The sequence below is a fragment of the Narcine bancroftii genome, chromosome 10, assembly GCF_036971445.1.
Source record: "Narcine bancroftii isolate sNarBan1 chromosome 10, sNarBan1.hap1, whole genome shotgun sequence".
Taxonomy (NCBI): domain Eukaryota; kingdom Metazoa; phylum Chordata; class Chondrichthyes; order Torpediniformes; family Narcinidae; genus Narcine; species Narcine bancroftii.
The window spans coordinates 73068537-73212715 of NC_091478.1; the positions used below are offsets into that span (position 1 = coordinate 73068537).

Here is a 144179-nt window from a genome sequence, read left to right on the forward strand (position 1 = left end):
TCTTTTAAATATTCCTATTATACAAGCATTCACCACCATCCCTGATGACTCCCCTAAACTTTCCTTCCTCACTTATTACAGGTGTCTTCTGGTGTTTGCTGCTCTCATCTTGGGAAACAGGTGCTGGCTGTCCACCCTATCAATGCCTCTCATAATCTTGTAGACCTCTATTAAGTCACCTCTCATCCTTCTTCAGTCCAAAGAAAAAACCCTAGCTTGGCTAACCTTGCTCCAATCCAGACAACATCCTGGTAAATCTCCTTGGCACCCTTTCCATAGCTTCCTGTAATGAGGCGATCAGAATTGAACACAATATTCCAAGTGTGGTCTAATCAGAATTTTATAGAGCTGAAACTTACCTCGCAACTCTTGAACACAATTCTCCAACTAATGAAGGCCACCATACCAGAAGCCTTCTTAACCACCCAATCAGCTGCAAACCAACATAACTGCAGCTCAGACTGCATAATACCAGGGAAACTTAATTAAAGATGATTGGAACAGTCAATGCTTGATATGCACCGCATCAAGCCATTAAAATGAAAGGAGCAAATGCCGTGGAATGAAATGACCTAGATGAACATGCTGCAGATACCTTAAAGGTCAGGCAGCATCTGTGAAGAAAGGAATCAGACTTGGTCAAAATACAAAAAAATGCTGGAGGAACTAAGCTGATCTCACATACGCTGCAAGACCGGCTGAGTTTCTTACAACACTCACACTATCTGCAGACTTTCGTGTTTCATTATCCGCAAAGTTATTCGTTAAGGACGATGAAATCTGATCAGAACTGGGAGAGCGAGAAGACGAGTGTTTTCGGTTGCAGAGAGAAGGAGGAATGGAGAACAAAAAGAATGTTTGTTTTTAGGGTGGGAACAGATGGTTGGGCTTGTAAGGTGTTATCATCAGTACAAATACAATGAAGCCAGAAGAAGTAAATCGTGAAAATCTGTCGGCACCGTGGTTGAAGTAAAAACACAAAATGCTGGAGAAGCTGAGCGCTTCAAACAGTGCCCTTTATGTAGCAAAGGTAAAAATACATCACGAAGGTTTCGGACCTGAGCCCTTCCACAAAGTGTGGGCTCAGGCCCGAAACATCAGTAATATATCGTTACTTCCGATGGACGTTGCGAGACTGACTGAGTCCTTCAAGCAGTTCGGTGTTTTGGCAGAATACTATTCATCAATCACACAGCCTGCGGGAAGAAGCTATTTCCCAGCCTGTCAGTCCTGATTTTGATGCTCCTGTGCCCCCTTCCTAACTGTAGTAGGTCAAAGATACTGTGGGCTGGATGGAAAGGGTCCTCTCTAATATTTTGAGCACTATTTAAGCTACATTCCTGGTGAATGTTGTTAGACCTCAGTGATCTTCTTGGCTGTTTTCATGATCCACTGTATTGACTTCCAGTTCGATGCATTGCAGCTCCCATAACCCGCCATGCTGCAGCCAGACAGGACACTCTCAATTGCGTTCCTATGAAATGTTGTCAAGATGGGGCCCAGTAGCCTTGCCCTCCTCAATCTCCTGAGGAAATATAGGTGCTGCTGCACCTTCCTGATTAACGAGGAGCAGTTGAGGGTCCAGGATAGATCATCCCTTATTTGCATGCCAAGGAATTTTGTGCTCTCCATGATGTGTAAGGAAATGAAAGGCATTCCAATCTTGTTGGGGGGGGGGGGGTGGGGTGCTCAATGATACGATATCCCAGGGGTGGTCGAGACCCTTTAATTTCTTCCTTGAACATAGGCACAGCCATTTCCATCCTGATGCCTCTCTCAGATGCCTGGCATCATATGTTCTTAAACTGAACAACTTCTGCTTTCTATGGCACGGAAACTGGCCCATAGGCCCAGGTTATCCAACGTGACTAAGGTGCCAATCTATACTAGCCCTATTAAACTGTTTTGGGCCCATGTCCTTCTAGACCTTTCCTGTCTATGTAGCTGTATAATATCTTTTAAACCATATTCACTTTCTCCTCTGACAGCCCATTCCATATACCCAGCTCGAAAATCTTGCCTCTCAGATCTCTTTTAAATCTTCCTTCTCTCATGTTAAACCTACTCCCTCTCGTTAGAGACTACCCTGCCCCAGGTCAAAAGAGCCTGTCCATCTTCAGTAGACAATAGTCAGTAGGTGCTGGAGTAGGCCAATTGGCCCATCGACCCAACACTGCCATTTTTCAGGTCATGGCTGATCATTCACTATCAGCACCCATTCCCAGCCTTATCCCAATAATCCTCAACTCCCCTGCCCACAGAGCTTTATCTAACTCTCTTTTGAACATATCCAGTGAATTTGCCTCCACCAACCTCCACACCAAAGCATTCCACAGATCCACACTTCTCTGGGTAAAACAATTTATCCTCATCTCTGTCCTAAATGGCCTTCCCTGTGTTCTTAAACTATGCCCTGTCTCTTCCAACATTGGAAACATGTAATCCAATTTCACCCTGTCTAACCCCTTGATAATCTTATATATCTCAATCATATCTCCCCTCATCCTTCTAAACTCCATCGCATATAAGCCCAGCCTCTCTAACCTTTCAGCATATGCCAATCCTGCCATCCAGGGAACTAACCTTGTAAATTTGTGCTGCACTCCCTCTATAGTGAGTATGTCCTTCTTCAAATTTGGGGACCAGAACTGGATGCAATATTCCAGGTGAGGTCTCACCAGGGTCCTGTACAACTGCAGGAGGGCTTCTATACTCCTTTACTCCAATCCCCTCTTTATGAAAGCCAACATATCATTTTCCTTCTTCACATCTTGCTGAACCTGCAGGCTAGCTTTTAGTGACTGGTGTACAAGTCCACCCAGATCCCTTTGCACTACCCCACGCCCTTGCTTGACTCCATTTAAATAATACTCTGCTCTCTTATTACTGCCTCCAAAAAGGATAACTTCACATTTGCTCACATTGAACTTCATCATAATGCTCCCTTATAATTTTATAAACCCCAAGAAGTTCTACAAGGACTTTCTCAACTCAAAAGGTATCTTTGGAAAATGACAAAAAATGTGATGAATCAGAGTCCAAGTGAATATTTAGGGCCTTTAACATTGAAGCAGAATGGACAGTGTAAATATAAACTCTCTTGCAGTAAGTTGCTGATATCAGCTTCCAATTTCATCTTATAAAATTCTTGACTCTTGCTTTTGATGTCTGCTTCAAAGCAGCATGAAGCTAAATTATTCAGTTAATTGCCACAAACCCAGTATGGTCAGGCAGCTGTCGCATGCACACTGCTTCTTATCAAAAGCTGTAATTTATCAAAAAGTACATTTGGTTTTAATGGAGATTCCACTGTCCTGCAGTGGGTATGAGAAGCAGAGAATGAACTTTGGATACAATTTATCCTCAATAAGAGGTTAAAGGGAAATCCATTTCAAGCATAGAATCAACTTGGATGAGAGATTCTTGAAAGAACAACATCTCATTTCATCAGTTTTCAATTTCATGATCTTATTATGCAGGATTTTGAGGGTGGACAGTTGGTGCTTAATCATTAGATTTGTGTTTGTCCATATAGATTTGGTTTAACTGTAAGGATCTTCAAAATACTTCTAACGTCTGATTTTAATGCAGACACTGCTGTGCTCTCTCACTCACACATATGCATGCAAACATGCACACGATGACTGAAAAATTGTGTAAAATTTTGATGGTAATGGAAATTTGGCAGCCAGGTTACATCCTAATTTTTCTTTCTTCTGCGCCAACTGATATCAAAACCAGGCTTATACCATAAGATGCCTCTTTCACATGATCCCTGTGCACATTGGCAACTAAATAACAGTTAACAATTTTTAAATTATATTTGAATAAATTATCATTATTGCATGGAAAGAGACATATGGCAAGTTGAATGTCCCCTTCAACTAAACGTTCTGCCAAGTGGTTAGCAACAAACTTTCTCAACTCTCTTGCATTGTGGACCATTTCAATGAATGATTCCTATTAGATTTAAAGTTAAACCCATGCACTCTTCGCAGATAGAAATGTTATGAAGTTTGTCGTACTTCTTCTGGTGAAGGTAGAAAGGTCTTTAAGCTGAAAGATTGTCTTCTGTTCCACATAGCAATTGACTGCTTATTTTCAAATATGTAAATTAATTTCACTTGAATTTTTCTCTCTCCAGGTAAGATCAGAATTCAAAGTTTTAACTTTTCAACAAAAAAGAAAGATAACTAATTTCATACAGAAATATATTGTTCTTCAGGGGTGAAACATGAAAGTCTACAGATGCTGTAATTGTAGTAAAAAACCCAGAAATGCCAGAGGAACACAGCCGGTCTCGAGGTGTCCATAGAGGTAAAGATAAATCACTGATGTTTCAGGCCTGAGCCATTCGTCAAGGTATGAAGTTTTCTTTGGGGTTGGGAAAGATCAAAACTTAAAATATCTTGTCGATTCTCTGATGAAAATTTCTTGCATTCCATGTTTCTGTTTCAACCTAGCGTTGAGTTTTACTTTGGATTTTCCCATTTAACAAACTTAGTTTATTCGGCCAAAATAGATCACAGCTCCAAAAACAAGTCATCCTATATATTAGATGAAGTAGGCCATTGTAATAAAGATAGAAACATGGACATGACATGGTCCTCTACTTGGCCACATGTAACAATGACTTCATAATCCAAGATTCCTGGCTGTCTTAGCAAACTGTATACTAAAATAGTCAATGTTGACAAACCTCCATCTTCCAGCTTCCAACTTGGTGACAGTGTCAGGAAAGCATTTAGTTACCCAATCTCAACTGAACTCAGAACAAAGGAAGAACCAAAATCCATCTGCCTTTAATCTGACGATGAGTTGTTAACTGGGCAAATTCCAAGATATCTGGAGGAAACATATTCTCCAAGAAGATTCCATTGCTTTGCTTTTCTAATTAGTGATAATCCCATTCCCCATCACAACAGTTCATTCTGAATTGAAAGCTTATAAAATCATCGAACCATAGAACATTACAGCAAAGAAGACAGGCCCATCTGGTCTGTGCGGAACATTTATTTTGCCTAGTCCCACTGACCTGCGTCCAGTCCATAGCACTCCATACCCCTCTCATCCATGTACCTGTCTAAATTTTTCTTTAAAAATGTGAAAATTAAGCTCAAATTCACCACTTCAACTGGCAGGTTGTTTCACACTCACATGACTCTCTGTGTGAAGACACTTCTCCTCATCATCTCCCTAAACGTTTCCACTTTCACTCTTAACCCATGACTTCTTGTTTGTGTCTCACCTAACCTCAGTGGAAAAAGTCTGCTTGCATTTATATTTGCTATACCGCGCATAATTTTGTATGCCTCTATCAAATCTCCCCTCATTCTGCTATGCTGCAGGGAATGAAGTCCTAACCTCTTTAACCTTTCCATGTAACTCACTTCCTGAAGTCCCAGCAACATCATAGTAAATCTTCTCTGCACTCTTTCAAACTTATTGATATCTTTTCTGCACACAATACTCCAAATTTGGCCTCACCATTGCCTTACACAACTTTAACATAACATCCCAATTCCTTTATTCAATGCGTTGATTCATAATCGCCAATATGCTAAAGTCTCTCTTTACTGATCTACCTGTGATGTTACTTTCAGGGAATTATGTATCTGTGCTTCCAGATCTCTCTGTTCTACCACACTCCTCAGTGCCCTACCATTTACCATGTATGTCCTTTCTTGGTCTGTCCTTCCAAAATGTAACACCTCACATTCATCTGCATTAAATTCCATCTGCCATTTTCAGCCCACTTTTCCAGCTGGTCCAGATCCCTCTGCAAGCTTTGAAAACCTTCCTCTCGTCCACAACCCCTCTCATCTTTGGGTCATCTGCAAATTTGCTGATCCAATTTACAACATTATCATCTTGATCAATGATATGGATGACAAACAATAATGGTCCCAGCACTGATCCCTGAGGCACACCACTAGTCACAGGATTCCAGTCGAAGAAGCAATCATCCACCACTACTCTCTGACTTCTCCTGCATAGCCAATGTCAAATCCAGTTCACTACTTCACCATGTATACCAAGCGTCTAAACCTTCCTGACTAACTTCCCATGCGGAACCTTGTCAAAGGGCTTGGATGCTGTCTACATGAACTTTGACCTTACCACAGCCTTTCCTTCATAAATGTTCTTCTTCAAAAAACTCTGCAAGATTGGTTGAACATGATCTACCACCCACAAAGCCATCTTCTTCAAAAAACTCTGCAAGATTGGTTGAACATGATCTACCACCCACAAAGCCATGTAGACTATCCTGGCCATCCAAATAATTGTATATCCGATCTCTTAGGACATCTTGAAGGGTGAAAGGACATCAGAGCATCCAGACGAATACTACACAGACAGGGGGAGAGCGTACAAACTCCTTACAGAGAGCGCTGGATTCTAACCCAGGTTGGTGGTGCTGTAACAGTGTTGTGCTAACCATGTCACCCAAATACACCAATTAATCTACAAGCCTAGTAGGCTTTGGAGGGTGGGAGGAAACTATGAAATGATTTGACCCTTTGGTAAAATGGATAGGAAGAATCTGGTTCCCTCAGGGATCAGAAGGCATATATAGATTTAAGGTAAATGGTAGAATGATTAAAGGGGATGAGAATATCTTTTATGAATGTGTGTTTCGTGGGAATAGTATGGTTGGTGGGAAAGTGCTTCTGGAAGTCTCTGTCTAAAAGGACAAAGTAAAAATACTTAGATATGTACATTCAGTTCCATGAAGTGCTGGGCTACACTGGCATTCTCTGGTCCTCAGTGCAAAATATGCAGACATAATACTCAAACAAACAATACATATGCAGGACAAGTATTCATATATACAAATAACTAAATCAATATTGTTCTGTGAATATTTTGGATGGTTAGTGGGAAGAAGCTGTTCCTCAGCCTGATTGTACTGGCTCTGATACTCCTGTATCTCTTTCCCGATGGGAGCAGCTGAAAGATGGTGTGTGTGGAGTGGAAGGGGTTTCTCAATGATTTTGCGGGCCTTCTTCAGACAACAATCCCAGTAGATCACATTGATTTTTTTTTGAAAACTTTATTTAAGACTTTAATCAAAATAGTTAAACATAACAAAGAAAAGTGAAGAACAAATTTTTATATATAGAAAAAAACCCACCCACCCTCCCACCCCTTCAGCCAGCTCCCTTAAGGGGAGACAAATATAAAAACAATACAGTTAATATAAAGAATATTTCAAAGTATTTCCAAATTCGTATACTTCAAATAAGGAGACCACATTTTAACATAAAATGAATAATTATCATGTAAATTACATGTAATTTGTTCCATAATAATACAATTTCTCAACTCATTATGTTAATCTCCACATTATCTTACTAGCTACATATTTTCATGCTACAGACAGCATTAGACGTACAAATGCAATTTGAAATTTATCCAACCCTAGTCCTTTCAAAGAAACCATATATCCAAACAAAAAAAATCGATGGGTCTAATGGAAATTTAAAGTTAAATAATTTTTCCAAAACCAATCTAATTCCTTCCCAAAACGGTTGTACTTTAACATAAGACCAGAATGCTTATAAAAAAGTTCCAATACATAATCCACATCTAGAACAAGAATCCGAATTACTAAACCCATATTTTTTAAATTTCTCTGGAGTCAAATATAACTGGTGCAAAAAATTATAATTAACCATTCCATATCATACATTGTCACTTTAGTTACACTATCATGGCACATAGCCTCCCAATTTTCTTCGGGAAAAATATAAGTTAAATCACTTTCCCATTTAAGTCTAGATTTCTCCCAATCCGTTTTATCAATCGCATTTTGTAACAATTGGTACATACCCGAAATATATCCTTTCTTAGGTACAGAAGAAATCAAAGACTCAAATTTCATCAACATGGGTAGATTCGTCTCTTTACCATAATTATCTTTTATCAAAGCTCTAAGTTGATAATACACAAATAAAGAGTTTACAGATATATCAAATTTCTCCCTCAGTCGGTTAAAGGATAAAATTGCTACGTACTGAATTGACATTCTCAGCCAGAATCAAAGTAATCTGCTCCTTAATGAAAGTAATAAACTCTGGTTTCTTCAATAACATTGTATTGAACCTCCATCTATAAGACAATTGCACAACTTCTGGACTTAAACAGGAGAAAAATAACATGGAATGGTCAGATATAACCCAATTTTTGTATTCAGTAGTGTTCTACCCTGTAAATGCGCTGAAACCAAGAAAAAGTCTATTCTATAAAATGAATCATGTCTCGATGAATGAAAAGAAAAGTCTTTGTGGGGTTTACTCTCCTCCAAACATCAACCAAATTCAGATCTTTCATCAAACCTCCTATTTGTATGCCACCTTTGATTTCCTCATACTTTTTGGAGATCTATCCAATAAAGGATCCAAAACACAGTTAAAATCTCCCCAAACCAGAATATTATTATTGGCCTGATATAACAGTAAAAAAGCCTCCAATATGAAGCATTCATCGTCTACATTAGGTGCATAAACATTTAACAAAGTCCACGATCAGCAAAAATTTTATAGTTAACTATCAAACCCCTCCCAGCATGTCTCTCAAATGATTCCAATTCAAACGGTAATTTCTTATTAATTAAAATTGCAACACCCCTTGCCTCAGAATTAAAAGAAGAAGAGAACACACAACCAACCCACTCTCTCTTCAATTTCAAATGCTCTTTTTTGGTCAAATGTGTTTCTTGCAAGAAAGCAGTATCAACTTTCATTTTTCTTAAATAAGCCAAAACTCGTTTGCGCTTAATTGGGTTATTCAAACCCTGAACATTAAAAGTTGCAAAATTCAAATTAGACATTTCTTAATCTAATAATATATTCCACTACTATAAAATAATGCCCCCCTTCTAATTCCCTTAATATTCTCATCCCCCCTATATAAAAACTCCAAAAAAAATAAAATAAAAAAAAATCCCAAAACAAACTACTAAAAAGTAGTCATCCCCTAAAAATCTGGGTGTGGTAAAACCCACTAGTGGCAGGTGACTAAAGGTCTCAGTGCCATCCACCACCCCCCCCCCCCCCAGTCAGACTTTCACAAAGTACTTAATTAAATATATTCAACCCAATGATTCCAGTCCCAATGATTGTTCCAGATCTTCAATATCAAGAAGACTTTGCATCAATTCAACTTTTTTCCCATTCTTCCAATGTTTTCCATTCTTCCCATTTCCATTTCCATTTATCCTCCTTTTAGGCGACAATAGTGGCGACATTCCATTTCCTTGTAAATTTGGCAATGAATTAGCAAAGATTAATGCATGATGATCATTTTCAAAAAATTGAGATTGAAAATTCCCATAAAAAACTTTCAATACTGCCAGATAACGAAAGGCAAATTTATATCCCTTTTGCCACAGTACTTCTTTACCTGAATTAAATTCTCGACGCCTTCTAATAATTTTTGGACTCAAATCTGCATAAAAAAACACCTTGTTGTTTTGAACCATTATTGGAGTCTGATTTTGCCTTCTGCACCGCCATTCACAATATCATTTCTCTATCCTGATATCTCAAACAGTGAATCAGAACTGCTCATGGTGATTGGCCTGGAAATGGTTTCTTCCTTAATGTTCTTTGTGCCCGATCTAACTCCAGACCATCCTGAAAAAATTCCTCGCCCAACACCTCAGGAATCCATTTCTTAAAAAACTTTACCAGATCAGAACCTTCTAGACCTTCTGGAATACCTAATATTTTTACATTATTTCTTCGACTTTGATTTTCTAATGAATCAATTTTCTTCAATAATTCCTTCTTCTGAATCCCCCAATCCACGAAAGAATCCTCCACTTTTTCCATTTTTTCTCTATTCTTGATTCTTACATACAAAAAAAGCTTCTTCAATCTTTTTTTATCTTGTACGGTATCCACTGATTTTATCAATCTACTAACATCACTTTTAACTACAGTAATATCTTGCTTCATAAAAGTAATTTCTTCATACATAGTGTTCATTTTGGTTTTCACTTCCATAAATCCTTGAGTCATCTGAGTAAACATCTGCATTGACATTTTTTCCATTTGATGAGCAATCCCTTCCAAGATTGTAAGCACAGAATCCAGTCCAGGTTCCATCACCTCCCTTTGAGGCCTACCTTCTCTGATGTCAGTCCCCATTTCTTCCTGTGTAAATTCCAATAAAGTTGAGCTCTCTTCCTCCTCAAGCGCAATAGGTCCTCTTCCGGTGCGGCTGCTAGTTTGGACACCTGACGACAACGCGCCAAACTCGTCAGCCCGCTGTCGCTCGGGCTCCCCCACAGCCCACACCTTATCCAATCGTTCACGGACCCATGATGCACCACACATGCCCGGCAGAACCACCAACCGCGCAGATGCGTCTTACGACGCTAAACTGCGCGCCCCCAGACCACCAGGCAATGTTTCAGGCTCGCGGGTCTGTCCTCACTCGGCTGACCCACCCGTGCACCTGGACTCACGGGTGTGTGAGTCAGAACCGGCTGAGATCATCGCTGATCCGACGCCATCTTGCGGATGCACGATCGGCGCCGACGTAATACTTAACCGAGCAGTAGTCCTCTGAGGCTTGGGGGCTCCAATCAATGACTCCGTGGCTTCAACTTGATAGGTAGGCCTCAATTCTTCAACACTTTTGTAAGGTAGTTTCTTTTGCAATTGAGCTTTTGATTTTTTTCACGTTTGCAGCCATTTCAATCCTTCACTATTCCAAAATCTGTAGATTCAATATTTAACCACTTTTACAAGTTTTAAAATCAGTTATTTAGAAGTCTAACTGGGGGAAGGTAGAACCACACATCTTTCCTCTACGCCATCTTGCCACGCCGCCCCATAGATCACATTGATGAGGGGAAGGTAGACTCCAGTAATCCTCTCTCTGCCACTCATATGGTCCTGTGGATTGACCTCCCATCCATTTCTTGGTACAAGAGCAATTTCAATTCAAATTAATATGTAAATTTGAAGTGAAAAAAAATCTGAAATGAGTTATGAACGTACAAACTTATATGGCTCACCAATGTTCTCAGGGAAGGAAGTCTTCAATAACGTACCTGATCGAAAATGTGCCCTCCTCTCACCTTCTTTGCAGAATGATTCAGCAACCCACTCAGTTCAATGGACACAACTGCTTATCCCATGATAGCCGAAATCGATTCCTTTCCAAATGTTTCCATTTCCAGTAACTGTGGGGGGTGCCATTTCAGTCTGACCTGTGGAGGATTCATTATATTTCGGTTTATTTTAGATTTCCAATATTCACAGGTTTTCATGTTTCCCAGTTACTTTTCATCCATATTTGTTTTGTCGGGACATTCCTGCATTCATCAATGGTTCCTGCCTTTGGTTAGGTTCAGTCAAAACCATTAACACAATCAAAATCAAAATTTGATTAAATGGCACATTGCTCGATAAACTAACACTGAGATTGATGGAACCTTAAAGAATTCAACAACCAAAAACCTCTTACATTAAATGACCAGACAAAGCTGAGTGAAGAAAGATTTCCAATTTATCGACATCAACTGCATCCATTTTCTTAAATTATTCAGTGATTTAATTGTATGGGGACTTCTGTTTGTTGGGTATTAGAAAGAACCTGTTACCTTCCTGCCTTATCTCACCAAATGCTGAGAGTTAAGTCAGAGGATGGAACTAAATTATTTGCAGTTGTGTCCACGTCCCAATTTAGCTAGCCTGGATTTTAACCCCGCTCCCCACGGGGAGTGAGCCCTTGTGGCTGCTGTCGTTATTGGTCCATGGAAGGATGAGATAAATCTCCTTATTTAAAGACATAATGGTGTTTATATTATGTGAGTTTCACTGGCAAATGTCACATTTGTTGCTCCTTCTAGGTTACATCTGAACTGGGGCTTCTTCGTCCATTGCAGAGATAATTTTACAAAGCAACCACATTACTGAGTTTACAACTGTAAGTTGTAGTGCTTACAAGAAAAAAATTGTTTATTTCCTTCTCTACTTTCTGCTGTGTTGGGATAATAAGCTCACCTACCCAAATAACTGTTTTGCTGCCAGTCTTCATACAACATTTCTTTTATTCAGGGATTCATTTTTTTTTCTTCTCTCAGAGGGTGTGAGTCTTTTGCTCAAAGGATAATGGATGTAGATTGAATATTTTAAAACAGATGTGGATAGATTCTTGATTAACAGGAGGATGAAAGGTAGAACATAGAATGTGATAGCACCATGTACACCCTTTGACCCATGATGATGTGCTGACCTATATAAACCTATTCAAAAAATTAAACCTTCCTTACCTCATTGGTGTTTCTTTGTTCTTTCATCCATGTGCCTATTTAAGAGTTTTTATTTAGATGTCCCTATATTTACAGTCTCTACCACCACCTTTGGCAATGCATTCCAGGCACCCACCACTCTCTCTGTAAAATACTTACCCCTGACATTTCCGCTAAACTTTCCTCCCATCACTTTGTACAGATATCCTCTGGTGTTTTCTACTCTCGTCCCAGGCCTATCCATGCCTCTCATAATCATATAGACCTCTCATTCTTCTTCACTCCAAAGAAAAGAGCCCTAGCTCTGCTAACCTTGCCTCATAAGATACGTTCTCCAATCTGGGTAAATCTCCTTTGCACCCTCTCCATCACTTCCATATCCTTCCCTTTTTTTTGAAAACTTTATTTATGAATTGTTAAAATAGATACAAAAAGAAGCTTGCTAAAAACTATCCCCTTACTAACCCCCCCTCCCGCTACATCCCTCCCCCATATAGAAGCCAAATGCATATTCCAGGTAATTATTGGTTGCTGTGGAGTGTGCCGACCCTTTACATTTTTAAAAAACATTTACAATATATCCAAACCCATACATTTCAAATATGGAGTCCACATTTTAACGAAAAACTTTAATTATTGCTTCCATATCCTTCCTGTAATGAGGCAACCAGAACTAAACACAATTTTCAAGTGTCGTCTAACCAGAGTTTAATAGGCAAGTCAAGTTTACTGTACAAACACAACCCAACAAACAGTGTTCTTTGGTCCTCGGTGCAAAACATGTAGACATGCAACCAGACGTAACTCACATATAGACAAACAATACCTATGCAGGACAAGTATTTAATCTATACAAATCAATCAATAAATATTGTCACATGAATATGAGAGTCTTGGATGGTTAGTACGAGCAGTTGCTTTGGTCGTTCAGCTTTCTTACTGTTCTCCAACCTGGTGGTGCTGGCTCTGATATTCCCGTATCTCTTGCCTGATGGGAGCAAGAATGACGTAAGAGCTGAAAGGTGCTGTATGCAGGAAGTTAGGGGTCCTCAATGATTTTGTATGCTCTCTTCAGACAATGATTCCAGTAGATCATGTTGATTGGGGGGGGGGGGGTGGAAGGGAGACTCCAATGATCTTCTCATACACACTTATGGATCTGTAGATTGACCTCCAATCCATTTCTTACCATACCACACTGTAATGCAGCAGGCCAGGACACTTTGAAAAGAGCTTCAATCAAAGGTTGGCATAATGGTGGCCAGTAGTCTTGCCACTTCAGTCTTCTCAGGAAGTGCAGTCACTGTTGCATCTTCCTGACAAGTGAGGAGATGATAAGTGTCCACGATTAGGTCACTAGATAAGTGAACTCCATGGAACTTGATACTCTCCACTATCTTTGCTACAGAGTTGTTGATGTGTAGTGGAGGGTGGTCAATCCTGATCTGCCTTAATCTCTACAATCATCTCCTTTGTCTTGTCCGTCTATGGACTCAAATTGTTACTCTTGCACCATTTCATGAAATTTTCCACCTCTTTTCTGTAGTGCGACTCATCATTGTTGCTGATGAGTCAACTACTGTTGTGTCATCTGCAAACGATTGCGCTGTTGAGACTGTATCTGGCAAGGCAGTCATGGGATGGTAGCGTGAACAGGACCAGGCTGAGCACACAGCCCTGAGTGCACCAGTTCTCAGCATAATGGTGCCTGACATTCTACTACCAACCCTGACAGAATGTGGTTTTTCCATTAGGAAATCCAAGATCCAGTTGCAGAGAAGGGTGTTGAGTTCCAGCAAGGACAACTTCTCCACCAGCCTCTGGAAAATGATTGTGTCAAATGGCGAGCTGAAGTCAATGGACAGCTGTCAGCGTATGAGATGTTGTTTTCCAGGTGGGTCAAGATGAAGTAACAAGGCTATAGCATCATATGTGGAATGGTTTCTTCGATAGGTGAATTGAAATGGGTCCAACATCTTTGGGAGGTGTGCTTTGATGAATTCCATCACCAGACATTCGAAGCATTTCATAAATGTGGAGGTCAGTGCCACAGAGCACAGTCATTGAGGCCTATTATTGCCGCCTTCTTGGGTACCGGAATGATGGTTGCTGTCTTGAACCCTTGAAGAGAGCTCCAACATTAACTCTTGACTCTTGAACTCTATTCCCATGAAAGGCACCATTCTGTAAACTTTATTAACTCCCCTGTCAACCTGTCGAGCAACCTTGAGAAATCTATGAATTTGGACCACATGATCCCCTCTGTTCTTCCACACTCTTAAGAATCCTGCCATTATCATCCAAAATCTATCACTTCGCACATCCATTTTGAACATTATCTACCACTTTTCCAGTCAACTCTTCATCCTGGCTTACAGGAATGCAGACTTGAATTACAATTCAATGAGCAATGATCCCATTGAATTGTGAGGTGGGCTCAATGGGCCTACTCTGTTTTTAATTTATATGTTTGTTTATAATATAGCTACCATGCTGTTATGGACATAAGTAAGAGCCTGAATTTTTCAGAGAGGACATAATATGGTTCATAGTGTAAAAAAAATAATAAAAAAATAACATTGTGCTCTAAGAATAATTTTGCTTTCTTCTTTCAGTTTATTTTTCTGTCAGAAAACATTTTATTATTCATGGTACTTTTGTGATGGCAAATATTTTATGACAGCATCATGGAAACAATATTTTTTGAATACACTTAATATCAGTTTAGGTATGTAATATTTGACCTGATTGAATAACAAGTGGAAAATGTAGTTATTACATTTATATGCAATTATGAAGTGATCATTTATTCTTAATTGACGATAACTGCATGAAATATTTCATTAATTCTCTTTGTTAAAGCCACAACATAAATTGCCTGAATTATTAAAGATCTTTAGTGTATAAAAATATTCCTATGCATTTTAGACTATCAGAGCTGGATACTGAGCCAAATAAGATGATAAGGAGATAGCTAGCCAACAAACTGGTCAGAAGTTGGCATCTAGGAAGCACGTGAAAGGAGGAAGGGAGGACAGGGAATACCAAGGTGGGAACACCAGAGCCTCAAGCTTGGTTGGCTAGAATGGGATGAAAGAAAGCAGGAATGCACAAGACCGGTGTAACGGAATTCTCAGAAGATTACAAGATGGAGAAGGTTGCAGACCTTACAGAGAATTTTAAAACTGGGGAAATAATGGATAATTGAGGCATTGATCATGTGGATGTCCAGAGGCTTCTCCCCAGGGCTGAAATGGCTCACACGAGGGGGAATAATTTTAATGTGCTTGGGAGTAAGTATGTATGGGGGAAGATAAAGGAGGTTTTTCATGTAGAGAGTGTGCTACTGGAAACAGTGGTGGAGACTGAGATAGTACATGGGACTAAGAAAAATGGAGGGTTATGCAGTAGAGACATACTGTGTAGTTTTTTGAGTATGTAATTGGGCTGGCACACACAGTAGGCCACCAGGCTTGCATTGTGCTTTAGATTTCTATGTTCTATGCTATAAAAACTGAATAAATAATTAAATAAATCTCTAAGTACCTGGTGATAAGTTTGGATATAGGTAGCAGAGTTTTGGACATAAAATGAGAAGGCAGTCAGGCATTGAAATATCTGGAGTTAACAAAGGCACAGATGAAGTTCAACTGGCCAAGAGGAATTTCCCAATGTTATGGAGATGCCAGCAAGCAAAGTTGGTGACTGTTAAGGATTTTGGATCAGATGACCAGAGTAAAAGTAAAGGTAAATGTAAAGGTTCCATTATTGTTACATAATTGCTACATGTAGAATGTAACATATATGACATTCTTTAATTTTTGTCTACCGTAAGGCCGACACAGAATCACCGATTTGTCCAGCATCTTCCTCTTAATGAAGGGGTCAAGCAATACACCTGAAATTGTCTGATCTCAGAAGCTAATCAGGCTCAGGCCTGGTCAGGACTTGGAGGGGAGACTGCCTAGGAACACCAGGTGCTGTATGTTTCTGTGAGGGGCACTGGACAAAGTGGCGACCTTTTTAGGTCCCAGGTGCAGTCGGATCCTATGGCTAAGGAATCCAATGTGATTTTGAAAAATGAGCGATCCTATTTTGTTCAAATTAACTCGCAATTTTATAACACGCAGGAGAATAAGAGCATTGTAGTGAAGGTGGTAAATAAAAATTAAACTGCAATGAAAGAAGAGTAAAGGTATGCATAATATATTGAAACAAAAGTAAAATCGTGAGACCTAAATCTGGTAGACAGCAGAGGAGTGGAGCTGTGGGAGAATGCATCAGCTCATGGTAGAGTGTACTTGATGGGCTCAATGGCCTACTTCTGCTCCTATATCTTATCATCTTGTTCAAGTATCTTTATCTGAGTGCATGCAGCATTTGTGGCAAGATGAATGAGTTAATGGCACAAAAGGAAATAGATGAGTTGAAGTTAATTGGGCAATTGGGATTTGGGCAGCAGTGTTGGAGGTTGTGCATGTAAACAGGGAAATGTGGGGCAGCATTGCTAATCAAGGATAGTATAGGTACTCCCCAACTTGCGACCTACGTGACTTATGTCCATTCGCATATATAACCAAATTTTTTTTTTAATATATAAAACTTACAGGATTATGGTGAAAATCAATCCTATCTATAAAAAATAACACCTTTTGCGAGAGGTTGGCAACAGTGGCCAACCTCTCGCGAGAACTGGCCTTGCTGGCTGCCACGCTGAGATATTTCACCACATTTTGACTCCTTGTGTCCTGTTTTTTTCTGATTGTGTTGCTCAATATTCTGACGGTCAGACAGATTTTAGAGGCCAGTAGAGTTGACAGGGTGGTCAGGGTCCACAGCAACAAAGGGAATGAGAAGGATTCGGAGACAGAGAACAGAAGAAAATGTATCGTTTTACTCTTCAGTAACACACATTGGGCAATTCTGACATACGTCCATTCCGAGGTACAGCCAGTTATCCATAACGGAACACGAACATATGTTGGGGTGTACCTGCATTTGTGAAGGGCCAATAACAGAAATAGATCAAGCTTGTTTATTTATCATCTGATTGTACAAGTACAACCCGATGAAACAGCGTTCTCTGGTACTCAGTCCAAAAACATATATACATAACCCAAATACAGACAAACGATACATACGCAATATGTACACACAAATGTCAAAATAAATTAATAAATAAACTGTTTGAGCAGTTGCAGATGCAGTGGATCAGGATGTCAAATCAGTCTGGCTGGAAATTTGGAAAAGCAAGGGGAAGGCTCTTCCTTATCACTCCCTCCCCAGCAGATGGTACTTTCATGATAGAACAAAGCATGAAAGATGTCAAGAGGTGAGCAAAAGCCAAAGTGTAATTGTAATATGGAGGAGGAAGTAACCTATCCAGAAACAGGGCTTTTCTGATTTGGCCTTGTGTAAAGGGAACGGATTAAGAGATCGTCTGGTTAACGATCCTCTGTGGAACAGAAATCAAATGCAATTGAATTCCAGATGGAATTTGAGGAAGAACATCTCAGGTCTAAAACCAGTGCCTTCAATTTAAATTGGAGCAACCACAGAGACAGGAAGGCCAACTTGTCTAAAGTGGGTGAGGAAACTTGACTGGGAGTTTTTCAAGAAACAGCATCGATGAGAGAAAAAAAAAGATGATGACCGTCAATTGGCAAATCATATCAGAATGAAACGCCAAGAGTTTCCCTGAATATCCAAAAAACGGAGCAATGTGAGCATGGATCCCCGGCTCATTCAAGATGTGGGTCACCCTCCGAGTGAAAGAAATTCCTCTCGGGTTCCTCCTAAATCTTACCCCTTTTGGGCTTTTCTCTTTGGAGTGAAGAAGGATAAGAAGTGACAATAGTGGCCTACAAGATTATGAGAGACATGGATAAGGTACTTTTTCCCAGTAGCAAAAACCCAAGTCCCGCATCGGACTTGTCAGTCACCAACGAGCCTGCAGCAGACGTGGACATACCCCTCCATAAATCTTCTTCCGCGAAGCCAAGCCAAAGAAAGAAAGAAAAAGAAAGAAAAAACACCCAAGGATATCTGTACAAGCTGAAGGAAGGAAAGTTTAAGAGTCATCAGGGGTGAGTTTTTTACCCCTATTGTCAGTATCTGAAATGCATTGCCATGAGTGGTGGTGGCAATAAGAGCATTTCGACTCTTCGACAGGGTGGAAGAAAAGTAGAGCATAATAAGGTAGGGAAGGTTTAGATATTTTTTTGGTAAAGGGCCTATAATGTGGTCTCTGTTCAACTTACACTGATGCTTGCTGGTTCTAGAATCATACACCCTGAGAAAAAGGCCATGACTAGACGTTTTATCTATGCCCCTCATGATTTTGTAAATCTCGATATCACCCCTCAACCTCTTTCGCTCCAGAGAATAACCTCTCCCTATAATCAACATCCTGGTGAATCTCTTCTGCTCCCCTTCCAATTGACTGATGTTCTTCAGATAACAAGGTGTCCAGAACTGCACGCAGTACTCCAAGTATGATTTCACCAATGATTGCTCTGTTTTAACATTTTACAATGTGATAAGCTGTTTTTCAGAAATGCAGAGATGAGCATTACTTGGTTATTTCATCAAAAGAGGTTTTTATTCAGGGTGGAGCTTCGCTGCTAATTCTGATCCACAATAGTAATTCTCAAATTTCCAAGCACGTGGAACTCCGACACTCACCATGTGAGAGATGGTCGTGCAATTGTCATTTAGTTCTGTCTCAGGAGCTCCTTGACAGAGCCCAGGGTTGCAGACATTACCACAGCAATGGGCCACTGTCGTAAATAAGAAAAGGAAAAAAGTTAAACTTAGGACAAAGATAGGGAGAAATTTCTTCTGAAAATGGAGTTGAACAGAAAAGTCTGCAGATGGCGTAAACTAAAATGATCAGATCCGATCCACCTCACTTCTTCTGCTGACAGAAGAAAGTAATTTTGCAGTATTATTCCTTAAAGGAGGATGTGTAGTGAATTGTCTGGAATGATTTTGATACATTAATGATTCATGCAGAGACAGAAATAAATAGACTGCAGTGTTTTTTGCATTACTGCATAGGGCTAAGTTGGTCATTGTTTATGCATATGAAAGAAGAAAGTCTGCAGATGCTGTGATTGTTGCTAATACAAAAAAGTGCTGGAGAAACTCACCAGGTCATGCAACGTCCATCGGAGGTAAAAGGTAAATCAATGTTTTGGGGCTTGCAAATTGTGTAACTATCAGAGCAAATGAATTTTGAAATAATGTATATTTTTCAGCATCTGCAGAATATATTTTCAGTATAAATATATTTCGAATCAAAATAGAATTGAAAGGTTAATTGTGTGAAAGAAATTAATATTTCATCTTAATGAGAGGCCTTCTCTCATTAAAATGCCTAAGGAACATTTCCAGTGTGCTCCTCTGTTCTTTTAATTGGAGACATCATAAGACTAACCTTGTACAACAGCAGGGTGTGGAAATGTTATCCGTGGGGTGAGATGTTAATGGCTTCAGCACACACAACCAGATAGTGTCTGAGATTGTGTCTCCATCTTCGTTAGTATTGCTTCCCACCCAAATCACTGGATCGATGTCCCGCTGCTGTTTTGTTATTCTGTGCTTTCTCAACAACGTTTTTTTACCGTTCCCTCTTTAGATTTAGCCTGTAAATTAATCTGGATTGTAAAACTGACATAGATCAAAGCGAGAGCATTGTTTGGCCCTGCCATTAGAGCAATTTGCTCACGGGATGTCAGAATATGAATAAAACAGCAAATGATTGCAACAGAACAAAACCGAACACCCATTCTCAACCATTTTTTTGTCTATGGCCCCCTTAGGACTCTGCTCAATCTTTATGCGCCCCCCTTCCCTGTGAAGCAGTCAATTTTAGTTGGTTTCTTCTGTACTTCTCTCCTACAACTACATAAAAACATTACAAATATTTTATGCTTTCAGTCCGTGGCTGCCCTCGAATGTGCTGTGGCTCATGGGGGGTAGTGTTTAGAATGAGTGTTCTAGAATATTAAAGCATTTTGCTCTGTTTTAACATTTTACAATGTGATGCGATGCAATTTGATGCGACGCGAATGTGATGCAAGTCAAGCTCAAGATAATATTTTGTTGGTGATGTAAACAGTAAAGAGGCTAACGGTTTCATTTTCTTCAAGACTTTTTAATCAGTGTTTCAATTAATTGAATTTGTTCAGAGAATGTGATCCATTGACTTCAGCTGGGTTATTTGCTTGTATCACATGTAGCTCTAAATGAACTAGTTTGAGGAAGAATGATTTCCATTTGTCTGCATGAACATAATTCCCACAACATGCAAGAAACTATTGTTTCTTGATAGGACTCCCAAATCTGTTGGTTCTATCACCAAGTAAATCAGGGCATGAGGAGCATGGGAGCAATACCACCGACAATTTCCATTTCAAGATGCACTCCCCCTTGAATTAATAACATATTATAATTTCCTCTTCGTCACTGGATTGAAACCTTGTGATTCCATATTTAATAATTCCGAGGGAGTCCATTCACTGTTTAAGATGTCAGATTCTCCTTGTGTTTTGAAAGTAATTAGGGATAAATAACATTGACCCTACTGGAAACACCAAACTCCTGTAAATAAGAAAAGATATTCTTTTACCAAGTTAGAAGTGACCCAACTTCTTAAGTTCCTTTCTGATGATCCATAATGCAATATTTTCTTTTTGTTTACATCTTGTTGGAAGGGAAATGTCTGGATGGGAGTAAAATACATTCGGTAGTAAATTAGAATATATTTATAGGGCATTTGGACCAGAACATAATGTGAAAGGTTTAGAGGGTTACAGATCAAATGCATGAAAATGGGACCAGCTCAGAAAGGCACTTGCTCTGCATGGACAAGATGGGCTAAAAGCACTCATCCATGCTGTATATCACAAAGCAATGAAATGTATCTGACGGTAGTTTTTTGCTTCATGCCTGATTCCAGCCTTCATAGAAATCTGTAAAAGCAGCAAAAGTATTTCCATTTCCTCAGAGGAGACAGATCACAGTAAGTCCAAGGGGCTGATTTTCCTTCCATCTGAGTGTTGGGAGACCCACCAACGTGGTTTGACAAGCAATTATTTAATAGCATTGATGGAAAGTCTTTTCGCAGCATGTGTAATCAAAGATCCAGTGGGCTGTGGGTGTAACATCAACAATGCCAAATCCTGAAACTTTGGAGAAATAGGAAAGGGTAAGGTCAATGCACACCTAGAAAAAGCAGTGGCAGCGTATGAAACATCTTCATCAGAGTGTGACAGTTAGATCACTCCGGTGCTTCATAACTCATTATAAAGATTGACAGTAACTATATATTTTGTAGTGGTACATGAGCAAGATAGAATCACACTTGAAAGGTAATGCTCATTTAAAACAATTGGTTCTTGCAACCCCCCAAAACAAAACTCTAACCTTGTTCTAACCTGGGATAAAGGTAAATGTTTCTAAAACTGCTTCACTATCTGCAACTCCCAATTCCATATTCCCATTTCCCACACAATTATCAAGCCTCTATCTATTTCTACCTGAATATTATTTATGATATTAATGTCACCTTTCTTTTATTCTTCTGTGGAGAAACATTTAAATACTACCAAAGAATAAGGGGGAAACTGCTGCATTTCAAACTGAGAATGATGTACTTTAACCACAAAATATTAGTGTATTCCAATTGCTTAGTTACATTGATATTAGCTTTCAAATTTTCAGGGAGAATGGTCAAAATGTTATTAAAGAAACCAATAAAAACCCTCCATGTAATGTAACAGATCTTAAATTCTTCAAGCCAGATAGGTATATATGCAAAAACATAACCTATTTGATAAAAAAAATTATTCACAACAAGCAAGTAGCTGAACAATCAAGAATGTTCGACAAAGAAACAGGGATTCAGAACTGGGTGGCACCGATAGCATAGCAGTTAGTGCAACGCTATTACACCACCAGTGACCCAGGTTCTATCCCAGAGTTCTCTGTAAGGAGTTTGTATGTTCTTCCTGTGTCTGCATGGGTTTCTTCCAGGTGCTCTAGTTTACTCCCACCCTTTGTGGTGGTACTCCTGTACCTGCAGGAGTGTAAGGGGACAGGACAACACCTGGCTGGCTGTCAATCAGTCGGCCTGAATGGATCAAGCCCAACCCGGTCGGGTGTCAATCACCCTCTGGGATATAAGCCTGTGCCAGCCTCCCGAAGCTCACTCAGAGTTACTGCAGCTACAGCCAGCCTGGCTCTGTGGAAGTCTTTGTGGATTAAAGCCTGTTGTACATTCTTTACCTTGTGTGTGTCTGATTCTGTCTTACAGCGCACCACACCCTTCAAAAGTGCATGAGGGTTGTCGATTAATTGGGATATTTGGAAGCAGAGTCTCACGGACCATAAGGACCTGTTACCGTACTGTATGTCTAAAAATTTATAAATATAATTTATTAAAGGGAATGTTTTTGTGAAAAACTGTATACCCTATGACTCCTCCCCCATGGTCTTGGGCCATAAAGGTCGAGCCTCCTCTCCCTTCCCTCCATTCCTATACCTGGAAGGTTCTTCTGTATATTAAAGCCTATCATTCCTTCAGCTTAGTCTTGGTTGTTACTGATAGAGCACTACAATTTAATATACAGAAAAGCTCGACCTTTACGGCCCAAGACCACGGGGGAGGAGTCATAGGGTCTGAGTCATCAGTGGGCGGGCCAGCTCCGTATATACAGTAACCAACAATAACTATATACAATGGAGGAATCATCACCATACTTTGATTCATATATTTGTCATTGTACCCAAGTATGCATTCATGTGGAAACCAAAGTACTATTTCCCACCCTAATGCTCAATGTCTTAAAGTTCAATTTCCCTCTGAAGTTGGAATATGGCAGTGGGGATACTCATGCAGAGCTGGGCTACTCATTCAGTTTGATGTTGGCTGGAAGGTATATAAGAACTAACAGGCAAATTTAATTATTTTGAATTTTGTGGTCACTATGTCTTCACTCATGTCCTCTACGTGTACTCTGCTTTTCACCATGCAGAGATCCTGGCTGTGAAATAGTTACACACTCATGAATGGGTGTAAACCTTCTCTGTCAGATTCAGGTTTTAGAGAGTGGTGTAGACTGGGGATTCATAATTTTAAAACTCATTTCATTCAAGATAATTTCACTTCTTTTGAACAATTGAAAGCAAAATTTAAGTTACTCAATTATTTTCAGATATCTGCGAGTCAGACATTTTGTTCAGTCCAAGCTTTCTGATTTTCCATGGATTTCTGAAACAAACATTCTTTTTTTTTTTAATTTTTATTTTTTACACAATAAACCATATTGACCAAAATACATACAGACATTTTTCTCTTGAATATATTCAGTGTAATTTTCTCCCCTTTTTCTCCCCTCCCTTCCCTCCCTCCCTCTCCCCCTTCCCATTTATTCAAAGTTCAATCTATAAGATACATTAAATCCGTTAAACAATGTTGTCACTTAATAAAATAAACAAGAAATTTTTATTTTTTACTTTTATATACTGAGTCAGTTCATTTTGTTGTCTTCTCCTTCTGTCATTTTAGGTGGAGGAGGTCCATGGTAGGATTTCTCTATTGTATTTCATGTATGGTTCCCATATTTGTTCGAATATTGTGATGTTATTTCTTAAATTATGTGTTATTTTTTCTAATGGAATACATTTATTTATTTCTATGTACCATTGTTGTATTCTCAAGTTGTCTTCTAATTTCCAGGTTGACATAATACATTTTTTTGCTACAGCTGGGGCTATCATAATAAATCTTTTCTGTGCTCCATCCAAATCAAGTCCAAATTCTTTATTTCTTATATTACTTAAAAGGAAGATCTCTGGGTTTTTTGGTATATTGCTTTTTGTGATTTTATTTAATATCTGGTTGATGTCCTTTTTGACTTTCAATTTTCTCATAGAGGCACAATAGCAATTATCTGTAATAATTTGATAGATTTGAGAACAGTTTCCCCAGTTAAGATCAAGAGTGATTGGAAGCATGACTTAGATTTGCCACTTCCAGATGAGGACTGGGACATTGTTCTAAATTTAATTAATGAATCCTCATTTTGAGCACGACATTGTTTGTTGCAATTCAAGGTGGTACATAGAGCACATATTTCAAAAGTTACCTTCCTTCTGTTCTGATGTTGATCCATTATGTGAAGAGTGTAAACATTTTTGAGGCTTAATTGATACATATGATCTGGTCTTGCTCTAGTTTAGAAAATGTTTGTAAAAATTACTTTCAAACTTTAATTGCTCTATTTGGTTCTTTTATTCAAGAGGAGGAAATACTACTGACTTAATCTCAGAAGCGAATTTTAGCTTTTACCTCACTGATAGCTAAATGGGCAATTCTGATGAAATGGATAGTACTCTGCCGACTCAGTGGTTACAGGAGGTCATGTCCTTCCTAAGTTTACAAAAAAAAACAGATATAATGTTAATGATGTAAAGGTGAATTTTTATAAGATGTGGGGCTCGTTCATGGAGTATCACCAGAACTTAATAGGGTATTTGGAGATGCTCCTGAACAGTGTTGTCTGGTCCTGAATGTCATCCTTCATTTCCTAAATATATATTACCTATGCAAGTTTGCCTTGTTTAGAGGGAGGGGTTCGATTATTAGGTGGGAGGGTTTTTTTTCCTTTTTTATGTTTTTAAAAATATTTTGATCTAATGGGTTTGATTTGGAAGGGTGCACACAATTTGTACTATATATGATCAAGTTTTTATTTGAAAAGTACAAATTATTTATTTTTTTCTTATATTCCAGCTTTTGTATTAGATCTATATGTGTGTATTTTTTTATTAAACTCAATAAAGATGTTTTAAAAAGGGGAATGGGGAGAAAATCGTGGAGTAACATTGGCAGAAACAAAGATCATTGTGCATTAAGTGGACAGGACTGAGGGTGGTGAATGAATAATTTGCTCAATGGCGAAGGTGGTCAAATTTTGGTCATTCGTGCATGAAGTTCAAATGATCAGGTTCCTCAAAAATGAAGAAGGTTGGACCTATCATACAGTGTGAGTGTTAATGGCCTGCGTAGTGGTCTTCAGTTTTTTCACCATTTGGAGCTTCTCTTATGCTGTAAAATGTCAGTCCAAAGCAAGCATTGCTTACAATATTTCATCCAATCAGAAGGTTGTTTTCATTCAGGAGGTGCGAGTTTCTCAGGCTACACCAGAACTTGATTGCCTTTGCCTCAGTGCCCTTGAGAGGGCAGAGTTGAGCTGCATCATGAACCACTGCAGACCTTGAGCTGTGGGTACGCCCACAATCCTGTTCGAAATGGACTTCTTGGATTTGGATCTAGTGGCAGTGAAGATGGTGTGTCGCCAGGAGGGAAATTTTCAGATGGAAGGGCTCCCATGTTTATGACACCCTTGTCTTTCTAGCTGATAGAAGTGTTGGTGGGAGGATTTGAATCCCTGAACAAAAGTGGCCATTAATGCAATTTTTTTTCTATCAAAACATAGCCCTGGTATCAAATCTGCATTAGGTTTCATCTTGTTGGACTGGTTTCCTCTTCCTTTGAGTGACACGGTTAACATAGTGGTTAGATCAACACTTACAGAGCCAGCGGTTGGGACCAGGGTTCAAATCCCGTGCTGTCTGTAAGTTTGTATGTTCTTCCCATGTCTGTGTGGGTTTTTCCCAGGGGCTCCACTTTCCTCCTACCCTTCAAAACGTACTGGGGTTAAAGGGCATTTCAGTGTAATTGGATGTTTGATGTGCGTAATATTTTTGTGATTCCCATGTGCAATGTGGCAACCACCACAATTGCTTCCAAAAATTATGACATGCTCGAGTGGCCACTTTGGGTCCTGAGGCGTGCAGACTGTTCCCACCTTTCATCCCTCGTTCTTCACAGAAAATGCTGGTACCAATTCCAGGTTTCTTGCCTCTGAGTAACACGAGGCTTTTGAGGAAGATGCATTTTTGGGGATTTCCCATTAATTAACATAATGTGCGGACCAAAGAAATTAATGACTTTTAACGATCATGAAACTGTATATTAGGCACTTTAAACATGTCAAGGTGTTCACATGTACACAGAGCATGTGTTATTTGAAGTCAACAGTAACAAAAACAAGTTCTTCAATTAGCTTTTAGAACAAACATTAATTTTATTAAATCATGCAAAAAAATTGACAGATATCAATTTACAATAAGAAATTCACATTAGAAATATTTTTAAGATACCAGACTACTGTTGGATTAGTTATTTATAACCCATAATAAAAATTGAATATTGGTTAAAATGGCCAATGAGAATAAATATCACTTCCTCGTTCTTGACAAAAAGTAGACATTACTTCATTTGACAAGAGGCAATATTCAACAAAATTGAATTGTTCATACATTTGAAATTGCGACACCTGTAACTACCAGCTCTTGCACCCCTCCTTTCACCTGATATCAATACGAAGAAAGCCAATCAGATACAAAAAAAATTCCAAAGAGTGGCAAGAATGTGGGAGCTCCTGCCTCAGGGAGTGGTCAAAGAGATGTGCACAGTTTCTTTGAAGGAGAGGCTGCCCAAGAATAAGTCGCAGCAGATCTGAAATGCATTGCCAGGGTTGGTGGTGGAGGCTGGTAGAACAGGGGCATTTGAAAAGACTCTTCGACCGGCACATGAATGTAGGAAAAATAAAAAGTTATGGATGTGAGGGAGGGAAGATTTAGTTTGCTGAATAGGTTTATGTAGGTTGGCACAACATCATTGTACTGCGCTGTAAAGTTCCATGTTCTAAATGAGAAGGGGATAGAAGGTCATTGATAAATGCGGGGAGAAAGTGTTTGAATGGCTTGTTCTAAATCCAGGAGGCTCGAAACTTAATCAGTTTTAGTGCGTGGATCAGCAGAGACAGACACAACACTAGTTCTACAGCAAAGTACACACCACCGTAGTGAAAAGGACTTAAAAATTGAAATAAATTATACATGCAGTAGAGAATGCTGACTTGGTACAGGGACATTCCTTTCAGATTTTCCCTTCCACTATCAAAGCTTTGAGTTCAGCTGGGGTATTCACACAAAACACATAATGAGAAACAGATGACTTCTCCAAAATCGTGCCAATTGCTTCACCAACATCCAAGTGATTGACAAAACCTGCTGCTATCCGATCTGGGGTTGCTACACCCATGTTCAGCTTCACCTGTCAGAGAGAAGAAGAATTTGCACCATACTGAGGTTACAAGTAAATGGAAATGTAATTTCATGATAACAGAGAAAGGCGACTTCTAATTACTTGTGAGAATTGTGAATAGGTCTATACAGTAAAATACAGTAAAACCTCTGCTACCTGGCACCTATGGGATTGGTAGATGCCAAATAAGTGTATGTTCTGGTTGCTTGAATGAGTCTTACAATGCCTAACAAATACAACTGCATTAAGAAAAAACAGCTTAAAAGAAAAAAAATGATACTGCTTACATTGAAGAAGATTCACTTGCATGAATGTATAAACCTTAAAACATTTTACTTTATTTTCCAGTCACATTCTTTGAAAACATTTAACTATCACTGCAGCTTCCTCCCCTTCCCAAAGCCGCCTGAAAAACGAACAATTATATTATAGACAACAAACCCTTCCCCCTCTCCCAAGTTTGAAGATAAAACCTCTGACTGGTACTAAGCAGGGATAAGGAGATTCTGGGTGTTTTCATGCTGAGCCTATGCTTCGAGGCCTGCTGCAGAGGCAGATAAAAATTTTAAACTTACCTGTTTAAGGTGCAGCCCTAGAAGATTGCTCCAGTGCTGCTTCTATGCAGAGCGGTGCCTCGTTCAGAGCTGCTGTAGTGGGGTGATTGTTGCTGTGGTGCAACCCATCATAAATAAGCAGCAGAGCTATGGCAGTCTTCCCTACCCATAATCCCCCACACAGCTGGAACTGCTCTGCGTTTCCCAGAATGGTTCCAGCTGCGTGGGGGGATTATGGGTGAGTTGCTCTGCTGTGTATTAAGCTGCTGCCAGTGACGAGCAGTCCTGAAGGCCAATGCGGCCTGGTGAGGTGCCGGAGTAGCCAGCAGGGCTATCGCAGCCCACATCAGCCGCCCCCTGACGGCCCCTGCCTGAGGGGGTCATGAAGGGAGAGGGATGAATGAGATGGATCACAGGCTGACGATGTCACCGCAACATCATCAGCCTGCATTCAGTGGCAGTACATTTATGCAGGGTGGTGGAGCGCAGCGCTCTGCCGCTGACCCTTCCCCCAAAAGGGATTGCAGTCGGTGCGTTGGAGCGCATTCATGGAGGTAAGTCTCCTGATGTAAGGGCAGAGAATCTCTGCCTTTACACTCGGGTGTTTTGATTGTATTAACCAAATCACCCCAACAGCGAGCGGCATCAACCATCTCTTCATCCTGTGCGACACCATTGCTGTTTCACACAACTTTATTCAAACAGCTGCAACAAGCAAAGCACGACCAATGCACTTGACTCTATGAGTATTTGCTCCTGTCTTCACTAAAGGGTTATGTGTTACTTCAGAAAACATTTACTTTTACAATTTTGAACTTAAGTATTTTTACCTATTATTTTATTCTTATTTATTTTAATTTTCTAAAATTTATTCTGTTTGATTTTTTTTTGCTTGAGGCTGTTGGTTACTTTAATTCTGGATACCAGGGGTTTTACTGTACATTTGTTTTTTTTTAAAGAGCAGCCATTCAGTTCTTGGCATTTAAATGTTTGCACCAGATTCAGGAAGAGGAATGACACTGCAAATATCCACATTTCAGGCTTACAGTTCAAAATCTACATGAAATCAATGATACATAACCCTCTATAGATATTGAGAGACTACTTTATGAATAAGAAATTAGACAAAACCTAATGATCAAATATGCTATCTTTTGTGATTAAAAGTGGTCAAAAATGTGTGTGGGTAATAGCAGTGCTACTTCTGGTGTAGACTCACTGGAAGGGGTAGCAGGTATTGGAACTGGGATGCAAGCAGGTGCTGAAGGATTCCTGACCATGTCGGAGGTTCAGATCTGGAATTGGCTGCAGAAGCACTGGAGATGAATCTACAGACACTCAGTGACTCAGGGGTGGGGTGGGGTGGGGGGGGGTGGAGGGGGGTGGGGGGGGTGGAGGGGGAGGACTCTCCTCTGCTTCTCATTCTCTGACTAAGAAGCGCTTCAGGCAATTTCTACCGATAGCAAATCTGTCTACTTTACAGCAGACTAAAGCAATTTCATGTAATATGACACTGTTTTATTACGTGACAATAAATTGAATCTTGATATTGAATCTTGCATTCTGATGCAGTGAGATAATAGGAGAAGATCACTTACAATATAAGGAAGAATTATGAACTATTTGTTAAAATATGGAAACCATATTTGAATTATTTTGGCACCCAGTTTGTAATTCCCCCTACTTGCAAAGGAAGATGGCCCAGACAGTGTGTGTGTGTGTGATTTTGTTGTGAAGAAAAATAGTTAATTGATTCTGTATTAATAGAAGTTTATTGATCGCTTCATCAATTGTATAGGGTGAGAGGTAAGGAGATGGGATTAACACATACTCTGTGAATATATCCACACACAAAAGTTGATTTACTTATGGTTTGTTGAGACTCGATCTAGTATATCTATCTATACACACACACACTAGATAGATACACTAGATAGAGCATAATTTGATTTGCTTATGGTTTGTTGAGTCTTTAAAAATCAAAAATCTAAAATGCAAAATGCAAAATGCAAAATTAGAGAATTCAAGAAACAGATTTCATTTCTCATTTAAATTACAGTGAAAGGTATCAAATTATTCATCCTCAAAGCAGTGTGTAAAGCAGCTATTTTGCTGTGAATATAATGCTTGGAAAGTTTTTTTATTTATTTCTTTTCCAGTGGCAATTCAATAATGTGTTTTTTTGGTTGAAATCAGTACCTCATTCAGCTTGCACAAGACATCGGGGTACTCCTCTCGCACAACCTGGCAGAATGCCAGAGCTCCTGCAGCTCCGAGGGTCAAGAAGCCAGTCCCAGGCATCAGCAGGCGCTCCCCTGCACCACCTGTGGATGTGGGAGAAGCAACAGGGGGGCAAGAGTTAAACCAAGATGCTGCATTTCATTTTTCTCCTGTGGTCACATTCATGAGCCCTGGAGCCCATCCACTGGAGGCATTTCATTGATTCTTTACATGCCATATTATTAACCCTCCCTGGCTGATCAAATTAAATATGAATTCAAATCAGGACCAGAATTTATTGTCATCAAAGTATCACAAAAATCAATGTTCTACAGCAGTGTTACAGATGCAAAATTGCTATAAATTACATTAAAAAAAGAGAGTACAGAGAGAAAGTGGGGTAGAGTCCGTGGTTCATTATCCATTCAGAAATCTGATGGCAGAGGGGTGTTCATCCTGTACCACCTTCATGATGGGAACAGAGTAAAAGGGACATGGCTTGGGTTGTGAGAGTCCTTGAGGATAGAGGTTGCGTTCTTGAGACACCGCCTCATGTTGATGTCTTTGATAGGGTGAAGACTGGTGCCCGTGATGTCTCTGGGCAAGTTCATAACTCTGTAATCTTTTCCTATCCTGCACATTGACACCTTCGTACCAGACAGTGATGCAACCAGTCCACAAAATCAATAGAATAATCAAGACTACACAGCAACGAGCAGGAGTCACGTGATGCAGTAGTGGCCGGACGGTGAACTCCAGCCCTCTCCAGAAAAGTTGGAAAAAACAAAGGAAAACACAAAGGCACAGAAATAAAAGTTAAAGAAAAGTGAGTATAAAGGTGGAAAGAAGATGGCGACAAAAAAAGAAAAATCAAAAACAACGGTAAGAAGAGAGGAATAGAAGACAACGGAGGAAGAAGGAGAATGCCTTACCTGTTCGAAGAGGCCCGCTGTGGAGAGAGAAACCCGCTTCCTCAGGTCGGTAGAAATTGGACTACAAAAATGGCTCGCTGAGCCGAGTAAAAGTGCGCAACCGCGCATGAAAAAAAACACACCGACGGGAGGGGGGACCAGCTGGGGAGTCGATCTGCAACGACAGCTGCAGAACACCTGCAGCAAGAAGAGAACACAGAAGACAATGGAAACAAGAAAGAAGAGAAGAAAAGGGCAACAAAGAAACAACAGATGGCCAACCCAGAGGAAGAAGAAGAGGAAGAGTACAGTGAAATAGAAGAAGGGAAAGGCAAGATAAAGGATATACTTTCTCTTGTTAAAGGATACATGGAGTCATTTAAAGAATGGCAGACACAGGAATTTAATGATTTAAGAAGAAGAATAAACAACAGAAGAGAAAATGAACAAAATAGATATGACCTTAACAGAAATGGGAAAGAAAATGGACAAGATGGAAGAGCGGGCAGTAGCAGCAGAAATGGAGGTAGAAGACTTAAAAAAGAAATTGGAGGAATCTAATAAAAAAACTAAAGAGACACAAGAACTGTTAGCTCAAAAAATAGATATAATGGAAAATTATAACAGAAGAAATAACATAAAGATAGTGGGCCTTAAGGAAGATGAAGAAGGCAAGAATATGAGGGAGTTTATAAAAGATTGGATCCCTAGGATCCTAGGATGTCCAGAACTACAGCAAGAAATGGAAATAGAAAGGGCACATAGAGCATTGGCCTTTAAACCACAACCACAACAAAAACCAAGATCTATTTTAGTAAAATTCCTAAGATACACTACAAGAGAAAAGGTACTGGAGAAGACAATGGAAAAAGTAAGAGAGGGCAACAAACCACTGGAGTATAAAGGGCAAAAAATCTTCATTTATCCAGATATAAGTCTTGAACTCCAAAAGAAGAGAAAGGAGTTCAATACAGCAAAGGCGATTTTATGGAAGAAAGGGTATAAATTTATACTAAAGCATCCAGCGGTATTGAAAATATTTATCCCAGGAAAACAAAACAGACTATTCTCGGATCCAGAAGAAGCACGAAAATTTGCAGAACAACTACAAAATAGACGGAGAGATGAAGACGTGTAATGAGAGTAAAAATGATCACGATTGATATGTATGTGGGTAAAGAGGTATAAGAGTGTATAGGTATAATGTGCATACGTGAATGTATCGGTACTTAGAGGAAAATATAGATAGTATAGACAAGAAATAACAAGGGAAGGTAATGGAATAGAGAGAATAAGGAGGGAATTAAAAGAGTGACCTTTGTTACATATGAAAAGTGAAATCTTTTCTGGGGGGGGCTGGGTGGGGGGGAATAGCGGTCACTGCAAAATCAGTTGACGCTTGCGAGTGAATTCGCAAACCCAAATGGAGAGGGGAGATGTGGTTGTCCGACAAGGGATAAAGGACAACTCAGGAGGGGAAGGGGAGATTGGGGCTAAAGAAGTTATAAATAGGAGAATGAGGCAAATGTTTGATGTTTTAGGAATGTTGTCTTATAAAGGGTTTAAAATAAGGAAACAGAAATGGAAAAGGAGGAAAGGTAATGATGGAAAAACGGAAAGGGAAGATAAACAAAGTATAAAATGGCTACGTTGAACTATATGACTTTAAATATTAATGGAATACATAACCAAATTAAAAGGAAGAAACTGCTAAATTTACTGAAAAAAGAAAAAATTGATATAGCATTTGTCCAAGAAACACACTTAACTGAATTGGAGCACAAGAAATTAAAGAGAGATTGGGTAGGACATGTAACAGCAGCATCGTATAATTCAAAAGCAAGAGGAGTGGCTATATTAATTAGTAAAAATGTGCCATTTAAAATAGAAGAGGAAATAATAGATCCAGCAGGGAGATATGTAATGATAAAATGTCAGATATATTCGGAGTTTTGGAATCTACTTAATGTATATTCACCTAACGAAGAAGATCAAAAGTTTATGCAAGATATCTTTTTGAAGGTAGCTAATACGCAAGGGAACATACTAATAGGAGGGGATTTCAACCTGAATTTGGATTCAAATATGGATAAAACTGGGAAAAAAATTAACAGAAAGAACAAAGTAACCAAATTTATAATTAAATCAATGCAAGAAATGCAACTTTTGGATATATGGAGGAAACAAAACCCAAAAGAAAAGGAATATTCATATTACTCAGCTAGACATAAAACATTCTCAAGAATAGACCTATTTTTGTTATCAGCTAGTATGCAAGATAGAGTAAGAAAAACAGAATATAAAGCTAGAACACTATCGGACCATTCACCCTTAATATTGACAGTAATGCTAGAGGACATCCCTCCAAGAATGTATAGATGGAGATTAAACCCCATGCTACTTAAAAGGCAGGATTTTAGAGAATTTATTGAAAAACAATTAAAAATCTATTTTGAAATAAATACGAATCAGTGGAAGATAAGTTTATACTATGGGATGCAATGAAAGCATTCATTAGAGGGCAAATAATAAGTTATGTAACCAAGATGAAGAAGGACTATAATCAGGAAACAGAGCAGTTGGAAAGGGAAATAGTAAATATAGAAAAAGAATTAGCAATGAAGGAAGATACAACCAAAAGAAGAGAATTGGTGGATAAAAAAATAAAATATGAAACATTACAAACATATAAGGTAGAGAAGAATATAATGAAGACAAAACAGAAATATTATGAACTGGGTGAAAAAACGCACAAAATCCTAGCATGGCAGCTTAAGACAGAACAAGCTAAGAAAATGGTATTGGCATCAAGGAAAAAAGACAAACAAATTACATATAATCCAAAAGAAATTAAGGAAAACTTTAGAGAATTCTATGAACAATTATACCGAAGGGAAAACGAAGGGAAAGAAGGGAAAATAGATGAATTTTTGACTAAAATTGAACTACCAAAACTACAAATAGAGGAACAAAATAAATTAACAGAACCATTTGGAACAGTAGAAATACAAGAGATAATAAAAAAATTACCAAATAATAAGACACCAGGAGAGGATGGACTCCCAATAGAATTCTACAAAACATTTAAAGACTTATTAATTCCGCCCCTCCTGGATGTAATCAACCAGATTGATGAAACACAAAGCTTACCAGATTCATGTAAAACAGCAATAATTACAGTAATACTATAACAAGGGAAAGATCCACTCTCACCAGCGTCATATAGACCAATATCTTTACTAAACACAGATTATAAGATAATAGCTAAACTATTAGCAAACAGATTAGCAGAGCAGGTACCGAAAATGGTAAATTTAGACCAAACTGGATTTATCAAAAAAAGACGAACAGACAATATTTGTAAATTTATTAACTTAATTCATGCAGTAGAAGGAAATAAAGCACCTGCAGTAGCAGTTGCTTTAGACACAGAGAAGGCCTTCGACAGAGTAGAATGGAATTATTTGTTCAAAGTATTGCAAAAATTCAGTTTACCGGAGAAGTATATTAATTGGATTAAAGCATTATATAAGGGACCGTTAGCGAAAGTGACAGTAAATGGACATGTATCAAAACAATTTAACTTAAGCAGGTCAACGCGGCAGGGATGCCCACTATCACCTTTATTGTTTGCGTTAGCTATAGAACCACTAGCAGAATTGATAAGAATAAATAATAATATAAAAGGAATAAAAATAAAAGACAAGGAATATAAAATCAGTCTATTTGCGGATGATGTTATAGTGTACTTAACAGAACCAGAACTATCAATAAAAGAATTATATGAGAAATTGAAGGAATATGGAGAAGTGTCGGGCTACAAGATAAACGTAAATAAAAGTGAAGCAATGCCTATGAATAATGCGGATTTCTCAAAATTTAAGAAGGAATCTCCATTTAGATGGCAAATGCAGGCAATAAGATACCTAGGTGTACAAATAAACAAAAATCTCGGCCAATTATACAAACTCAATTATTATCCACTAATGAAAAAATTACAGGACGATTTAGAGCATTGGAAAGATCTACCACTAACACTAATAGGAAGGATAAACTGTATTAAAATGAACATTTTTCCAAGGATATTATACTTATTTCAGCCATTGCCAATACAACTGACAGAAAAATTCTTCAAAGAGTTAAAGAAAATAATAAGGAAATTTTTATGGAGAGGAGGGAAATCGAGGATAGCACTGGATAAATTAACAGAACGGTATAAACAAGGAGGCTTACAATTGCCAAACTTTAAAAATTATTATAGAGCCGCACAATTAAGATACCTATCAGATTTTTATCAAACAAGGGAAAAACCAGACTGGACGAGATTAGAATTAGATAAAATAGGGGAAAAGATACCTGAACACATATTATATAAATGGGATGAAAAATTGGTACAACATAGAACTTCTCCAGTATTACATCATCTCCTCAATATTTGGAAGAAGATTCATGTAGAAAGAAATAAAACAAATTATCAATTACCAAAACTAATATTGATGCAAAATAAGTTACTCCCTTTTACAATAGATAACCTTTCCTTTAGAGAATGGGAAAAAAAAGGGAATAAAAGAATAGAGAATTGTTTTTCAGGAAGTAGATTCTTATCCTTTGAACAAATGAGAGATAAGTACAATATAACTGGAGATACAGCGCTGGCATATTACCTACTGAGATCCTACTTGAAAGATAAATTAGGAAGCAATTTGAGTTTGCCAGAGGGAAGTAACCTTGAATATGTGATTACAGATACAATGTTAATCAAAAGATTTATAACAAATATGTATATTAAACTGCAAGAAAAAGAGAATGAGGAAACAAATGGTAAAACTAAACAAAAATGGGAACAAGATTTAAATATAAAGATAAAAAAGGAAACATGGGAGAAATTATGTTCTGGAACGATGAGAAATACAATAAATACGAGGCTACGTATGATACAATATAACTGGCTACACAGACTATACATTACACCTCAAAAGTTAAATCAATGGGACCCAAGAGTATCTGATAGATGTTTTCGATGTAAAAAAGAAATGGGAACAACAATTCATGCAATCTGGACGTGTGAGAAAGTAGAAAAATTTTGGGAAGATCTCAATCAGATATTAAATAAAATAACAGAAAACAATATACCAAAGAATCCAGAGATCTTTCTCCTAAGTAACATTAAAAATAAAGAATTTGGAATTGATTTGGAGGATGCACAAAAAAGATTTGTTAAGATAGCCCTAGCCGTAGCAAAAAAATGTATTATGTCAACCTGGAAATTGGAAGATAATCTGAAAATACAACAATGGTATATAGAAATGAATAAATGTATTCCATTAGAAAAAATTACATATAGTTTAAGAAATAATATTGAAATATTCAAACAAATATGGGAGCCTTACATTAAATACAATAGCAAAAACCTACCGGGGACAATCATTACCTAAGTTGATGGAAGGAAAAGGAAAGAAAAGAATGGACTCAGTAGAATTTCTGGTGTATTTTTGTTGAATGACAACATTATCTGACTGGTTTAATGTAACCTAGATTGTATACCTAAAATGGATGGGGGGGGGTGGGTGGCTTGGGAGGAGGGAGGGGGGGGGAGAAAAAGTCACTGTATATGTGTGAAAAAGAAAAAGTGTGTAGCATGGCTAATGTGATTTATGGTGTGAAAAATTAAAAATTAAAAAAAAAAAGACTACACAGCAACCAAATGGTCTGGTGATGATTATTTTAGATGTCATGTGATTACTTCCCCTCTCGTAGCCAAGTCAGATCCAGTCTAAGCCTAGTACAGGCAGCACGTCAGTGATTATAAAAAAAATAACCACTGCATATTTTCTCAGTAGCCAAAGCAAGGTTTTGAACCACCTTTGTCCAGATAAGGGATCAAATATGCATCCTGGCCCTTGCACTGTGCAGTCTGTGCGGCAGGACAGCGCAAAATCAATCGGTGATATGATGGCTCAGTAGGTAGTGCCTCTGTCACCTTGCCTGACCTTGGGTCCTGCCAGTCCTGCACACTTTCTCCCACTGGGTGCTCCCACATCCCAAAGACTCGTAAGTGAACGAGGTTAATTGGCCTGTGCAAATTACCCCTCCTGTGCAGAACCTGGTGGGAGTAGACAGAAATGCAAGGTGGATGGAATTCATGTTGGATTGGTGTAAATGAGTGGTTGATGGTTGGAATGGGTTCATTGTCAGAACCAATGATTGAAAATTAATAGAAATAATCAAGTCTAATGAAGGTCTGCTATATCAATTCTGGCCTCTGGCATATTCCAAAATTGTTGCTCCTGCCAACATGCCAAAGCACAGAGCTCTTGAATTCACACCCCCAAACTTCTTAATGTTTCCATTAAGATGATAGAAGTAGAAGAAGACAAAATGAACTGACCCAGTGTGTAAAGGTAGATGACACAATTTTCTTGTTTATTTTCATTGTGTGATGACATTGTTTAATGGGTTTAATGTTTCACATAGGTTGAACGTTGAGTGGGTGGGCAGGGGGTGAAGGAGGAAGGGGGAAAAAAGGGAGAAAATGACAGTGTATATTCAAGAGGGAAATGTTTGTGTATATTTTGATCAATATGGTTCATAGTGTGAAAAAAAATTAAAAAATGCACTGGGTTTCTTTTGTTATCAAGTTTTTAAACATCCACAATAACGGGACTGCTCTTTGGCCCTGGGGCCAGCTCATGTCATACAAGTGGTTGTAGAGCAAAGGATCAGTGGTGTCCACTTCCCTGTCACTGCTGCACTATCGGGGGTCCGCCTGGTCTCGGGACACTTGCACTGGTTTTCAGCGGTCAGTGAGGGCGACCTGCCGAGTGAATCTGCTCCAGGTTAAACCTGGTATGAGGCAGCACCTCCCATTCAAATGAAAGGGAGAAATCAGCCGCCAGGTAAAGGAAACCTAATGTTATTGCAGTTCTTCAATTTAAATTTGGCGTACAGTGCAGTAACAGGCCCTTCCGGCCCAAGACCCCGTGTGACCCAAATACATCAACCAACCTACAACTTCCATATGCCTGAAGGGTGGGAAGGAAACCAGAGCACCAGGGAAAACCCATCCAGACACGGGGAGAACGTACGACCTCCCTACAGACAGCACCGGGTTGCTTGCTGTGGATTGGCATTGTACTAACCACTACGCTAACTGTGTCACCCGCTGTTTCAATGTTTTAAGTTGATCTTTAGTCTTTTTTTTCCCCCTCGCTGTGCCAAATATATATTATTTAGAAAATGAGAGAAGGAGGAAAGTCTATAGGAGCCAGAAGGGGCAAGTTTGTTTGTAAGCAGAGTTGTAGTGCCTGGATGGTGCCTTACCAGGGATGGTGGTGGAGACAAACATCAGGGGCACTTAAGAGACTCAGACAGGAACGTGGATAAAAAAAATTGAGGGTTACAGGGTAGGGAAGGGCTTAATCTTGTTTTGGTAGGAATAGCAGTTGGCACAACATCGAAGGCGAAAGGGCCTGTGCTGTAGTGTTCTATATTCTATGTGCCCAACTGTTCGAACCACCATAAATGTTAATTTGTGAAGGTCAGCATTCTCAACTATCGAAATGACAGCCGTGGTGCCTGCAGATGTGCCTCAAATGCATTGGCCGAGTGCAGCATCTGCCTGCTCTTCGAGAGACCCAGCACTACACAAGCAGGTGGTGGAATCCAGGCTGTCAATTATAGACTATGCTAGGGTTCCCTCTGCCACACACAGAATTGCCCAGGGACAGCCAGTCAGTGAAGTCTGCCCAATGGAGCAATCACCAACATTTCTCCTGAAGTAACCAATTATTTTTTGAGATTTTCCTCAAAGCTTCTGTAAAGTGCTTTGAGGCTTTTTTTTTTGCCAAAAGGAGTGATATAAATGAAGCTATTATAATAAAAAATGATGCCCGATATATCTAATGGATTTAAAAATCTATTTTTCTAGAAATTCTTGCTGTCAACATTTGACTAGATATCCTGCAAAACAAATGGTGATATTGATCAAAAGGGACATTTGAAATCTTGCTGAAGTATCTTATACCCAGTAATAGGACCCGTTTTGATCCCAACAGAACCTCATTGAGCTTTGGGCATCCCCAACACCTTGCAGGCCAGCACTCAAGGAAGCAGGTCAGTCAACCAACACCAGGAGGACACGAGTGGTGGAGAGATGGTGACTGCCAAAGAGGGGGAGAAGGCTCTCACATTCACTCAGAGTCGGTGAGGTGCAGGTCGGAGGATGGCATTGTAGGTCAGTAAGGAGGAGGGAAAGATGAAGGTCCATGTGACACAGCACCATGCTTGATGTGAGGTCACCGAACGCTGCTTTACCTCCATAGATGCTGCTTTACCCATAGAATTCAGTTTATTTATTTTCTCCAAATGTAGTCTCAAGCGTCCGCATCACAAGAGTCTGGCAACATGTGGCCACATCCCTCCCAGGACTTGGAATTTCCACACGATACAACAAGAAAGTTTACTTCCCCACAGGGTGATCTGCGCACCACCATTTACGAATGTGAAGTGGAGAATTTGCAGGTTAAGATATCTCATCCTCTGTTCTGATCTTAACACTCATCAGAAGTAGCAAGCCATTTAAAGAATAAAAGTAATGATTTATTTATCAACGTGTTCTGATTTGGATGCAGGGAGTTTCTTAATCACCACATGTCTGTCCTAACAATTAGAGGGTGGGATGACCATGAGGGAAACCCTCGTCCTAATGTCAAGGATGCTTCCATCTTCCACTCAGGTGGTGACTGCTGAGCAGGGATCTTCCCCAGGTAGCCACCTACTTCCTCCTGTTCTTGCTACTCCTCCTCCAGCTACAGTTTGCAGAACTGAGCCACATATAGTACACGAGGTCTCCATCTCTGCTTGTGGTGTATTACAGGACACCCACTGACTGGGGCTGCAGCAAAATCACCTCTTGAACAAAGCAATGGCTTGATCCACAAAAATCCTGGTTCCTTCATGAGTCTTCCCCTGTCTGCATTTAGCTGCTGTTCAAGGAGGGACTGATCTGAATCAATATTACCCCTTTCCATTCTATGAAGTAATGAGTCACTCAAAACATCCAACAGTGTGGACCCTCGGTTATGCTGGCTTCCTGAGAAACTTAACTGCTGTGCCTTAGCAGGAAGGATTTCCATTCCCTGAATGGGCAGGTCTAGGTTCATTAAGGGAACCTTTATGGGCATAAACAAGAAAGCCTGAAGATGCTGTGATTGTAGTTTACACAAAGATGCTAGAAAACTCAGCAAGTCATATTTATCCCTCTCTATTCAGATGGCTCCTCCTTCTTCCCTGTCCCCTTTCCTTCAGCTCTCCACCCCCTTCCTTCCCTTTTCAGAGATATCCCCTCCCCCTATCACTTCTCAGCATTTTTCTCATGTTCTGAGGCTGTCATCAATGAGATGGGACACATTCATTGCTGGACTTTCAGCCATGCTCTGAGTACTGGACTGCTCTCTCTGTGTAGATCATGGTTATGTGAATGCTCAACTTTCAAATCAAAACATTTCCAAGCAGCCTCAGAAGGTCTAAGGCATGACTCCCAATTTGATGGTCACTGTCACATCATTGAGATCACCCAGGTCACGTATCTATCATCTCCTGTGAGTTGATGAGGAAAGCTGGAATTGTAAACACTGTAGGATTTTTTCCATACTGGGGACTCTCCAACAGATGCCATTGACATCAACTTCTCTGGTTTCCATTTGGCCACTCCCCTGCCTCCCTCTCTTCCCCATCCCTCTGTCTCCTCTCCTCCAGCTCACCACTCCCTGCCCTCACCGCTCAGAGAGCCATCTCCTCCCCCAATCACTTCTCCGCTTCTTTTTCCCCCCCTTGTGACCTTTCACCCACACCCACCTATGGCCTCTTGCCTGTCCTCCTCCCACCTCTTTATTTGAGCATTTACCTGTTGTTTTGAAGGGCTCAGGCTGTTGACCTCCAGAATTTTTTATGTAAACTGCAATCATAGCATCTGCAAAACGTTCTTGTTTAAAAAAAAAATCAAACATTCCTTTTTCTCATAGCCATATTTCAAGAACAACTCTTTATGGAAAAAAAAACAGAAAAGGGTTGAAAACTCAGATTATTTTCCCTATTCAGATTGCCATCTACCATCCTTCCGATATGCAGATTTCCTGTCTCCAGTACTATTTATCTCATTGCATGAGAAGTAAGAGGAGTTAAGGCCAGAGCATTCTGTGGAATCTCCAAGAATTTTCCCACAACTTTAACTTTCCTGAATCATTCAGCCCAAAGAAGAACTCACCCATACCAGAGTTCTATCTGCCAGTCTCTGCTGCACATCTTGGCTAAACAAAATCAATTTTGGGGTAGGTACTGTGGTGGTTCACAGTAGGGGCAACTGCAGAGGGCAACCTCTGTACCTGCAGGAGTGTAAGGGGAACAGGACAACACCGGGCCGGCTGTCAATCAGTCGCCCTGAAGCCCCACCCGGTCAGGTATCAATCACCCTCCGGGATACAAGCCTCCGCCGGCCTCCCGAAGTTTCACTCAGAGTTACTGCAGCTACAGCCAGCCTGGCTCTGTGCAAGTCTTTGTGGATTAAAGCCTGTTGTACAGTCTTTACCTTGTGTGTGCCTGATTCTGGCTAACAGCGCAGCACAGGTACCTGGTGAAGAAGTCACTGATTAAGGATGTTAAATCAGAAATCTCTGACAATGAGCTTTTCCTCGATCATTATAACTCTAATTCAAGTTAAGAGGGGATCCACAAAGTCTAAACAACAGTGTCAGTACGTGGTTAATTCGTGTCTGAATTATCTTTTACTTCATCATAAATATTTTGGGAGATATTTTTTAAAGCAAGATTTGCGTGACTACCACCAAAGATTACATCTCCTGCAGCAAGCCAGGGATATCATGGTCATGGACTTCATACAATGTGGGAATGTAACAAACTGAATGTTAAATAATTGAGAGGAACAAGCAACTTATTTTTTGTCATTATAAGCAGAATTTCCACCACCACCCCCACCCCCCCCGCAAAAAGAAAAATATATTGGATGAATCACTTAAAATTGAAATGTTATTTCTGGGTATAAGGTAGTTATCAGTCATCTTACACAAGTGACTTTCCCTCCTGTCTGGTGGTCCTCCCAGCTAAGCAGTTGTACCAAAAGGTGGTGAACTCTTCAAGTGGTATCAGAAGTGATGGATCCCATCAGCCTGCTGTGGCCACTCATCCCACCACCTCAGAGAACAACACGTTAACTATAAAAAATACACTTTGCATGTTTCAACAAGTCAAGCAAATTCTGAATACATTTCTTAGTCATCAGAATTTCAAAGAGTATGTGAATAGTTTTCAGATTACTCCCTTCATTAATAGTGACCCTTCTCTCTGACCATTCAATTTCTCAATCATTATGTTTGCATTTTATCTGGTATAACTTGAGACAGGACACCATGTCTTTAAATGCAAAAAACAACTATTTTGTCCAGTTCCAGGTTTTGCAGAAAGCAGTTGACATATTAAAAAACCCACCTTATTTTGCGTCTGGGCACTCTCCAGCCAGATGACATTAATGTTGACTTCTCTGCTTTCTGCTAACCTGCTCGGCCTTTTTTCTCCCTTCTCTTTCCAGTTCTCCCCCCCCTCCCTCTGATCACTGCTGTCCCCTCACCTCCCCTCCTCTTCTCCATCAATCATCTCCTCCCTTTGCCCTCCCACTTTTTTCCACCCCCCCCATCCTTTCGTTCGGACGCCTGCCAACATTCTTCCATGCCTTGAAGGGCTCAGGTCCGAAGTATTGGTTATGTTTTTTTTTAAATCTTTGCTTCATAAAAGGACACTGTTTGACCAGCTGAGTTTCTCCAGCATTTTGTGTTTTTACATGATACATTTTCACCCTGTTAGATGGCACTGTAAAAGTCTCTAACATATTCAACCTGGAAGCAATACTTACAGACTAACAGTAAGTTAATCCAGCACATAATCACATAACCAGCACAAAGTACACTGGTAAAAATTGTTTAATTGACTACTTTTATGGGGCTTTTTACAATTGATGTTCTTTCTAATGACTAAACCAAGAAGACTGGAAGCTTGAGGCTTAATTTTCTAGGCTAACCTCAGTATTACACCACCCAGCATGGGCTGTGTTCTCAGAGCTGCCATCAGGAAAGAGGTATAGATGCCACAAGACTCGCACCACCAGGTTCAGGAACAGCTGCTACCCTAGACAAGCACCAAGATCAGCCGGAGCTGAACTCTCATATCCAATCCTGAAGGCTAAGCAAGGGTACACACAGAAGATACACAGACAGCTGTGCGACACTGGCGACATGAGGCACATAGAGCAAAGGATCATGACCATAGTATGTCACAAGTCAACCTTGTGAGTCAAGGAAAATGGCACCTCCCTTCCAGATAGACTGAACATCTATGTACAGTTTGATGAGAAGAGCAGGACAGTGATGAAGAAAGCTTTGTCTCCTGATGAATGGGCCCCCTGCATAGTCTCGTCCGACGTGAGGAGAACCCTATCCAAGGTGAACCCACACAAGTTGGTGGGACCAGACAACATTACTTGGTTGGTTACTGAAGACTGCACAGACCAATTCATGGAGGTCTTCACTGACATCCTCAACACCTCACTGCAGCAGTCCATTGTTCCTGCAAGTTTCAAGACAGCCACCATCATCCCATCGCCCAAGGCGGCAACATTAACAGGCCTCAGTGACTACCATCAGGTGGCACTGACCACCATTATGAAATGCTTTGAGCATCTGGTGATGGAACACATCAGGTACACCTCAGACACTGGAACCATTTCAATTCACCTGCAGATAGAACTCTTCCACTGATGATGCTATGGCCTAGTCTCTTCACTTCACCCTGGCCTACCTGAAGAATGATGCCTCAAACACCAGGCTGCTCTTCATTGATTTCAGCACAGCATTTAATATGATTATTGACCAGAGGCTGGTGGAGAAGCTCTCCTCACTAAAACTCAAGAGCCCTCTCTGTAACTGGATTCTGGACCTCCTAATGGAAAGGCCAGTCTGTTCAGGTGGGGTGGAGAATGTTGAGCACTGGCCACCTTAGGACTGTGTGATCAGCCTGTTCACACTACTGACCTACTACTACATCACCAGACATAGCTCTGACAATGTCATCAAGTTTGCAGGTGACACAACAATCGTCAGCCTCAACAACAACGATGAGTTGCACGACAGAGAAGAGGTGGAAAATCTCAAGAAATGGTGAGGGTAACAACCTGATTCTCAACGTGGACAAGACGAAGGAGATGATTGTGGATCAGGAACAACTACCCTCCACTACACATCAACAATTCTGTAGTAGAGAGAGAGGAGAGCACCAATTCCTTGGAGTTCACTTAACTAGCATCTTATCATGGACACTCAACATCTCCACACTTGTCAGGAAGGCACCACAGTGACTGCAATTGATGTAGGGTTAGTGAAAGTGGATGATTGATAGTTGATGTAGACTCAGTGTCCAGAGGACTAATTTCCATGCAGTAATTTTCAACCGACTTCTCTGACAAAATCATAGCAAGTTTATTTTTCGTAGTTTATTGACACAAAGATGCCCCATCGGGTTCTGGGGTGAGATCTCAAGCAGCAGTCTTCTCTCCTGAGGAATGAAGGACCCAGACTTTTCTTCAGCCAAATTTCCTCTATTTGAAGCATAGGCCTGTGGGAGGTTCAAGGGCTCCCGAACATACAAATGAATGGGTTTGTATATTCTGCTAAAATCTGACTTAACCAAATGCAAAGCAATCTCCTCCCATGTACTAAAACGCTAACCTATCGGCATTAAACTACACAATATTGTAGACCAATCAGAGACATGCCCCTCTCCCCTCAGTTTATTTTCCCGCCAGTTTCAGTGCAAGTCGCACGATTTTGGAGAAATCCAGGCTAGTGGAATTTTATCAGCTAGACTAGGTGGCCTGGTATCCCCATCACTGAATTTGGGTGTCTGTCCCATCCCAGCATAAGCATTAATCCATTGTATTAATGTATGCATATTTTTGTTAATTGATTAATGTATTAATAAACATTGAGAAGACCCTTACTGGCATAAAGCCACTCCATCAATGAAAACTGCATATTTCAATCAGTAACTAACAGAATGAACTACACAATTTGATGTTCAAAAGCAAAGGTAAAAATAATATACTTCCTGGAAATTATTTTTATTTGAAAAGAGCCACTGTCTATGGTGGTCAACTCACCAGTGATGAATGTATATGATCCTTGGGGGTTATCCTTTACCAGAGGAAAGAATGCCTTCCAGGACGTGAAAGAGCTTAGCACCAGTGTATTCAAAACCTAGAGCATACAATACTCGTGTTTAACACCATGAGCATCATAGAAGTTTTCCATGGTCTGAGACAATTAGTCAAAACCTTTAACATTTAAAATAAATCAACTGCACCTCATTTAACAAAGTATTTAACAAGGTCAAAAAAAACCTTCTGGCGAGATGTTGAGAATGTTTGAACTGATTCCTTACTCATTACAAAGTCTGCAAATCACAATTTAAGAGTTCTTGTGTGAAATCCTGAGCACGCCACTAAAATCCCCAAATTTATCCATGTATCTCGATGGGAGAACTTTCATCAGAGGGACTGTTGGAGTCCAAGGTGCCGCCCCTCCCCCGTCCCCGCCCCGCCCCCCCCCGCCCCCTCCCCCGTCCCTCCCCCCCTCCCCCGTCCCTCCCCCCTCCCCCGTCCCTCCCCCCCTCCCCCGTCCCTCCCCCCCTCCCCCGTCCCTCCCCCCCTCCCCCGTCTCTCCCCCCTCCCCCGTCTCTCCCCCCTCCCCCGTCTCTCCCCCCTCCCCCGTCTCTCCCCCCTCCCCCGTCTCTCCCCCCTCCCCCGTCTCTCCCCCCTCCCCCGTCTCTCCCCCCTCCCCCGTCTCTCCCCCTCCCCCGTCTCTCCCCCTCCCCCGTCTCTCCCCCCTCCCCCGTCTCCCCCCCCTCCCCCGTCTCTCCCCCCCTCCCCCGTCTCTCCCCCCCCTCCCCCGTCTCTCCCCCCCTCCCCCGTCTCTCCCCCCCTCCCCCGTCTCTCCCCCCCTCCCCCGTCTCTCTCAATTAGAAAGGGTCTATGAAAATTTTACCAAGTCCAAATGCAATCCAAGGAGAAAACTGATGCATTATCTGATTTTACAGTTACTAAAGATTAACAACAAAGGCAAGAGCAGCCAGTCGGTCAGTCGGTCGTGTAGACTTGTGTGGCAGCGGTGGCAAACAAGCATACTTCAAAAATAGCATGTGTTCAACATGCAGGTTCAAAGCAGTCTTGTATATAAATAAGGGCATGACTGATGTCAAGCCATCTGCAGAATTATACAAATTCACACTGATCCAGAATGAACTTCACGCAAACAAGACTACTTCAGATGGTGTAAAATTAGAACAATACAGATGGAGGAGCTCAACTCAACACTGGGACGGCACATGTAGTGAAGCAGTTAACGCAACGGTGTTACAGCGCCAGCCATTGGGACAGAGGTTCAAATCCTGCGCTGTCTGTAAGGAGTTTGTACGTGCTCTCCTCGTTGGCATGGGTTTTCCCCGGGGGCTTTGGTTTCTTCCCACTGTTCAAAATGTACTGGGGGTAGTAGGTTAATTGGGCGGCATTGGGCTGAAAAGGCCTGTTACTGTGCTGTATGTCTAAATTTAAATTTAGAACACACAGCATCCATGGCCAGAAATAAACAGCTTATGTTCTGGATCAGAACCCTTCATCAGGAAGGCCGAAAATTAGGCAAATGCCTGAAAAAGGAGATGGTGCGCAGGACTTCAGGTGATAGGTTGACATAGGTGGGAGGGGGAAGGAGCTAAGAGATGATGGAGGAGGGGCAGAGAGCTGAAAAAGACGAACTCTGATGGGGAAAGGGGTGGGGAGCTGGAGAAAGGAAGGTGTGGGCAATGGGCCAGAGAAAAGGAAGGGAAAGGAAAGGAGTCAGAGGGATGAGGGAAAGAGAGACTGGAGGGAAGGGGGCTGTTGGAAATATCGATGTTAAATGACATATGACCTCAACCTGGCAGTACGAGGCCATGGACAGACATGTCTGCAAGGTAACGGGGTGTGGAATTGAATAGAGGAGGTTGCATGAGGAGCACCGGATGCAGTAGATTACGTTCACAGATTTGCAAGCGAAGCGTTGCTTCACTTGGAAGGACTGTTTGTCACCCAAGGTATCCAAAATGTCAGCGTCAGTGCTTGGTAGCGGCCACGAAGAGTTGCAGCCTCTGGGTGATCAGTGGACCAGCACAGGGCACCGAAAACAAAAAACAAACCCTACCCACCCCCACTGAGCCCCATTGAGAAGGAGAAGCAGAAGAGACAACCTGACAGGACAGTGGCCACGGCAGCAGACTAATGAGGAGCTCAGTGGCTGAGGGTCCCACACATGCTGCAGATGACAGGCATGGACTGCGGGCTGCTGGTGAGTGGCTCATGGGAACCAGGTATCAGAGCCATGATTCAAGAGGGTGCTGGGGGCAAGAAGGGCTCCTGAAGAGCCCCGAATGCTGAAAGCTTCCTGATTGTGTCAGAGGTTTGGATCCGGAGCTTGGGTTCCACAGGAGTCTGTGCCGCAGCTGAGGCTGCAGGAGACACTCAGACTCTAAAGGGAGTCTCTTTTGCTTCTCTTTCTCCTGTTTTAAGGAGTGCTGGGCTCATGGTGACTCTTTGTTAGACTTACAATATGCTATATTTTTAAGGTATTAATGCATGACAATATAACGAACCTTGAAGGGCGAGATGCAAGTGCAAGGGTAGCACTCCTTACTTCAACTGTTTCATATAACTGTTAGGGTGACACAGTTTGTGTAGCAGTTAGTGCAACGCTGATACAGCACCAGCAATTGGGACTGGGGTTCGAATCCCACGCTATCTATAAGGAGTTTGTATGTTCTCCCCATGTCTAGGTGTGTTTTCCACAGGCGCATCAGCTTCCTCCCCACCTTTAAAGAAAACGTACCAGGGGTATAGGTCAATCAGTAGTGGTGTCACTGGGGTTGGTGTCACCACCACCACCCCTCATCCCCTGCCCAGAGATGTCTTCCCATACCAGTCATGTTTTTTGTACTAATGTTACCTGTAAATGGTAATTCCCTTATATCATTGAATGTAACAGCAATGGTAGTGAGATAAACAACTAGCAAAATTGCACCTTTAAATCACACTATCGTACGCACAGCGCATGCAGGCGAAACTGTGTGATTTGAAGCATCATTGAATTTCAGTAATAATGACATCTCTGACATTAGAAGGTTCAAAAAGTAAATTAGCACAGAATTTTAGTCTTGCAGGTATATTGATACATGCAAGCTGGGCTAACAAAAAAATGTTTGTTATTATAACTAACAGGGATATTTTTATTAAAAAATAATAAATTTCTGCTGAAACTCTGCCCAATTTTTAAAAAATATATAAATAGACAGTCATTTTGCTGTCGCCCCCTCTGATGCTGTCACCGGTATGGTCCGCACCCTTCCCCCCCCCCCCACCCGTGACACCAGTGTAATTGGGCGGCATGGGCTAATGGGCCAAACTGCCTGTTGCCATGCTGTATGTCTAAATTTTAAAAAATTAATTAATATAAAAACAAATATAAAGTCATGAGCCAATGGCTATAAATGTTTGTCTCTCAAATATCTATCAAAGTACTGATTAGGGTCCTTGAAGGACAGTTCAATCACAAGCAGTTAATCGTTTAAGACAAAGTCCAAAGGTATTCAACACCATGGGTTTGAAGTTGTAATTCTGCCACTTACCCGATTGAGCTCTTCCAGTGTTTGAGTGTGAGGAGGGCCACCCTGCCACCAGCTGAACCCAAGGGAAGATACAACATCTGTCACTTTCCCAACAGCCTTCAGCACTGCATTTTTAGCTGCTTCTGCGCCCTCTTCAGAACCTGCAACCATTTCAGGCAGTCAATTAGAACAACCAAAGTGATAATAATACACCACCCTGGAAGTCCGCCATCTCATTATTGAATGTTTCGTCCCATTTCTAAATGTTGAATTTTTTTAAAAATCAGACCTCTCCAAACTTCTGGTAAAAATCCAAGCAGTTAAAAGGTCAGGATGGTTTTTTTTTGTTGTTTATATTGATGACAGAGCTGTTTCCTCCATTGGGATTTCGATCTGGGATTATAAAGCTCAGAACCCGGCCTTGTTTGAGATCTAGTTGAGTCTTTCCCCACTCCTCAATCTTATCAGCATTTCAAATAAGAATCAAAACTGATCCACTGTCAGTCTCAAAGAACTTGTTTGCTTTTGGTTTTTGATACCAATTTTTCTCTCTCCAACAAATACAACGAAGAGGACCTTATTTTAATAGAAGGGATACCTTACCTACATCACCCACCAGTGTAAAAAGCTTGGATCTCGTAGCTGCTGGGACAAAATTTTTCAGTTTCTCTAATCTGGCTGCTTCTCTGGATGTGACTGCTACACGGAAGCCTAAAACAAAAAAAAAAACATCAAAATAAAAGGAATTGAACAACAGCGAATATGGGCAGCAAGGTTAGCACAATGGTTAAGGCAATGCTATCACAGTGCCAGACACCTGGGTTTGAATCTGACGCTGTCTGTAAGGAGTTTGTACGATCTCCCTGAATTTGTGTGGGTTTCCTCCAGTTTCCTCCCACCCTCCAAAACTTGCAGGAGTTGTAGGTTAATTGGGGTATTTAGGATTTAAAAAAAATATTTTATTTAAAGTTTTCCAGATTTGAACTCAATAGTTTACAACTTTGTCCTCTACAGTATTTACAAATCTGTGTCAATTACAACTTGTCCTTATCCAAACCATGCAAATTTTCTATCGTCCAAACCTAATACCCCTTCCCCTCTCTGCTTCCCTTGCTCCACCCCCTCAACATCTAGCACTTAAGACAAACAACCAAAAATGAACATTTAAGGCTTTAAAACATTCACAACATGGAAAAAGCTCACATTGGGGAAGTTATGGATCTGGCCCGGTCCTTCGGGCTGATTTTCCTTATTTTCCTTGACATTTCCTGGCTTGTTTGAGGCAGACCCCCCCCTGACCCCCAGAATTGGGGAGGGATGGGGGGCGAACTGGGACTAGAGGCAAACTTGTCCTTTTCACAACAGTGCTCCTATATTTGGGATTTATGGGTTTCTTACAATGCTGTATGTGTAAATTTAATAGCCTCAACAGTCATTTTAATGAGGCAAGAGATTTTGGAAGGGAATTGAATGAAGATGAATTACCCTAGTTTCACTTTCCAAGTGAGGGATTAAATTCTTCAAATAACATAGCAATGTTGCTGGTCAGTAGTGAGATACTTTGCGTTCTGCAAGTCATTTTTTACATTTTATTATAAGACTACCTGCCTGAAGAGGAATTTCCATCGAAAGATTTTGTGATGTTTCAAGCACGTGGAACATTTCTTTGTACACACAGGAGACAGGTAAACTGATGCACCATCAATTACACAAAGTTGCCGAAACGGAAGGCTTTTATTTGCAAGAGAAAGACAGCATCCCTGTGTTGGTCGCTCACACTGACCTAGAAGCAGGTTTGTGGCATGACAGCCTTTAGGGGAAGAATGGGGAGGAGTCATGAGCTGGCCAGTGAGAGCTGGATCAACCAGGAAAGGTCATGTTATTTACATATGACAAAAAGTGATTTCATCACACAAACCGACAAGAATGATTAATAAGGCCTCATGTGATTGTTAACGAGGATGTGATCATTGACTGGAACTTGGCAAATCAAACTAAATAAATGAGTAACAAATGAGCTGGTTTTCAGTAGTAGATTCATGCAAAATACTCTGTTACTGTAGCTACAGCAAGTTCTTCCACCTGACAAAAACAATTATAATAGAGCCTTTGTTATTGATGAAACAGTATGAAATCAGCAGACTTGTGGTCTAGTTGGCACTGATGAAGGTCAAAAGTGAACCTGATTGAATTGTGTAAATATTCATCTTCTGCTTGGGTGCAACCTGAAGCCACAGACACGGTTAACATTTTGACACACCAGATGGATTCTGCAAAAGTTGTCACTCTGATCTTGGAAACTTCTGGAAGAGCAAGAGCCAATCCTCATCTGTAAAGTTTTTTTTGCATCATCCAGCCAGTCTTAAGATGTGAAAATTTCTAATTCTTTTTCTAATTATTTCTCCAGCACCTTATTACTGTACGTGATCAAGTAGCAACTGCCCAGCTGATGGTGATATTGTGGCACAGGGAAGAACGTTCAATAATCTGACACGACATCAGGATGTAGAAGCCAGGAAGTACACACCAATCATTTAAAGCACTGGAAATAAATCTTTTAGTTCTGCCAGAGGGAGCACCTTCATAATATGTTAACATCTGATCCAAAAGGCGGAAGCAGATTTTCCTTTCAACATGTCTGTGAGAAGAGTTCCTAGATTTAGGCTCTACAGTGTTGATTCCAGAATTACACAGTGAATATGTGTCTGAAAAATTCCCTTTGGGGTCTAATATTTTTTAATGCATCACAGCCTTTGCCTTACAATCCTCAAATTCATAATTCAGATTTAATATCAGAGTACATACATAACTTCACATACAACCCCAAGATCCTGCGGGCACGGCAGAATTACCAGTAATTGGTGGTGCAAAAAAACTGTACATGGTGTATACATGTAAACAAATAAAACTGCAAACTGATAGCAAATGTAAACAAACTGACCGTGCAATACAGAGAGAATAAAATCAATGAAGTGCACAAGTAAGAGTCCTTGGATGAATCCCTGATTGAGTTTGTCATTGAGGAATCAGATTGTGGAGGGATAGCAGTTATTCCTGAACCTGGTGGTGAGTCTTGTGGCACCTCTACCTCTTTCCTGATGGCAGCAGCGAGAACAGGATGTGTGCCGGGTGGTGGGTCTTTGATGATTGCTGCAGCTCTCTGACTGTAACATTCCCTGTAGATGTACTCAATAGTGGGGAGGGTTTTGCCTGTGATGTCCTGAGCAGTATTCACTACCTTTTGGAAGGCTTTACACTCAGGGGTATTGGTGTTCCCATACCATACTGTGATGCAGCCAGTCAGCACACTTTTCACCATACCTCTAGATATTTTCCAGGGTTTCTGGCATCATACCAAACCTCCACAAACTCCTGAGGAAGTAGAGGCGCTGAGATGCTTTCTTCACCATGTCATTTGTGTTGGGTCCAGGAAAGATCTTCCAAGATGGTGACTTCCAAGAACTTAACTTTGCTTTCCCTCTCCACCTCTGATCCCTCAATGATCACTGGATCATACATCTCTGGATTTCCTTTCCTCATTCTATTTGTAAATGTTCTCTATTCTTGCACAAGAAGAATAAAATCTGCACCAAAATATTGAAAAATAGTTCAAGAGTTCATATGCTCAATGCCATCGCTTTCAGTATGACATTAACTCTTTTTTTTACTGAACCTTTAGAAGTTCAGAATATCACAATAATATGGAATTACAGAGGAACTCTTACAACATAGTTTGGATCAAAAAAATTGTATCGCAATAAAAGCAGGGTCATGCTAAATCAGGGTTTCACTGCATAAGCAGCTCATGTCTAAGATCAAGGTCAGCATCAAGTGGGGGCAAGTGATTCCCCCACCTGACCCAGTGTTATACGTAGGCTGTTATTTTTTTATTCTAGGGACAGTGCTACTGGCGATAGGCTTTGACTGCGCTTATAAGGTACCTATCTCAGCGCATGTCTTTCACCGATGCCTTCACATGTATGCTCACTTTGCTGGGGTTGTAGCAACCTTTGCGTTTGATTGCTGGTCCCTTGGCCTTGAGCTGCACTTTCCAGCTCATGTGCAGGTGGACATTCTTGGGGTTATCCCCCCGAAAGAGTCTGTGGATACTTCCCTGGATGCCACCACCACCCCACCCCCTTCCCCCTCCTGAGCTGCTTTCCTCTTCCACCTGATCTGACAACCTCAGAACAAAGCCTGGATCTTCGTCGCAGCCTGCACCTGGTCGGCGATTTCTCAATAACCTTGGTGACCTCTCCAAACCACTTGGATGATGGAGGTGGCTCTCACTCTCTCCTGAGACTGCCGTTTAGTTCAGTAGGTAGTGTCGATCCCAATGTTCGATGTACTTCGAACAGTCTCTGCACTCAGTGTAATGATAGAGATCATGGTTGTAATGCCTTAAGGATTATAGCTCCCATTTAATTATACTTGGTTGCCAGCAGGGGGCTGACACAGAATGCAAGATCTGTAATGGAGGCTTGCAGCCTTATGGTGCTGTTTATATCACATCCATGTGTTGTCTAAGAACTCACACATACAAATACAAGATGAAACACCCAGGGGTTTTTGGAGATTGCCAGCCCGTGCACCAGGACTCCAGGGCTGCAGATCAGTGCAAGGACAGGTGCCTCCTGTTCGTATACTGCTGCAGCGGGGGGGTACCTGATCGATGTTACCCGTCCTCTCCCACTGTCTCGGCGCCATGACAGCCTCGGGACTGGGTGGAGAGGCACAGTGCTTGTCTGGCACAGAGGTATTGTAACTCACATCTCAGGCCACCACTTGCGCATTCTTTATAGTTAATACATGGACATCCCAGGTCCTGCCAATGAGTCCAATATCCAAATTCGCATTAAATCGGGTCACATGAAATTGGGGTTCCACTGAGTTGTAATTAAAGTTTCAAGAAGCCTATCCTTTCTTTGATTTGTGTACATTATTTCAAATGTGGTCTCACTAGGGCCCAACATAATTGGAGTAGGTTCTCTCCTATTGCAATAATTGGAATAATGCCCAAGGAATTTACCATTCCAATTGCTTCACTGTTTCTTATAACAAGGAAACCCAGGTCCCTCTGAATACCAGCACCTTTCAATCTCACATCGTTTAAAAGATTTTAAATATTTTTTTTTATTTTTTTTAAACATAATTTGATTCCATTTCCATTCAAGATTACAACACCAAATATATTTCAAATAGGTGAATCTCAAAGAATTAGTCACATGTGTTCTTAAGTTTATCTGTTTAAAATTTGATTCATGGGTTTGATGATTCTCTAATTAGCAAATGCCTCAAACCGTGCATCTTGGTGCCTCACAGTTTGGCGGGCAGCAACCTCCTTTGAAGAAGACCGCAGAGCCCACCTCACTGACAAAAGGCAAAGGAGGAAAAACCCAACACCCAACCCCAACCAACCAATTTTCCCCTGCAGCCGCTGCAACCGTGTCTGCCTGTCCCGCATCGGACTTGTCAGCCACAAACGAGCCTGCAGCTGACGTGGACTTTTACCCCCTCCATAAATCTTCGTCCGCGAAGCCAAGCCAAAGAAGAATTAGCAAATATCCTTTTTCATTAATTCAGCAAAACTTTTCAACTTATCCAGGTTCAAATGAGTTATCCTTTCTGTCCTGCATGTGACTACAAGTACGGTAACACCTAATGTAAAATGATTCACAGCAAAATGTCAAGCCAAGTCTCATTTGTCTGACTCAGCAAATTTGAAATTGCCAGTGAATTTCTGCACTGTTCTTAAGGCCGATGAAATGGGACATTTAACAACTGGTGTGTCTTAAAACAGCCCTTGTGGCATACCACAGGGAGTAGCAATTAATCCAAGATGGTTGTTCCACACAATTTACCGAATTCCCCGCATACCCTTCAAAAGGGCATGATGTTGTGAAACAGTATCTTTCCATTGCTCAGGGGGAACATAACCTGTTCATTAAGGATCTCAATTTTTCTTTTCATAAACAGAGTATAAATGTAATAAATAACAAAATAACAACCCACAGTTTCTTTGAAATCTATTGCTTTTCAAGAACTGTCAGTGTTTTCCTAGCTAAGTCAACCAAAGGAAAAGTTGGATATCCCTAGATTCCTACACTACCTACCCAAATCATACCATCACTCCTTCACTGGCCACCAAGAACTCCTCCCCCAATTTTCACACAGCACAAATCACTGGATTGCAAACCAGTTTGCAAGCCAAACCTACTTTTTGTCTCAGATCGAAGAATGCCAAGACTAGTTAACTTAAATTTTAGATCAAACTGGATATGATATTGTTAAAATGACTGCAAATCACACCAGTTATATGTTACTTACTGTTAAATTTACATAATATTGATTTTTTTTGCCATCCTCTGCTTCAGCTTTCAGTTTCAAGTGAATAATTATTCTGAGCAGTTCAATGGGCAGATTTTCAGTTTGTTTAGCTGTTGTCTTTAGTGACCAGTACTTGGTTTTCATTTCCACCTCAGCCCATCTTTTGGTGCAGTTGTAGGCAATGGGAACCAACAGTAATCTTTGGTCTCAGGAACAGACTAGAATAAATCAGTTGAAAACCCATCTGTACAAAAAGAGTTCTATACCCTTGTGTCTTATCCGAGAGTCTCTGGATCTAATGAATGATTAAAATCATTTAACAACAAAAGAACAAACATTATACTGACTTCATAACCCTTGTAAAGAGATGACCAAAAAAACATAATTCTTTTGTTATTCCATCATCCCACCAGAATTATTTGAGGAAAGTTTCCAGCCTCAAGCAGGAGATATTTGAATATACCATGTGATGGGATGGGATGATAATAGTATAGAGGGTGGTGGGGAAGGGGGAATAAAATCCAAGATTAGGTTATTAACATGAAGGGGTGTTTTGGAAAGTGAATGAATGGAAAAGCACAATTTTTGAATTGAAAAAATGACTATAAATTCTAAATGCCATATTTCATATTGCAGAAATCAATTTACTGAACATTTGGTTCATTGCTAGCGTATCTTCCCTCATGTACAGTTATCAAGGTTATATGTGCTACTTCAGAGATGGCTTCAACAATGCAATAGGATTTTCTTATGTAATCCAGCCCCCTTTCAACAGCCAATAAACTATTTTGGTCTTCCAATTGCTTGCTGCTTTCCTTGTGTCTTGTGCACAAGAAGTCCCAAAGTTCTCTCCTGACAAAATAAATGAAATGTTTTCTCAGAATATCATTCTTCTGCCATCTTCTTGCCCAAATATTAAATTTGCTACATTCTCTTGTAGGCTCCAGTTTCTCTCGATCATTAACGTTCCTATCTAGCTTGGTACAATCAGCAAATATAAATACATTACACTACATTCAATAATAATATAAATTCTAAGTGGTGAAGCATTGATCTTCAGAGTATTCCACTAGAAACATCTTGACAAGAAGAAATAAGGGGTTGTTGTCTATCTTTTAATCAATATTCTGCTCATGGAACTCTTCTTGCAGACTACACAAGCTTCACTTTCACATCGCACCATCTAAAATTCCTCTCTCATTCATGAGGAGCAGTGGTATTTTTATTATTACCTCCCTTTGTCTTCAGAGTGCAACCATGAAGAAGGCTCACCACCGTGAAGAGTTTGAAGAGATCTGATAGATCATCAAAGTCTCTTGCAAATTTCTACAGGTGTACCGTGCAGAGCATTTTACCGGTTGCATCTGTCTGGTATGGAGGTGCCAATGCACAGGACAGGAAAAGACAACAGAGAGTTGTGAACTCGGCACATCATAGGTACAGTTCTCCACTCCATCAAGGACATCTACAAGAGGTGGTATCTCAAGAAAGCCGACTATTCTCAAGAACCATTTGGAATCTGACAGCCAAATGAAATGGCTTCAATGATCTTATCTGATTGAATTATTAATTTTGTCTATGCAAGTGAGACAGCGTACATAGCAGGAATGCTCTGGGTGACTGCTTATCAATTAATTCTACTCTTCCCATATAATTATTACACACTCATTGTATCAACAATATTTAAAAGAAATGGACAAGTATGTGAAAGCTAAAGCTGATATTTTTCAGTTTAATTTTTAACACTTTTATTTCAGTTTCCTGAATCATAACTGAATTGTGCTTAGTTAATCATTATTACAGTGAGGTAAATTGAGACTATGACTGTGTCCAAAAGGTTGCAAAAGTCCTAGTATCATTTCTTTGCCTTGTGATGACAAGATCAAATTAATTTAGATTACCAGGTGTATTTTAGGTGGTCCAGGCTTGTGGAAAGGCCTGTTATCAAGCCATATCACTAAAATGATTAAATGAATGTGGGGAAGGGATGAAGGTCCTCCAGAAATTATGTGAAAATCCAATATGGTTTTGAAATACTACTGTATATGCACTTAGCTTCTCCCCTCACTTGACCAGTTCCTTAATAATATTGCACCAGGTTTTGTAGTGATTGATGTTTAAACATTGAGGTGCTTTTTTCCCCCCCTCCCCCCCCCCTCCCCCCTCCCCCCTCCCCCCCCTCCCCCCTCCCCTCCCCCCCCTCCCCCCCCCCTCCCCCCTCCCCCCTCCCCTCCCCCCCCTCCCCCTCTCCCTCCCTCCCTCCCCCTCTCCCTCCCTCTCCCCCCCTCTCCCTCCCTCTCCCTCCCTCTCCCTCCCTCTCCCTCCCTCTCCCTCCCTCCCTCTCCCTCCCTCTCCCTCCCTCCCCCTCCCTCCCTCCCTCCCCCTCCCTCCCTCCCTCCCCCTCCCTCCCTCCCCCTCCCTCCCTCCCCCTCCCTCCCTCCCTCACTCCCCCTCCCTCCCTCACTCCCCCTCCCTCCCTCACTCCCCCTCCCTCCCTCACTCCCCCTCCCTCCCTCACTCCCCCTCCCTCCCTCCCTCACTCCCCCTCCCTCCCTCCCTCACTCCCCCTCCCTCCCTCCCTCACTCCCCCTCCCTCCCTCCCTCACTCCCCCTCCCTCCCTCCCTCACTCCCCCTCCCTCCCTCCCTCACTCCCCCTCCCTCCCTCCCTCACTCCCCCTCCCTCCCGTTGCAATCTGATACAGTAAACATGACTATTTTCAAACCCAATCAACTCCTTGCAAGCACAAGTGTATGAATAATTTTGTTTGCCTCTCAGCTGTTCCTCAACTTACCATAAAAATACCATCAGAGATTTGTGGCAGGCATATTCTGAATTAGTTTCAAGGTTTTCTGTTTTTATGTTAAATTGCATTTTATATAGCCAAGATAAAGCTACATAAACCAATGTTTCGGGCTTGAGCCCTTCAAGGGGTGAGCAGAATGTTGGCAGGAGCCCAAACTCATCCTTGATGAAGGGTTCAAGCCCAAAACATTGGTTATCTATCTTTTTATTTGTTATATAAATTATACGGTGTGACCTGCTCATTATGTTTTTACTTTAATCATGGTGCCTACAGAATTTTGTATTTTACTCCTCTGTTCTCACCAATAAAGTTATGTTTAGAAAGACATTGGCTCAGCAAAGCAAGAGTAAAGTATATTGCCAGATGGTTACCCTGGTGTTTTGTACATGTTAATAAAGTTCAGAGACACAAGTTCAAATCCCATCAAGGCAGTTTGTGAATTTGAATCCAGTTAAATGGGGAGAGGGTAAAAAAATGACATTGCACTGCAGACATGGACAATTCTGACACATTAGGGAAAGTTAACACCCCAAGATCTGTGGCCAATGCTTTAAATGCGTTTCCATGAGAGGAGTAGAAATGGTCCATTCAGCCCATCAAGTCTGCCCCACTATTAAATCACAAGCTGATCTATTTTCCCCACTCAGCCCCACTACCCAGCCTTTTCCCCATAACTTTTGATGCCCTGCCCTGGTCATTCTTGGTCACCTTCTGAAGTGGCCAAACAACCATTCAAAGGTCACTAATGTTTTCTCAGTGACAATTAGAATTTCAACATCATCTATCACACAGTGTGACTGAAAAAATAACGCAAACGGTAAATCAAGTTCAAGTTCCAGTTCAAACTTTTTGTCAGAGAACATGCATGACATCACATGCAACCCCAGCTCCTTTTTCCTGTGGGCAGGCAGAATTTCTACTTATTGGTAGTGTAAACTGTACTCAAGAAAAATCTCTATATAGAAAAAAGTATAAACCAAGAAAGAAATGTAAACAAACTGACTGTAATATAGAAAAAAATAAATATTCAGTAATAAATAATGTGCAAAGTGAGAGTCCTTAAATGAGCCTCGGATTGAGACAGCTGTTCTGGAGTCTGTTGGTGGCGGGGTAGCAACTGTTTCTGAACCTGGTGGTACGAGTCTGGTGGCATCTATGCCTCTTTCCTAATGGCAGTAGCATGAACCGAGCATGTCCTGGGTGGTATGGATCCTTGTCGATGGCTGCTGCTCTGATATTAGCATTCCACGTAGATTCTCTCGATAGAGAATTTTCCCTGTGATGTCCACTACCTTTTGCAAGGCTTTCCATTCTGAGGTATTGGTACCCCCAAGGCACAGTGAAGGGCTCAGGCCTAAAATGTCAGTTATGTATCTTTCTCTTTACTACAACAAAAAAACTGCATGACTTGGAGTTTCTCCAGCATTTTTGTGTAAAATACAATCACGGGGTCTACATTCTTTCTTGTTGAACTGTGAATGTCATCCGTTCATTACAGTACTCAACAATCTCTGGAGAACCAAATATATCATATGCCCTTCCCCGAGATGGCTTTGTTTTGAACCTTCTCTCCTGTGAATCTCATTAAATAACAAACCGGATCGTTAATGCAAAACTAAGTAACAAGCAAGAAAGGAAAGAAAATTTATTTCCCAGCCATTCTCTGCAGCTGTTTTGTTTTTTGTAGCCACATATATTAAGTTACACTTTGCATGCATTGCCTGACAGTATTGTTGTTCTTGGTTGATGGATGGGTGAGCAGCTACCAAAATCAAACACCCACTTGTCCTTTTTAATTGTCAGGGTTTAAACTTTGTAACGTTAGCAACTCAGCAAAACGCTATTCATCTTTCAGCAACAATCGGTTCAATCCCATCCTGAACAGCTGATATAGTTATTAGAAACTGGTCACGTGAGAAGCCTATGTCAGATTTATTGTCATGTAATAAAACAGAAATGTGACATTACAACCAAATTAGTTCTCCTCAATATTTTATTCCTTGTGAGATAATTGGTCATACTTCAGATTAAAACTGAATTAACTCAAATTTGCTCTAAAAAATAATCAGTGCTACAGGACCTAAATTTAATTCCTTTGAATTAGAACCATAGAGCATTACAGCACAGAAAACAGGCCCTTCAGCCCTTCTGATCTTGGACAAGCTATTATTGGAATTGCATATTCTTTATTTTATTTTTTTAAGGAAATAAGTCTTTTTTTTGCAGATCTTCTGCAATATAATTCCAGTCATTTATTTTACTTTGTGTTTTACTTTTACCTTTGAAAACTCAACCATCCGAATACCTTCCTGCTATGTTTGTGGGACCTTTGACACCATGAGCAGGAAAGGGCTTTGGCAAATACTAGAGCGCCTCAGATGCATCCCCAACATGGTTATCCAACTGCATGAAAACTAACAAGGTCGGGTCAGATACCGCAATGAGCTCTCCGAACTCTTCTCCATTGACAACGGCATGAAGCAAGGCTGTGTCCTCGCACCGACCCTCTTTACTATCTTCTTCAGCATGATGCTGAAACAAGCCATGAAAGATCTCAACAATGATGGTACTGCACGGATGGCAGTTTCTTCAATTTGAGGCGCCTGCAAGCTCACACCAAGACACAAGAGCAACTTGTCTGTGAACTACTCTTTGCAGACGATGCTGCTTAAGTTGCCCATTCAGAGCCAGCTCTCCAGTGCATGACGTCCTGTTTTGCGGAAACTGCCAAAATGTTTGCCTGGAAGTCAGCCTGAAGAAAACTGAGGTCTTCCATCAGCCAGCACCACCCCCCCCCCCCCCCCCCCCCCCACATCTCCATCAGCCACACAGAACTCAAAGCAGTCAACCAGTTCACCTACCTCGGCTGCACCATTTCATCTGATGCAAGGATCGACAAAGAGATAGACAACAGACTCGCCAAGGCAAATAGCGCCTTTGGAAGACTACACAAAAGAGTCTGGAAAAACAACCACCTCAAGAAACACACAAAGATCAGTGTGTACAGAGCGGTTGTCATATCCACGCTCCTGTTCGGTTCCGAATCATGGGTCCTCTACCAGCATCACCTACGGCTCCTAGAACGCTTCCATCAGCGCTGTCTCCGCTCCATCTCAACATTCATTGGAATGACTTCATCACCAACATATTGGAAGTACTCGAGCTGGCAGAGTCCGCAAGCATCGAATCCATGCTGCTGAAGACCCAAGTGCGCTGGGTGGGTCACGTCTCCAGAATGGAGGACCATCGCCTTCCCAAGATCGTGTTCTATGGCGAGTTCTCCACTGGCCACCGAGACAGAGGTGCACCAAGAAGAGGTAAAAGGACTGCTTAAAGAAATCTCTTGGTGCCTGCCCCATTGACCACCGCCAGTGGGCTGATCTCGCCTCCAACCGTGCATCTTAGTGCCTCACAGTGCGGCGGGCAGCAACCTCCTTTGAAGAAGACCGCAGAGTCCACCTCACTGACAAAGACAAAGGAGGAAAAACCCAACACCCAACCCCAACCCCCAATTTTCCCTTGCAACCGCTGCAACCGTGCCTGCCTTTCCTGCATGGGACTTGTCAGTCACCAACGAGCCTGCAGCAGACATGACATACCCCTCCATAAATCTTCGTCCGCGAAGCCAAGCCAAAGAAAGAGATGTTTGTGGGAGTAGGTGAGTGGGGCATATTAATGATATATCTCAATTTAAGAATAGATAATTGGGCATTGGAGCACAGCAAAAATTTAATTTTAAAAATGATCTCAGAAATTCTAATTCTCTCTGAAGAGGAGATAAGCCGATTCTCCTACAACAGTGGTTCTCAACCTTTTTCTTTCCGCCTCGCATCCCACTTTAAGTATTCCCTGTGCCGGAGGGGCTCTGTGAGAAGCAAGGATGTGGGTGGAAGAAAAAGTTTGAAAACCATCGTCCCTAATTGACTCGTGATGTGCACGGTTTCATAACTCCAAAGGAAATGGGCCAATGACAAATTTTCTCAAGCAAAACATTTCAGTGTAGGGTGCAGAGCAGTGATTCTCAACCTTCCCGCTCCTCCAACACACCCCCCCCCCCCCCACCCCCCAGCCCACCTTAAGCCATCACAGAGCCCCGATGGCATAGGGAATATTGAAAGTGGAATGCAAGTGGAAAGAAAAAGGTTGAGAACCATTGTCCTTGAGCAAAGCAGGAGAGGGTTTTGGAAATGATTGAAACGATTTGATTGACTAAACCTCATGGAGCTGTGGCATTACCCGGGGGTGGGGGTTGTCAAAAGGACAAAATATGAACAAGGAAGAGTGTTCATTTATGGCGAGCTGCGCGAATTGGAGAGAGAGTTTAACTAAAGAATTGGAGCACTCGCTTGAAATGGGACCATCTGCAGGCGAGCGAGCACAACCTGCATGTCTGGCAAGGCTGACCATCAGACAAGTTCGTCTCCCTGCCCAACCACCAAGGGTCGAATGGCATCTGGCATTGAGAGTCTCCCAGTGATTCCCTGAGCAGCGGCAGCCGAGTTGAGTTCATCGGATTAATTGCCTTAGTGACCATGACATTCCCGAAATCCGAAATCCGGGCCAAGTGCGCTGGGTGAAGACGGTGGGAGATGGGAAGCTCGGTCTTGGGGCGGCAGCACCTACCTTTCTCCAGCAGCACCTTCACGATGCCCGAGCCGACCACGCCAGCTCCCCCCAGCACGACGGCGGTGCGCTCAGCCGCGGACATCCTTCGCCACGGAGAGAGAGAGGGGTATCGGCCGATGGGGAGAGACGGGGCAGAACCACGGCGAAGGAGCGAGGACTCCTCCCCGACCGGCGTGAGAGGGACCCCGCCCGTGGGTTCGCAACCCTACCCTTGGCTCCGCAGACGATCGCTCGTCGGGCAGAGCTCAGTCCTCCTGGGGAGGGGGGGGAGGGGAGGACTCAGTCCTCCTGGGGAGGGAGGGGGGGGAGGGGAGGACTCAGTCCTCCTGGGGAGGGAGGGGGGGGGAGGGGAGGACTCAGTCCTCCTGGGGAGGGAGGGGGGGGAGGGGAGGACTCAGTCCCTCCTGGGGAGGGAGGGGGGGGAGGGGAGGACTCAGTCCTCCTGGGGAGGGAGGGGGGGAGGGGAGGACTCAGTCCTCCTGGGGAGGGAGGGGGGGGAGGGGAGGACTCAGTCCTCCTGGGGAGGGAGGGGGGGAGGGGAGGACTCAGTCCTCCTGGGGAGGGAGGGGGGGGAGGGGAGGACTCAGTCCTCTGGGGAGGGAGGGGGGGGAGGGGAGGACTCAGTCCTCCTGGGGAGGGAGGGGGGGGAGGGGAGGACTCAGTCCTCCTGGGGAGGGGGGGAGGGGAGGACTCAGTCCTCCTGGGAGGGGGGGGAGGGAGGACTCAGTCCTCCTGGGGAGGGGGGGGAGGGGAGACTCAGTCCTCCTGGGGAGGGGGGGGAGGGGAGGACTCAGTCCTCCTGGGGAGGGGGGGAGGGGAGGACTCAGTCCTCCTGGGGAGGGGGGGGAGGGGAGGACTCAGTCCTCCTGGGGAGGGGGGGGAGGGGAGGACTCAGTCCTCCTGGGGAGGGGGGGGAGGGGAGGACTCAGTCCTCCTGGGGAGGGGGGGGAGGGGAGGACTCAGTCCTCCTGGGGAGGGGGCAAGAATGTCTCAGAAGGGTGACAACTCATAAAATCTTTCTCATGCTCACCAGGTAGGTTTAGGGGGCAGCTTGAAGGAGAGAAATAGAGACTGGAAGATTCACAAGATATTGGAGCAGAAGTAAGGCCAATCGGCCATCAAATCTGCTCTTTCTATTCTAATCATGAAATGATCAATTCTCCCACTCTCCAGCTTTCTCCCTTAGGCCTTGATGCCCCAACTTAACAGATACCTGTCAATCTCTGCCATGACTGCACCCAGCTACCTTGATTCCACAGCTACCTGTGAAGTGTGCACAGACTCAGAATTGGAGACACAAGGAACCAAATGACAAACTTCTGCTTCTATTTCTTAAATGTGATCTAGCCTGTCTATTGATTGCCCATGGCATACCTGTACTTCTTCATAAACCTGACCTTGAGATATAAAGGGCAGTATATCTTTGGCATTTTGGCACAGAGTGTACTCACTCTGACTAAAGAATTTTTTTCCCCACATCGGTTTTAAATTGATGTCCTTTTATCCTGAATTTGTGCACCTCTTGTCCCAGAATTTCCTGCTATGAGAAACACCCTTTACTCAACTACTCTGTCCAGGGCTTTCAGCATTAGAAAGGCCTCTATGGGTCCTCACTCATCATTCTGTATGCCAACAAGTACAGTCCCAAGAGCTGACAATCATTCCACAAATGCTAACCCTTTCATTCCTAATGTAGTTCCAATAAATCTTTTCTGAACCCTCTCCAACACCATTACACTTTTCTCAAATAAGGCACGCAAAACTGTATACACAGACTCCATGCATGGTCTTACCAGTGCAGTCAGTGGGGAATTCCATCCATGCCTGCTCCTTCAAGTACCTGACCAGATGCCTCTTTAATGTTGTGGCTGTTCCTACCTCTACCAGCTCATTCCCCAGCCCATGTGTACAAATGCATTGCTATAATCACAGGGTCTAACCCTGCCAGCGGCACTTTGGGAGTACATTGATCAGAGGCACTGCTGATGTTTAAAAAGATGACTCACCACCACCTTCTCAAGAACAATTAGTGATGAACAACGTGGCTACTTCGCTAGTGATTAACTCATCTCATCAATTAATAACTAAGTCATCCTTGGGGGTTATTGACTGAAGGTGACAAAAAGGCTTCGTGGTAATTTTAGTGAGTCAGAATTCTTCATTAGAGTTTAGATCTTAAGATCATTCTGACATGTAAATACAGATTGGTTTCTTCACACTTGATGAAGAGCCAGTTTAATAGTCTGTCACAACAGCAAGAACCTCCGTGGCCAACCACTTCAAATCCACACCCCATTGCCACATAGACATGTCTGTCCATGACCTCATGTACCGACAGGTTGATGACATTGAGGAATTGTGTTGAGAAAGTGTCAGGATTGGTGGGTTTGCAGAAAGACAAGTCTGGATACCAGGGTTTGTAATAACACAAACCCTTTATTCACCCACCCACACAATTTATAGAAGAGCATGGAAAATCATGACAGGAATAAAACACACACACCATTTATACAAGAGTGTGGGAAACAAACGGGAGAACGATGAATGGTATACAATTACTAATTTACATAAATTACAATACAGACATTCACATAACAGAAGCAGGGGTTCTACATACACTCCTGGACCCCTGATCAGTGGGAGGTGCAAATCTACTGCAAATATTGCTACTTTTACAATACCATGGCTCAACTTCAGTACAGTGCACACCTTACCTGCAACCCTTTCAAGTGAAATCCACAGTAGTGACCTGGTATGGAGCCTTGTCCAGCACTCAGACCATGAGACAGAGGGAGCAAATGTGCTACGCTCTCCTGTTAAATACAACGCTAAATCTGTGTGACTAACCAATAAGAACACTAGCTTATTTGAATTAGCCAATGGCAAGGTGTGCACTAATTAGTGACCAGAGCCCAACCTTGACTGACAGGTGATGTGACTTCTTAATAAGTTTCAGATGGTGAGGAAAGGGATGCTATACCTCTTCCATACACAACAGGAATGCAGCATTGACCTTTTTTTTGTCCACTGATGCTGGTCTATATTAAATTTTATAACTAAATGCAGACTAATCACTGCATTTCTAATATTAGTAATAGTGTTGCACTAACTGCTATGCTAACAATGCTGCCCTTAATGTACCACTTGACTGCATTAATCAGGCTATGGCATAAAAGAGCAGGGAGGTTCTGGTGGACTTCATAACTCATTGTTGTGCTTCAGATGGTGTATCATGTAGAGTTCAATCAAATTCTTCTAATTTTTCTTAATTCCAAGAATTCATGTCTAATTCATATAATATCCTTATGCCTTTGGGGTTGGGTATTATTCTAATAAATCCATGCTGCTCACCTTTCAGATGAATATATCCCTAGGCTAGTTATGAAATAGGAGTATTTTGATGCTAAGGGAATTCCCTATCCCTATTGCTCCTTTCCTCATGCTCTATTTTTCTCTTTCACTTCCCTCTGTCTTCTTTCCTGCAGTTCTGCAATCACAGAGCCATCCCCTTCCCTGATCAATCCTCACCTATCCTCTGTCATGATAGAGTGCAAGTGACACTCCTGACCACTAGAGGGAGTCAGAGACTAGTTTGTGGGATTTTCGGTTGGATTCAAGATGGATATCTCCACCTGGTCTTATGCACTTTAGCTAATAAAGTATAGTTGTTTTAAAAGAATCCAGTTTTCTTTATTACAATAAAATAAACATCACATCCTCCTATCCATGTCCAATTATCACTTTTTGCCCATTGGCCTGTGTGCCTACCCCTTGCCTTTTCTTCCCTTCTCCTCCAGCCTTTTAATTCAGGTGCCTGCCCGCTTTCTCCTCATTCCTGGTGGAGGGATTCAGGCCTAAAATGACGGTTATATATTTTTACCTCCTATTGATGCTGCATGACCTGTTGAGTTCCTCCAGCATTCTTGGGAATTAAGCACTTTGTCGTTTGTATTAGAAGCAGTACTGAGTGCAGTGAACTGGGATTCACTGGTAGGGTGTTGTGCTGATGGCTGGCCTCACCTCTCGGCTTCACCCCCATCTGCTCACATATAACCTTGGTTTCCCACTTAAACCCAGAACCCTTCTGAAGACTACTGTGAAACCCCACCCTTAGTTATAAACTAATAAAAGCATTTGTTCTCCCTCCAGTCGTGAGAGCTTTTATTCACGTTGCACTGAGTTAAAAGATCAACAATTAACTTACCAAAAAGAATTGGAGACACAAGGAACCAAATGACAAACTTCTGCTTCTATTTCTTAAATGTGATCTAACCTGTGTATTGATAACCTGTACTTCTTCATAAACCTGACCTTGAGATATAAAGGGCAGTATTTTTTTGGCCTTTTGTGATTACCTGCATTGTCAGTGATATTTAATGAGCTATGTATGTAGACCCTCCAAGGTCTCTTTAGATTTATACAACAGTAGGTTTCCCAGCATTTAGACCATAGAACATTTCAGCACAGTACAGGCCCTTTGGCCCATGTTGTTGTGCTGACATTAGGGTCAGGGTTAACAAACAAAATCTTCCTTGGCTCCAACCCATGACCATCTATTTTTTTCTTGTCCAAGAGTCTTTTAAATGCCACTATTGTACCAGCTTCCACCACCTTGGCAATGCATTCCAGGCACCCACCACTCTGTATTTTATATAAATATATATATATATATATATATATATATATATAAAAATGTACCACTGACAGCTTCTCCATTTACCTTGTGCAGTTGTCCTCTGGTGTTTGCTCGCCTTACCCCAGGAAAAAGGTGCCAGCTGTCCATCTATCTATGCTTCTTCCGATATACTGTGTTCAATCACTGCCTGCTGGAATGTTGAAATACCAATGAACATGGCGTGCGTTTTAACATGCAATGCACTTTTCCATATTTGCTGTGAGTTTTATTATGTACAGTGTTTATTCTGTGAGTAAAGGTGCCTGCCACATTGACCACCGCCAGTGGGCTGATATCGCCTCAAACTGTGCATCTTGGCGCCTCACAGTTCGGCGGGCAGCAACCTCCTTTGAAGAAGACCGCAGAGCCCACCTCACTGACAAAAGGCAAAGGAGGAAAATCCCAACACCCAACCCCAACCCACCAATTTTCCCCTGCAACCGCTGCAACCGTGTCTGCCTGTCCCGCATCGGACTTGTCAGCCACAAACGAGCCTGCAGCTGACGTGGACATTTTACCCCCTCCATAAATCTTCGTCCGTGAAGCCAAGCCAAAGAAAGAAAGGATATGTGTGTCACTGTTACCTTTGAACACTTCATCTTACAAAACGTAGAATTTATGACCAAAATAAAAGGTGGTTCAATCAATAATTACTAAACTATACAGATCATTGTCTGGCCACTCATTATTCAGGAGTGTGCAATAGATAGTGAAAAATGGGGACAGATTTCCTCTGACATAGAAACTGGCAGAGTGCCAGTCTTAAATAGGGAAGTCCTTCACAGATAAAAATAATTAGTGCAGCTTGGGAATATATTATCACTAAATATTCACAGTATGAGAGGGTTAAGACATTAATTGATGCTTAATGAAGAATTAGCAGACATAGTAGAGATTAAGGAGCACTGAATGATGGTCTGATAACCATTATTATTCTGTCAATGGTGATGTTATTTACATGTGGCAAAATCATTTTCAATTTCTGCCTGACAGTTCAAAATGAAAGGTATATCAGTTAAAACTTTAGGATACTTAGATATGCCTTCACAGTTTTAACATAGTGATGTGCTTTTGTCAAATTCATTCAGAGTATTTTGAACGTGCAAGTTGTTGGAGAACATACCTCTTTCAAATTAACCTAAGGCAAAGATATATTTGTCCAATTAGGATAAGTGATTGTATCATCATCTGTAATGATATAATTATATTCTCTGTGGTTCCAGAGGCAGGATTTTGGAGACCAAGGGGAACTCTTGTTCTCACCGGCTTGATTAACATATATTAATTGTGCATAATTGGCCAAATTGCAATATACTGAATGGTATCAAATTACTTCACTAATGGACTGTGACCGACTTCACAGATGGAATAGATACAATAATGTCATAATATCTATCTTTTTTTTTGCACATCATCACAAGCTAAAATAAACTTTAAGTGTTGAGGGTGAATTAACTCTTTGGATTTATGCTGCTTTTATATTAAAACCTGACAATATTGAAGCTATTTGTTTACCAGGAACTGGGACTCTGAAACTGTTTTTGGTTGACAAAGTGGTTTTCTTGAGATCCAGACATCTTTAAGAAGGAATAAACAGTGCCAATAAATAAGCTGAAAAAGAAAGTCTGGTTTGACATTAATTGTTGTGGAGATTTATGCTTGCAGGCATTATGACACTTTCCCATTTATCCACGCACCATTAACAAACATAGCAAAACTTCACTTGTGAATCTGCGGGGGTGATCTGCATCCAGTGCTTCTGTTGTAGTCTCTCTATATCAGAGAGACTGGAGGAATACTCAGAGATCACTTAATTGATCATGCAATAGCGTGCCACCTATTTCAATTCCTCACCCCATTCCCTTGTGGGTATGTCATTCACTGCCAGACTGAGAGCACCTGCAAATTGGAGGAACAACACCTCATTCTCTCTGGGCACCCTCCAACTGGATGATATTAACATCGACTTCTCTGGTTTCCGTTAGCCCCCGCACCCTTATCTTTGCCTACATCTTTCCTTTAGCTCCGTCACTCTCTCTCTCTCTTCACTTTTCCCTCTGCCTCCTTTCACAGAGCCAAAAACAAGACCCCTCACACAATCAAGTCTCACATTTCTTCTCTCCTGTCCTCTTATCACACTGTTTTCTGGTTAGTCTGCACTCTTCCCTGGCCCTTTCTTCTCTCCTCCCCAGCCTTTTAATTCAGGTACCTGCCTGCTTTCTGCTCATTACCTCGAAGAAGGTTTCAGGCCCAAAATGTGAGTCATACATCTTTACCGCCTGTGGACCCTGCGAGGTCTGCTGAGTTCCTCCAGCATTTCTGTATTTTCCGATACATGATACTGATTTCTCATCTGCTTCATTTACCTGTAAGTAGCTGAGGCCCCAACACTGATCTTTGTGGCATGCCACAATGCCCAATCTGCCAAACTGTAAAGGATCTCTTTATTCCTGATCTGATAATATTGCCTACTGGACAGCTCTACAAAAACCAACACAAGCTACCTGTCACACCTCAGGCAAGCATTAGTTTTTACGGCAGGGAGTGACTCAGCAGCTCTGATCAAGTTGATGGCAAACAGGGTGTTGAGAATAAAATCGTGACGAAATATGGCTTGAAAACAGGACCTTCACCAACCAATCATTCCAACTCATCCTGCATTAGCCTAATTTGATTTTCCCCATATCCCCATTCATTCCCTCCAGATTCTACCACTTACCTACATATTGGGAGCAATTTACAGTGGCTAATTAAAGGTAAAAGGTAAAGGTTCCATTATTGTCACGTGATAGTACATTTAGAATGTAACATACATGAAATTCTTTAACTTTTGTCTACCGTAAGGCAGGCACAGAGTCACCACTTTGTTCAGCACCCCACACAGAAAGCTACAGCACCTGGTCCTAGATGGTCTCCCCTCCAAAGTACTGACCAGGCCTGAGCCTGCTTAGCTTTGTTGGAATCTAGGGGTTAAAACATTATGAAAGAAATGATTAATTAATAAGTTTATATGTACTGCATGGTTCAGGGAAAAAGAGGAATGTGATTAAGTGGCAATCACAGCATGGAGCAAAGTTGGCTGAGCAAAATTGTCTGCTCCAAAATACAGGGAGAGGAAATGCATAAAACGATTTAGGAGGAATGCTGAAACTGAAGGAGGTGGTGAGTAGCACAGGAGACACAGGCCAGACCAGAACAAAGAATGGCCTGCAAGAAACAAAGGGAATGGAAAACCAGTCTAGGAGGAAGATTAAGGCATGAGGAGGTGTTAAAGAGAACAGCAGAAATTGGCCAGACAGGAACAGAATGGTGATTAGAGATATCTGGGGATGAATTAATTTCTGATCAAATCAACAGGATAGTCTGGCCTGGAGGATTAAGATGGGAGTACTACAACCCAGATATCTGCAAAACAGGAGATGACTTGTGATAACCCTTATGAAAAAAGATCTAGCAAAGGAAGCCAACTTTTGTTCTGTATGATAAGGTTGATCTATATAAACTGAGCCAACTGGTCAATAGGGGTCAGTCTTGGGGAATAGCTCACTGTGCAGGTGACCTATGAACTAACGACTGACCCAGAGCTCTGTTAAGTTTTATTCTTGGGCTCTGTAATAAATTGACTGTTGAACCGAATACCTTCTCCTATCACTTCATTCAAAGAACACGCTGGACTCAGACCACACATAGACTAAATTAAGAGTAAGGTAAAGCCAGAGTCCGACAGCTTCCATGATCAGAAAATCTCAGGAGTATTCAAGCCATTAGGTGCTGTGTATTGATCTACCAATCCCCACTTCTGAATGTGGGACAAAACTGGTAGCATAGTGGTTAGGGCAATGCTGTTACAGCGCCAGTAATGGGACAGGGTTTGAATCCCTTGCTGTCTATAAAGAGTTTGTTTACTCTTTGCATGTGGCGTGGGTTTTCTCCAGCCTACAGCCTCTGGTATGTTTTGAAGGATGGGAGGAACCCAGAGAACATGGAGGAAACCCATGTAAACACGGGGAGAAAGTACAACCAGTGTTGGATTTGAACCCCGGTCGCTGGCGCTTTAACAGAGTTGCGCTAACTGCTATGGTAATCATGAAAAAAAAATCAGAAAGATAATTGAATCAGAGAAATTAGTGGTATAGAAGGAGGCCATTTGACCCAAGATGGTCATCCCATTAAAAATATGGAGCTATTTTCATTAGTTCAACATTTTGGATCTAAATCATTGGTTCTCTGCTTAGACATTAAAGCTGACCTCAGAGGAATACAATTTTGAAAATGTTTTAAACAAATGTGGAGGCCGGGACTCTTCCTGTTGCAACTTATATTGCTGACATATAGGAGTTTCTGATGGGAAGCCCACAAGTCGGGAAGCTGAGTCTAAATCCCACCCTGATTGACAGGTTTCCATTCTAGTCAAGTGGGAAGTATTACAGGGCAGGCTGCAGTATTGTGTAGATCTGATCCAAGATTCCAGTGAGTTTAGGTCTGATCACAGAACACTCAAAGTGATCAGTTCAGGTTGGTAGGATGAATGTTGGGAGGGCTGGTCCAATCCCAGGCCTTGACACAACAATCTGATCTCAGATTCCAGGAGTGCATCTATGCAAAGCCAAAAGGAAACACAGACGGTCGCCGAGATAACAAGCAATAAAATAAAAGCCTCCATTCTGCCTCCATTTATCTGCATCCCTAGTATTTGACCCTTTTCATCTGTCAGATTTCTTTTGATAAGTCTGATTGCTTATGTAAAGATGGTGACGCCTCTGGTCGGTAGTGGCCGCAAGGGGTTGCAGTCTCCAGGGAGCAGGGCATCAGAAGTGGGAAGCACACTCCCTATGAGAAGCAGAGGAAATGGCTCTGCAGGACGTTGAGCACGGGCGGTGGACCAGGGAGGGGCTCATCAGCTGAGGGGCTCACACAGGCTGTGGGCGACTTGCGGTTGGGGGATCCGCACAGACTGCAGGCTGCTGGAGACTGGTTCATGGGAACCAGGTATTGGTAGGGATTCGGGAGGGTGCAGAGGGCAAGAAGGGCTCCTGAAGGGCCTCGGATACTGAAGGATCGTGTCCTGAGGTTTGGATTTGGAGCTCGGGTTGCCGATGAATCGAACAGGAGTCTGTGAGGCTGCACAGCCTGCAAGAGCACTGGGGGTGAATCCATAGACACTCATGTCTTGTGGCAGAGTATTTAGAGGTGTTTGGGAAGGATTATTAGAGCAGGTTGCACATAAACATTTTAAAACACAGAATATTTGGAGGACCTTTGCAGCGTGCTTTTTGCAAAAAGAGCAACAAAGTTGCAGCATGCAGCTTGCCTGGGAGAGCAGGTGATTTTTGCAGGCAGACAGAATAGTTTTGCTCTCAGAAAGGGAGGGAATGAAACAGAGAGAAAGGAGACAGAAATTAGTTCCAGAGGGACAAAGCTGGCAAACATTTGGAAGACTGTCTGGTCAAAGGAGAAGTCTGGCTGTCTGAAAAGTGACCTGAAAGAGGGAGGATCGTCTGGAGGGGGCAAGTTTCGTCAGCAAGACTGATTAAACAGGAATCAGGTGTGGATGTCCTGGAACAAAAGGAATCTCTCTCTGAAGACCAACAAGAACCCTCCTGAGTGGTAATCATTTACCTGTTAAGCACCAAAGACTGGTGAACTTTGCTAATGCTAACTTCTGTGCACAGAACAAGAATTGCCTGCAACCAATGAGATTGGACTGTGAGCCAAAGAACTTTTCTAATCTTAAATACACATTACACACACCTGTGCTTAGTTTTAGAGGGGGGATTAAGTAGGTTAGTTAGGTTAAGTGAGTAGGTTAAGTAATAAGTTAAATTCTGTTTTCTTGTTCAAATATAATTAAAAACTACTTTTGTTTAAGTAACCCTGTGTTATGGTGCATATCTATTGCAGCTGGTTTTTGGGGTCCTGTGGACTCCATAACAGTCTCTGAAGGGACTCTTTTTTGCTTCTCTTTCACTTATTGTTTGGGGCACTGGGCAATGCTCATGGCAGACAGAAGTATATCATGCATATTACATTTTTAATATATTATGTGACAATGTCAGAAACCATAAACTTTAAAAGGTTTCATGAAGGGAAGATCCTGCCTGACCAACCGAATGTAATTTTTTGAGGAAATCTCAAGTAGGGTGGATAAGGGAGAAGCTGTGGATATAGTGTATTTGGATAAGATGCTGCATTAATGAGAACACATGGAATTACTGGAAAAATAATAGATCTGGTAGAACATTGGCTGATAGACAGAAAGCAAAGGGCGGGAATAAAGGGATCCTATTCTGGTTGGTTGCATGTTTCTACTGGTGTTCCTCAAGGGTCGGTGTTGGGGCCGCTTCTTTTTACAATGTACATTGATGATTTGGATTGTGGATTAAATGGTTTCGTGGCAACATTTGCAGATGACACCAAGATAGGTGGTAGAGTACGAAGTGTAGAAGAAATCAAAAGCTTGTAGAGAGACTTGAACAGCTTGGGAGAATGGATGAAGAAATGGCAGATGAGATATAATGTTGAGAAATGTACAGTTTGGTAGAGGAAATAAATGGTGGTATTATTATTTGGATGGGGAGAAAATTCAAATGGCAGAAGTAAAAAGGGACTTGGAGGTCCTCATGCAGGGTAACCTGAAAGTTCACTGTCAGGTTGGATCGGCGGTAAAGAAGGCGAATGCTATGTTGGCATTAGTTTCAAAGTAGATTGCGTATAAGAATAAAGAGATGTTGAGACTCATTGGGGCACTAGTGAGACCCCATTTGGATACTGTGTGCAGTTTTGGGCCCCATATCTGAGAAAGGATATAGCAAGGTTGGAGAGGGGACAGAGGAGGTTTACCAGAATGATTCCACGAAAGAGAAGGCTAACATATGAGGAGCGCTTAGTGGCTCTTGGACTCTATTCATTAGAATATAGAAGAATCAGAGGGGATCTCATGGAAACATTTCTAATAATGAATTTATTGGACAGAGCTGATGTAAATAAGATGTTTCCCCTATTGGATGATTCCAGGACAAGAGGGCACAGTCTTAGAATTAAAAAGTACCAATTTACAACAGGGATGAGGAGAAATTTCTTTAGCTAGAGGATAGTGGATTTATGGAATTCATTGCCACATGCAGCATGGAGGTAGGATCTTTGGGGGGATTTAAAGAGGAAATTGATAGGTATCTAATTAGTCAGGGTATCATGGGATATGCGGACAAGGCCGGAACTTGGAACTAGATGCAAAAACAGTTTAACTCCGGGAGGTTTCACGGAGCAGATTCGATGGGCCTTTCTCTTGTGACCTTGAACCTTAATTAAAAGTGCTGGAAAGTCTCGGCAGATTATGTAGCATCTGTGGAGAAAGAAGAATCCCAGATTTGAGATATTAACTGTTTCTCCTTCCACAGATACTCAGAGAAGTGAGTTATTCCAGCTTTTCCTGGTTTTATTTCACATGTTCTGTTTCTCCAAATGCTTTTCACTCCTTTGCTGGAATGTTTCCCCACGGAACCCTTCCCACTGCGACTATCCAACCCTCATCATCTCACGTGCTTTGCCCCTTTTAAAATTCAATTGGAAAAGTATGAATTATCTATGATTCTGAATGAGGGCCGTCATCAACTTGAACATGATCTAAATTGTTTCTGTGGATATAACTTTTCATGCCAATAAAAAGGGAGGGTGAGTCTCTCCATGAATGATGTAGAATTTATGAAATCACTGTGCTACATAATCCTTTGTCAGTGCCTTGGAATAGAAAGATTTATCTGTGAAAGCATTATGTTTCATGCATTATTAATACTTAAACAATCACCAAATGCTTGCGATTTCTAATACAACAGAACACAGACTCATTTTAATGATGTTTGCATTAGTATCAGTGATGCCAGGATAACAGATCTAGAGAACACTTATCTTAAAAGGGTCATCTTTCCTTCTGGAGGAAGTATGGACACAGCATTGTGTCATTTTAAAGCCCTTTCCTTCCCCTTTCTTCTCAGACATCCTGATTTTACTCACTTGGCTAATCCATCCTGACCCCTCTCTCTTATTGTCAAAAGACAATAAAAGTGGGGAGGTGGGGGGCTGTTATACAGAGTAACACTAATCAACAAACCAGCAGGTTGATAATAATCCTGTGAGAATATTTTAATCATCCCATCTCAGGATTCCCTAGTGAGCAGTGGTGGATTAACTCCCACGCAGGCCCCTAGGCTGAGCTTTAGTAAGGGTCCCCCCCCCCCCCCCTGACATTGCCCCTCCCCCTGCCCCATACTTTGTTGAATAGAATAAAGTGATGTTAAGCTAAATAACTTATATTGTTGTACTCTGTATAATGTACCACATGGGTAAGCAAGATATTTAATTGTAACAACAACCCTTTCCAGAAGTGCTTTCACGTCATCACGTTCTGATTGGTATTGACGAGTGATCAAGCATGGTCTTCACTTGAAAATGGTTTGCTGTTAAAACAGAAAGCCTTAATTGTGCTTGAAGAATAGCACAGCCCAACTCCTGATCTTCTCACCATTTTTAAGGGAGCGGTAAAACATGGACTAACTAAAGTTTCTATTTACCGCCATATTTTATCGATTTCACAATACTGGCATTTAACCAGTAATGGCCAACTTATGACGAAATAATGTCGTGGTGGTAAACACAATCTTGCAGCTGCAATACAAAGTCCTAAAAGCATTACTTCTAAATGTTTCTATGTTTGGAGCCTAATTTGGAAAACAAAATAGTATCTTAATATTTGTATTCTTCCAGATATGGAAAGTACTGAAATATCCAAAATGCTCATGTGTACACTCAATTAAACCATTTTTTTTTGCTCTTGGGCCCCCCTTACCTTTCGGGCTACTCAGCCTAACAGTTTATCTGCCACTGCTAATGAGGTTTTTAATTGCATTGAAATTGCCAGAAAAATAAAATAAATTGGGCGAGAAATTCTGATGTGTAAAAGAAGTTGTTCTGAAATGGCGCTGGAGAGGAGGCATCCACCAGTGGGGTTTCTCATGCTTGAGATGAATCTTGGATCTTCATCTTGACTTACACATGCTAATGGTTTTAATTTGAATAGTAATGCAGGAAGTACAGGATATTGTTGTGCAAAACCATTGAGGGCCCCTTCCACCCTGCACGCAGCATCTTTCAGCTGCTCCCGTCGGGGAAGAGATACAGGAGGATCAGAGTCCGCACCACCAGGCTGAGGAATAGCTTCTTCACAAGAGAACTGCTCATGCTAACCATTCGAGACTTTCATATTCACAAAACAATATTTATTTGCATATATGAATACTTGTCCTGCATATGTATTGTTTGTCTGAATGTGCGTGATGTCTGGCTGTGTGTCTGCATGTTTTGCACGAGAACCAGAGAACACTGTTTCATCTGGTTGTACTTGTGCAATCAGATAACAATCAACATGACTTGAAATACCCACTTACCTCCTTCATCCACCATGATAGCAGGGAGCTTTTAAAGTGAAGGTTAATACAGCAACCATTGCTTTAAGTATTGGTCCAGAAGTGATGAACTTTCATTGGGAATGGTAGCAAAGGCACACGTACAGCCAGATCCACTGCTCTGACAAATCATTGGGCTTCATGGTGCAAGACCTTGAGCAGGGAGGAGGAGTACAGAGGTAAACACTACCACTGGAGTTGTCCTGCCCTCACAATGAACATTGAAGCTCTTACTTGGGACACTGAGATGTGGTTTGTTATATAGAAAATACCACAGATGCCTTCAATGGTAGATCCTAGTAACTCATTTAAGGAGTTTTCAACGTTCAATCAAAGACTATATCCCAATCAGTCTTTTCGTGCACTCAACTGGAGTACTGACGCGACATGTACTAGTGATAGAGTACTAGTGATACTCCTGACCATTAGAGGGAGCCAGAGTTTAGTTTGTGGGAACTCGGTTTGATTCAAGATGATTGCCTCCAAATGGTCATAAGTTCTACAGCAAATAGTTGTTTAAAAGAACCCAAGTTTCTTTATTATAATAAAAGAAACAGCACATGGTACCAGGAGTGAAAGAAACACCAGGAGTGTGCAGAGTGAGAATCAATCAAACGCAGGAGAGAAAGCATTAAGATTCCTAACATTGTAATTGGGCTGAAAATGTCGACCATGAGTGGAGGCTGTTCAAACAAAAATCCATGCTGTACCTGCAAGCCATTGGACTCAATAGAAAACTTGATGCAGGGAAGATTGCACTGCTGCTTATCGTGGTGGGATCTCAAGTACTAGAGGTTTTCAATGCATTTGTTTTTGTCAAGGCAGAAGACAAGGGCAAGTTCGACAAACTTATTGAGATGTTTGATGAACACTGTTCACCAAAGAAAAATGAAACATTCGAGAGGTACATGTTTCCCACATGCACGCAGCTGCAGGAAGAGACCTTCGATACTTTCTTAACGGACTTAAAACTAAAATCAAGAAGATGCAATTTTGAACTGCTGCAAGATTCACTGATCCGTGATCAAATTGTGTTCGGGATTATTGAGAAGAAAGTAAGAGAGGTTGCTGTGAGAGACAGAGCTTACCTTAGCTGGAGCTGTAAAAATATGCCACACAAGTGAACTCGCTCTGCAGTATGTGAAAAAGTTCGGTGAGAGTGCAAAAGCCAATGAAAAACAAGGCATGGCCACAGTGTGTTCCCACACACATAAACAGAGAATAAGACATAGGAAACAACAAAAAGATGGAGAGACATTCAAGTGCAAATGAGTGGCACTCAACATGCAACAAAACAATGCCATGGCTATGGAAAAGTCTGTAACAAGTCCAAAGGGCAGAATCATGGTGCAAACCAATGTTTTTCCAAAGAGAAACATAACAGAAGTGAAACTGTACTCACTATAGAAGAAATTACTCTCAGTGATACATTTTTCATTGACATGTTACTGCAGGAAGATTCTAAACCAACAGACACTGAACAGCCAAGCATGAACAGAGTTGAGCAGGATAAGTGGATGATGTCATTGCATACAAATAGAGCAAATATTCCTTTCAAGCTGGACACGGGCAAAGGTCAATTTAATCTGTGAGCATGATATCAGGGCAATGAAAATAAAGCCATACATCCATTCAAATCCTGATCAGCTCAAAGTCTACAATGGTCAGTGCATTGACATAAAAGGCACATGCAAACTCAAGGTGAAAATTAAAGATAAAGAGCACCACCTCAGGTTTGCATTAGTTCCAGATGGACATGAATCACTGCTGGGTGACAAAGTATTTGAAAGCTTAGGTCTAGTCAAGAGGGTGTAAATAGCATGGAAACTTATTATGTTAGCTGATGCATTATCCAGGGTAACAACGCAGAGTGAAACACACAATGAGAGTTCCTCAGAGATAGATATGAATCTCCGTGTGAACCTGATCACTGAATCTCTTCCCATATCTGATGTGAAATCCAAGCAGGTCACAGCTGAAACAGAAAAGGACACCATTCTACAGAAGGTCATCAATTATCTGAATGAAGGATGGCCTAGGGGTGAATGTCAGCCATACTACAACATCAAAACTGAGCTAAGTGTTGTCAATGGGCTTCTACTCCGACAGAGCAGAATTATCATTCCTCAATCACTGCAGCGAGATGCTGAAAAGGGTGCATAAGGGGCACATTGGAATGGAAAAAAATTCAAGGTAAACATAAAAACAGGATCAAACTTTAACTAATTGCTATTAACCTAACTTAACCCCCTTCTAATTCTAAGCGCACATGTATGTAATGTGTGTATGTTCCGGAAAGTTCTTTGCTTTAATAATCATTCACTTCTCCAAGTTCACCAGTATCAGGAAATTCTTATACTGTGCACAGAATTTAACATTTATGAATCTGGTGCTTAAAGATCATTGTTTACCGCTCAGGAAAGTTCTTGTTGGTTTCGGAGAGAGATTTGTTGCTCGTTGGACACAAACTGATTCCCTCCAATTAGCCACCTCAGTGTCCTGCTGAAGAAACTTGCCCCATCAGGGTTTTCCAAATGATGAAGAGGTTTTGCAAACGAGACTCTTGGAGTTTGCCAAGGTGGAATAATGGAAGAATTCAGCCACTGAAGTTGGAATTCGAGGGCCAAACCCATCAGGACCATTGCCTGAAGAGGGCACACAAAAAATCAGGAGGGCCGGAGCTGCTGCTTATTGGCCAGGGATAAATGCTGGCATTGACAGAATGTTTTCAAGCTGTGAGACCTGTTTGAAACATCATGCAAAGGAACCCATGATAATAACTGATGAACCAGCAAAAAGGTGGGACTGATCTGTTCTTGCTAGTTATTGACTATCTATTGAACTATCCAGAGATTTTACTGTTTCCAAATATGTCTGCTGCCTGTATGATCAAATATATGAAATCAATCTTTACAAGACATGGAATTCCTCAAATTGTCTACAGTGACAATGGTCCATGCTACAGCTATAGAGAATTCCAGGACTTCACAGAAGAGTATGATTTTCAACATGTAACTTCAAGCCCTCTGCATCCACAGTCGAATGGTAAAGCAGAGAAAGGAGTTCACATAGTTAAACAGTTGCTCAAGAAAGCACCAAACAGTAGCACAGATCCACACCTAGCTCTATTGAGTTACACGGCATGTCACCCACTGAGCTTCCGATGGAACGTAGGCCATGCACCACATGTCGCTACTCTGCAAACCTAAACAAGAACAGAGATGTTGAAGATGACGAACGGAAACTAAAGCATCTGCAATGGAGACAAAAAGCAAATTATGACAAGTCAGAAGGTAGCTTAGGGTCACTGGCACAACATGACACAGTGAGACTCGGAGATTCCAACACTTGGAACAAAAAGGCCACTATTCTGGAGGAAGTAAATCCAAGACCCTACACTGTCAGAACAGAGGATGGTCAAATATTGAGAAGGAATCGAAAGAGCCTGGTGAAAACACAAGAGACTCTGCAAGAACAGACAAATGCAGAAGATCCAGCCTGCACAGCAACAGAGGAAACACCACCAGTACTAGACAGTAGTGGACCAGCAAAGCCGACTCAAGCATCTCTGTTAAGAAGATCCACACATGTCATCAAAGCACCTGTAGGCTGAATCTCCAAAAGAAAAAGAACTGCACACTTTAAAAGTTTGTGCTGCTGATATTGTTTTTACGCTTGTTTTGAACTTTAAATTAAAATGAATACTGTATTAGTGTGACATGTTGTTCAATTAAACATCTCAAGGAAAGGGGATGTAGCGATAGAGTGCTAGTGTTCCTCCTGATCACTTGAGGGAGTTGGAGTTTAGATTGTGGCAGCTCGGTAGGATTCAAGATGGATGCCTCCACACGATCATGAGTTCTATAGCTCATAAAGTATAGTTGTTTCAAAAGAATCCAAGTTTCTTTAATACAATAAAAGAAACATCACAACGTGAAAGTCATCATTTAAGTTCACGGTGGATTTACTTAAATGCCAACTGCATTTGGCAAATTTGCATTTCCATTTAATCACAAACCCCTGATGAACATACCTCACATAATTATTTCCCAGGCCACTGTGTCTGTTTCTAACATTGTGAATCCCTTCTTTTTCATCCCATATTTGGATTGTCGAACTCTAAAATACCACTTGAACTAACCATCTTTCTCAGTTTGTCGGCTTGTTTTAAAGACAAGAAAGTACTATCAATACCCTGAATTTTCCAAACGAATTCAATGATAAAATCAATGTATTATGTCACCCATGCTCTTTTTATTGACATGCATTGCAAAAACATAGAGATAGTTGTGAATAAAACATGTCTGCTTGACAGTTTAATGGATAGAGTGGTTGTGAGCCTGTGGAAAGTGACAAGCTACAAGCAAGAAAAGATTACGTACCTGCCAACATTGATTTGTGTCATCTTGCTCACTCACCACCATACAGGACCCCAAAAGGTCCTTCCAAAGGAAACAACACTTCACTTGTGAATCTACAGGAGTCATCTACTACATCCTCTGCTCCTGATGTGGTCTTTTCTTCATCAGAGAGACTAGACATAGACTAGGAGATTACTTCATTGAGCACCTCGGCTCTGTTTGCCACAACAGCGGGCATCTCCTAGTGGCCATCCATTTCAATATCCTGTTCCATTCTGTAATGGAAGATTCTAACTGTGTTTTTTACTTTTGCAGCCTTTGCTTCTGCAAGGCTGAGAACCTGCTTGTGTTTTAGAATCAACAGACATAAGCTAAATTCCACCGAGGGGCCAGAGATGCTGTTATCTGAAGAAAGGACATCTGTGTACCAATCTTCCTGCTTGTTTTGGTCACAGACTGTCAGAGGCCTAGCCTTGATGCAAAATAAACCATTGTATTCAAAATTATAAGCTGAAAATTATGTTATTCGATAGAAGCCTAGCATGTTAGCTTGCTCGCTTATCTTTCTTGCTATGCTGGGAATAGGTGCTTGGGTAAGCAGTTTTTGGGTAATATAAGCCATAGTCCCGCTGCTGAAGTTTGAGACTCTCCGAGAGGTGGCAACATCTCTCAGCAAGAAGAAGAACTTCTAGAGTCCAGCCAACGTCCCGGTCGGGGGAGGTGGAGAAGCTGCTACCGGCGCCCTGACAACCTACTACAAGGGTGCAGTCGTTGCCTCGTTTCGGCAGTTGGGACCAGTCCAAGCGTTGATAAGTATAGTTGGGAAGGGCTTGCATATTGTAGTGTGAAATCAGCTTTTGAATTTGTAATAAACATTTGTATAATCTGAACTGTTCTCGGTGTGTGTGTCTATTTTCTTTCAGTAGCTCAAACACTGTGACCAATCTAAAACGTACAAAATGAGAGGTATAAGTTTACCCAAGACACATTCCCATGCCTGCACATCTGTCTATATGATCTCATGCACTGCCAGACTGAGATCGCCCACAAATTAGAGGAACAACATCTTTTATCTGGGCATCTTCTAACTAGATGGCGTTAACATTGACCTCTCCAGTTTCCATTAAACCCCCCCCCCCCCTCCATCTTTCCTTATGTCTCCTTTCTTCTATGTATGTCTTTCTCTCTCTCTCTCTTTCCTTTCTTCTCATACCTTGAAGGGCTCAGGCCTGAAATGTCAATAATATATCTTTATCTTCACTAGACACTGCAAGACCTGCTGTTCTTCCAGCAATTCTGTGTCTTCACTACAATCACAGTATCTGCATACTTTCATGTTTCATTCCATTTTGCTGACTGTTGATATTTTTCAAAGCATGACCTCAGCAGTACCAGAGCATTGCCCTGTTGTGATCACCAAGAAACAGAGCTGGAAAAATGAAGAAACAAGTTCTAGGGCACAACATCAATATCTGGTGTGAGTCGTGAGTAAAAACTGGATAATTGCATGGCTTTCTCCAGACTGGATTGATGTTGGTCTACAGATTCATAAGATTACAAATGTTGTTGGAAACCCTAACCAGGAATGTTTCCTCATGCAGGAGTAGAGCCTGGACTGAAATAAGGCCATTGTCTTTCCTGGAAAGAATAGGTATTCATTTTACATTGGAAATAATAAGGATCTCACTGGATAGATAAATTGGGTTTGATTAAATTATTTTTATTAAGTTTTTGATTACATTACAGCAAACAAATTATGAAAAGCAGAAATGTTGATCCCCCTTAATAAAATAAAATCTATTTCCTGCCCATTGGATTGGGTTAAAATTAGGCCCCAGATTCCTTTCTCCTCAATCAATACTGTTGATACTGTTGTGTAAGAATAAATATTTTACCCAGTGGTAAAATATTCCTGGCATCAGTTTCAAAGAGAGACAAAATGATCTTGAATTATGAAGTGGAACTTCCGAATTTAGTACTGCGGCACTTGATGAGTTCTACAACATGCAAACAGGCCCTTCAACCCAACTTGTCCATGCTGAGCGAACTACAGGTGGAGCATCCCTAATCTGAAAATTCAAAATGCTCCAAAATCCAAAATGCGTGACGCATCAAGTGGATAATTCCACACCTGACCTCACTTGCCCATGTGGGGCTCTGATGCTCTCTTGGCGCCAGTTTGTTACCAACCATCGTCACTGCCAAACCTACATGCTTTACTCACTGTGTTTTCTGCTTTTTCTCTGCTCTGTGGTACAAAGATATTGTTGAAAATGTCAAAAAGGCCTGGAGATACAGTGATAAGAAAAAGAGGAAGCGTTGATGTTTATCAAGAGCACAGATATGCAAATATTCCAAAATCCAAAATAATCCAAAATCTGAAACACTTCTGGTCCCAGGCATTTCAGATAAGGAACACTCAAATTGTAGTTCCAATTTGCATTTGGCCCAAATCCCTCAAAACCACTCATTTCCATATATATCTGTCTGTCTAAATATATCTGTCTGTCTTTGACTGTGACAAATGTTACCTCTTTAACCTCTTTTGCTAGCAGCTCGATCCATATATCCACCACCTCGGTGGTGACCAGGTCCCTGTTGCATCTTTCCCCTCTCACCTTCAATCTATGCCCTTGAGTTTTAGATACACCTACACTGGGGAAATGGCTTTGACTATTTTTATTATCCATGCCCTTCATGATTTAATGAAACTCTCTAAGGGTCCCCCTTTGGCTTCCTATGCTCCATGGGGAAAAGTCACAGCCTATCCAGCCTCTCCTTGCAGGCACTAGTGACATCACAAGCACCAGACTTCACTCCATCAAGGCCATCTACATGCAGTGGTATCTTAAGAAAGCAGCCTCTATCCTCAAAGACCCCCACTACCCAGGCCATGCCCTCTTCACTCTGCTACCACTGGGGAGCCAAAAGATGAGCACTTAGTGGCACAAGGGCAGCTTCTTCCCCACTAATCAATGAACCAAAGACACTGCTTTACTTTTTGTGCACTATTATTTTTATTGTTTTATATTTATTGTTGTAAAATAGTTTATAATATGAACGTTTGCATGATGAGGCTATTGCAAAACACCGAATTTCATGACTTATTCATAACATTTCTGGCAACCTTCTCTGAATCTCTCTGCACCCTTTCCCACTTAGTGATATCTTTCCAATGGCTGAGTGACCAAAAGCTGTTTCATTAACATCCTGTGTAGGACCTCCTTGATATTGTCATTTGGATAAAGTTTGCAGTTAGCTTGTGCTGAAAGGAATGCCAAACAAAAATTAGTTTCTCCACTGAGAAATTGATGTGAATGGGGCATATCTGTTACCTTCCATCAAGTTACGTTAAAATTAAGCCCCAAATTTCTTTTCCCCATATTAATGAATATTTCATATATATTTGCAAATGTACAAATAAATATTATTGTTTAATTTGGTTGGGACCACGCTTGAAAAATTCTGAATCTTTGCACAAGATAGCAGGCAACATGAGAACTAGCAATAAATATTGACATCAATTTCAACTTATTTTTCAGATTAAAATAAATACATTTTAATTTGGACGGCACGTCAGCCCAGCAGTTTGCACAAAGCTGCTAAAGCACCAGCAAATGGGGTTTAAATCCAAAGTTTGTATGTTGTCCCTGTGTCTGCGTGGGCTTCCTCCGTGCTCTGGTTTCCTCCCACCCTTCAAAATGTACAGCGGTTGTAGGTTAATTGGGTGTAATTGGAAGACACAAGCTTGTGGGCAGGAAGGGCCTGTTACCATCATGTATATTTAAAAAAAGAAGCAAACATTTTGCAAATATTTGTAAAAAATCAAATTCCAGGCATTGTAGAGTTTGTATGCCACTTCTGTTCAACTGGAGCGCCGAAAGCAGGCAAACCAATGCTGACATATGAGTGATGAAAAATATTCAGAGAGTGCCCTCTGGTGTATTTGTTTTGCAAATATTTTCGAAGATGGATGGTAAACCTCCATTCATTCACTATTCTGTGTCTGGCTCACCAGTTATTGATCCCTATATCCCCATGGAAGCCTTGTTTCCTGGGCTTTCCTCTAACAGAGGGTGACACTGTTGATGTAGCAGTTAGCACAACACTATTACCACGCCAGCGGCAGTGGTTCAAATCTGACACCTTTCTGTACATTCTCCCTGTGTTGGCATGAGTTTCCTTCGGATGCTCCAGTTTTCTCCCACCCCTCTAAGTATTCAGGGGTTGTAGGTTAATTGGATGGCACAGGCTCATTGGCTGGAAAGGCCTGTTACTGTGCTGTATGTCTAAATTTAAATTTAAAAATATTGGTGCCCTAGTTCCTGTTTCCTTCAACAGAGCTCCAGAATATAATCGGAATTTATTGTTAAGAAAATGTCATGAAATTCATTGTTTTGCGGCAGCGTTACAGTGCGAACATTTATACAAACCACCTTACAATTTTTAAAAAAAATAATGGATAAAATGTCAAAGACAGCCAGGAATCTGATGGCGGAAGGGAAGAAGCTGTCCTTGTGCTGCTAGGTGCTCGTCTTCAGGTTCCTGTATTTCCTTCTCAATGATAGCAGAGTGAAGAGGGCATGGCCTTGGTGGTGGGGGTCCTTGAGGATAGAGGCTGCTTTCTTAAGACATTGTCCTCGATGGAGTGAAGATTGGGGCCCATGATGTCGCAGGCTAAATTAACAATCGTCGGGAGTTCTTTTTCCTATTGTGAGCTTTGGCACCTCCGTGCCAGATAGTGATGCCACCAACCAGAATGCTCTCCGCGGTACACCTGTAGCAGTTTTCAAGAGTCTTTGGTGATATTCTAAATCTCCTCAGACACCTCACAAAGTATAGGCGGTGGCGAGCCTTCTTCATGACTGCAACAACGTGGAGGCTCCAGGACAGATTCTCGGAGAGGTCGACACCCAGGAACTTGAAGTTCTTGACCCTCTCCACTGCTGAGCCCTCGATGAGGACTGGGTCGTGTTCTCCTGACTTCCTCCTAAAGACCACAATCATCTCCTTGGTCGAGTGTAAGTTTGTTGGAGTGACACGACTCAAATAGCTGAGTGGTGTCAACACGCTACAAATTCAATGCACTAGGATTTTTGTTTTATGCCCCTGGTCCCCGTCATCCCCTCAAATCACTGAGGCGCTGTAGAGCTCGTCGAAAGAATCAAAGACTTGTTGATCCAAACCAAGGCTTTTATTAGCAAAAGACAGGAGCTCTTCACAGGTGGCCGACCCGTCCGGAATGATCCGAGCTGGCTAGGGACACAACCCTTTAAGGCCCAGACGGTAGGCGTGGCTTAGCTTTCAGCCAATCGCTGTAAGCACAGTCTAGATACTATATACATTGGTGATAGATCTGTACTATCACAGGCTCAGCTTCCCACACTGCCCTTCACATAGATGCTGCAAATCCGGAAGCCTCAAGATCTCATTTCAGAATAAAATACAAATAAAGTGTATTTTCAGGCATTTCTTGATTATAGTTGCATTAACATTCTGAGATGATTTCTCCAGCAATCATCACACAATGGTTTACATTAATGTATTTAATTTTTATTTTTAAAATTTAATTTTGAAATACAGCACAATAACAGGCCCTCCCAGCTCACGAGCCCATGCCTCCCAAATACACTGCCTGACCGATAAACCTACCAACCCCATCCATCTTTGGTACGTGGGAAGAAACCTGGACCACCCCGGACAGTTTGATGTCTTTTTTTTTTGGGGTGTTTTTCATCAAAATTGCTCCTTTCCTGATCTGCAGTTCTTAGTCAAAACCAGAAAATTCATTTGTTGTGGCGAGCAGTCTCTGACATATGCAGTGCTCGTTAATTGTTGCTGCTTCTTCCTCCCACGTATAACTTTAGAGTGAAATACATAGTCAGCACATGTTTTGCTCCAATGAAATCATGAATTATTTAACTGCTAAGTAAGCTGGGTTGATGGTGTAGCTTTTCACTGGTAGTACTTCATTCTCACTGGACACAGGAAGTTTTTATATCTTCTGTGAACAAAGGCATTCAATTTCTCCATCATTTCTGTATTCCCTATTTTAAATTTCCTGTCGTTATCATTTCCCCTCATTGGTTTTCCTTTTCACAGGCCTAGACCGTGCATTTGTCTGCACTTCTGTTATGTCTGTATGTGTGTTTGCACTTTTCTGCACCGTGGACTGGAGAGCACTGTTTCATTGGGTTGTTCTGATACAATTGGATGATAATGTGAGAGATGGGAAAACTGATCTAAAATTATGAACATGAAGGAAACTAAAATTCATACATCAGTTAATGGCTGTAACCAGTACAAACAGGATGAGCTTGGGGATTAGGATGAAGGAAAGCAGAGTCAGCACGATTAACATAAGAATCTTCTAGTCTTTGTGACAAAAGCCACCATAAGTCTAAGATAAGGAGTGGTAAGGAACAATAGAATGTAGGAAGTTGAGGTAGTCTGGATCAGATAAGGGTCTCCTAGCCCTGGACAAAAGTACCAAGTCCTACATATCTAATTAGCTAACCATACACAGATTTATACATATTAAATTAGCCAACCCTAGACAGGATGAGCTAACTCTGCATACCAAGAGACGTAGCCCCGAGAATCAGGAAGGTGTGAATAAGGACAATAACATGAAGGGACACCGACAGGATACCCCCTGGTCCTCCAAGTATACTGAAACTGCACGTAGGCAGGAAGGATTGCCTAATGCCAAACCTCTCCAGCAGGAGGCAGAAGAATGTAAGGGGGAGGGTATTCCTATACTGAAATCAACTGTATAAAAGTTGGGTGAGCCCCAGTGTATGTGTGTATTCCCAGGGTAAGGGGAAGCACCCAACTTCGCATTGTTGTAAAATAAATGTTCTTTGTTCTCAATTTTTATCTCGAGCAATTTCTTTAAAGGTACTTCTATTTCTAACAATAATAAACCTAAACTTGAATAAAGTAAAAACACACAGGTCAAACAGTCCTTTATGTAGCAAAGGCAGAGAAACATAACTGACATTTCGGGCTTGAGCCCTTCATCAAAGTATGAGAAAATGCCAGTGAGCGTCAGAATACAAGAGTGAGAGGGGGAAGGGGGGGTGGCAGGGCAAGAGGTCATAGATGGAGAAGGGAGGGAAGTGTGAGAAACAGAAGTACCTTCACAGAAATTGCTCGAGACAAAAATTGAGAACAAAGAACATTTATTATACAACAATGCAAAGTTGGGTGCTTTCCCCTTACCCTGGGAATACACACACACACTGGGGCTCACCCAACTTTTATACAGTTTATTTCAGTATAGAAGTACCCTCCCCCTTACATTCTTCTGCCTCCTGGATGAGTTTGGCATTAGGCAATCCTGTCTGCCTACCTGCTGTTTCTGTGAACTTGGAGGACCAGGGGGGTATCCTGTCACATCATGTCATTGTCCTTATTGACCTTATTCACAAACCTTCCTTTGTTCTAATTCACACCTTCCCGACTCTCAGGGCTACAACCTTCTTATATGCAGAACTTGCTAATTCTGTCTAAGGTAGAAGACCCTTATCTTATTCAGACTAACTTTACTTCCTACATTCCATTATCTATTCTTATCCTATTCATACTGGCTTTATTCATTACACATATATCCATACTAGTTTCCTCATCTTTCATATTTTTATATCAGTTTTACTTATCTCTCACAGAAGGGACAGCAGCACTGAGGGGGAGAGGGGGTGGAAAGGCAGGGCTGTGTACATAAAATGGAAGAGAATGGAGTTAACATGCCCCTTAGAGAATGAAGGTGTAATTCAGGGAAATTGCAGAGAATATGTTTCTGATTATCTGAAATGCTCGGGACCGGGCAGTTAAATGCATTTTCTGGATATCTGAGCAGCAGAATAATTCTAATGTCTATTGTTGATCCCAAATCTTCCCCACCGCCGTCGCCGATCCTGCCCGGGCACCCAAGGTCCGTGCTCCAATCGCCGACATCTCCCCACTGCCTGTCTGTGATAGTACAGATCTATCACTAATGTATATAGTGTATATAGTTACAGTATCTAGACTGTGCTTACAGCGATTGGCTGAGAGCTTAGCCACACCTACTGTCTGAGCCTTAAAGGGTTGTGTCCCTAGCCAGGTCGGATCATTCCGGACTGGTCGGCCACCTGTGAAGAGCTCCTGTCTTTTGCTAATAAAAGCCTTAGTTTGGATCAACAAGTCTTTGATTCTTTCGACGAGCTCTACACTGTTGTCAAAGCTGCCCTGAGGTCCCAGCTCCGATCCCAGCTCAGTAGCAACAGCATAAGACAACAACAAAGAACAAGGGAAGGATTTTCAAGCATGAGATAAAGTTTAATTCTTACCAAAAGAAAAAATGATCTCTGCTCACAAAAGTAAATGCAGAAACATTCAAAATAGATTCAAAGTGGCACTAACAGCGCGTCAGAGTCCCACTTAAGCATGGCAAGTTTAAAAAAATAAAACTTTTTTCACCTGGTGACATAACTGAGAATTTCGATAGAGGTTTTCGGATCATCGGAAACATACTGTATTATATCATTCTTTATGATAGAAGATACAATGACCAAGCCAGTAATATGGAAAAAAAGTCGTCTATAGAACCAAAGAACATTACAGAACAGTACACCGTTATTAGAGAATCAGTGTTAGGCAAAATTATAGGCTTAAAAGCTGACATGCTCCCCTGGATTTAATGGTTTGTTTCCAAGGATCCTAAAAATAGTGGCAACTGAGATAGATTGTGATTGCGTGAGGGTTGCACATTTGGGTAGGGGTTAGCACAATGCTATTACAGTGCCAGCAACCTAGGGTCTAATCCGATGCTGTCTGTAAGGAGTTTGCACGTTCTCCCGGTGTCTACGTGGGTTTCATCCAGGCGCACCAGTTTCCTCCCACTCTCAAAAAAAAAGATACGGAGGTTGTGGGTTAATTGGTGTATTTGGGTGGCACAGGCTTGTGGGCCAGAAGGACCTGTTACCATGCTGTATGCTTAAAGCTAAAAAAAAATCTTCCAAAACTCCATAGATTTTGGAGAGACATCAATTACTAGGAACATTGTACCGTTACACAAACAGAATGTGAGACAAAAAAATGGGTGACTATAGGCCTGATCATTGGAAAAATGTTCATATTAATTTTTAAAACCAATACAAATATTTGAAAAGCAGTTTTCCTCTCTTCAACCTGAAACAGGCAGATTAGACTTTATTTCTGATAGGTTGAATCAACATGGTTTCATAAGGAGGAAATCGTCTGATAAATTTATTGGACGTCGTTGAAGAGTGGACAGAGAGAAATCAATAAATGTAACATACTTGGATTTTCAAAAGGCACTCAACAACATGACATGCCAAAGGAAAATTCACCAGATTAGGACTAGTGGTATTGAAGGTAATATATTAGTATGGATGGAGGATGTTCCAACCAGCAGGAAACAATGAGGTTAATGTAGGAAGCAACCTGTCAACAATGAGAAGCACCAAGTATCAGTGCTGTGACCAATTGTTAGTAAAGATATAGAAGAAGGAGGTGAATGCATTGGAACCAGATGTGTGGATGAAACAAAAGCAGGGCAAGGCAAGCTGTGAAGAGAATACAAACAGCACACAAGAAGTCACACTGTAATCACATATTCAAAGCTGTTTCCTTCTGGTAACCTCAGCCTGCTTCCCAATTTGTCCTTTAAGTAGGTTTTCAGTGGTGGTATGCAAACATTGTACCGCGAGTTATACCATATTTGTACTTCATTTGTTCAAATGATAATAAATTATTTCCGAAAAAAACAATTTTCTATTCTTTTGATCCCTTTCCTCTCCCATTCTCTAAAGGAAAGGTTATCTATTGTGAAAGGGATTAGTTGATTTTGCATCAATAATAATTTTGGTAGTTGGTAATTTGTTTTTTTTTCCTTTCTATGTGAATCTTCTTCCAAATGTTGAGCAGATGGTGCAGTATTGGTGAACTTCTATGTTGCACCAGTTTTTTTTATCCCACTTATAAAGTATATGTTCTGGTACCTTCTCCCCTATTTTATCTACCTCTAACCTGGTCCAATCTGGTTTTTCCCTTGCTTGATAAAAATCTGATAGATATCTTAATTGTGCTGCTCTATAATAATGCTTAAAGTTTGGTAGCTGTAAGCCCCCTTGTTTCTACCATTCTGTTAATTTATCTAACGCTCTCCTCGGTTTCCCCCCTTTCCATAAGAATTTCCTTATTAATTTCTTTAGCTCATTGAAGAATTTCTCTGTTAAATGAATTGGTAACGATTGAAATAGGTATTGTACCCTTGGGAAAATATCCATCTTAATGTAATTTACCCTTCCTATCAGTGTAAGTGGTAAATCTTTCCAACGTTCTAAGTCATCAAACATGTACATCAAGCTGCAAGAGAAAGAGAACGATGAAATAAGCTGTAAACCCACACAAAAGTGGGAACAAGATCTAAACATAAAGATAAAAAATGAAAAATGGGAAAAGCTATGCTCCAGAACGATGAGAAATACAATAAACACGAGGTTACACATGATACAATATAATTGGTTACACAGGCCTCAAAAGTTAAATAAATGGGACCCAACAGTATCAGATAGATATTTTAGCTGTAAGAAGGAAGTGGGAACAACAGTACATGCAATTTGGGCATGTGAGAAAGTGGAAAAGTTTTGGGAAGATCTAAATCAGGTATTAAGTAAAATCACAAAAAGCAACATACCAAAAAATCCAGAGATCTTTCTTCTAAGTAATATAAGAAGTAAAGAACTAGGCCTCAAATTGGATGAAGCACAAAAAAGATTTATTATGATAGCCTTAGTTGTAGCAAAAAAATGTATAATGTCAATCTGGAAATTAGAAGAGAGCCTGAGAGTACAGCAATGGTACATGGAAATGAATAAATGTATTCCATTGGAAAAAATAACATATAATTTAAAAAATAAAGTCACAGTATTCGAACAAATTTGGGAACCGTACATGGAACACAACAGAGAAGTCCTACCGCGGACCTCCACCCCCTAAAATGACAGAAGGAGAAGATGACGAAATGAGCTGACCCAGTGTGTAAAAGTAGATAACACAATTTTCTTGTTTATTTTCATTGTGTGATGACATTGTTTAATGGGTTTATTGTATTGTATATGTTGAATGTTTAGTGGGTAGGGAGGGGGGTGGGAAGGATGGAGGGAAGGGAGGGGGAAAAAAGGGAGAAAATTACACTTTGTATATTCAAGAGGGAAATGTTTGTGTGTATTTTGGTCAATATGGTTCATAGTGTGAAAAATTTTTAAAAATTTAAAAAAAGAAGTCACACTGGAGGCTGCCAGATGCTGGAATCTGGATCAACAATATGCTGCAGGAACTCAGAGTTAAGTCAAGTTTATTGTCATCTGATTGCACAAGTAAAACCCAACAAAACAGTGTTCTCCAATGCTCAATGCAACCGGACGTAACACATATACAGACAAACCTTCCCTTCCCACTCACATACCACCTTAAGAATGGCATAGGGATTCCTTAAAGTGGTACGTGAGTGAAATGAAAAAGGTTGAGACACTGATAGCAGATTGTTTATTGCTCCAGTTTTCAGAGATAGAACCATATAACCATAAAACCTCTGTCGGAACGGAAACAGGTCATGTCGGCCCTCTGCACCGATTCACAAGAACAACTCCACTAGCTCAACTCTCCCGCTCTCCGCCTAGAACCCTCCAACCCCCTCACCTCATGTACTCATCCAACCTTCTCTAAAATGACAGAAGGGATCCTGCCGCATCTATCTCACTTGGAAGATCATTCTATTCTACTATCACTTGCTGGCAAATGTAAGAAAATGTGGGTAAATGAGAAGTTATTCATTTTGAAAGGAGCAAGACTCCAAAAGCTGCAATTCTGAAGGGTTAGGTGCCCTTGAACAGTAGTCATAGAAAGCTTGTGTACAGGTGCAGCAGTTAATTGGGATTCCAAGTTGCATGCTAATTTTCAGTTTTTTTAAATATAAAAACTTGGAAAGTCTTAAAACAACATCACAAGCTGGTATCAGACCACACCTGGAGGACTGTAAGAAAATTTGGTCCTATTATTAGAGGAAAGATATCTTAGTGGAGGCTGTTCAGAAAAGATTCACCAGGATGACCTGAGCATTGTGATATTGTTCTGTGAGGAAAAGTTGAAAAGGTTGGGTCCACATTCATGAGTATTAGTAGAATGAAAGGAGACATTATAGAAATATATAAGATGCTCTGGGGCTTAAAATGATAAATGTTACATCATTGTTCCTCTTTATATGAGAACCCAGGATGTGGGACATTGTCCCAAAAGAAAAGGGATTGTCCATTTAAACCTGACATGAGAAAGTGTTTCTTCTCAAAGCCTTGCAAGTCATTGCCCCTGTAAACTATGGAGGCATGAATATATTCAAAGTGGACATTCATGGGCATGGTCCCCTCTCGCGAGGTGCTATGCCTCCATACGCTCACGGCCATCGCTTGCCATCAGACCTGCCCCCGCCCGCGTGACTAGCATGCCTCAAGCATCACTAGCGTCCAGCACCTCTCCACAACCCCCCCCCCACCCACCCACTGAGTGACTTTACAACTGCCGGACTGTGCCCCATCTGGTTACTCTAATACCCTCCTCTCATTCTGGCACTGACCCTGTATTCAAAGCTGCAATACATTTTTAATTAGCAAGGGAATCAATAAAAGAAAGTGGGGCTTGAGCAAAATCAGGGCAGTCAATGGTGGAACATCCTATGAAAGAAGACATAAGTTTGCAGTCATCTTACAGGAAGGTCCATTAAAGCAATGAAAGAGTGCAGAGAAGATTTGCAAAGATAACGGCAGGCAGATGGGTTATTGAATACTGAGAGGTGACTTAATACTGTAGATATTTTTAAAAGATTAAATATGTTGATGTAATGGATACAGGGGCAACTTTTCCATTGGTGATAGAGGCTTTCAATGTCTATACTGTATGTCAAAGCCTCTTCTAACCTTATACACACACATACTCACATTGGATTGCAATGTACATGTCATTTGTGTGTAGGATGTACTGTGTGTGTGTGTGTGTGTGTGTGTGTGTGTGTGTGCACTATGGTCCGGAGATACGCTGATTCGTCAGGTTGCACAGGTATATGTCTTTTCTTTCTTTGGCTTGGCTTCGCGGACGAAGATTTATGGAGGGGTATGTCCACGTCTGCTGCAGGCTCGTTGGTGACTGACAAGTCCCATGCGGGACAGGCAGGCATGGTTGCAGCGGTTGCAAGGGAAAAGGTATATGTCTATGGACAATCAAATGACAATATAGGTGAACTTGAATGTAAAATGGTCACCAAGAAATCCAATAGGAAATTGCCCAAAGAGCATTGGGATGGTAGAACTTGGCATCACAATGAATGGTTGAAGTAAAGCTGGTGGTATGGGTGAAGAAGACATCACATCCAAATGGACCAGATGGGATGACAGTGTTGGAGAGAAGGAGGAGCATAGACATTTGCCTACTGACCTTTTGCGACACTGTTCATTCTATATTGTTTATTATGTTGCACGAACTAAGGCTGGTTTTAACACAGGGTTGAAACATGAACGATCCACCTGAGAGAGGGAAGCCCCCAGAATAACAGCCCACTCCCACTGGCTGGGGCAGCAGCCTGTCAATCACCCCCCCCCCACACACACCCACGTCCCGAATGGGCGAGGCTTGTCTTCGTCACGTGCCCTGGCTGGAAGTTGGGAGAGAGAGTCTGGAAGTTCGCGGCGACCCAGCTCGGCGCCGGGAGAGGTGGCTTCGCGTCCCGCTGGTATGCCCCCCCACGCACCCCCCCCCCCATTCCCCTCTGCGGACTGGCCCACGGGGCCGTGCTGGACGCCGTGGGCTGCAGTCGGGGCTTTCGCTTTCGTTTCCACTAGGAAGGGAAGGGTTGGTGTCCGCGAACGCCGGGTCTTCGCCCCTGCTGAGACTGACGGGGGGCTGGAACACTGGGTTCATGCTGGAAACGCGTCCGACACCGTCGCTGTCCAGAATGATTCTACCCCGGGGGCTCATGAATTTGCCCCCCCCCCCGTCAGAAGGTACATGACTTGGGTACCTCCTTCGGTCAAGGCGTGACGCGCGATCAATGTATCATTCGGCCAAGTCCCGCCGTTAACTGGGGAACCCCACTTTCCTGGGTGTTGCAAACGGGGTCCCACCTCTCACCATCGGACCCACAACTTCAGGCATCAACCGTCACACAAACCCTGTCTTTGGCATAAAATTTTTTTTTAGTTTAAAAAAAAAAGGAGCATCTTTGCAATGGTTCCCAGTGGTATTTCAGCTTTCTAATATCCAGTCTGCCTTTTCTCCTCCCCTTTGACTGCTTTGTTTTTTGCTTGCCGCTGTTCTGGACTGCATGAGGCAGAGATGGATGGGTTCTTGATTAGCCAGGGCATCAAAGTTGAGTATTCTGTCTCTTTGAATTACTTGGGAGGCTTCTTAAAGAAGTGAGATTTAATTCACAGAAAAGACTTTACTTACTCAAGCCTTCCGCCAACCCACTTCACACTACATCCCACAGTGGTGCACTGCAGTTAGTCCAGTGAGAAGGGTGTATTCTTACGCTGTTACAAATCAGTTCACAGTATCCCAATTATATAATATCCCTCCTTCTCAAAATAAAGAAAAATTTAGTGTTCTTTATCACTTGCTTTCCAGTGCAACTTAAGTAACTGAGCTTATACAATAGCTTATTTACAGCCAGGCAGTGGTGCTGAGTGGGAAAATAGATCAGCTCTTGATTAAATGGGCTGAATAGCCTATTTATGCTATTTATATCTCATGGGACAGGCAGTTGAAGCATTTTAGCATGTGTTCATTACTCTGTTTCAATTGATATCTTCAGTTGTGTTTCTTTGTTCACGAACAGCATCCATGAAGAAATGAGTTTTTACATTTAAAAAATGACCAGTTGTTTTGCTAAATTTAGAGTTGCGTTATTGCCTAAACTGTACTCTGAAGCCATTGGCTGTTTCTCTGGTCACAGAGCCAAGCTATAAACGTCAGCCATCAATTCCTTAGTCATTTGCACTGATCTTGCAAACCCTACTGTTTGTCATGCTGTGAAATCAGTTCTGTCTGTTGCTTGTTGATACTTGAAGTACGAGAAGAAAAGTTAATTGAATGGGCCTACATGTGATAATTACTGAATCTTGTTATTTTTACAGCAGGTGAACATTTAAAAAAAAAATCGATTAACTAACAAGATGTACCTGGTGAGATGATTTAATGGATCTCCTGCTCTTTTCTTTCGTTCAGTCCCTCAGGTTTGAGGAAGACTTGTTTCCACCTAAGTGGTTTACTGGGATTAAGTCAGGCCCACAGACTCTGACACAAGTGGAATAGGAGTTCGATTAGGAAAACAAGTGGCCGGCACTAGGCAGTGTTTTCCTTTTGGCATTTATTCCAAATTTGTAACCCTGACAACCTTGCATTGCCAACCCCAACTCATCCATTTTGAGCATGGATCCCGTGAACTCACTGTTACAAGGTTTTCGGAATATCTTTTGGTCAGTTCCTCTGTTCACATGGTAATCTTCGCTCATGAAAGTTAGGTATATTGTATGTTTTGGGTGACAGTTATGTGAATGATGTGAACTATCTACTGTGATTTAGACCCTCAATGTTGGGGAAAAATCTTCCAAAAGGAAGGGTTATTTTAGTTTTGGAATGGAGGTGCCATAGATTAATAAGTTTCCCGATTGACTCCACACCACCAGGAAGCTTTTTGAAGGCTATGTGCAGCAGTTTGTTAAAATTTGAGAAGTATGGTGGCAGTCTGCACTGAGATTAGCTTTACTGTGAATCAATTGGTTAAGATCATTGCTTGCATTCTATTGTATAGAAAATGGGAGATGCAAATGAATTTCTGTAGGAGTTAAATTTGAGAAGGTTGCTCCATTGTCCCTCTCAATTTACAAAGTTTTTTTCATATTCCAAATGCCAATATGCTTGATGTTGCTTCCCGAATACCCTCAATGAATAAGGCATTAAAGCAAAGTCTTATCTCCCTGTTCCAAGTTTGAAGACGAGGAAAACTGCTTTTGGAATATTTGTATTGGTTTTGGAGTCAGAGCTGTGTGTGAGATCACCATCACTGTGTAAACAGTACTTAGGGACAGTATTTTTCTCTGTAGGGGAATAATGTGGAGACCAGAGAGTTGTGGAGGTTGGAGAACAGTGGAAATTAAAGGTGCCAGTGGTGAGAAGGGGGGGAGAACAGGCATCAGGATGCAAGAAAGAAAGGACTGATGCAAGGCTTATCTGACAATGGGCGAGAGCAGGTGAAGGGAACACAGGAGAAAAGATTCAAGCACGGAGAGAATTGGGGATAAGGTCGGTGACTATGAATTGGGGAGCTGCATTCCTTTGGAAGTGGACTTGGTATGCATCTGTTTTCATGCCTGCACATTATACAGTGAGAATGGAAGTAGTTGAGTAATTCTGTAAATCACATTTGGTGACTTCTACTGTGGTTACTCGAAATACTTCAGTTTTATATCCTTACATTAATTTGCTCCTCAATGTCCTCCATTTCAACAAACAGTCCTTGTTTTTCCAGCCTTCTAGCTGTGAGTTTTGAAATGGAAATATATAGTAATCTACCATCAGGATGCAAGAAAGAAAGGACTGATGCAAGGCTTATCTGACAATGGGCGAGAGCAGGTGAAGGGAACACAGGAGAAAAGATTCAAGCACGGAGAGAATTGGGGATAAGGTCGGTGACTATGAATTGGGGAGCTGCATTATTAATGTATCCTAAAGATTAATAAAAAGCCGATGAGTAGTTTAAGGGAAACAGAAAGAAGTCACAAATAATTAAATATTTATATTAATCAAGTGATTATTATCTTTAAGTAAATAGGGAGAATAAACTCTCTATTCTTAATTGTTCCATTTGGGCCATGTGTCCTTTTTGGGTCCTCATGTAAACATGTGTGTGCTTCTGAAATATACCCTAATAGAATAAATGGTGTTAGATTTTATTCCAGAATGACCACTGAACTACAATTCTTCTTTGAACAATACGAGAAATTTCATCAAGATGGATCTTTAGGACACAATGGAATTTGCCACGATAAGGATTTAAAGGAACAACTCAAACAATGGTTAATAATAAGGGGTGCTGATTTGGCCAACGTATTGTGGGTTGATGTGCATGAAATTATTGCCAAATCTCCGCAAAGGTCACAGCATTACCCATATGCATTCAAGAAATTGATTAAGGCATTTGAATTATTGGAATTGGCTGCTGCCAACCTCTTTCTATATCCATGGAGAAAAGAGTTCAAAACAATTAAAGTAAGTCTGTTCTATTTTACTTTATCCGCTAAGTTGTCCTACAAACACAATGTGCAACAACAATTTGAAATTCTATAAATAATCAACAAAAATGTCTTTGCATTATGCTTTTAGAGTGGTTCTTGTTCACTGTTAGACTTTTATTTGCAAGTAAAAAATATGGGTGCTTTTAATTATTGACCATTTTGCATCTACTGTGGCAAGTATTGAAATATTTTGATGTTTGGGTCTCTCTCTCTCTCTTTGCACTTTACTACCCTGCCCAAAACCTTAATCATACATTTCTTAAGACTTTTTCAGGAGGCTATGTGTACTTCCTAAAACCTACAATATCTCACGAAGACCTTGAAAGAATTTTTATGAAAATGGGCTATCAACCAAAGGATAATCTTGAACTTGAAATGAAGGACCTTCCAGATTCTTTGCAGTTAATCAGACTAGCATTTAACTTCTTCGTTGCAAGAATTGAATGTGAAATCTTTTTGGAAGTAGATGGAAAACCTGACCACTCCAAGAATTCAGTGGAAGAAATGCTCTGTCAGAGAAAATTGATGACTCCAGGCAATGCCTGTGTGAATAACCTATTCCTGACTTCATTCACTGCTGAGTCCCAGACACCAAATCAAATCAAAAGAACACTGACTCCTGTCTCCAGTGGAGAAGATACATCTGTAGATTTAAGATCTATTTCAAGTGTAAATAATCAAGCAAATGCTCCTTCCCAGAGGGGATACAATGGAAGTGCCCACTCTTCATTGAAAATTGGATTGCACGGGTCTTCTGTGAGTGACCAGAGTAAGATGGATAAGTGCAGCAAACAGATCACTGGAATTTCGAGTTCAGACTGCTTTCATCACCTGACTGCGAAGGACAGTACATTTGAAGAATCTCAAGATCATCCTAAAGGCAGACTGGAAATTGATTCTGCTAGTAATCTCAATATAGCAAGCAATAATTTTGACCGGAAACCATCTGCTAGTTATTGTTCCCCGTCTCACACCATGTTATGTGATAGTACAAAATATCATTTCAAATTTTTTGAAGCTGAAAACTCTCATTACCCCCAACAGGCTGATTCTGCATGTAGCATCTTGGGGCAATCATCACCTGGAAACCTATCAAAAATGGATCCCACCTGCAAGAGTTGTAAAGATTTACCAATGTATATCTGTCATAAATGTAGCATGTATATGTGTAAACATTGTGGTTACAAAAATATGTTGAAATGTAAGAAATGTGACAACATGTTTGAGAAGTTCAAATCATAACTTACCTATGAGTATTATTGTGGCTTACAAAGTAATTTTGTGATCTTAGTAAAGTAGTGGCTCTGTTTGTAAAATTATTACTGTGAAAGCATTTTGATTGTAATGCCTTCAGCTTAATTCAGAACAAGAATGGTTTCCTCTGATCAAATGTATTTGAATACGTGCCTGTCATTTTGTTCCTCCAGCATTTCTGTGTTTTCATGACCATCACAGCTTTTGCAGACTTTCGTATTTTGTCACTTTGAATTAAGTTGCTTGAACCTGAAAATGTTTCCTGATTATGGTGATGTAAAATTTGACAGTGTACATGTTCTATTATTGACTGTTTGGAATAAAATTGGAGAAAATTAATGAAGCAATAACCTTGTCATTTAAATTTCTCAAATGTAAACAAAGTTAACAGTGTGAGAGTAACATTTATCACCGCATGCATTGAATAAGAAATATTTTGTGGCGAGTAAACAATCAACTTTGGAACTTTGCAGAAAGAAGATTCTCGGTCTTAAAAAAAAATGTTACGTCTTTGAGAGGAAATTTTTGACTTTCAATAAGTCGTAATCGCAGCCAGAACTTCAGCAACCTGTAGTTCTGTTTTGGGCACCAACTCGTAGTTGGATAGTTACTATTTAAACATTAACAGATGAAAATGCAGATTTTAATAACCAAGCTTGATTTTCTTCTGGAAGAAACACTTGAAAATGGGAGCTGTTCTGGGACAATCTGGGAGATCATGGTTGATCGTTTACATCTGTCACAATTATGAATCTGCTACAGCATTTTACCCTTGATAGATTTTTAATGTCTTAAATGACCCTCTAGGGCAATGGTTTTCAAACTTTCTTCTTTCCACTCGCGTACCACTAAGTAATCGCTATGCCATCAGTGCTCTGTGATTAGTAAGGGATTGCTTTAGATGGTATCTGAGTGAGGGAAAAAGGTTGAGAAAAGTTGTCATTGGCCTATTTCCTTTGGAGTTATGAAACCGTGCACATAACGAGTCCATGAAGTACAATTAAAACATATCACCTTAAGCAATCCCTTACTGATCACAGAGCATCTATAGCATAGGGAATACTTAGTGGTATGTGAATGGAAAGAAAAGTTGAGAACCACTGCTCTATGCCACAAGGACTGTGATTAGTAAGGGATTACTTAAGCTCGTTTGTGAGTGGAAAATGAGTTTAATCGTACCTAATTGACTCGTTATGTGCACGGTTTCATAACTCCAAAGGAAATGGGCCAATGACAATTTTTCTCAACCAAAATATTTCAGTAACAATTGGGTCTAGAGCAGTGATTCTCAACTTTCCCTTCCCACTCATATCACCTTAAGCAATCCCTTACACTAATGGCATAGGGATAACTTAAAGTGGTATGTGAGTGGAAAGAAAAAGTTTGAAAAAAATCACTGACCTACAGCAATACAGAAGTCCAAAGATGCATTGTCCACTGGGAAAGAGATTTATTTTCATAGTTTGAGAATGGTCCTTTTCATTCTACACACCTGGTGAGGAAAAGCAACATCTTAGAACATTGAACACAACAGCAGAGTACAGGCCCTTCAGCCCTCAAAGTGGAGCTGACCTATACCTATAAATCAAAAGTAAGCCCTTCCTACCTCATATCTACCTATTTCTTCCATCCATGTTCCTAAGAGTCTCTCAAGTGCACCTAATGTTTCAGCCTTCACCAACACCCCTGGCAAGGCATTCCAGGCACCCACAACTAAAAAAAATCTTGATGCCTCCTCCAAACTTTCCTCCCTTCATTTGTCTACATGTCCTCTGGGGGAAAAAGGTGTTGGCTGTCTACCTTATCTATGCCTCCCAGAATCTTGTAGACCCCTCTTAAGTCCCTCTCATTCCTCCTTTGCTCCAGAGAGAAAAGTCCCAGCTCTGCTAACCTTGCCTCATAAGACTTATTTTCCAATCCAGGAAACAGCCTAGTAAATCTCCTATGCACCCTCTCCATACCTTCTACGTTCTTCCTATAAATGACCAGAACTGAACACATTATTCTGTGGTCTCACCAGAGATTTGAAAAGTTGCAACATGACCTCTAGATGCTTGAACTCAATCCCCCGACTAATGAAGTAAAAACGATGCTGGAGAAACTCAGCAGGTCAAACTGACCTTTATACAGCAAAGATTAAGATACATAACTGATGTTTTGGGTTTGAGCCCTTCAACAAGGTATGGAGCAAGGTTGGCAGCAATTTGAACAAAAAGGTAAAGGTTGTTGGGGAGGGGAAAGTGTGGGGGAGGAGCATGGTCCCAAAGGCATGAGGTAATAGGTGGAGAAGGGCGGGAGGGCACAGCAGCAAGTAGGGAGAGGAAGGATGGCTCTGAATAGAGGGAAAGGAGGGAGAGAAGGGGAAGGGAGGGAGAATGGGAAGTAGGTTAACAAAGCGGAGGAGAGAATGTTAATGCCATCTGACTGGAGTATCCATAAGGATTCCTTCAAATTACAGATGGTCTTGGGGGGATAGTACATAAGGCCATGGACAACCATGCAAGTATGGGGGTGGACACAGAACTGAAATGATCGGCTTCACTGGTGTAGACAAAGTGAACATGCTCAGCAAAGCGATCTTCTAGTTTCTCCGATGTAGAAAAGGCCACAAAGGGAGCATTGGAAGCAGTAAATCAGTCCTGCAGATAGACAAGTGAAGTGTTGCTTCACTTGAAAGGTCTGTTTGGGACTCCAGACTTTGGAGAGGGAGGTGGTGTGGGCGCAAGTGTGGGACCTCCTGCAGCCACTGGGGGAGGGGTAATTGGTAAAGAGGGATGGAGTGGATGAGGGAGTCAGAGAGGGAGCAGTCCCTACAGAAAGAGAGGGGAAGATGTGCCTGGTAGTGGAATCCTGTTGCAGGTGGCACAAATTCCAGATGATAATGTGTTGGATGTGGAGGCTGGTGAAGTGGTAGGTGAGGACAAGGGGAATCCTGTGTTCGTTGCATTTGGGGGCAGAAGGAGCCAGAACAGATGAATGGGAAAGGAATGAGGGGAAGCCACTTCTATGGAAAAAGACAGACATTTCAGATGATCTGGACAGCTTCTAAATTAACATAATTTTACTGTTAAATGTACGTTGAGGATTTGGTTTCAAATTATAAAACATTTTGGATGCAATAGATTTTTAATATTAATTAGTCCCCTTTTAGCTAATTTTTCCTCTACCTTTGGTACAAGATTTTGGTTTCTGTCAATGGACAGAGCTGGGTATCCAATCTTTCCAAGATCCTTTTACTGACCAAAATTTGGCCTCTTTTGAACAATTATCTTCAAAATTTAAAATAACTAAACACTTTTTTTTAGATATTTATAGATTAGGAGATTTTTAAATTCCCTGGTATTAAAATTCCCTCAAGATTTGAATTAAAGATGATAGATAAGATTTATAATTTTAAACTGAATACTAAATAGTTGATATAGTGGAACCACGATGTAACGTGAATATGGTTAGAACACGATGAGTCACTGGGCTTCAGGATGCTACTGGGAGCAGAGACCTCGGGCTGCTGCCAGGAGCAGGGATGGTCAATTTACTAAAAATTAATTTGTTTTAATTTCAACTGTAACCACAATTTTTTGAAACTCCGATTTAGCGCGATCCCACTTTTTCTGCACTACAATTTTTTTGGACCCAACTATCACATTATAATGGGGTTCCACTGTATCAGTTCTCTATGAGCTATTATTGGTGTCTAGTGATAATTACCTGGACATGACTGTCAGAAATAAAACTTCTCACACATGAGTCTCTTTAAAACTGATGACACGACAAGCTTTATTTACAAGTCTGCAGAGTTGGACTCAACTGGTTTCTCGCCAGTTAAGCCCCGATACATACAGTGCATTGATTTTTATACCCTTATTGTTTGCCCTTCCCCTTCTTATTAATACTGTTTTCATTGGTTAGTATTGCAAAAGCATTCTAAGTATAACTGCATTTTTAATTATCACGTTCGTTACGTACGCTGCGAACTCTACATACACTAAATTCTGTTTCTCACCCTTCTTATCAATCTTTTGTCTCCTGCATGTCTCTCACTATGACCATGAAAAGATAGGTTTAAAAAAACATATTCAGCAGAACCTTTTGTCCTTGGCTGCTAGTAAGCTCCCTGTCCGTTCTGGCTTCCCTGTTTATGATTAATCATCACATTTTAACTTAAGTCATTTTAACCTAAATTCTCTATATAACAATCCACCCCTTTCTCTCTTTAAAATGTGTTGAATATATATATAGATATGATGGGGATTTTAACCTGGGGAAGAGAAACGTTTTATGATACATTAATCTCATGCTGAAGTAAAAGTCTTACAGGGTCTCCCAGTCCCCCTGGTTGCATAGCCTGTTGGACCATGGAAATCACCAGGCTGCGTAGACAGGGAATAATACAGGGCAAAATAAGTAGGAGGAATAAAATACCTCCGATGACCCACAAGAAGGTACGCCACCAGGTTCCCCCAAACCATTTGTCCATCCAATTTAATTGTGCAAAAGGATGCCAGGTTTGAACCGGTACATGGGACAAAGTACGAATATTATCAGCGATTTTTCGAATGGCTTGGCCATTATCATCAATCTGTAAGCAGCAGTTAGTCAAATTAAGCTTTCCACATACACCTCCTTCCGTGGCTAGGAGATAGTCTAGGGCCAGACGGTTCTGATATATAGCAGAGCGCATTTGACCTTGCTGGGATGCAAGTAATTGCAGGGCTAGAGCTGTTTGATTTGTAACAATTTCAAGGACTGCTTGTAAGCAAATTATGCGATTTAACATATAAATAGGAATACGATAACCCCAGGATCCATCTTGAGCCCATGTAGCGGGACCATAATATTGAATTATGCGTTCTGGAGGCCAATCATCTCCCCATTGTCCCAAATGTACCTTGGTAGAGCGGGGCTGACGGTGTAATGTATCAAAAACCTTCACGCCTAATTTATGACCGTGATCGTGGGGTAGGAGGAAAAATTCTGGGCGGATTATTCCTAGGAAACAAGTTCCACTCCACTGTGAGGGAAGACGAGTATAAGCTTTATTACCACATACCCAGAATAATCCATTTGGGGATACTCCATACCCCCTTTCCCAAACTCTTTTAAGAACGGGGTTTGATTGGTATGGTCCTGTGATGGTGGAAGTGGTACAATTCCAAAACTGAATACTGCTATTAGACAGGGGTAGGCAATTAGTTTTAAAAACAGTGGATAAGAACCAAGTCAGGGGTTTAGGAAACCAAGTGAAAATACCAGGCGAAATGCGAATCCATACAGCTTTGCAGGGACTTTCTCCTACTGGGTATTTGCCGGCTCGTGAGAGACAATAAAAACCAGAGGGGACGTTAGAGAGAGACCAAGTTTCTCTTGATCTCGTTCGGTTAGTTGTCCAAATTCGGGAAATCATGGTCCATGAATTGAGGGGCTCCCCCCACCAAGGCCATTGCTCTGACATCCGTGGACCCCCGCAGACCCAACAATTGGTTACATTAAAAGTTCCTGCAATTTTAGTTGCAAGATCTACAAAAAGGTTATCTCCCCCAACTGCATTACCGAAACTTACATGGTTATTTGGATGGACTCGAACTAAGTCCGGCTGTCTTAAAGGGACAGGCATTTTCGAGTGTGGAGTGGAACTTTTCATTGGAACAGTACGCTGGTGTATGCAAAACCAGAGTCCATCAGGGCATGGTGGGCCTGAGTCACCCTTCCAACCGTTAAGAGGGAAAGGAGTGGTAATAGGAATCTGTATATAATGACCCATATTATTTCCTTCTTTTTCCACACAAGGGGTATATGGATGTTGGGTGGTATTTTCTGCCCAGCATTTCTCAGGAACTGAGGTATGGGAAATGAAATTACCTTCCTTTCTTCCCCAAATGTGGTCCTGAAACAGGACCACTGTGTCTCTGCATTTCTTACATTTCACACCTGATAAAGACATAGGCAAACTAAGAAAAATCAAAGAACATAACAATAACATTGTGAATCAAGTCTTTCTGCGAAATCGTAAGGTAAGAGGTTTTTCTCCAGGAACACAAGTCCAATCTGAGTTCGTATCAGGGTCCTGAGGCGCCTCTACAGGTCCCTTAAATCTGGATGCGTGCGTCCACCCCTTCTCTCTTGTTCGTGCTGCAGCCTCTGTAGTTAAGAGAACTTGGTATGGACCTTCCCACTGGGGCTGGAGTTTTTCAGTTTTCCAGGTCTTGATGAGAATCCAGTCTCCTGGTTCCACTTTGTGTAAAGTCTAAAGGCGGTGTTTGTGCCAATAGTCCTCTCTTTCGTAAATCTGCAAGAGAGCGTGACAGTGCCTGTAAATAGTTCCTAACAAATATATCCCCTTCCCCCAAGGTGGGACACCCCTCAACTGTACTCCAGAAGGGAAGCCCAAACATCATTTCATAAGGGGACAACCCTACATCTTTTCGTGGGGCAGTACGAATTCTCAATAAAGCCAGGGGCAGACACTTTATCCAAGGCATTTTAGTTTCCACCATTAATTTTGTCAATTGCATTTTTAGGGTTCCATTCATACGTTCAACCCTCCCTGAGCTTTGTGGATGCCAAGGGGTATGTAATTTCCAAGAGACTTGTAATGCATTACAAATCAATTGTTGGATTTTTGAAGAAAAATGTGGACCCCTGTCTGAGTCTATAGAATCCATTATACCATATCTGGGGATTATCTGCTCTAGGAGGAGGCGAGCTACTGTAGAGGCTGTAGTATTTACTGTTGGGAAGGCTTCCACCCATCGGGTAAAGTGATCTATTATCACCAACAGATATTTCCATCTTTGGACTTGAGGTAACTCTGTGAAGTCGATCTGGATACGTTGAAAAGGGTGTATGGCTAATGGTTGACCTCCCATGGTCCCTGTCCTCATTACCTTCTTATTAATTTTTGTGCATAGGTGACAATTCTGCACCTCCTGTTGGGCCAAGGTGTAGATCCCCTTACACACATATTCTCGAAGCACTGTGTCACATAAGGCTTGGGTGCCCCAGTGGCTCTGATGATGCAGGTGTTTTAAAATATTGCGAGTTATTTCTTTATTTAGAACCATTCTTCCATCTGGTGTCTTCCATGTTCCATCAGGCAACTGGCTTGCGCCCAGCTGAGCCATGTCCTTTTCTTCCTTAGTAGTGAAAATGGGAGCCTTTTTTATGCCTTGCCTTATTGGGATTAAGGTCAGCAAACGGACTTCTTGTTGCATGGCTGCCCTTTTGGCTTCTTCATCAGCCAGTCTGTTTCCAATTGCTGTCGGGGTATCTCCCCTCTGATGGCTTGGTATGTAGACCACTGCTATTTCCTGGGGTAATGTCAAGGCTTCTAAAGTCAGAGTAATCATCTGTTCGTGTGCCAATTCCTTTCCTCTTGATGTAATTAGACCACGCTCTTTCCAGATCTTACCAAAGGTATGCACTACCCCGTATGCGTAATAGTATAGGGATTAGGCACCACTGGGTGGCGGGTCTGAACAATAGCATTCAAACTTCTTAGATCTTGAACTAGGCGATAGGATCCATCTGACTTTTTCACTGGGAGTATAGGGGTGTTATAAGGTGACATGCATTCTTCTAATAGTCCGTCTCGTATTAAAGTCTCAATTACCGGCTGTAGCCCTTTTCTCCCTTCCAAAGAAATAGGATACTGACGTTTCCTTACCGGCTGATGACCTGGTATTAATGTGACATGTAAAGGTGGGATGTCCAGACCTCCTCGATTTCCCTCCTTATACCAGACTCTCTCGTCAATCTGCCGTTCATCCTCTTTCTTTAAAGCGCAGAGGTGGACTCGCACTTCTCCGTCCACAGGGAGAGCACCCAAACCTAGGAGAGCCTGTAAGTCCCTTCCTAGGAGGTTAAATCCAGCCGACGGTAATAACAAGAGGTCTTGTACCCCTTCTCTTTCTTCCAGTTTCACTGTTACTTGGGGAATTATTGATACCATTCTGGGAGCCCCTTCTATCCCAGAAATTGTCAAATTACTTTTTACAGGCTCAGTTCCGATTGGCACAGTTATTACACTACTTCGTTCCGCTCCTGTGTCCACCATAAACATCACCTCTTCTCCCTTGGGACCAATTTTTAGTTTTACCAGGGGTTCCCTCTTATATTTGGTCCCTAACATTTGGAACCCCTGACACCCCTAATCTTCTTCCATAAGTTCGAGGGCACGCAATTCCCTCTTGTATCGGGGGCATTCCCTCTTAAAGTGTCCTTCCTCATTGCAGTAATAGCACTTAACGAACCTCCGGGGTCTTCCCTCTCTTGGATATCTTGGATTGTTTAGAGGAAGGTTTTGTTTTCTTTCCCCTCTGGATTCAGCATTCATCTGTCGGATAGTCTGTACCATAACCTTTGTCGCCCTCTTTTGATCTTCTTCTTCTCTCTGCACATATACTTTTTGCGCCTTTTTTAACAGGTCACTTAGGGGTTTTTCGCTCCAGTCCTCCTCCTTTTCTAGTTTCTTTCTAATGTCCTGCCATGATTTGGAAACAAATTCAATTCGAATAAGCTGTTCACCCATTGGTGTACTAGGGTCCACGCCCGCATACTGTTGGACATTCTTTCTCACCCTCTCCAAAAAATCAGTAGGGGACTCGTCTTTCCCCTGGTGGTTCCCAAATGCCTTGGTGAAATTGTGACCCTTTGGCACAGCCTCTCGTATCCCTTTAATTGTCCACTCTCTATATTGTCTCATACTTGCCAATCCCTCGGGTGTTCGTTTGTCCCACCTGGGTTCATTTAAGGGATATTTTTGTTCATGGGGTCTGGGGTCCCCAGGTTGTTCATATTCCCACATGAGGAGGGCAGCCCGTCGAATCATCTGCCTCTCCTGGGGTGAGAATAATGTTCCCATTATTGCCTGCATCTCTTCCCACGTATATGTGTTTGGTCCCAGGAATTGGTCAAGCTGTTCAGCCAGTCCTATAGGATCTTCTAATAACTTTTTCATTTCTTTCTTAAATCCCCACACCTCTGTACTAGTTAGGGGAACATTCACATATCCCGTTCCCCCTCCCGGTCCTCCCATAGGAACTTCCCTCAGGGGATTTAGGCTTATTGAAAATTTTGATGGTCCTGGACCAGTCTGGGATCTTGTCCAGGGTCGGTTTACCGGTGGAAGTTTAGGGTCCGACTCCCTTAATTCATCCTTTTTTTCCCGGCCCCTTTCGGGGCAATCAGATTCATCACCTTTCCCCTCCGGTAATAAGCTTTCCTCGGGCGCAGTAGGCACCGGGGGAATATAAGGAGGGGGAAGGTTGTCCAGAGGTTCCCATTTCTTTTCTCCCGCTACCCTCAATTTAAAACATTTTGTTAAGGATCCTGGCCAGGGAACCCAACAAAATGCATATGCTGACTCTTCTTGATTCACCTTTGGTCTCGAATTTACATATATGTTTAATGCTTGTCTAACCCAATCCTCATCAGATCCAAATTTCGGCCACCAGACCGAGGAACCTTTAATAGGTTGTTTCGACCAAAGGAGACAATATTGGACCATCTTTTTCTTGTTTTTGTCTCGATATCTTTTACTATCCCAATTTTCAAACATTCTCCCCAAAGGGCTGTCAAGGGGAACTCCCAGGAATTGTCCTGAATTTTCAGATGAGCCCTTAGATTTTGATCCTCCCATTTTCCCACCTAGATCTGTTTATCGTTGCTGAGGACCCTCTCATTCTGGACCCTACTCCCTTCTTCTCAGACGCCTCGTCGGAGGTACTGTCCCTCCTTCGGTTACCGCTGAGGTTTCCCTGGGGTTGACCCCTCTCTTCTCGGCACTTCGTCGGAGGTGTTGTCCCTCCTTCGGTTACTGCCGAGTTTTCCCTGGGGTCTATCCTAGAGTCCCACGACAGGGTCCTCACGCCACGACAAAAGCTCTATACCTGATCTATTACGTTAGGTTTTTTATCCAAACAGGTGTATCCCGTTACACCTGTTACCCAATCCCCACACCACAATCGTAAGTCGTCACTTACCGGTGTCTTCCCGGGGATTGAACCGTCACCCTTCTCCTCTCCGTCTTGTCGTGTCACCTTGTCCGGATACCACTCGCTCAAGCCGCCCGAAGCGACGAGCAAGGGACTAGGAGCCGCTGAACTCAGCGGGGTGCACCGCCTCCGATGTCCCTCTTCTCGCCTCCCCTCACGGCCGGAGTGTAGATCCCGGACGAGCCCCCATTTGTCAGAAATAAAACTTCTCACACATGAGTCTCTTTAAAACTGATGACACGACAAGCTTTATTTACAAGTCTGCAGAGTTGGACTCAACTGGTTTCTCACCAGTTAAGCCCCGATACATACAGTGCATTGATTTTTATACCCTTATTGTTTGCCCTTCCCCTTCTTATTAATACTGTTTTAATTGGTTAGTATTGCAAAAGCATTCTAAGTATAACTGCATTTTTAATTATCACGTTCGTTACGTACGCTGCGAACTCTACATACACTAAATTCTGTTTCTCACCCTTCTTATCAATCTTTTGTCTCCTGCATGTCTCTCACTATGACCATGAAAAGATAGGTTTAAAAAAACAAATTCAGCTGAACCTTTTGTCCTTGGCTGCTAGTAAGCTCCCTGTCCGTTCTGGCTTCCCTGTTTATGATTAATCATCACATTTTAACTTAAGTCATTTTAACCTAAATTCTCTATATAACAATGACTAAAACAATGAGAGCAAGGTTTTCAATAAGAATTTTCTGATGCTACGAGATTCTATTTTGAAATTGGTTAATTCATCTTCTCTATGCGCCAACATTCATTATTACAATTTAAAGTAGTACATCGAGCTTACTTCTCCAAAGCTCAATTACCTAAATTTTATTCTAATTTCTCATTAAAAATGTGATAGATGCAAGACTGAAGAAGGTACATTATTTCATATGTTTTGGTCATGTTCCTCAGTTTCCAGTTATTGGGAAAAGTATCTTCTGTACCTTGTCTTTAATTCTTAATGTTAATTTGGCTTCAAATCCTTTTCTTGCCCAATTTGGAATAAGTGAGTCAGCTGATTTAAATATGTCTGGGCTACAATCCCATGCAGTTGTCTTTGCTCTCTTTATTGCCAGAAGAGCTATACTTATGAAATGGAAGGATGTTGTCCCTCCAATACATACTCAGTGGTGATCTGATGTGATGCCATGCTTGACCCTGGAAAAAAATTAGATGCTCTACTAACGTAATGAACTTTAACTTTTTAAATTTTATGGGGCCCTTTCCTTGATTATTTTTTTAGAATTTATAAAGTTATTGGATCCCATTTTATGGTTTGGTTATTCTTTCATACAATAATGGAATATTTGTTTAATCATAACTTCACAAGGGAAGGGGTCAGATTATTAGAATAGTTTTTACTTCATATATTTTGTTTTTTTGTCTCTTTCATTGGTTATTTATGGCTATATATACACACGCACACACAAAACTCAATATAAATATTGAAAAGATGTGATCTGGACAGGAAAATCTCATATTGGGGACAGATGCCACATTCATGCCTACACTTCACAGCTCCTCCCTCACCAAAGTCAAAAGCCTCAAAAAGGCCTTTCAAGTGAAGCCACACTTCACTTGTGTATCTGCAGGACTGGATTTACTACATCCAGTGCTCCTTTTTGGCCTTATCTACATCGGAGAGACTGGGTGCAGACTGAGCACCTTCGCTCTGTCCACACGAGTGACAGGGACCTCCTAGTGGCCGACCATTTCAGTTCTGCGACCCACTCCTATACTCACATTCTGTCCCTGGCCTCGTGTACTATCCCACCAAGACCAGCCATAAATTGGAGCAACAACACCTGATTTTCCGCCTGGGCACTTTCCAGCTGGATGGCATTAACATCAACGTCTCCAATTTCTGCTAACCTGCTTTCCTCTCTCTTTCCCTCAGCTTTCACCTTGTCTACTTTCCCTCAGCTCTCTAACCCCTTCCCTCGCTATTCACCTAGTCATCCCTCCTTCCCGCTTGCTGCTGTGCCTTCCCTCCCTTCTCCACCTATTGTCTCCTACCGTTGGGCCCGTACTCCTCCCCCACACCCCTCTCCCCTTACCATTTTGTTCAAAAACCTGCCGATATTTTTCCATACCTTGATGAAGGGCTCAATCCCAAAACGTTGGTTATCTTTACAAAGTACACTTTTTCACCTGCTGAGTTTCTCCAACTTTGTGTTTTTACTTCTAACGTGGCTTCTCTGGACTTTCATGTTTTACTCCCGACTAATGAAACCTAGCATACCATAGGACGCCTTAACTGTCCTCACAACCAGCGCAGCAACCATGAGAGATCCAAGATTTTGACCCCAAGGTCCCTCAGTTCTTTCACACTGTTAAGTATCTGTCCATTAACCCTGCACTCGGCCTTCAGGTTTGTCCTTCCAAAATGCATCCACCCTGATCATCTTGTATCAACTCTGTCAAGTCCTGTAAACACTTCCTGATTTCAATGAAACCACTTTTCTTTGAATCTCTTCTTGTTGAATAATTCCCATGAAAAAAAAATCTGAAAAGCTGCTCTGCACAGGTGCCCCACTCATTGAGACAGACTTCTCCCATGTAATGCATGACCCCTTTTCTAGTTTGTACTGGACCTGGATAAATCAGTGCTTATTTATTAAGCTCTATGGTTCTGGTTTATAATTTGGTACTTAACTGCTCATACTTTAGCAGAATCTGCTTCTTAAACTTCACAAGATACACCATGTGATCAATTAAATGGGGGGAAAAAAGTCCAAATTTATAATGTCTGGATATCTGATTGTGTAAAATAATGGAAATTCTATAAAATCCACTTTGATGAAATATTGGGTCTAATCCTGCTCTACTCTGGTGGAAGGCTTTCTGCTACAGTCTCCTGCTGTCTAGAAGTAGTGTCTCAACTTCGTGCAATGGGTTGTGATCTTCAGGCCTAAACAGCACGGCTGTCAAAGGAAGGGATGATATGCTAACTTCACAGTGAGTCCAGCTGTGGAAGAAAGTGAAATGGCACAGTGTGTCACCTCCACCATTATCCCGACTTCTGGTATGCAATGTTTTAAAACAAAACTGAAATTATGAATGCCTTGATCTATGCTCTTTTCCCAACTACGACCAAAAAGTAGGTTTCAGTTCAACAGAAGCTTTTGCTTGTAACTAGAAAAGAACAATATTGTTTAATCAAGCATGGATGTATCCAAATGTACAAACACTATATAATACACTCAAATAGACTCATTAAGTCAGTCAAATCTGCATAAAATGATAATGACCATAAACATCAGAAAAACATCATTTTATATTTTAAAGGATTCACAGTAGATGGTAGTGAATAATAATTTAGTGTCAGCAAACTTAAATTTATAGATTAAAAAAAAAAATCAGGTGCCTACAAAGTGCTGCAAAAGACCGACTGGTTGGTTTTAATTGAAGTGACAATTTGTTGAAATATCTTGAGTGACATTTTGTGTATTCATTCAAATAGTTTTTCAGCAAGTTGGGTAGTCAAAGCCATTTGATAATTCAGAGCCTTGCCTCTTCTTAACTTTGTATTCGACTGTATGGTCTCTGATTTAGTTGCTTCATGTGCTCTGCCAAACGCAAAGGTGGGATGAAACACTCAAAATGACACCAAGGAGCTTCACGAGGCAAGATTCCTTATCGGAGTGGTAGGTGCCTGGAATGCACACTCAGCAGAAGTGGTGAAAGCAGGTTCGATAGCAACATTTGACACAGGTAGATGAACAAGCAGGGATGCAGGGATTCTGGATAGCGTGCAGTTTAAACTGGAATGTGGATGGTGAAGACACTGTGGGTTGAAGGGTCTGTCCTGTGCTGTACTCTTGTATGTTCAACACTTCTGTCTCTTGAATACAATCTAAAGAAATGTAATGGATGGCACAGTTGGCAACATCTTTACAACACCAGTGATCGGGACCAGATCTGGGTTCAAATCCCATGCTGTCTGCAAGAAATTTGTTTGTTCTCCCCTTGTCTGTGTAGGTCCAGTTTCCTCCCACTCTTCAAAAACATACTGGGGTGTAGGTTAATGGGGTGGCACTGACTCGTCGGGCCGAATTGCCCTGTTATAGTGCTGCATGTCTAAATTTTTTTAATTAATTCAACTATAAAATATTATAACATATTTTGAATATATTAGCGGTTAGAGAACACTGATCTACCTAAATAGAACTTTCAATAAGAAAGTAGCAATTCTGCAACAACTATGTAAGACCTTCCTGAAGTTTATTTTGTACTTAAAGTAATTGTAATGGAAAATATTTTCATTAAGAGATTCAATAGGCAAGATTTACTAAAATATCAAAGATAACTAACCAACCAAATTTTCTCACATTTACACAAAAAAAGGAATGCCTGATTTTTAATTCAAATAGTAAACCAATAAATGCTCAATTTACTTTGTACTGTAGAAGTACATTTTCTTTTGAAAATTGTAGCTTGTTTTTTGAGCAATTTCTAGTGACACTGAACATTGATACGATTACAGGAATTACATTTTCATTGGATGCTTTTGAATACGGTAAGAAAAATTATTATTGGATGCTGAATTTTGAAAATAGCATCCAAAATACAAGTCCTATTTAAATTTAAAATAGCAACGCTGTATGGCAAAGACAGATTGCGTGCGTGCGTGCGGTAGGTATTGAGTGTAATCAACAATAGGCAGACGCACCAGGAGTTCGAGTTTGGAACCATCAGATTCACATCTTTGGTCGCTTTTGTTGGTTATCCACACTAGAAGCTGCTCGTTTGTTACGATGATGGGGGAACGTAGGCATCAGTTCTGGCTCACATGCTTGAAAGAGAGAAAAAAAAGCGTTTACATTCCATTTCAATATTTAAGTCAACATTGATGGTTTAATTCCTTTAGACCAGCCATTCACAACAGGGACCACAGGAGATTTATATTTATGTATATATTTTTGGGGTTTTTTGAATATATATACACCCCTAACGTCGAAGTACTCGAGATGGCAGAGGTCGACAGCATCGAGTCCACGCTGCTGAAGATCCAGCTGCGCTGGATGGGTCACGTCTCCAGAATGGAGGACCATCGCCTTCCCAAGATCATGTTATATGGCGAGCTCTCCACTGGCCACCGTGACAGAGGTGCACCAAAGAAAAGGTACAAGGTCTGCCTAAAGAAATCTCTTGGTGCCTGCCACATTGACCCCCGCCAGTGGGCTGATAACGCCTCAAACCGTGCATCTTGGCGCCTCACAGTTTGGCGGGCAGCAACCTCCTTTGAAGAAGACCGCAGAGCCCACCTCACTGACAAAAGGCAAAGGAGGAAAAACCCAACACCCAACCCCAATCCACCAATTTTCCCTTGCAACCGCTGCAATCGTGTCTGCCTGTCCCGCATCGGACTTGTCAGCCACAAACGAGCCTGCAGCTGACGTGGACTTTTTACCCCCTCCATAAATCTTCGTCCGCGAAGCCAAGCCAAAGAAGATACACATGTAGTTGGTAGAAGAGAAGAATGGAAGAGAGCAAACCTTGACTATTTCACAGAAGAGAACCCAGAAACATTCAGCAGAGACATAAGGAGGCTGATAATGGTTACCTTAGAGCAGTGGTTTTCAAACTGCCCCTCCAAACTCACATACCACCTTAACTATTCCCTATGCCATAAGTGCACAATGATTAGTAAGGGATTGCCTATGGTGGATTGTGAGTAGGAAATAAAGGTTGAGAATCACTGCTCGAGACCCAATTGTAACTAAAATATTTTGCTTGATAAAAATTGTAACTGGCCCACTTATTTTGGAGTTATGAAACCGTGCACATAATGAGTCAATTAGGTACAATTAAAACAGTGGTTTTCAAACTTTTCTTTCTACTTACATATCACCTTAAGCAATCCCTTGCTAATCACAGAATACCCAAGGTGGAATGCGAGTTTAGGGGGGCAGTTTGAAAACCACTGCTTTAAGTCTAATCAAGCATTTACAAGATGAACTGCCGTGAACAATAACCTTGTGTTGCATGAATTGAACACCTTTATTAAATTTTGGCTTGAGACTGAATTTAAGGAAAAATGTCTGAGGGGCAATGTGTAATAAAAATCTCCTACTCTTTAAAACATTAATGGTGTTGGATGCTGGGAAATAGCTCATGAAATTTACCTACATGAGGATGAAATTATTATTCTGATTGGTGATTGAGGAAGATTTTTTTTTAAAAAGAGAAAATCTCCTTTGAGTAATCAAAATGAGTGTTGCACTCTCATCTCAGAGCATCTTACGTGACCCTCTGCCTTCTACTAACTCTCCCCCTCCCCATTTCTTCCTCACACTCTCCACTCTGCCCTTTTCCCCTCCCACCTCGTCAAGTATCACCTGCCAGCTTGCGTTGCTCACCCTCAACCCTACCCTTTTATTTTATTAGGGAGATCGAGTCATCTGGGACTACACTCACTGGAATTTAGAAGAATGAGATGGGATCATATAGAAACATACAATTATGAAAGGCATAGATAAGATAGAGGTAGGTAAATTGTTTTCATTGGTGGGGGAGACAAGAACTAGGGGACATAGCCTCAAGATTTAGGGTAGTAGATTTAAGACAGAGATAGGGAGGAACTGCTTTTCCCAGGGGATGGTGAATCAGTGGAATTCGCTGCCCATTGATATATTTAAGAGAAGAAAATTAAGGGATATGGGTAAAAGACAGGTAGGTGGAGATGAGCCTATCAGATCAGGCATGATCTCATTGAATGATGGAGCTGGCTCGACAGGCCGGATGGCCGACTCCTGTTCCTATTTCTTAGGTTCTAATTCTGGCTTCTGCCCTCTTTCTTCCCAGAGCTGGTGAAGGGTTTTGCTCCAGTTTCTAGCATGGGCAGTCTTCCTTGCTTGCAAAATGCAGATATGGCTCCCAGGGAGAGAAATTGAAAATGTACTTTTGAAGAGTGATGGGAAGATTGGAAGATCAAATGAGATGAAAATTTGTACTTAAGTAAAATTATTATTTGAATCTACTTTGTAAAATTAAAGTTCCATAATAACAGTGCTATTATGTTCAAAAACTGCTTCATTTAAAAATAGTTCAGCACTTCTGTTAAGAAAGATAAACAGGTAATTATTAATAAATATTTCTAAACTTACGCAATGGTTTCTCTTTGAAGTAGGAACTCTCCAAACTGTCTTCTGCCGTAGCCCTTAAACATAGAATATTCATCAGTTCCCTATTGTTCTGAACTTAACCACTAAATTCCAATGCTATTCAATACATTGCACAATTTTGTGAGCATTCGTTGGTTTACGATTTGTATTATAAAGCTGGTGTTTTGTTACATTTGTTGAGATCTATTAGATCAGCGTAGGCTTTTTGTAAAATTATCAGCTTCACCATTAGTCCTGTTGAGACTCAAAAGATTCTTCAGAGAAAAAATATATACCAAATATAGAGCGAGGAGGAGTAGGTGTGCTCTGCCCTTCAATCATCTCCAGTCAGACAACACAACTTAACTCATAGTGTTCCCCTTCAACCAAACAAATTTAAATTGGGACATACAGAACGGTAACAGGCCCTTGCGGCCCACGAGCCCATGCTGCCCAATTGCCCTACAACCCCCCTCGTTTTGAAGGTTGGGAGGAAACCATGGAGACATGGGAAGAACATATAAACTCCTTTCAGACAGCGCTGGATTCTAACCTGTGTTACTGGCGGTATGGATTTATAATTTGAGAGAATTTGGTAATATTTGGGGAGAATTTGGTAAGATTTAGAGTAGGTTACATACATACACACATTTTAAAACAGATCTTATTTGAAAGACTGAAGAAATACTGAGGATCTCTGGAGAACGTAAGCACATTTCACAAGTAGGTGCTAACTGAACTGACATCATAAAATGAATGACCATTGTTTGGAACTGGAGATAGGCTGGCTACAAGTACCTTTCTGAAGGATGCTTGCAGGTACGCCACTACTGGGTTTTGTTTATCTAAGACAACAACTTGAGCAGGAGGACAACTCCTGTTGTTTGCTGAAGAAGGTGGGGGGTTTTGCAAGTGAGGGAGTCACATGGGCTTGTTGAAAGTTTCAGTTGGAGAGAGAGAGGGAGAGAGGAGAAGCCCTCTCAGCTCATGTGTGACACTGAAAAGCAGTTGAACAGTGCAAGCCTGGAAGAGGTGGTTGGAACTGATGAAAAGTTCCAAAAGCAGTGGATGGCTGGAAATGCTATCTTCTGATGTTTCTCTTGGAATAAGAAGGAACAGAAGGAGCTCTGTCGTAACCTGAAAGAAAGAGGTTACCATCTGGAAAACCCTGATGGGACAAGTTTAATCAGCGAGACATTGAGGTGACTAATGGTGGTACCTCAGTTGTGGAAATCCTGGAACAACAAGTCTCTCTCTGCAAACCCGATAAGAACCTTCCTGAGAGGTAAACATTTACCTTTCAAGCACCAAAGCCTGGTGAACTTTATACATGTTAAATTCTGTGCACAGTATAAGAATTGCCTGAATCCAGAGAACTTGGAAGAAGGAGAAGTGAGAACTTTTCATAAATTTACACACACATTACATTCACGTCCACTTAGAATTAGAAGGGGGTTAATTTGGGTTAGTTAAGTATAGAGTTTAGTTAAAGTTTGATTCTATTTTCATGTTTAAAGTTGATTAAGAATAACTTTTGTTTTAAAAACCACTTGTCTTGGTGAATGTCTATTGCTGCTGGGTTTTGGGGTCCTTTGGGCTCATAACACTAGTGCTGCACTAACTGCTATGCTAAATGTGCCACCCACATAAAGCAGTCTCCGACCCTCCAATCCACTTTGTTCATGCTGACCAACAAGTACCCATCATAAAATCCAATCTTTCAGCATGGTTTTCTGTGCTTTGGCTATTCAAATTCTTGTCTAGCCGTTTTTAAGATGTGATGCAAATTCCCATCCCCACCGGTCCTCATCCAGGATGCAAGTTCCAAATTCAAATCACCATCAGGGTGAATAAATTCTTCCTCAGATCCCTCTCACCTTCTTAGCCCACACAAGCCAATGAGTTCTAGAAATATTTTAACTTTGACCTCATGTACAATCTAAGTATTGTGGGGTGTACTTTGAGGGGAGAACACACAATGAGTGACAAAAGATTATCGTCCCTCCCTCAGAAACCAAGCGCTGGTGGAATGTTGATGACTGAACAAATAAATCAACTCAAGATGCAGCATTATTCACGGACCAAGTTACAGTCGCATTCTCTCTGGACATTACGCTTCAATTCAAGGGAAAAAAAAGTCTTTAGGAATACATAACAATATGGTAACACAGAAATGCTGGAGGAACTCAGCTGGTCTTCCCATGCCCATGGCAGGGAAAAATATAGTGCCCTCCACATTTGGGACAAATGCACATTTTTCCTTTATTTTCACCTGTGCCCCACAGTTTAAAATCCATGATCAAACAATTCACATATGATTAAAGTGCACATTCCAGATTTTATTGAAGGTCATTTGTATTTTTGGTTTGACCATGTAGAAATTATAGCACTTTAAAAAAAAAAACCACATAGTTCCCCCATTTAAAGGCACCAGAATGTTTGGGACATTTGGCTTCACAGGGTTTGTGAGTACTCAGGTTTGTTTCATTGGTGGAGGTAACAATCCTGTGACCACAGAGTCTGCGACAACAGATCAGAAACACTCTTCAGGAGGCAGATGTGGATGTGTCAATGACTACATCTGCAGAACAATTCAGCGTCTACACTGCAAGATGCAAACCACTAATTAGCTACAGAAACGGTGGTCAGGTTACAGCTTGCTAATAAGTATTTAAAAAGAGCCTGCAGAATTCTGGAAAAGGTCTCATGGACAGATGAGACAAAGATTAACCTCTATCAGAATGATCGCAAGAGCAAATGAACTGCTCAAGACCCAAAGCATACCACCTTATCTGTGAAACCTGGTGGAGAGGGTGCTATGGCCTGGGCATGTATGGCTGTCACAGGTTGTAGAGCACTTATCTTCATTAATGATGTAACTGCTGATGGCGGTAGCAAAATAAATTTTGAGGTGAAACAAAACATGTTATTGGCTGAAGTTCAAGGGCTGCAAGCACATTGAATGTCATTTCATCCAACAGCAAGACAATGATCCCAAACATACTGCTAAAGCATAAAAGGAGTTTTTCCAAAGATAAAAACTGGAAAATTCTTGATTGACCAAGACAGTCACCCAATCTAAATCCAATTGAGCATGCCTTCCATATGATGAAGAGAAAACTTAAGGGCCTTCCATATGATGAAGAGAAAACTTAAGGGGACAAGCCCACGAAACAAGCAGGAGCTGAAGATAGCTGCAGTAGATGCCCAGAAGAGCATCATCAGAAAACCAAAGGATGTCTATGAATCACAGGCTTCAAACAGTCATTGCCTGCAAGGGACTGAATATACATACCACTGTTATGCCCCAAATATTATGGTGCCCTGAAATTAGGGGACAATGTATAAAAAGTGCTATATTTTCTACATGATCAAACCAAACTGTATACAAATAACCCTGAATAAATTCTGGAATGTGCACTTTAATCACATGTGAATTGTTCGATTACAAATTTAAAATTGTGGAGCACGGAGGAAAATAAAAGAAAAATGTTAATATGTCCCAAACATTGTGGAGAGCACTGTATATTATCGATCTTTTGGGCCTGAGCAGTTCTTCAAGGTAAAAAGTAGGCAGGCATCTGAATTAAAAGGCTGGGTAAAAGGAGAACAAGGGCAGGGGAAGGAGCATAGGCCAAGAGACAAAAGGTAATAATTCAACATGGATAGGCTGACAGGAGTTGGAAGGTGAGGATTGATTCAAGGAGGGGGGTGGCTCTGTGTGTGCAGAACTGGAGGAAAGGAGACAGAGGGAAAAGGGGAGAGACAGAGTGAGAACAAAGGAGAAATAGGGATAGGTGGGGGGGGGGGAGGGTGGGCTAAGAGAAAGTGGAGGTCAATGTTAATGCCTTCAGGTTGGAAGGTACCCAGATGGAATATGGGTGGCGTCAGCCTGGCAGTGCATGCTCTTTAATCACAGTTAGATTTCCAGGAATCAAAAAATAAATACAAAAATGGTAGAAAATGTGTACAGTACCATGTTTAATAAAGTCTCATGAAGCAAAAACAAATTAAGAATGAGGGAAGCAAGTTTAAAAAAAAGAATTATGTACGTTTTTAAAAATTAAAAGTATTATTTAGCAAAGAGTTAATACTGCAATGAAGGGAGAAAAAAAGATGCCACCAGCTGCATTACTTCACTTTTTGCAAGTTGATTACTTGTTTCACCACATAAAATGAAAATTTCAAAGATCAAAGCAGCGAGTCTTTGTGCATCCTTCGATGCGAAAATAATTTTACATTAAAAGGCATTAAAATGTGCCACCTTTTGAAGTTCAACCCAATCCTGCTGCAGTCTCCGAGCCATTTACGGAATCGCTAACTGAAGCACTGAAACTCTCCCATTGTTGAGAAACCTGACGTTGCAATACCTTTTTTTTGGGTCGTACATGAAGAGAAAGTTGAGTAGTCGAAGGCCTGCTTCTGATAACCATGGAAACTTGTGTTTCAGGTTATTGTAAGGCTGTTTTCTCAGAGTGTACTGGCCCACTAGTGGTAGTTTGGAGAAGCCCTAGATCACAACATAAATATGGTTAAATAGCCGTGAGGTGAATTTACTATGCAACAATAACAGTAAACATACCACTTTTTCCAAGCAATGATTAATTTCAGCATTCGAGTGTAAATGGTTCTTTTCTTCATTCAAAATGTAATATTTGGCAAACAAAATGAATAGAAATATTAACACCAATGCAAAGATTGATCAGACTCCAATGTATGGTGAAATAATTAGAAATCTCTTCAAAAAAGAAACAGTGCAATTCAAGGTGACTTCCATTTTTCCTATCAAACTATTGCAATTTTAAATTGTTACTCCTTCAAAACAGTACTTGCCCTTTTATTTAAAAAAACAGTGCACCATCAAATGTACTAAACAGCATTAGAACCAGGCAAGATGCCTAATAATGTGAACGTGGGCTAAGCACTTTACTATCTCTGGCTATCGTAGATTACAAAGATGTACTCTTCAAAATTTCAAAGAAGCAGCTAAAAACAAGCATCACTTATCCTAGAAAAGCATTTTGAATGGATACACACATACAAACCCAACTGGTCAAAAGAGCATTAGCTTTAGATTAAGAATAATGATGCAAAATGAACATGTGCTTCATTAAAAAAACATTTAATTATATGCAAGATTCCAGACCTTTCTCAACAGTCATTCTCAACCGTGCCATACGACCCCCTCACCACGACCAACCCCCACCCACTTCCCGGGGCCACAGCACAGTTAAACGAGGGCCATGGACTGAAATCATAAAATATTTTGTATGTAGTTGGTAGAAGTACTGAAGAAACCAAAACTTGACTGCTTTACAGGGAATGGGGCCCATAAACTTTGTACGGGAGTGGGGGGGGGATCATAGCCAAAAAAGGTGGAGAATGGCTGGGTTACACCATGACTTACTGGCCATATGTTCTCATTTGGAGATCCTAATAACTGAACAATAAGGTCAATCTGATGGATTTCAGAGCTTCCGGGAAGCAAAGGTTTGTGTGCCAGCAGCTCAGCGAGAATACAACCTACTGCCCTGGAAACAACACAAAAACAGATCATGAGAAAGGCTAAAATAAGGTTTAGCAACAAAAACAAAAATTCCCAAGACATCCATAGAAGATACCAACCACATATCAATTGCTGTAGTCTGAGTTTTTGTTCCCAGCAGTAATTCAGGTGCTCTGTACCTAAAAATGTAAGAAAGCAAGATCAGATCATGAATTCAAAATCCCTCGAACATAGCTTGGCCACCTCAATTTTTAATGTTTCACAAGTCAAAATAGCTAACGGATTGCACATTACAAGGATCTGTTGGAATGGAACTCAACATGTTGCTATTTATTTTCTATTATCTTGTTTTATTTTTATGGTACATTGTTAATTTAATTTATATTTATTGTTCATATGTTTTGCGTGACTGTGGAGCTGCAGTGAACAAAAATTTTATTGCATCTGTTCATTGGATTTGTGATCCATAATAACTGGCATGTGACAACAAAGCTTTAAAACATCCATAGGAGGAAAGATAATAAAACCGACATTTTGGGCCCAATCCCCTTTTCAAGGATGCTCTAAAACCTGCTGAGTTCCTCCAGCGTTTATACATTTTCACTACGATCACAGGATCTGCAGACTTTCGTGTTTCACAAAGCTATCAAATTTACATTGGGACCTGTGGTTTTTGTAGGTAACTTTATTTAATCAACAAGAATAAAAATACCATGAAATCACAACAAATCCATCACAAAAAAATGACAAATTTAGATTATTGTAAGCAAGGTTAACTTTAATGTCTCAACAGGGAGCGACTTTAATGCAAAATGATTTTTAGAAGTCCATTTTTCATCTAAGAATCTGGAAGTCATGTTTTTCACTGACATTTAATCAATATTTGCAATACAGCAAGAGGTTGGGTTTTGCACTGAGTCTTACAGTCAATATCCAGCATGATCCACAAATTTGTTGGAAAATTGATTATGTTGATCGATCGACAGAGAGAAGAACATCAAAGGTATTGAGTGTAGGAAATCCACAAAGTGTCTACTTGCTTAGAGCTTTGGATGGGAATCATAAAGATTTTTTTGTTCTTTTAAAGGCACAATAGGTTTTATTAAGCAATTTTATAAAATGGGAGTAAGGGTGCTTCAGAAAATTGCAACACTGCAATTGTTTTGAGTATCTGGAATTATTTTGGAAAGAAACCAGCCTTCCAAAGAGATTTCAGATTATATTGAAGAAAATTAAAATTGCTTAAATTTAAGGAATAATTTATATACAAACCATCATTTGCAGTCAAGGGATATGCTTTACAATTAATGAAGCACTGCTGAAGGGTGTCACTCTTCCCTCACTGGAAACGTGGATGCCAATTTTTGTGGAAGCAAGCTCCATTACCCTGATAATCTGATGTCGTTATATTCAGTAGTGATTAAGTACAGGTACACGATCCTTTATCCAGAACCCTTGGAGGACAGTGTGTTCTGAATTTCAGATTTTTCCAGATTTCAGAAAGCCTCCCCCAAGCGCCGGCCGCCTCTCTTCACACTTACCGGATTTTGGAGCTTTCTGGATTTTAGATGTCCGGATAAAGGATAGTGTGCCTGTATTAGCAAGCATGTGGAATGTGCTACCATGTTATCATTTACAGAGACCTGAAAGAGGTTTAGCTCAATATCTTATCTGGAGGGGAAAAACACAGAATAATGTGAAATCATGTCTTTCATGCATATTGTAGATTAGTTGTGAAATTTAATGTATACTTAACCTTGTCTTATAATGAACACAGAGAATAATCGAATGATAATAGTACAAAAGGCAGCCATTTCATCCCATTCTTTGAAATATCCCACACTCCTCCAGCCTCCCCACAAGCCTGCAAGGTTTTGTTTACATATTTAATGCTGATATTGAGTTTATTGTCCAATACATGGGATGGGACGGTTGGAGTAGTGAACCAGAAACCTAGGTTTGAATCTGGTGCTGTCTGCAAAGAGGAGTTTGTACATTCTCCCTATGACCTTGAGGGTTGACTCCGGGTGCTCCGATTTCCTCACACGTTCCAGTGATGTCCAAGGTTGGCGAGTCGATTGGTCACATGAGCGAAATTGGGTGGTGTGGGCTCGTGGACCGACCGGAAGGGCCTGTTATGCTGTATCTGTAAATTATATTTGTAAATTTTTTTCCCATCTTTTCAAAAGTTCCTGTCCAATTCATTTTATTTGGTAATTAATAAAGTTGAACAGTGTAGATGCTATTGGTACTAAATGCTTGTTATTTTCTTTATATAGTAAATCTAAAAAAAATACACTCATATCATAATAATCAGAATACTTGAACAAATAAGACTTGCACAAATTTGCATCTGTAAACTTACCAAAGTGTTACTACTTTTGGAGTCATGGGTTTTAGAGGCACTGCATATGCACGTGCCAGCCCAAAGTCCGCTGCAATGATAAAGATCATACATAGACAGTTTTAAAAAGAAAGTTATAGACAATCAGTGTTTGTTAAGCAAGAAAGAATGTATATTTATTGAGCATGTCCCACAACTTCAGCACATCCTAAATCAACTTGTAGCTAAACAGATGGTCATAATGTCACAGCAATGTGAGTGAAAATAAAACATTAAATGTGTGTGAGCAGATTCAGAGTGGCAAATGAACGGAAACACATTTTCAAATTAAACATTACATTAATAGGTACTGCATATTTTATGGTTGATAGCTACTGATGTATTTTTTTTAAACCTTTCTAAATCGTATTGTGCGATTATCAGCATTAGTCTTTAATTTTAACTGATTCAAACATATTACAAACAAACAAAAGCCAATATTAAAATTATTCAAAATTAATATAAATCTCACCTATCTTCATGCACCCTTTATCAGTCATCAGCAAATTAGATACTTTAAGGTCTCTGAAGAAATGGAAGGCTGCTATTACCAATTTATGTGGTCTCAAAAGCTGAAAACAAAACTTTGCAGTTTGTTGGTTGACGATTTCTTTGTTCATTATGTAACAGTCTTAAATCACCTCTGCCACACTTCCTTAGTTTGATGCACTGATGTACAAGGTTAGGATATAGTTGATTTTATTTCATGATACAACAAGAGCAATAAATTGGAATTCCATGTATCAAATTAGATCAAAATCTGATGTCAGAAACATTTATACTTTATCCACTTCGATATAAATTATGAATATGCAATTCGATTTTTATTTTCTAACGGCCTGGAAGAACTGATACGACTTGCATTTGTTTTAGTCGCGAGAGTTCTGTTTGCGGACAGTTTTAATCGATTATATGAACTTCTAAATAATAAAAATTAATAATAAATTTAACTCTGCTCATCGCTGATGCAAGTACAAGTTCTTGATAGGTGCCACCAGATCAGAAAAAAAAAATGTAACCTTTTGGAAAACCTTACTTGCATAACAGCTGGAAATAAATTATCAAATTGCTTTTTATTATTGAATGCTCAAATTAGGCCCATATTCATTTTAATATTTAACTGCAATTTCTCTCCAACAACAGGTGATTTTCTTATCAACAATAAAAACTCCAAAATCTATGCACTTGCAAATTTAGTTATTTTCAGAACATAACTGATAAGCTCAAAACCTGTGATGCTAGTTACTTCAAATGTACTTGTTCATTGAATTTGTTCCAGGAAGACAATACTTGCAGCAGTTAAAGGGGAGGGGGCAAGTGAAGTCGGTTTTGTTACAGATGGCTCCCAACTTGTCAGGTGCAAAAATAACAAATTGGCAGCAAGCTCTCAATGAAAAGCCAAATGACAAGGACCCTGGTGCAAAATTTGTCCCTGACAAGAAGATTCTTCAATGATCAACAGCCAATGAGGGCAAGAGCAATTTATAATTCTTTATGACATTTTTAATAGATGCGGAAGCACGAGTGCAAACATGCCAACACCATGGTGGCATAGTTAGCATAGCAGTTAGTGCATGGCTATTTCTATGCCAGTGACCTCAAATCCGGTTCTGTCTGGAGGGAGTTTGTACATTTTCACTGTGACTGCATGGGTTTCCTCCAGGTGCTCCAGTTTCCTCCCACCTTTCAAATTTACAGGGGTTGTAGGTTCATTGGGATACATAGGATGCCATAGGTGCTCTGTGGTTAGTCAGGGATGAGTTAAGGTGGTATGCGAGTGGAAAGAAAAGGTTGAGAACCACTGCTCTAGTCCAACTATAAAGCTAACTTAGCCAAGTGGTCACATCAACAGAAACAAGATTCTTTAACTCAGACACTTAACTTTTCAATTCACTCACCTATGAATTATGAAATTTTCATGTAGATATCGTAGTCCCTTTAATAGCTGCAAGATTATACATTTCACCTTAAGAGAAATTGAAACAACCAATGTAAGAATTTCTAGAAAGCTATAGGATCATGATTTAAATTTGGAACGTAATACAATAATATAAAAATACTTAAACAGAGATTCCGTACAACTTGGTACAACCCCTGTACAAAACAAAAAATCCTAAACTAATTCTGGGTTTACCTGTGCCTCCGAGAATGGTGACTGCATATTTTCTAGAAGACTGGCAAGGTCCTGTTCACAGTATCCCATCACGAGGAAAATACTGTGGAAAATAAAATTGAGACTGCAGTGATATTTTCTTGGTCTCTTATTTCTTCTTCCTGTTTCATTAGCTCCACTCCTATTCTTTGCAGGCACCAATCCTTCCATTCCAGACATGCCCTTCATTCTGCATCAATATCCCACCCTCTCCAATTAAGACTACATTTGAATCAAAACCAGGGCCCATTTCCAATGACACAAAGTCTCATTCACATCTTCCTCTTGTTTCTCTTTTGACCCCCTCCCCTGGTTTCTTTCTGGAATAAGATGCGTAGGAAAATATAGATATTGGAGAATAAACAGTGCCAAAACAAATGAGGCAGGGTTATAATGGCACCCAAAACAATGAGAAGGATGTTCAAACCTACTGCTAGTTTTGTATTTTAAAGCTAAAAATTCCTCTTTGCCAATGCATTGTACTTTAAGTAGAGAAACCGCAAAGAGAACAGATTTTTTTTCTCCTTCTATTAAAAAGAAATCACAGATTAGCATGTTAACATTTCTTTCATTTAATCTTTCAGAAGTCTGCCTTGTTCACTGGCTTTAGGTAAAAAGTTGTTTGTGTTATAAATCAAATAACTGACCTGTCCAGGTGATTTCCAACCACTACTTCTTTTAGTTCTACAATATTAGGATGCCTCAGTTTAAGTAGCAGGTTAATTTCTCTCAAACTGCTGATTGGGATTCCTGCAAATGAACACAAGGAACAAAAGAAGCTTGCCTCTGCAGCTGATTTTAACCTCATGGGTTCTGGGGTAGCAGAGTACAGGGCATCAGTGCAGAACACCACACTGCTGAGGAGAAGCCTGGGAGAGGATTCTACAAATGGGTGGCACAGTGGCGTAATAGTTAGCACCACACCTTTACGGCTCCAGCGATCCGGACCAGACCAGAGTTTGAATCCTGTGCTGTCTGAAAGGAGTTTGTATGTTCTCCCTGTGTCTGCATGGGTTTTCTCTGGGGGATCCGGTTTCCTCCCACCCTTCAAAACATACCAGAGGTGGAGGTTAATGGGGTGAAAAATGAGTGGCACAGACTCATTGGGCCAAATTGGCTTGTTACAGTGCTGTATGTCTAATTTTTAAAAAAATTAAATTTAAAGATTGGAGACCAGAGCACTGGAGTACCACAGGACTCAGCAGCTAAAGGACTTCTGCTGTAGGCAATGGCTTCTGGGAATCAGGAATCCAGACTGGAATTCATGAAGGTACTGATGGCAAACAGAGCTGAAGAAGGCCTTCAGACACTGATAACTTCCTAATCACTTGGATTTGGAACCAGCGACGAAAAAGGGTAACTTAGAGGAGAACACGTGACTGGACTCGACATGAGGCTGTGTGCATACAAAGGTTAAGGGAGCACAGAGGAAGTGGCAGGATCTGGACACTTGATTTACCCAAGGGATCCTCTTTTGCTTTTCATTCTCATCTTGAGTGAGGGACTGAACTAATGGTGCCTCCCTGTGCATCTTAATAGGACAAACAAAGTAAAGCACATTGCGGATATGACATTAAAGGGATCTTGAATCATGAAATCGGAATAAGTAAAAACAGAGAAATAATGGAGGAACTCAGCAGGTCTTGCAGCATCCATAGGAGGTACAGATGTATAAACAACGCTTTGGGCCTGTACCCTTCTTCAAGGTATGAGTAAAAAGCAGGCAGGTGCTAAATTAAAAGGCTGGGGAGAAGAAAAAGAGTAGGAGGATAAGAACAGGCCAGCAACAAGTGATGATTGGAAATCAATAAGTCAGGAGAGAAGTGAGAATTGATGAGTAGAGGGGCGCCTCCGTGAATGCAGAGTTGAAGGAAAGGAGACAGAAGGAATTAAATCTTAAATTCAATTACTGCTGATATAACAATGACGATACCTCAAAAGTTGCAAGTCAGTTTGGAATATCCTAAAGTTGCAAAAGATTTAAATTTTAAATGTATAAATTGTATTTAATTCTTTAAATTTAGACATGCAGCACAGTAACAGACCTTTTCGTCCACGAGCCCGTGCTACCTAATTGCACCCAATTGACCTACAACCCTCAGTATGTATTTTTTTTTGAACAGTGGGAGGAAACCCACACAGACGTGGAGAGAACATACAAACTTCTTACAGACAGCACTGATTCAAACCCAGATCCCGATCGCTGGTGCTGTAACAGCTTTGCACTAACTGTGCTGCCCTTATAATGCATAAACATAAATTTACCATCTACTATTATAATTCCAAATGTACTTTGGTGCACATTGGAGTGCAACCAAATGTCACTATAATCTAGCAGCTGTGTTTCTTTGATGGATTTCACAACTTAAAATTGAAAATGAAATTTCCATAAAATAGCAGTGTTCAAAAGATCCCTGAAGATGTTCCCATTGAAAAGAACAAGCTGCCCTGTGTCATGAACAGATGCATTTGGATATTGCATATTTTTATATATTGCATAAATTGCTCTGGGTCATGTCTCGCTCCAGAGATTTAAATTCAAAAATCTTTGCTGTCAATACAAGAAATTCTTACATTTGTGATTAAGTGGCTCCATCTCCTGGGCATTTTCATCAGACTGGTGTAAATGATGATACCCAGAGACCAGAAATGAATATATTTGTTCACAGTACTAATTATGGTGAATTTAAATTATACGGCACTCCTATAAAGTGACAACAGAACAGTTAAGCATAAAGAATTTTAAAGAACTCTGAAGTAGTGTAAGCAACAATATTAAATGCAAAGCTTTCTTATTTTTAAATAGTTAACAGGAGTCAAAGCTTTTCTGCAATTAAGTCCAAAGTTTTAGCAGTTCAAAATATATATATGCAGAAGAACTGAATTCAAATATAATCCAATGTTTAAAAGATTGAAAGAAAATAACATAAACTGTGTACATGATATTGATAGTGATTTTACAGCTATGTCTCCATTGATTTTATATTTTGACCATGGGCGAAAATATTTCTTCCAACAAAAAAGAAAGAACGAAAGGCAATCATAGTTCAAAATATATATATATATTTGGAACATGGTTGTCTTCAAATATCAACTAACATTTAACATTAATGAATTAATCTAAATGCGATGATTTAAACAATCAATTGATATCAATTTTAGAATCTCAAACTTACCATCCCTTTCTTTATCCATTCGAACCTTCTTGAGGGCAACAATTTGATCGTTTTTTGTATCGTGGGCTCGGTCTAAAGCAAAAATAATTTTTTTTTTTTTTTTAAAAAGAGCCATTACAAACTTTTCATTTAGGTTAATTGTAAATTAAATGACATGGGAGGCTAGTTCAGAAGATTCAAACAATAGGTATCCATAGAGAGGTTGTAAACTGGATTCAAAATTGGCTGAATAGGAGAAGATATAGAGTGATAGTGGATGATTGCTTCTCAGAATAGAGGTTCATGACTTGTGGTGTGCCTCAGGAATCGGTGCTGGGATCATTGTTATTTGTTGTCTATATCAATGATCTGGATAAAAATGTTAGAAACTGAAATAGCAGGCTGGCTGATGACACTAAGATTGGAGCCGTTGTGGACAGCGAGGAAGGCTTTCAAACCTTGCAGAAGGATCTGGACCAACCGGAAAAATGGGGCAGAAAATGGCAGACAAGTGTGAGGTGTTGCATTTTGGAAGGACAAACCAAGGTAGGACATACATAGTAAAAGGTAAGGCACTGAGGAGTGCGGAGGAACAAAGGGATCTGGGAATATAGATACACAATTCCCTGAAAGTGGTGTCACAGGTAGACAGGGTTGTAAAGGGCATTTGCCCTTTGTATAAGTATTGAGTAGAGGAGTTGGGATGTTATGGTGAGGTTGCACAACACATTGATGAGGCCAAATTTGGAGTATTGTGTCCAGTTCTGGTCACCAAATTACAGGAAGGATATCAGTAAGATTGAAAGAGGGCTGAGAAGATTTACTAGGATGTTGCTGAGTTTTTCATAGTTGAGTTACAGGGAAAGATCAAACTAGTTAGGACTTTATTCCTTGGGCCGTAGAAGAATGAGGGGTATAGAGAGAGTAAATGTGAGTAGGCCCCTTCCACACAGAGAGATTAAAAAAACAAAGTGAAAAAATAAGAGTCCTTAAATGAGTTCCTGATTGAGTTTATTGATTAAGTCTGATGGCAGAGGGGGTAGGAGCTGTTCCTGAACCTGGTGGTGCGAGTCTTATGGCTGGGAATGAATGATGGAGGACAAACCATTTGAGAATAATATAATGTTCACAGTGAAACAGTGCCATGGAGGTTGATGGTGAGAAAAGAAAACTTCAGAGGGAAACAAGGTTGACTGTGTCATGGAGATTTACCAAAAGTACTCTCTTTTAATGATGTACAATTTCTATCATGTTTATTACGTTCAGTGAGCAGAAGGGTGGCACAGTTAGTGTGGCAGTTAGTGCCATGCTATTACAGCGCTAGCGACCCGTGTTCGAATCCAGCGCAAGGAGTTTGTATGTTCTCCCCATGTCTGCTTGAGTTTCCTCCCACCCTCCAAAACGTACAGGGGTTGAAGGTTTATTGGGGTTTTTGGGCAGCATGAGCTTGTGGGCCGGAAGGGTCTATTTCCGTGCTGTATATTTACATTTAATAATTTTAAATTTTAAACATCGAAGAATGGTTGAAAACAATATTTCAAGACTCTTATTGATTTTGATGTAACACAGCACATTTAAATCATCCTGTTATTTAAAAAAGTGAAAGGTTATCAAATTGGACTCACACACAATTCCATAGGTTCCTTCACCGATACGATTCAACTTCACAAATTCTTTCACACTTCTGCCTCTTCCCATCTGCAAAGTTGGAATCACAAACATACTGTTTCATTTCAGGGAACAATTAATAGTCTTGCAGGAAATAACAGGGAAATGTATTTGCATGAAGTAGGAAGCATTCAGGTATGTCAGACCACCCAGTCCCTCTGGGAGCCAGTGATATTCCACAGACCCCAAGAGAAATCATTTGAAGTATCCACAAAGTATCGGAGGACAAAATTCTAGACACTAAACAGAAACAAGTCAGGACAATTTATGAGCAAACTCCCAACAGCAAAAAAAAATGTTTGTGAGCTGACTTGGATAGTAAATATAATGGTAAGGATTCAGGATATAAAATCCTTCCTGTCGAGTGAGTGTTGGAAGGCTTACAGCCAGATTAACATGAGCTTGCACATTTTGCTCCAACCATTCTCAGCAGGAACGAAAATCCCGCAATTGCTACAACTGTGAGAATTGATGAAGATCAGGCAACTTTCAGGATCCATGAAGTTGTTAAAATACCTTACCCAATCCTTCATTTCTTCCCCTAAATTCAGATTTCATTTTAAATTACTTGCAAAATCAATCATTTTCTTCTGTCAAATAATCAATGATCTGAGAATTATGAATTAAATATTCCATAGATATAAACATGGAAGCTTCGTCCTCATTATTTTCAAGGGTTAGGGGCAGATTTCCTGTGGATAAAATGTAATATCACTTTAGCCACTTGGTTGTAATAGCAAAGAACAGTCCACTCCTCCATGGATATCAACAATTTCCATACAAGTTTCAGCTAGCATGTTTCTGATGCTTCCAGTTGTGGCCCCAGTAGGTCAGGCAGCATCCATGAAGAAAATAAAGTCACAAGGGTTTTACAGCTCAGAAACAGGTGTGACAGAATAAAGATATGTTTTTGGAAGATAAATTGGGGCAGGTTTTTGAGTGTAGGTCACATACAAACACTTTAAAACAGATCTTATTTAAAATATTGGAGCTCTGCTCATGCTAGACATGTCGGGGCCAACAGCTTTTGCAAAAGCTTTGGAGGGTGCCTAAGAGACTTCACTAATAGTTTGTTGTTTACAAAAAGGCAACAGATGAAAGAAATTGTCGGAGCATCAGACTAGCTGGAGGGGAACTTGCTGTTCTAAGAGGGTCATGTGGTTTTGCAAGCAGAGAGAGTCAATCAGGCTTTTTCAGAGAGAGAGAGAGAGAGAGAAAGAGAGAGAGATCAGTTCTACAGTTTAACAGTCAGAAGCAGCAGCTGGGACTGGAACAGGACAAGCTGGCAAGCTTGTGGGAAAACCCCATTTGGAAGACGGGTTGTGAGTGCTTAGTTCAGTCAAGGCCCTTATTGTTCATGCAAGAGGAGAGGACTGAGTGTCTAATGTTTCACTTGAAATAAGAGAAACAAAAAGGAACTCAGTGGTGACCTGAAAGAAAGAGGTTATCATCCGGAGAACCCTGAGGGGGCAAGTTCCTTCGGCAGTAAGTTTCTTCGGCAAAACACTGAAGTAGCTGATTAAAAGAAATCAGTTTTAGGTGTCCAGCGAACAACAAATCTCTCTCTGAAATCCAACAAGAACCTTCCTGACGGTAACTATTTACCTTTCAAGCACCAAAGCCTGGTGAACTTTATAAATGTTAAATTCTGTGCACGGTCGAAAAATTGCCAGCGACCAGTGATTTTGGAGGAGTGAGAAGTGAGATCGGACTGCGGACCAAAGAACTTTCTTACATTTACACACACACACACATTACATACACATGCACTTAGAATTAGGTTAGTTAAGTCAATAGCGACAAGTTACAGTGTGATCCTGTTTTCATATTTAAAGATAATTAAAAACAACTTTTGTTTCAGTAACTATTTGTCTTGGTGAATATCTATTGCGGCTGGGTTTTGGGGTCCTCTGGTGGACGGGGGACGGGGCGGGGTGGAGGAAGGGGCAGGGACGGGGGGGGGGGTGGTGGAGGACGGGGCAGGGACGGGGGGGGGGTGGTGGAGGACGGGGCAGGGACGGGGGAGGACGGGGCAGGGACGGGGGAGGACGGGGCAGGGACGGGGGGGGGTGGAGGACGGGGCAGGGACGGGGGGGGTGGTGGAGGACGGGGCAGGGACGGGGGGGGGTGGTGGAGGACGGGGCAGGGACGGGGGGGGTGGTGGAGGACGGGGCAGGGACGGGGGGGGTGGTGGAGGACGGGGCAGGGACGGGGGGGGTGGTGGAGGACGGGGCAGGGACGGGGGGGGTGGTGGAGGACGGGGCAGGGACGGGGGAGGACGGGGCAGGGACGGGGGGGGTGGAGGACGGGGCAGGGACGGGGGGGGGTGGTGGAGGACGGGGCAGGGACGGTGGAGGACGGGGCAGAGACGGGGGGGGGTGGAGGAGGACGGGGCAGGGACGGTGGAGGACGGGGCAGAGACGGGGGGGGTGGTGGAGGACGGGGCAGGGACGGTGGAGGACGGGGCAGAGACGGGGGGGGGTGGAGGAGGACGGGGCAGGGACGGGGGGGGTGGTGGAGGACGGGGCAGGGACGGTGGAGGACGGGGCAGAGACGGGGGGGGGTGGTGGAGGACGGGGCAGGGACGGTGGAGGACGGGGCAGGGACGGGGAGACGGGCAGCTCCTCTCCCCGATGCTGCCAGTCCCGGTGGGCGCCGCCTCTCTTCTCCTCCCACCCGAGGCCTGACCTTGTCCTCCGACGGCACGGTGAAGCTGCCGCCGCCCTTCAGCGCCTTCAACCTGAGCGGCTCCGGCTCGTGGATCGCGTCGCCCATTGCTGCAGCGCTGCTCCGGGCTCCCTCCGCGGCGGGCCGACCGCTGGGCTTCCGGGGTTTGCCGGTCGGGGTGGCCAACCATGGCATTGCCCGCTGTTCTAGTCGCTACTTCGCCTTGCACTCCGCTGCTCGTTTTAAAGTTAACGCCAAACTGTTGTGAAACCCGGTTCTTGAAAGTTCCCAAACATCAAGTTTTAAAGAGAATTTCAAACCTTGCTGAACTCAACTGGTCCTTGTCCAACCCCACCTAAATCTGTCCACATTTGCTGCCAATCTCCCCTCAGTATTCATGATAGGTCTGGCCCAAAACGTTGGCTCTTCTTTTTCTCTCCCTATTTTGCTGACTGGCTGAGTTGCCTCAGCAGATTGTTTGTTGCCCCAGACATCCCCTGGGTATCATAAAGCTCATTGAGTGGATGGATGGATGATAGAGTTGTTTGACATTGAATGTACGACATGTATATGCATCAAAATTCTGACTTTTTGCAGCTGGACAGGTGCTTCATGAAAGAATAAATTAAAAATAGAAATACAAAAGATAGATTTAATAAATATTAACAGTTACCCGCAGTGCAAGAGAAAAACAGTGGATTTCTCTAGAAGTGCAGACACTCCTTTTGTGCTGTTAGAGCGGCTGCTGGCAAGTGTAACAAGGGAAAGAAATGCTTCTTGAACCAAGAGGTGCTGTTCTTCAGGCAGTGAAGTTGGTCGGTACCTGTGCTGATACGACCACCAGCCTACTGCAGGGGATGACCTCTATGCCTGCAGGAAGACCACCTGGCCGGCTGTCAGTCAGCCGACCCGAATATAGACTCGAACCAGCCCCTCAGAAGCATGAACTAGTAAACCCCATGCTACTTAAAAGACAGGATTTTAGAGAATTTATTGAAAAACAATTAAAAATGTACTTTGAAGTAAATACGGAATCAGTGGAAGATAAGTTCATACTATGGGACGCAATGAAAGCATTCATTAGAGGACAAATAATAAGTTATGCAACCAAGATGAAGAAGGACTATAATCAGGAAACAGAGCAGTTGGAAAAGGAAATAGTAAATATAGAAAAAGAATTAGCAATGAAGGAAGATACAACCAAAAGAAGAGAATTGGCGGATAAAAAAATAAAATATGAAACATTACAAACATATAAGGTGGAGAAGAATATAATGAAGACAAAACAGAAATATTATGAGCTAGGTGAAAAAACACACAAAATCTTAGCATGGCAGCTTAAGACAGAGCAAACTAAGAAAATGGTATTGGCAACAAGGAAAAAAGACAAACAAATTACATATAATCCAAAAGAAATTAAGGAAAACTTCAGAGAATTCTATGAACAATTATACCGAACTGAAAACGAAGGGAAAGAAGGGAAAATAGATGAATTTTTGACTAAAATTGAACTACCAAAACTACAAATAGAGGAACAAAATAAATTAACAGAACTATTTGGAACAGTAGAAATACAAGAGATAATAAAAAAATTACCAAATAATAAGACACCAGGAGAGGATGGACTCCCAATAGAATTCTACAAAACATTTAAAGATCTAATAATACCGCCCCTCCTGGATGTAATCAACCAGATTGATGAGACATAAAACTTACCAGATTCATGTAAAACAGCAATAATTACAGTGATACTAAAACAAGGGAAAGATCCACTCTTACCAGCGTCATATAGACCAATATCTCTGCTAAACACAGATTATAAGATAATAGCTAAACTATTAGCAAACAGATTAGCAGAACAGGTACCGAAAATGGTAAATTTAGACCAAACTGATTTATCAAAAAAAGACGCACAACAGACAATATTTGTAAATTTATCAACTTAATTCATGCAGTAGAAGGAAATAAAGCACCTGCAGTAGCAGTTGCTTTAGACGCAGAGAAGGCCTTCGACAGAGTAGAATGGAATTACTTGTTCAAAGTATTGCAAAAATTCAGTTTACCGGAGAAGTATATTAATTGGATAAAGCATTATATAAGGGACCGTTAGCGAAAGTGACAGTAAATGGACATATATCAAAGCAATTTAACTTAAGCAGGTCAACGCGGCAGGGATGCCCACTATCACCATTATTGTTTGCGCTAGCTATAGAACCACTAGCAGAATCGATAAGAAGAGATAATAATATAAAAGGAATAAAAATAAAAGACAGGGAATATAAAATCAGTCTATTTGCGGATAATGTGATAGTGTACTTAACAGAACCAGAACTATCAATAAAAGAACTATATAAGAAATTGAAGGAATATGGAGAAGTGTTGGGATACAAGATAAACGTAAATAAAAGTGAAGCAATGCCTATGAATAACGCGGATTTCTCAAAATTTAAGGAGGAATCCCCATTCAGATGGCAAATGCAGGCAATAAGATACCTAGGTGTGCAAATAAACAAAAATCTAGGCCATTTATATAAACTTAATTACAATCCACTAATGAAAAAATTACAGGACGATTTAGAGCATTGGAAAGAGCTACCACTAACACTGATAGGAAGGATAAACTGTATTAAAATGAACATTTTTCCAAGGATACTATACTTATTTCAGGCATTGCCAATACAACTGACAGAAAAATTCTTCAAAGAGTTAAAGAAAATAATAAGGAAATTTTTATGGAGAGGGGGGAAACCGAGGATAGCACTAGATAAATTAACAGAATGGTATAAGCAAGGAGGCTTACAATTGCCAAACTTCAAAAATTATTATAGAGCCGCACAATTAAGGTACCTATCAGATTTTTATCAAACAAGGGAAAAACCAGACTGGACGAGACTAGAATTAGATAAAATAGGGGAAAAGATACCTGAACACATATTATATAAATGGGACGAAAAATTGGTACAACATAGAACTTCTCCAGTATTACACCATCTCCTCAATATATGGAAGAAGATTCATGTAGAAAGAAATAAAACAAATTATCAAATACCAAAACTAATATTGACGCAAAATAAGCTACTCCCTTTTACAATAGACAACCTTTCCTTTAGAAAATGGGAAAAAAAAGGGATTAAAAGAATAGAAAATTGTTTTTCAGGAAGTAGATTCTTATCCTTTGAACAAATGAGAGATAAGTACAATATAACTGGAGATACAGCGCTGGCATATTACCAACTGAGATCCTATTTGAAAGATAAATTAGGAAGCAATTTGAGTTTACCAGAGGGAAGTAACCTTGAATATGTGATTACAGATACAATGTTAATCAAAAGATTTATAACAAATATGTATATTAAACTGCAAGAAAAGGAGAATGAGGAAACAAATGGTAAAACTAAACAAAAATGGGAACAAGATTTAAATATAAAGATAAAAAAGGAAACATGGGAGAAATTATGTTCTGGAACGATGAGAAATACAATAAATACGAGGCTGCGTATGATACAATATAATTGGTTACACAGACTATACATTACACCGCAAAAGTTAAATAAATGGGACCCAACAGTATCTGATAGATGTTTTCGATGTAAAAAAGAAAGGGGAACAACAATTCATGCAATCTGGACATGTGAGAGAGTAGAAAAATTTTGGGATGATCTCAATCAGATATTAAATAAAATAACAGAAAACAATATACCAAAGAATCCAGAGATCTTTCTCCTAAGTAACATAAAAAATAAAGAATTTGGAATTGACTTGGAAGATGCACAAAAAAGATTTGTTAAGATAGCCCTAGCCGTAGCAAAAAAATGTATTATGTCAACCTGGAAATTGGAAGATAATTTGAAAATACAACAATGGTATATAGAAATGAATAAATGTATTCCATTAGAAAAAATAACATATAGTTTAAGAAATAATATTGAAATATTCGAACAAGTATGGGAGCCTTACATTAAATACAATAGCGAAAACCTACCGGGGACAAACATTACCTAAGTTGATGGAAGGAGAAGGAAAGAAAAGAATGGACTCTGTAGAATTTCTGGTGTATTTTTGTTGAATGACAACATTGTCTGACTGAATTAATGCAACCTAGATTGTATACCTAAAATGGATGAGAGTGGGGGGGGGGGGGGGGGTGGGGGGGTGGCTTGGGAGGAGGGAGGGGGGGGGGGAGAAAAAGTCACTGTAAATGTGTGAAAAAGAAAGAGTATATCATGGCTATTGTGATTTATGGTGTGAAAAATAAAAAAAATTAAAAAAAAAAGAAGCATGAACTAGTGTTCAGACTTTTACCTGAATAAAGCCTGTTGTACAGTCTTTCAAGTTTTGGGTTTGCTTGCTGCTCCCTCAGCGTGCCACTGTACCAGGTATTGGAACTGAGAAGGTGCTGAAGACTTAGTGATCCTGTCAGAGGATTGGATGTGGAGCTTGGGTTGTTCATGGTTTGGACTGAAGGTTGTATGGCTGAGTGACTCTGGAGGGGGTTCTTTTTTATTTATCTTTCTCTGACTGTAACGGGTGCAGGGCAATTTCTGATGATAGTAAATCTTTGTCTGCCTTACGGTAGGCTAAAGCAAATTTTGTGTGATTTTGCATTTTCTGTTTCAAGCAATGCAGTAGATTGGAGGTTGAGGCCTGGCTATGTATGCTACCTTCTGTATTACCAAACCAGGAGATGCAACCTGATACATTTCACATTGCATCTGTTGAGTTTGTTGGAGTATTCAATGACATGCCAAATCTCCCCAAGACTTTTTCAAATGTATAGGTATCAGCGTGCCTTCTGAGTATCTGGAAATGATGAATCAGAATACAGGATGCAGATTGAGAATCTTTTGGATGGTACCAGAATAACAATCTTGCACTCATTGCCACTCAGACCAAGGAGCTTATTGTTGATGTTATGAAGAGCAGGTTAAGGGACCTTTCACCTGCCCACTGATGGGTTGGAGGTGGAGAAGGTTAAGAAATCAAGCTTCCAAAGACCTCTCTTGGAATCAGGATATCAAGGGAATTATGAAGAAGGCACACCAATGATTCTAAGGATTTCTGAGACTATTTGGATTTGGCAAACTTGTACAGATGCACTGTGGAAAGTGTACAAACTGGTTGCATTACAGCCTGTTTTGTTTTATTTGAATGCCCGAGAACATTGAATGCAACAAACAACCAGCAATCAATACAAACCACAGTTCAGTACCCCAATTAGTTAGGAAAGAAAGAAATAATTTACAACGATTGACTTATGAGTATGCACCACATAAGCACCTCCCCCCCCCCACCCTTTACTGACACACACCTTGTAATTGTCTCTCCATCATCTCCATCATCGTCCATGGCTTGTGACCTAGAGTGGAGCCTGGTTCATTCCCGGGGAAAAGAGACTGCTCCACGTGTTAGGCTTTATACCCCAGCCAGCTAGTAGGACCAGATATGTCTAAAATAGGACAGGTGAAGAAAAGAGCCAGTGGTGAGATTTGTGTTCTTTCAAGGTGTGTGCTCACTATGGATGGTCTTGACCTTGAATGGCAGACGTGGTGGCTTCTGAACAGGTTCCCTCCCTACACATGAACCTCAAAAAAATTATCAAATGCACTTTCATGTCATTATAACATATTCATACAATCTGGGCTGAAATTGCAGAAATAATACATTTCATTTTAACACATGGCAGTTTTATCTTGAACATTAAAATGTTAAAATTCAAACAACTATCTACTTCAGCCTGTGCTGTGTTAGTAGGTGGTAGAAGAATAAAAGAGGAATTACTGTCATATGAGAGAGAATAGCTTGCAGGAAAATAAATGGGAGATTGGTCTCTGAGCCTTCATACACTCAATAGCCAAACAGCTGTCTTCAATGTTGTAAGAAGCAGTATGAATTCTTTCTGAGAAGGTAACAACAAAAGAGATTGGCTCAAAGTAACTACATTTTCAAAAGTTCTTTGATAAGGTCTCTCACTAGACTAATGAATCCAATCAGAATAGAGATGCTGGGATGAATAAAAGAATTGGCTGCTTGCTAGGTTCAGGACAGAAGGCAAAGAGTCGAAATAAAGGGTCTTTACTTACAGTGGAAGAATTGGGAATTTGGCTAGTGGTGTTGTACATGGATCATTGTTGCTCACAATTTAAGCAAATAACAATTCTGGAATCAAGAGCATAGTTTTCTAAACTTTGTTGATACTCATTTCCTATGGGGAATGGAATTGTCAGTTTTGAGAAGAACTGAAACAAACTACTGTATAGGATAAGATTAATATTATAACATGCAAATGCTTGAGAAATAAACTTCATCACAGATCAAGGCGAGGGATTACATTTTTGTAGGAAGAGTACAGAGGTCATTAATGAAAAGGAGAAACATACGAATCACAGATGCTGGAATTTTAATTATATTGCTTTTAACATTGCAAAAAAAAAACCATGCATTGAACTGCTTATACGCCACAACTGAACAGATTGTCTTGAGCAAATATAGAGAAGCTGGAGGCCAGGCAGCATTATGGAGAATATCTTTTATAGGCATCCTTTTTAGAGACTGGGGTGGAAGGAGGATTCCTGACATATCATTGGTTACCCTTTCCTTTCTACAGATGCAGCATGACCTGCTGAGTTTCTCCAGCTCTTTTGTGCATTGCATCTGCAGACTTTCCTTTTTAACAGCATTCAAGATGTGCCCAAAGCGAACACTTGAATAGCCAAGGCAATATATGGGCCAAGTGGCTAGAGAGATGGGATTAATACAGATGGGTGGCCACTGGGCAGCATGGATGTGGTGGGCTGAATGGTGTCTTTCTATGGTTTATGATCAAGATTCAATATTTTATTTGTTTAATAGTAAAACCATGTTTCTCAGGTTGACTGTTTGAGCAGATGTTTAAAATTATTTTATGGAACACAAAATTGTACTGTGACAGAGTATATAGAGGTGTTTGGGAGATAAATTGGGAAAGGTTTGTTAGAGTAGTTCACACACAAACACTTTAAAACAGAATTTTTTTGCAGGAACTTTTGCAAGAGAGCTCAGAGACCCAGATGGACTGTTATTTGGAAAAGGCAACAAATGCAGTGGCAGCTTTGTCTGGAAAACAGAATTTACTGTCTGGAAGGTCATGTGATCTTTGCAGGCAGAGAGCAGAAAAAAAGGCTTTGCTCTCAGAGTTGGAGGGGGTGAGAGAGAGGAGAGACACAGACATCGGTTCTAGAGGGGCAAGCTTTGGAAGACAGCCTGGTCAAAGGAGAGGACTGGCTGTCCGGTGTTTCCCTTGGAATAGGAGAATCAGAAAGGAACTCTGTGGTGACCCAAAAGAAAGAGATTATCATCTGGAAACTCCTGAAGGGGGCAAGTTGTGGATATCCTGGAACAAGAAAAACTCTCTCTCTGAGAACCAACAAGAACCTTCTGAGTGGTAACCATTTACATGTTAAGCACCAAAGCCTGGTGAACTTTATTCATGTTAACTTCTGTGCACAGTCCAAGGATTGCCTGCAACCCAGTGAGATTGGACCGTGAAGCCAAGCACTTTGCTGAACCTACATACCCACATGTGCGTGCTTAGCATTAGAAGGGGGTGAAGTGAGTCAATACAGATAAGATAAAGTTTGATTCTATTTCATGTTCAAACTTTTGTTTAAGTTACACATCTATTGCTGTTGGGTTTGGGGGTCCTCTGGACTCGTAACAGTACACAGGAGGGAAATGATTGTGTAGAGGAAAAAAAGCTTGGAAATAAACGTTGATCATCTTTTGTTTACGTTACCCGTGTTTTATTTTCAAGTTGCCCGCTGAGCCACTCATGGAACAAGGGCGAGATGACCAGGCAGCCCCTCCTGTCACTCACCCACTCCATTGTCAGGGCATCGTCTATGACGTAGTTGGCGACGTCACCCGAACACTCGGATCACGTGCCTGGTTCTTTCCTTCTCGGCTTCAAAGGGCGGGCGATGGTACGTCGCAAGCCTCGCGAGTGTTGGAAGAGGCCGGTTGAACCGGGCTCCGGAGGAAGTGGGTGGTGGGCGGTGGGCGGTGGAGATAGGACCTGTCGTGGAAAGCAGCAAGCCTGGGCAACTTGGAGAGCGGGCCGGAGACCATGGACGGTACGGCAGCTCCGGCGGGCGATCTCGGCGCCATGCCTTTCCTCCTTCCTGGGTGCATCGAGCAGCTGCAGGAGGCCGGGCCCCAGTGGTCCTGGCCACCGGCGGGTCGGGGTTCAAAGGGGTGTCCCTCACGTCAGGCTGGTGCCTGGGTTCCCGAGAGAGAGGAGGGCGGTCAGAGGAGCGAAGGCGTTTGGGCTGAAGGCTTGCAGTTATAAAGTATATTTCCTTGATTCCTGCCATCCCACAACCTTGAGGAAGGGCTCAGGGCGGGACCGGTTATATTATCCTTACCCCCCACCCCACCCCCACCCCCCATGGACTTGCTGAGCTTTTTTATGGTTTTACTTGTCCCAAAAGGCCGGGATGCTTTCAGTTAGGGCTGGTGCTCAATTTGCCAAATAACTGGAGCCCACTCCCATCAAGGTTCCCTCCTTCCAAGTCATCCTCTGCATTCCCTTCTCAGGATGCACCCAACGCCCTGGAGGAAATCAGCAGGTCACTCAGCATCCAGAGGGTCTGAATTTTTTTAAAAAAAAAGGCCTGGCTGTTTTTGCTTGTTTCTCGAGGAAGCCTGAAACGTTGACTCCCTCTGGATGTGACGTGACCTGCTGAGTTTCTCCGGCAGGTTTGTATATTCCCCTCGACAGTTTGGTTTCACAAATCTTGGTGACTTCTCTCTCAGCCTCACCTTTTGGGGCTGTAATACTTTTAAGCAGGTGGACCATCTCTTCCCTCAAGTTCATTGAGGGATCAGCCTTAATTGCTAGCCGAGCTGATGACAACTCTAGTTCTTGCCCAGCAGTGTTTTTTAAATATGGTTCCACAACCAAAAAACAAAAGCAATCATTTGATAGGTGTGTGCAGATTTGAATAAGATGCCGTGCATGCTTTTTTTTTGTGAGATAGTGATAAAAGCAAAGCCATTGATTTTTTTTAGGGCAGAGGTAGATGTGCGTCTGGATAGACAGGAATGTGAAGTTGAGGTTATAATCAGACCAACTATGATCTTATTAAATGGCAGCACAGACTTGAAGGGGTGAGTGGTCTGTCTCAAACTTGTATGTTTGAAAAACTCCATCAATTGTGTAACCCACAGAAGATTACAAAGTAATGTTTAAGAAAGTGAAACTGCAACATTATGTTGCGAGACAGTGTCAACATGAAGATGATTTTTTTTTGGTGGAAGGCTTGAACTTTTACAATTCAACAAAAGCTGACTGACTGCAATTTCTGGTTATTGTAACTTGAACACAACAAAACTGTCCAAGACACTGAATAAATACATTTGAGGAAGCTAAGCAATAGGGCGAAAGAGGAGATTTTGGAAACAGCAAACAAAAACTAATTGAAGGTCTGATGAAAAAAGAGAGAAGGCTTTTGCCTAAATTGAGTGGCTCTCATGAGCATTATGTATCTAATTCACAGCTTGAGAAACACGACCAAATTTAAGTAATTTTAAGCTTCATGGAATAGACACAGTTACAACTTTCATGAATATTTCATTGCGGAAAAAAAACATGCTATGTTACAATAAGGCAGCATTATAATCTGTGTTTACTTTTTAAGTAAACTATTCAGATCAAGCTTCTCCACAAGAAACTATGATGTAAAGATGGTGTAACAAGAATATTTTTTGCCTATTTCAATATTTTGAAGTAGTCAGGTTCTGAAGTTCGCTATTTGGAGGATTGGATCTCAA

General features: G+C 41.2%; 4 protein-coding genes across 13 annotated transcripts in view; 2 read left to right on the forward strand and 2 right to left on the reverse strand.

Moving 5' to 3' along the window:
* Window positions 1-26399: 26399 nt before the first annotated feature.
* LOC138743962 (uncharacterized) lies at window positions 26400-64545 on the reverse strand. Of its 2 annotated transcripts, none has more exons than XM_069899517.1 (6): window positions 64437-64545; window positions 49489-49596; window positions 48907-49046; window positions 45356-45452; window positions 30203-30327; window positions 26400-27458 (listed from the first exon to the last, which is right to left on the reverse strand). In XM_069899517.1, the coding sequence occupies exons 1-6, from the start codon at window positions 64459-64461 to the stop codon at window positions 27282-27284; spliced, it is 672 nt and encodes a 223-aa protein (XP_069755618.1). In that variant the 5' UTR covers window positions 64462-64545; the 3' UTR covers window positions 26400-27281. The 2 variants fall into 2 exon arrangements, with proteins under 2 accessions (XP_069755618.1, XP_069755617.1); XM_069899516.1 differs by lacking the exon at window positions 64437-64545 and adding an exon at window positions 62641-62894.
* Window positions 64546-94823: 30278 nt separating this feature from the next.
* On the forward strand, window positions 94824-100092 carry spata2l (spermatogenesis associated 2-like). 5 transcript variants are annotated; one of them, XM_069901323.1, is made up of 5 exons: window positions 94824-94926; window positions 96329-96376; window positions 97723-97878; window positions 98141-98462; window positions 98753-100092. In XM_069901323.1, the coding sequence occupies exons 4-5, from the start codon at window positions 98154-98156 to the stop codon at window positions 99728-99730; spliced, it is 1287 nt and encodes a 428-aa protein (XP_069757424.1). In that variant the 5' UTR covers window positions 94824-94926; window positions 96329-96376; window positions 97723-97878; window positions 98141-98153; the 3' UTR covers window positions 99731-100092. The 5 variants fall into 5 exon arrangements, with proteins under 5 accessions (XP_069757424.1, XP_069757421.1, XP_069757422.1 ...); XM_069901320.1 differs by having other exon boundaries at window positions 97723-98462; XM_069901321.1 differs by lacking the exon at window positions 97723-97878.
* A 5386-nt stretch (window positions 100093-105478) lies between these two features.
* On the reverse strand, window positions 105479-142763 carry cdk10 (cyclin dependent kinase 10). 4 transcript variants are annotated; one of them, XM_069901328.1, is made up of 14 exons: window positions 134394-134718; window positions 131663-131735; window positions 130059-130130; window positions 127530-127632; window positions 126865-126946; window positions 126629-126696; window positions 125203-125255; window positions 124713-124782; window positions 122467-122526; window positions 122249-122372; window positions 121212-121351; window positions 116845-116897; window positions 114408-114530; window positions 105479-106028 (listed from the first exon to the last, which is right to left on the reverse strand). In XM_069901328.1, the coding sequence occupies exons 1-13, from the start codon at window positions 134565-134567 to the stop codon at window positions 114436-114438; spliced, it is 1167 nt and encodes a 388-aa protein (XP_069757429.1). In that variant the 5' UTR covers window positions 134568-134718; the 3' UTR covers window positions 105479-106028; window positions 114408-114435. The 4 variants fall into 4 exon arrangements, with proteins under 4 accessions (XP_069757429.1, XP_069757430.1, XP_069757428.1 ...); XM_069901329.1 differs by lacking the exons at window positions 105479-106028; window positions 134394-134718 and adding exons at window positions 139681-139818; window positions 142144-142763 and having other exon boundaries at window positions 109955-114530; XM_069901327.1 differs by lacking the exon at window positions 105479-106028 and adding an exon at window positions 109955-113591 and having other exon boundaries at window positions 134394-134717.
* chmp1a (charged multivesicular body protein 1A) overlaps window positions 142173-144179 on the forward strand; it is a 21312-nt gene continuing 19305 nt past the window's right edge. The window contains exon 1 of one of the 2 annotated variants that reach the window (XM_069901330.1): window positions 142173-142330. In XM_069901330.1, coding sequence (XP_069757431.1) covers window positions 142180-142330 — 151 coding nt within the window. In that variant the 5' untranslated portion in view covers window positions 142173-142179. The other variant, XM_069901331.1, reaches the window with a different exon arrangement.

What these genes read in the sequence shown, in the direction of transcription:
- LOC138743962 (XM_069899516.1), bottom strand. Translation starts at nt 62,725, where the DNA reads ATGTCCGCGGCTGAGCGCACCGCCGTCGTGCTGGGGGGAGCTGGCGTG. An exon ending in GAAGGTGCTGCTGGAGAAAG is followed by an intron (nt 49,597 to 62,640) that starts GTAGGTGCTGCC and finishes TTTTTGTTTTAG; the next exon opens with GCTTCCGTGTAGCAGTCACA. An exon ending in CACTGGAAGAGCTCAATCGG is followed by an intron (nt 45,453 to 48,906) that starts GTAAGTGGCAGA and finishes TGTATGCTCTAG; the next exon opens with GTTTTGAATACACTGGTGCT.
- spata2l (XM_069901320.1), top strand. Translation starts at nt 98,154, where the DNA reads ATGACCACTGAACTACAATTCTTCTTTGAACAATACGAGAAATTTCAT. An exon ending in AAGAGTTCAAAACAATTAAA is followed by an intron (nt 98,463 to 98,752) that starts GTAAGTCTGTTC and finishes ACATTTCTTAAG; the next exon opens with ACTTTTTCAGGAGGCTATGT.
- cdk10 (XM_069901328.1), bottom strand. Translation starts at nt 134,567, where the DNA reads ATGCCATGGTTGGCCACCCCGACCGGCAAACCCCGGAAGCCCAGCGGT. An exon ending in GAAAATTTCATAATTCATAG is followed by an intron (nt 125,256 to 126,628) that starts GTGAGTGAATTG and finishes CCATTTCTTCAG; the next exon opens with AGACCTTAAAGTATCTAATT. An exon ending in CAAATGAGAACATATGGCCA is followed by an intron (nt 121,352 to 122,248) that starts GTAAGTCATGGT and finishes GTTGTGATCTAG; the next exon opens with GGCTTCTCCAAACTACCACT.